We start from the raw sequence: 106,287 nt of genomic DNA on the forward strand, positions 1-106,287 counted from the left end.
TAATATATTTTTTAAACTTACCTATACGGTGTGTCTTTTTTATTTGTTCCCACTTTTTATGGGGGCACTACTTCCAGTATGCACTTTTTATGCTCTAACTCAGGGCCGGCCCGTGGCATAGGCCGTATAGGCAAATGTTAAGGGCGCCGTCCATTAGGGGGCGCCACGCCAGTGCCACAAATGTTGGAGAAAAAAAAAAAAAAAATGTTGGTACTATTATTTCTAAATACAAAAAATAATCCCACGTTAATTAAAATGCAAAGTAAAGCCTATTTAATAGAAATATTATTTGTTACAACATTACGCCCCCCCCTCATCCCCCCGCACGGTGCGCCCCCTCCCTTCCCGTATCATGACTCTTTTTGGACGTCACCACATCAAAAAATCAACACAAGATGTCAAAACGGCCAAAACTGTCAGGTGCCCAGGGAAGAAAAAAGAGAAAAGAAGAGGAGGAGAAACGAGAAAAGACAGAGGTAGCAGGTAGGTAACGTTAGCCTACATGAAATTATTTGTCTGTTACAGAATGTGATAGTAGCTGGCTTTTTAGCATTAAGCTAATGTTACATGATTCGGCAATTGCTAATCAATAAATAGCTAGTTCTGTTTTAACGTCGGGTTAATATTGTGGAGGGGGCTAAATTGTTATGGAAAATAATAATGTAACGTTAGGTAATTACAGTACTCCCACCTTACATTCCTCAGGGACATTTCTTTCTTTCTTTAGTTTATTTGGAACATGAACACACTTACATCATAATACATCACACAATTTCATATCATTTCATTTTACATCATGCCCGAAAAGGAGTAGGAAGAAGCAAAGCTTATTTAATCCTACCCCTTTCCCACTTCAAAGCGTTTACAAATATATAGAATCATTTACTGACCTTTTTATATAATAAAATAACATCTATGAATTAGTATACAACAGTTTTGTAATATGTAATTAATTAATTAATTCAGTCATTATTAACATACTGAGATGAAGAATATCTTATTTTCAATAAGGTTGAAAGTATTTCTCATAATTCTTCTTCTTTGTACTCTGTAAGCACTATTATTTTGAACAACCTCTTAAACTGGATCATATCAGTACAATTTTTAACTTCTTTACTTAATCCATTCCATCATTTAATTCCACATACTGATATGCTAAAAGTTCTAAGTGTTGTACGTGCATATAAATGTTTGTATTAGATCTTTTAAGCAGGTGTTTTTTGTTTACATTGTTATTGCCTTCTGGTTAGCTAATGTTTGCCCTGCAGGTAATCGTCACTTTTCCACCCCTTTATATATTAGGTATAGTTGTAAGTAAAAAAAAAAGGTCAAAGACAAAGCTATTCGGGTTCTTGTGAGTATATACACTTCACTGTCGATGTGGGGGGGCGCCACCTAAAATCTTGCCTAGGGCGCCAGATTGGTTAGGGCCGGGCCTGCTCTAACTGTTACCCAATCAGATTCAACGTTGGACGTGTTGCTGGGGAAAACGATTTTGGTATTCATTCCCAAAGTAATTATACTTTTGGCTAAGTTTTATATTCATAAATGTAAGTTTCTCAATACCCGACCTGTTTTTTGTACCTTTAAAAAGGAACTAGAACTCTACGTTAGAACATACTTGCCAACCTTGAGACCTCCGATTTCGGGAGGTGGGGGGTGGGGGCGTGGTCGGGGGTGGGGCGGGGCGTGGTTGGGGGCGTGGTTAAGAGGGGAGGAGTATATTGACAGCTAGAATTCACCAAGTCAAGTATTTCATACATACATATATACATATATACAGTGTTGGGTTAGTTACTGCAAAGCAGTAACTAGTTACAGTTACTAGTTACTTCATTTCAAAAGTAACTCAGTTACTAACTCAGTTACTTACACCAAAAAGTAATGCGTTACTGTGAAAAGTAACTATTTAGTTACTTCTTTTTTTCTTCTTTTTTTTTTTAAACCTCCCATTAATGCCCTTTTAGCCTTCATTTCAGTACTGTTATTGCACTGGAGAATAATACAATCTGTTGATCAACTTGACATACATTTGCATCACTGAACTCTGCTAAGCAATGTGCTCTACATACAACACACAAAGACAAAGATATGTTACAAAGGCCAATTTGTTTCTGGCCAGAACAAATTGACAAAACTATTTTAAATAGCTGCAACATAACGTACATAAGTAACAAACAGCATACTAACAGCATAGATGTAAACCAAGAAAGGCACACACTACATACACAAAGCCTAACCAGGCATTTTCTTTACTGAGCAAAACTCTTTATTGTCGGCCATAAACACATCACCAAAACATTAGTAAAAAAAATGATATCTAGCAAAAGTGGTCATTTCCTGCAGTACAAACCAGACCAAAAGCAACTTTGTTATATCAACAGCAGCCACTCGCTCTTTCTCACTTGCGCCAACACATGCACATATGGCACTTAGCCAGTGATGCGTTTACAGCCACACAAAAAGTCGGACAACTCCAACACCACACATAAAGTGTAATTCCAGGTCGTTACACTATGATTTACCAATCAAATGTGTGCATATTCTAGTGTCATTTATTAGGAATCTTAATTTATAAATATTAATCATTAAATGCTGTTAGTATATTAAATAAATACTAATAAAAATATATTTTTTACAAACAGGAAGTTGCAGGAATGTACACATGATCCCCTGCTTACATCTCATTGTGCAACATGTGAATGTTTTAATGGGAACTAAATGAAAGGGGTACAAACTATTTCCAAAGCAGGACCTCCACCCAGACAAACAATACAAGTACACAGTTGATGAAAAACAATATTTGTTGTTATTGTCATTGTAAGTGGGCCTAAACACTTATATTAGAAATGGAAATGACTGCTGTCATTTGATTATAATAATAAGAGAATGTTGTCTGTCTATCTGTGTTGGCCCTGTGATGAGGTGGGGACTTGTCCAGGGTGTACCCTGCCTTCCGCCCGAATGCAGCTGAGATAGGCTCCAGCGACCCCGAAAGGGACAAGCGGTAGAAAATGGATGGATGGATGGAGATTGAACTTGTTATTTAGTCAGGTTTGGGACAGGTGTGCTGCTGGTGTAGCCACAGTGTGCACGTGTGATGTTGCTCACATGGGCTCCACTCAATGCTCAGGGAGTTTTTGCGTTTGCTCACACACATGAACAATTAGAGGGAACATTGATTGACAGAGTGTGTGTACCTTCAGTGCTGAAGTGGCATCAGAGTCTCTATCTCTCCTTACTAGCTTCGTCGAAGCATGTTGCTTATGTAGCTTCTTTCAGCAGATTTGAATTGCTGTTTTGGGCAGTAGATGGCATCTTTGATCCAAAGCACAATTTACATTGAACTAAAATGTTATTTTCTTTGTGCTCGACAAAAGAAAAGTAGTGAAAATACCTCCATGTTAGCAAACTCGACTTCTGGCTCCGCCATGATCAGACACGCCCCCCTCTCCTCCCTCCCCACACCCACACACACCCACCCAGAGCGCATGTCTCTCTCTCTTCTCCGGCTTGTGACACAAGAAGAATCAGAACGATGACACAGCAGCGCTCCGATAAAACACACTTTATACTACATAAAAAGTAACGTAAAATAACGCAGTAACGCATCATGTAGTAACGGTAACTGAGTTACTGAATATAAAAAATAACGCGTTAGATTACTAGTTACCGCCGAAACTAACGGCGTTACAGTAACGCGTTACTTTGTAACGCGTTAGTCCCAACACTGCATATATATATATATACATATATATATATATAGATAGATATCTACATTCTGAAAATATGCAAGCAAAACTGTGTTTAGATAATTGATACTTCAAACTTGCATAAATAAATATTAAGGAATATATCATAACTTGGCTTCTGAGAGTTTCAAAATGTAATGAATAAAATGCTAAAGTTGTTGATAAACAAGCAATTATTTTAATTATTAAATATGGTCATTTTAAATGAATTATTATGATAATTTAAAATCAATTATTTCAAATATGTTTATTTTAATGTATAATTCTATGGCTGGATGTAATAAGGAGTCACGAAAAAATACAAATAAAAATACAATTACTTTTGATGTTTTTAGCAAAATATAGTAAAAATGTATTTAGTTGTTTTTTTTTAAATTAAAATATTTATTTTTAGGTAAGATGAACATAATAATACAATTTATCTCTAGTCTGAATGATTTAGTTCTTGTCACCCTGTTGTCCTCCCGTGATGAAAAAAGGCTGTCCTCACTCAGGTCCGCATGGAGCTGGAGGGGGCGTGGCTTCCAGCTCCGGCTGAAAATCGGGAGATTTTCGGGAGAATATTTGTCCCGGGAGGTTTTCGGGAGAGGCGCTGAATTTCGGGAGTCTCCCGGAAAATTCGGGAGGGTTGGCAAGTATGCGTTAGAACTCTAGATTCTGATTTACATTTCGACAGTCACATCAAATCAGTAACAAAATCGGCCTACTATCACCTCAAAAATGACAAGACTTAGAGGGCTCATTTCAGCTCAAGACTTAGAAAAACTTGTACATGCCTTTATTACCAGTAGGCTAGACTATTGTAATGGTCTCCTTGCACCGGTCTTCCCAAAAAAACTGTCAGGCAGCTACAGCTTGTTCAGAACGCTGCTGCTAGAGTTCTAACAAGGACCAAAAAATGTGAGCACATTAGACCAATTCTTAAATCCTTACATTGGCTCCCTGTACATCAGAGAATTGATTTCAAAATCCTCCTGCTCACATATAAATCACTACATGGTCTAGGGCCGAAGTATATCACTGATATGCTCCCACTATATAAGCCCTCTAGATCACTAATATCTTCTGAGAGCAATCTGTTAGCGGTTCCCAGAGTCAACTCAAATCAAGGGAGAGCATCATTCAGTCACTATGCAACAAATAGCTGGAATAAACTTCCTGAAGATGTCAGACTTTCCCCAACTCTGACTACTTTTAAAACTAGACTGAAAACTTTTATGTTCACCTTAGCTTTCAGCTAAATCTTTTAACTTTTAACGTCCGCACTGTTTTTATTTTTATTGTCTGCATTTTAATTTTGCTTTTATTTTCTTTCCTTTCACTTTGTTGTCTGTGAAGCACTTTGAGTCTGCCTTGTGTATGAAAAGGGCTATACAAATAAAGTTGCCTTGCCTTGCCTTGCCTACGTTAAAACACTCTCTACCTCTAACAACCAAAAAGCTGTGAAAACGATGATGCTGTGTTCCAATATTTAAATTATTTACTGAAATTGTGTGAGCCTATGCTTTGCACTTAGTTTGTTTTATATATATATATATATATATATATATATATATATATATATATATATATATATATATGTCTTAATAAGGTTATCCAAAAATAGTGCTCGATACCGTAGTAGAGCGCAATATATGTATGTGTGGGGAAAAAATCACAAGACTATTTCATCTCTACAGGCCTGTTTCATGAGGGGGTTCCCTCAATCATCAGGAGATTTTAATGGGAGCATTATATATATATATATATATATGTCTTAATAAGGTTATCCAAAAAATAGTGCTCGATACCGTAGTAGAGCGCAATATATGTATGTGTGGGAAAAAAATCATAAGACTATTTCATCTCTACAGGCCTGTTTCATGAGGGGGGTTCCCCCCAAAATCTCCTGATGATTGAGGGAACCCCCCTCATGAAACAGGCCTGTAGAGATGAAATAGTCTTGTGATTTTTTTCCCACACATACATATATATATATATATATATATATATATATATATATATATATATATATATGTATATATATCAGTGACGTGCAGTCACTAGAGGCAGGGGCCTCACCTGCCATCATAGAAAGAAAAAAAAAGTAAAAAGAAAAAAAAAAAATTAAATTGTTATTTGTATCCAGTGATTATACTATAGAGTTATTTTCCATTTAACTTCACCAGTTTTAGATTATTTTTATTCAAAATCGCTGAATTTTCACATTTGCCGTTCAAATACTGAGAAGAGACGGTGCGGTGAACAGCAGCCAGTTGAGGCACGTCACTCAGTGCCTCAACATGGATTGCGGACTCGGCTAACTGCTGGCCTGCTGTGCAGTGAGACCGTATTGCTATATGAATTATATTATACATTTCCATAGTTTAGTTAGCTGAGGTATATAATGTACAGTGTATTTTGTCAACAACTGTATGTGTGTAACGTATTTCTTGTGCTGAGCGATCATAAAACGGCTGCAAAAGACGCACTGGCTGAGGCTCCAGTAACCCCGCCTCCTGCACCCCCGCCGTAGAATTGTTGTATCAACTAAAGCCCACACTTAAACTTTCCACGTGCAAGATTGAATCTATTTAAAAAAATTATTTAATAAGAAGCCAAAAAGTGCAAAAACAATAATGTTCGTGTTGGAGGAGTTGTGAATGACTGCAGGGCCACAACATTAGGTACACCTGCAGACTGCAGGTGTATCTAATTCACAACTCCTCCAACACGAACATTATTGTTTTTGCACTTTTTGGCTTCTTATTAAATAACTTTTGTAACCTATTTTCATGGGCTTTCCTCTTTGTGATGTTAAGTTCCTGTTATGCGCTGTTATACAGTATATGCCTTGAGCTCTTATTTTGAAGGCGCTAAGAGCGGAAGTGATGTGACACGGAGTGGAGCGGAAGTTTTTGAAAGAAGGTAAATAAAGTGGTCCTCGTGTAAACTGGAGCCTCCGTGTTTGTTATTTTGTAGTTTCATACAGTATAGGCGACATTTATAAACCCACGGTTACACTTTTTTAAATAGATTCAATCTTGCACGTGGAAAGTTGAAGTGAGGGCTTTAGTTGTGGACTTCATTTATAAGTAAAGGTAAGACCATAATAACGTTTTTTTTTTAATTAAATGTGCTTTTTTGTGTGCTACAGTTTGTATGTGTAAAGTTAAAATTAAGTTAAAGTACCAATGATTGTCACACACACACTAGGTGTAATGAAATTTGTCGTCTGCATTTGACCCATCACCTTGTTCACCCCCTGGGAGGTGAGGGGAGCAGTGGGCAGCAGCGGCGCCGCGCCCGGGAATCATTTTTGGTGATTTAACCCCCAATTCCAACCCTTGATGCTGAGTGCCAAGCAGGGAAGAATGCTGGTATGAGCTTTTAAACATAACCCGTTAACTGCTGCCAATCAAATGGTGAATAAGATACTCTTTAGGGTTCATATGTTTGTAAATCTGACTGTGATGAAGTCAGTGCCTCACCAGCCATCAACCTCACCGCACGTCACTGCTATATATATATATATATATATATATATATATATATATATATATATATATATATATATATATATATATGTATATATATATATATATATATATATATATATTGCATTCTATTTTAGTTACTTTGAGTTTACAACCCCCTGGCACTGTTTTGTACTGTTTTTGTACTTATTTTGATGATTATTTCTCAACTGTTTGTAAATGTTGCAATTTATAAATAAAGGTTTATAAAATAAAAAAAATAAAAAAAATAATTCCTAAACTAAAAAGTCAAATTATAATAAACCAAAAGCAAGCGAAAACAGTGCACATGTTTGTGTATTGATCTCATATTTTGTAAGCAAAGTTTTATTTTTTATTTTCTTTAGAAAAATACAATTTTGCAAGTTCGCAAGTGCCCGATGACGTCATATTTCCTATATTTTGATTGGCTGGCCAGAGCAGCTAGCTACCCCAAATTCCAAAAGCTACAACGCCAGCATCTTAAGGTGAATCATATTGCTTTTATTAATTTAAGCTTAAAATGTAACACGTGTGGGAAGTAAAACATTATTTATATGTTTCGTGGTTTTCTTAGGTTAACTAAACGTTTTAAAACTTCCACTAAACTAGATATACACTAGCAGTTAGCATTAGCTTACATATTGCAGTCAGATAAACTTAATTTAACTCTTATAAATAAACCAAGACGAAATGGATGTTGTGTACAAAAATATTTTTTGCTTAATACAACGAATCTCCCCGCGACCTCGAAGGGGACAAGCGGTAGAAAATGGTAATATAGTTTATGATAGTAATTTAATTACATTAGCTTCTTACAAACAGCAGGTGGCGCTGTTTCACTTTGCTGCAGACAGGTGTATTTTCGATGGTTATGATATTTATTAAACTAGCGTGAACATGAACATATATGTATTATTTTATTTTGTTGTGAGCTTTAAACTATCTGATACTCTGATACTGGAAGTCACTACTCTGGTACTTATCGTACTGACTGCGAGAATAAAAAAAAACTGTAAAGTTGTAAAAGGCAAATACGGAAGTTAAAATTATGAAATAAATAGTCAAACAATCTTAACAATAATGAAATATATTCAACTAAATAAACCGCAAGAACAGTGCACTGTATACTCGTTCACTTACTAACTTATGTATTTACGTTATTATTTTTAGTTTGACGTTGTCCTTTGGTTTTATTTTGAAAGTCCCAACAGGAATTGCAGTCGTGACATACTTCTCTTGATTGTTAGAGAGCTGAATTGCTTGTGGTTGGCCAGTGTTGACACAGAGCAGCATGAGACTCTCATCTTCCTACCAGGGATGCACATATTGGAAGCAAAAGGCCGTTTGACGGCTCATTTCAAGAAAAGGTAAGCAGACTGTCTTCATTTTTATGAAAGAAATGATGCATTTTATTAGCTTTGTTCAAGCTTGAACTATAATTTAAAAGTATGGGAAAAAAAATCAAGAAAAGCCAAAATCTGACTGCTATCCTGAAGTTAAATGACATATTATCATTTCATTTTGGTGAATCATCTTGCTCCAGTTGTATTTATTATAAGCACAGAAGACTTGTTGTAGCAGAACATACAACCTATGTGAACAAAAGTGACCACTGAATCAGTTATTTACTGATAGTTTTTGTGCTCTGTCGTGGATTAGCATTAGTTTGGGTCTCAGTCCGCTTATTAATCTGCTTCGGTATTTCATTTTGGTTTTTTTTACAGTTCTTTCATTTGCCAATGTTGATGCCAATGCAAAAATCTTAGTTTGCACAGAGTCTACACTGCAAAAAGTCAGTGTTCAAAAACAAGCAAAAAAAAAATACAAAAATTAGGGATATTTTAATTGAACTAAGCAAAATTATCTGCCAATAGACCAGAGGTGGGTAGAGTAGCCAGAAATTGTACTCAAGTAAGAGTACTGTCACTTTAGAGATTTATTACTCAAGTAAAAGTAAGGAGTAGTCACCCAAATATTTACTTGAGTAAAAGTAAAAAGTATGTTGTGAAAAAACTACTCAAGTACTGAGTAACTGATGAGTAACATACACACACACATCACATATATATATATATATATATATATATATATATATATATATATATATATATATATATATATATATATATACAGGTAAAAGCCAGTAAATTAGAATATTTTGAAAAACTTGATTTATTTCAGTAATTGCATTCAAAAGGTGTAACTTGTACATTATATTTATTCATTGCACACAGACTGATGCATTCAAATGTTTATTTCATTTAATTTTGATGATTTGAAGTGGCAACAAATGAAAATCCAAAATTCCGTGTGTCACAAAATTAGAATATTACTTAAGGCTAATACAAAAAAGGGATTTTTAGAAATGTTGGCCAACTGAAAAGTATGAAAATGACAAATATGAGCATGTACAATACTCAATACTTGGTTGGAGCTCCTTTTGCCTCAATTACTGCGTTAATGCGGCGTGGCATGGAGTCGATGAGTTTCTGGCACTGCTCAGGTGTTATGAGAGCCCAGGTTGCTCTGATAGTGGCCTTCAACTCTTCTGCGTTTTTGGGTCTGGCATTCTGCATCTTCCTTTTCACAATACCCCACAGATTTTCTATGGGGCTAAGGTCAGGGGAGTTGGCGGGCCAATTTAGAACAGAAATACCATGGTCCGTAAACCAGGCACGGGTAGATTTTGCGCTGTGTGCAGGCGCCAAGTCCTGTTGGAACTTGAAATCTCCATCTCCATAGAGCAGGTCAGCAGCAGGAAGCATGAAGTGCTCTAAAACTTGCTGGTAGACGGCTGCGTTGACCCTGGATCTCAGGAAACAGAGTGGACCGACACCAGCAGATGACATGGCACCCCAAACCATCACTGATGGTGGAAACTTTACACTAGACTTCAGGCAACGTGGATCCTGTGCCTCTCCTGTCTTCCTCCAGACTCTGGGACCTCGATTTCCAAAGGAAATGCAAAATTTGCTTTCGTCTGAAAACATGACTTTGGACCACTCAGCAGCAGTCCAGCTCTTTTTTTCCTTAGCCCAGGTGAGACGCTTTTCGCGCTGTTTCTTGGTCAACAGTGGCTTGACACGAGGTATGCGGCAGTTGAAACCCATGTCTTTCAAGCGTCTCTTGGTGGTGGATCTTGAAGCACTGACTCCAGCAGCTGTCCACTCCTTCTGAATCTCCCCCACATTTTTGAATGGGTTTTTTTTCACAATCTTGACCAGGGCGCGGTGATCCCTATCGCTTGTACACTTTTTCTGACCACAGTTTTTCCTTCCCTTTGCCTCTCCATTAATGTGTTTGGACACAGAGCTCTGAGAACAGCCAGCCTCTTCAGCAATAACCTTTTGTGTCTTTCCCTCCTTGTGCAATGTGTCGATGGTTGCCTTTTGGACAGCTGTCAAATCTGAAGTCTTCCCCATGTTTGTGTAGGCTTCAGAACTGGACTGAGAGACCATTTAAAGCCCTTTGCAGGTGTTTTGAGTTAATCAGCTGATTAGTTTGTGGCACCAGGTGTCTTCAAAATTTAACCCTTACACAATATTCTAATTTTGTGACACACGGAATTTTGGATTTTCATTTGTTGCCACTTCAAATCATCAAAATTAAATGAAATAAACATTTGAATGCATCAGTCTGTGTGCAATGAATACATATAATGTACAAGTTACACCTTTTGAATGCAATTACTGAAATAAATCAAGTTTTTCAAAATATTCTAATTTACTGGCTTTTACCTGTATATCGTGTATCGCAATATGGCCTTAAAATATCGCAATATTAAAAAAAGGCCATATCGCCCAGCCCTAGTTCAATGATGCCATTTCTGTTTGTCATGTATAATTTTGTCTATTTTGTGTTTATCCTTGAATAAACAGGTCAGTTTCTTGTTACCAACAATTGTGTATTATTCAAACTCCCCTAATTCAGCTGGCTAGTTGTTATCAAGAGTACTAAAACCCTTTTCAACATGATTCTGACAACTAAGTAGGCTAAATAACTTTAAACTGTAATACATGCTCGGATAGGCCAGTATCGGTCAGTATCGGTATCGGTCAGTATTGGTATCGGATCGAAAGTGCAAAAACCTGGATCGGGACATCCCTAGTCTCATGCATCTTAGGCCACCACTAAGTAGTTTTTCGGATACAGTTAGCAGGATTTAAACCATGGGATCAGAAAAAACTCTATATTTTGCGAGGAGCTGGATAATATGTGGTCCATTTGATGTCACTGGGGCATTAATGGAAGCATCCATTCACCGAAATAACAGTGACTTGTCAACTGCATCAACCAGGAAGTATTGACAGTAAATGCTAAAACAACTCATTAATGATAGACTCATTAAGATTTAATCATTGTTTGCCACATCTGTACAATAACGTGAGCACTTGTTGCTGAGCAGGTTTAATAGGGCTCAGTCATAACTGCTCTATTTTTTTGCATTCTGTCACGTGACCTCAGCTTGAAAGTGGAAAAAAGCGGTGGTCAACCAAGCCAAGATGGCAATTGTGCAGCAAGCAGCGCGTGAAGGGGCCTAGATCTTCCTGCAAAAAGCAGATACGAGCAAAACAATCTTACTATGCAATAAAATAGATTTCTATACTTCATCAAAAAATGTTTGTTAAGTGATATCAAGGATTATCTGTCAGCTGAGTTCAATCAATCAATCAATCAATGTTTATTTATATAGCCCTAAATCACAAGTGTCTCAAAGGGCGGCACAAGCCACAACGACATCCTCGGTACAAAGCCCACATAAGGGCAAGGAAAAACTCACCCCAGTGGGACGTCGATGTGAATGACTATGAGAAACCTTGGAGAGGACCGCATATGTGGGTAACCCCTCCCTTCTAGGGAAGACCGAAAGCAATGGATGTCGAGTGGGTCTGACATAATATTGTGAGAGTCCAGTCCATAGTGGATCCAACATAATAGTAAGAATCCAGTCCATAGTGGGGCCAGCAGGACACCATCCCGAGCGGAGACGGGTCAGCAGCGCAGAGATGTTCCCAGCCGATGCACAGGCGAGCGGTCCACCCCGGGTCCCGACTCCCAGCACTTCATCCATGGCCACCGGACCTGTCAAGGAAGAGGGGAGCAGAGGAGAAAAGAAAAGAAACGGCAGATCAACTGGTCTAAAAAGGGGGTCTATTTAAAGGCTAGAGTATACAAATGAGTTTTAAGATGGGACTTAAATGCTTCTACTGAGGTAGCATCTCTAATTGTTACCGGGAGGGCATTCCATAGTACTGGAGCCCCAATAGAAAACGCTCTATAGCCCGCAGACTTTTTTTGGGCTCTGGGAATCACTAATAAGCCGGAGTTCTTTGAACGCAGATTTCTTGCCGGGACATATGGTACAATGCAATCGACAAGATAGGACGGAGCTAGACCGTGTAGTATTTTATACGTAAGTAGTAAAACCTTAAAGTCACATCTTAAGCGCACAGGAAGCCAGTGCAGGTGAGCCAGTATAGGCGTAATATGATCAAACCTTCTTGTTCTTGTCAAAAGTCTAGCAGCCGCATTTTGTACCAATTGTAATCTTTTAATGCTAGACATAGGGAGACCCGAAAATAATACGTTACAGTAGTCGAGACGAGACGTAACGAACGCATGAATAATGATCTCAGCGTCGCTAGTGGATAAAATAGAACGAATTTTAGCGATATTACGGAGATGAAAGAAGGCCGTTTTAGTAACACTCTTAATGTGTGATTCGAAGGAGAGAGTTGGGTGGAAGATAATACCCAGATTCTTTACTGATTCGCCTTGTGTAATTGTTTGGTTGTCAAATGTTAAGGTGGTATTATTAAATAAATGTCGGTGTTTAGCAGGACCGATAATCAGCATTTCCGTTTTCTTGGGGTTGAGTTGCAAGAAGTTAGCGGACATCCATTGTTTAATTTCATTAAGACACGCCTCCAGCTGACTACAATCCGGCGTGTTGGTCAGCTTTAGGGGCATGTAGAGTTGGCTGTCATCAGCATAGCAATGAAAGCTAACACCGTATTTGCGTATGATGTCGCCTAGCGGCAGCATGTAAATACTAAAGAGTGCAGGGCCAAGAACCGAACCCTGAGGAACTCCGCACGTTACCTTAACATAGTCCGAGGTCACATTGTTATGGGAGACGCACTGCATCCTGTCAGTAAGATAAGAGTTAAACCACGACAAGGCTAAGTCTGACATACCAATACGTGTTTTGATACACTCTAATAAAATATTATGATCGACGGTATCGAAAGCAGCGCTAAGATCAAGAAGCAGCAACATAGATGACGCATCAGAATCCATCGTTAGCAGTAGATCATTAGTCATTTTTGCGAGGCCTGTCTCCGTAGAGTGATTTGCCCTGAAACCGGATTGAAAAGGTTCACAGAGATTGTTAGACACTAAGTGTTCATTTAGCTGCTGTGCGACAATTTTTTCGAGGATTTTCGAGGAGTTCCCAGACATGTCAAACTATCGAGTGCCGGAGACACCGTTCTACACGACAAAACAGCTGAAAACTTGGAAAAGCGTGGAGGCCTACAACTTTTTTGTGTGTGGCTGGGGGAAGGAAATCGATTTGAAGACTTTCCTGGATAAATCATGCATCGTTTTTGCTCGGGTAAGATTGCATTTGATGATTTAACGTCGAGTCTACAGCCATGTTTGTTGCTTTGTTTGTTGCGTTTTCCCCAGTTTTGATCAAAATATTGTGTATATTGTGCATGTGCTGAAAGTTTCATTTGGGATTGTTACCTTTGTTATAATGTAACTCTTTTAGGTTTTGCTCACATTTGCTTTCCTTTATTTAGACTCGCCAAGTCGGTGCCTTCCAAAACACTTGTAGCAAAATGGATTTTTAAAACATGCAAATAATATCATGATATTACTTAAATGGGAAATACCAAGTGTTAAAAGTATACCAGCCGGTAGACCGGGCTTTGCTGCTCCGCCGCTCCCAGTCTGTGGAACGCTCTCCCTGACCACCTGAGAGCACCACAAACTGTGGATGCTTTTAAAAAAAAAGGCTTAAAAACCCTTCTTTTAAAAAAAGCCTTATTTTAGATATATGTGTGCGAGTTGTAGCTATTAGGCTGCTCTAGTTTTTATTTTTTTTACTATTTATTTTACTTGTTGGGGGCAGCTATTTGTGGTTTTAGCGTTGTTGTTTTGTCTTTGTTTTTTTTGTTTTTTTAAATGCACTATAGCACTTTGAGGTTGTTTGCTCAATGTAAAGTGCTTTTACAAATAAAATCTATTATTATTATTACCAATTAGGGATGTCCCGATTTGATATTTGGATCGGATCGGCTGCCGATATTTGCCAAAAATTGCGTATCGGCAAGGCATGGGAAAATGCCGATCCAGATCCAGTTTAAAAAAAAACTCCCGTCCGTGTTTTCCAACGCACCGATTTAAATAATACATTCCACTTTTCTGCTGCTCCGTAATTTCCGTTCCGCATTTTCCAGCACACCTTCAACACATCCACAATTCTCACGCAATTGCTTTTAGCTGCTGGCATTACACGACAGGCTCTTCTCACTCTTTCCTGTGTCTCCCTCTCACAGACAGCGAGCGCACCTTCTTACACACGTCACATACTGTCACGTCATACGTCACATACTGTCACGTCCTCTCCCAGGTTACCAACGATTGTGTATTATTCAAACTCCCCTAATTCAGCTGGCTAGTTGTTATTAAGAGTACTAAAACCCTTTTCAACATGATTCTGACAACTAAGTAGGCTAAATAACTTTAAACTTTAAAACATGCTCGGATAGGCCAGTATCGGTATCGGTCAGTATCGGTATCGGATCGGAAATGCAAAAACAATATCGGTATCGGATCGGAAGTGCAAAAACCTGGATCGGGACATCCCTATTACCAAACAAACCTTTAACAAAGTGATCACTGCAAAATCAATGCATTCTTCGACTCCGCTCCCTTGGACTGGGGTGCATGCCACTTTTCTTGTTGTTTTTTATACAATTTTGCACTCTTTGGCCATTCTTGATTACCTCGAAGAACGCTGAAGAAAAGTCTATCCTTTTCGCGATTCGAACGATTTGCAGAGGTGAAAACAACGCAAACATAGGATTTTTTTTTTTTAGAAAGCTAAACACTGGTTCGACCAAAACGAGTTGGACGTGATGTCATGGAAATCCAAGCAATTGGCAAGTGGTGGTCACGCCCGCAAGGAACAGGAAGTCAGACAGACACAGACTAAAGAAATGACTCCAGTGTGAGATACAGTAAGTTTGTGTAAATACATACATTTTTCAATTTGATTCATGTTCTGTATTAATTACAAAGAGCAACATGTATTGTGGGAGGGTTTACACTCCAACTCTGGCAAAAGTCCCTGCTCTCAAAATCAATCTTCGCTTCAATGCTGGACTCTCGGCCAGCTGACCCTAGGATCATCTGTCCGTGGGAAGCATGCCCCTCCAAGCCGTAGTGGTCCAGTCCAGTGTCCCATTGTGACTTTGACTGGAACAGTCTGCTCTCGCTAGGGCGCTCTCACCCTTCGGGTATAAATAGAAGTTTTGGTTTCCACTTTGAGCCTCACTTGTTCCCCAGTGTTGCCCTGTTTCATAACACAAACAAGATTCCCCACAACCGACCCCCTCCTAAGCTGAAAAAATAAGTTCTTATTTTAGCCCCAGTGAAGAATAACTGAGCCATTAGGCCTTGCATGAGTGACTCCATTGCAAGTAGATAAAAGTCCGTACGTCCTTTTCACTTTGGTCCTTTACATGCTACATTCAATCAATCAACTTTATTTATAAAGCACATTTAAAATTTACCACAGGGGTAGCCAAAGTGCTGTACAATGAACAGGTTAAAAGATAAAACGAGTACCGAGCAAACACAACACAACACAAACAGAACACGATAAAAAATAAATAATTAAAATAGAATAAATAAAAACATAAAAACAGGATCACAGCAGGTGTATTATGGGGCGCCATTGCAGGATGGATATCACTCAGTGTTAAAAGCCATGGAATAAAAGTATGTTTTTAAGAGAGATTTAAAAACAGGAAGAGAGGAGGCTTGTCTAACACTCAGGGGTAGGTCGTTCCAGAGCTCGGGAGCAGCAGCGGCGAAAGCTCTGTCACCTCTAAGCTTCAGCCTTGTGTCAGGGACCGTCAACAGCAGCTGATCGGCTGATCTTAAGGATCGGGTGGGGCAGTAAGGCTGAAGGAGGTCGGAGAGATAGGTTGGCGCGAGGTTGTTTAGACATTTAAAAACAAATAAAAGGAGTTTAAAATGGATTCGGTAACGCACAGGGAGCCAGTGAAGGGACGCTAAAATAGGGGTGATGTGCTCACGTCTGCGGGTCTGTGTTAGCAGACGAGCAGCAGAGTTCTGCACGAGCTGCAGGCGGGCGAGGGAGGCCTGGCTAATGCCAACATACAGGGCATTACAGTAATCAAGACCAGTCGAGATAAAGGCGTGGATTAATTTCTCAAGATCATGTCCTGATAGAAGCGGTTTCACTTTCGCTATTTGGCGTAATTGATAAAAGCTTTTTTGAACGACGCTGCTGATTTGTTTTTCGAATTTAAAATCTGAGTCAAACTTTACCCCCAGGTTTGTGACACAGTCGCTGAGATACGGGGTCAGAGTGCCGAGGTCAACGTTGGGGGAGGGAGAGCGACTTGGACCGAACAACATAACTTCTGTTTTATCTTCATTTAGGCTCAGGAAGTTAGCTGAAAGCCAGACTTTGATGTCGTGCAGGCAGTCAATAAGACGTTGAACCGTGTTATTTTGTGCCATGGGAAAATAAATCTGGCAATCATCGGCGTAAAAATGAAATGCAATACTGTACTTCCTAAAAATAGAACCAAGGGGGAGAAGGTAAAGCGCAAATAAAATTGGGGCAAGGATTGAGCCCTGGGGGACCCCATGTGGTAAAGGAGCTGTGGACGACATAAAACTGTCTACTTTTACACAAAAACTCCTGTCGGTTAGGTACGACCGGAACCAGTTGAGGGCGGCGCCCTTAATGCCCACACAGTTCTCAAGACGAGTGATTAAGGTGGCGTGGAACGCAGCAGACAGATCTAAAAGCACCAGGACAACATATTTACCAGAATCAGTTGACAGGAGGATATCGTTAAAAACTTTTAGAAGCGCTGACTCTGTGCTGTGGAGGGCTTTAAAACCGGACTGGAACAGCTCAGTGATAGCATTATCCTCTAAGAAGGGCAACAACTGACCGTAGACAACCTTCTCTAATATTTTGGAAATGTATGGAAGATTAGAGATAGGTCTGAGGTTAGAGAGGAGAGAGGGGTCGAGGCTGGGTTTTTTTAAGTAGTGGTCGTACCACTGCATGTTTAAACTCTACTGGAACTATTCCAGAAGAGAGGCTACTATTGATAATGTTAAGGACACTTGATCCAATAGTAGCAAGTACCTCCTTAAACAGGCGAGGTTTATTATTAGATATATTGGCTGAAAATTAGCACAGGAATTCAAAAATGTGGCATGATACACTTAATGTCCACATGTTAAAGTGTCAGGACTTGATCTTGGGAGTTTGCTTTTCCGGGATGCAACGGAAAGTTGGCACGGGCGAGACGGGAATGAAGGTACATGATTTATTTAAAGACTATAAATACAAAAAAAGGATCAAACAAAAAGCGCGCACAGTGGCGGAGAATAAACTATGAACAATTAAACAAAACTTGCAAACTATGGCTTGAATAAAGAAAACTTACTTGGCATGGACTAAAAAGGAGCAGCGTGAACATGGACATGAAAAAATGGACAGAGCATACATGTGGTGTGAGGTCGTCAGAAAGACAAACTGAAAAACACTGAACTTAAATACTACAGACATGATTAACGAAAACAGGTGCGTGACTCAAGACGTGAAACAGGTGCGTGACGTGACAGGTGAAAACTAATGGGTTGCTATGGTGACAATCAAGAGTGCACAATGAGTCCAAACGTGGAACAGGTGAAACTAATGGGTAATCATGCAAACAAGACAAGGGAGTGAAAAGCCAGAAACCAAAGATTCCTATAACTAAACAAAAACATGACTTAAAACAAAAACATGATTACACAGACATGACATAAAGTGTGTATCTTTCGGATGCCAACATCTAGAGCAGGGAAGTAAAACATGCGGCCCGCGGGCCGGATCAGGCGCCGGAACAGGTTCAATCCGGCCCGCGAGATGAGTTTGCTAAGTGTAAAATTGAGCTGCATTTTTAAAATGAAAGAAACTGCTGTTCTATATGTGTCCACTGGATGTCGCAATAGCAATTCCGTATACCAAGCAAGAGGTACACTGCGACTCCTCCCCCTTACTTTACTACTCAACAATAGTAAAATAAACAATGGGTAACCCACATAAAATGCAGCATGAGACACTGCACATTGTAATAGTTCTGTGAAAATTATTGTCTTCTGTACAGATTTATTTATTTATTTATTTATTGTCCTGTCCAGTTTCTCAGGCAAATCATATAGTAGATGTCGATGCCCATATCGGCTGTTCAGGTTTACTTGACAAAAGAGAAGTGTAGGATACTTCTCTTGTTGCCTTATTAGTATTTGACTTTAGTAAATGTTTTTATATTATCATTTGGTGCAGCCGGGCCGGAGCAGGAGGGGATAGAAAGAGGGAAAAAAGGAAGGCAGAGGTGGAAATTGTGGGGACAAGGGGGGGATTAGACAGAGAGACAAAAACAACAACAGCAAACTGTCAGGCTTGGACGAAGGAAGGGACTCAGATGCAGAGATGTGATTCCAAATAAAGCTTTTATTTTGAAAAACTCTTTAAGCCTCCAGAGCCGAGTAAATTCAAATACTATGTAATTACAAAAATAGCTATCGACAAAATGTTCCAAAAGGGAAAAACCGAAAATCACTCCAAAAGGAGGAAATACAAAAATAAGGACAATTATAATTAGCACCATATCTGTTATCAAAAAACTTTAGCAAAAAACGCTCCAACAGGAGGAAGAAAATAAAGACTATAAAACTTACTACTAGTGATGGGTCCGGCAACACCGATGCATCGGCGCATGCGTCGAGCTCATAGAGCGAAACCCTGTGTCGGTTTTAGAAAGTCACGTGACCGATCATGAGCTGTTTTGGTCACGTGACCGATACGCGAACTGTGTCGCACTGACGCCTCCTCTGTGCCCTGTGAGCGGCTCTTTTCTACAGCCGGAGAAATAATAACTAAGAAGAGAAATCGTCTAAAATGTAATACGTCGGAAAAACTTTTTTTTTTTTTTTTTTTAATAAAAATGTGTAAAAAAATAAAATTAAAACAATTCCCAGTCCACAATCATCCACAACACGTTCTCTTAGATTTCCATGTTATGATACATGTTCACATTATTTATTGACTGTATCTAAAAAAGATACAAATATATTTTTATTTAAATGAAGATATGAAATAATCCTAAATGAAATACAATGACTTGGTTTATATTATTGTATATACTAGGGCAGGGGTCACCAACGCGGTGCCCGCGGTCACCAGGTAGCCCGTAAGGACCAGATCAGTCGCCCGCTGGCCTGTTCTAAAAATAGCTCAAAGAGCAGCACTTACCAGTGAGCTGCCTCTATTTTTTAAATTGTATTTATTTACTAGCAAGCTGGTCTCGCTTTGCTCGACATTTTTAATTCTAAAAGAGACAAAACTCAAATAGAATTTGAAAATCCAAGAAAATATTTTAAAGACTTGTTCTTCACTTGGAATAAGCGGTAGAAAATGGATGGATGGATGGGTCTTCACTTGTTTAAATAAATTCATTTATTTTTTTACTTTGCTTCTTATTACTTTTAGAAATACAATTTTAGAGAAAAAAATACAACCTTAAAAATGATTTTAGGATTTTTAAACAAATATACCTTTTTACCTTTTAAATTTCTTCCTCTTCTTTCCTGACAATTTAAATCAATGTTCAAGTAAAAAATTTTTATTTTTTATTGTAAAGAATAATAAATATTTTAGCTTTTGGTTTTTCGACGAAGAATATTTGTGAAATATTTCTTCAAACTTACTATGATTAAAATTCAAAAAAATTATTCTGGCAAATCTAGAAAATCTGTAGAATCAAATTTAAATCTTATTTCAAAGTATTTTGAATTTCTTTTAAAATGTTTGTTCTGGAAAATCTAGAAGAAATACTGATTTGTCTTTGTTAGAAATATAGCTTGGTCCAATTTGTTAAATATTCTAACAAAGTGCAGATTGGATTTGAACCAATTTAAAACATGTCATCAAAATTCTAAAATGTATCTTAATCAGGAAAAATTACCAATGATTTTCCATAAATTATTTTTTTAATTTTTTCAAAAAGATTCAAATGAGCTAGTTTTTCTCTTCTTTCTGTCGGTTGAATTTTGAATTTTAAAGAGTCGAAATTGAAGATAAACTATGTTTCAAAATTTTATTTTAATTTTTTTCGTGTTTTCTCCTCTTTTAAACCGTTCAATTAAGTGTTTTTTTCATCATTTATTCTCTACAAAAAACCTTCCGTAAAAGGAAAAAAAAATGTACGACTGAATGACAGACAGAAATACCCATTTTTTTATATATATAAATGTATTTATTTAGCTATTCTTGTTTAAATCACACTTATGTGTAATTTACAAATGACAATATATTTATTTATTTAAGTGTGTATCAAACTGGTAGCCCTTCGCATTAATCAGTACCCAAGAAGTAGTTTTTGGTTTCAAAAAGGTTGGTGACCCCTGTACTAGGGCATAAAATCAGTGTCAGTTGAGTCGGTCCATAGGTTGCCTGTAGGGATTTTTAATGTCCAGCAGATGTCAGTATTTAGTGACACAGTATCGACACAGTATCAATACAGTTTTGCAATGTGTCGAAACGCTTCATGACGCCTCATCAACCCATCACTAATTAGCACCATATCTGTTATCAAAAAACTTTAGCAAAAAACGCTCCAACAGGAGGAAGAAAATAAAGACTATAAAACGTACTACTCAAATAAATGTAAACAAAAAATCACTCAAAAACTTTGAGGAAAAATCTTTAGGGAAAAATTATTACTCACCACTGCGGTAGAAAAAGGTTGAATAACAAAAGTCGCTCTGAGGGAGGAGAAAAAGTTCATTCAAAATTACAGCGTGGGATATTCTTGAAGCAAGGACGTAGACGTGGGACAAGGCATGGACATGAACATGAACATGGACAGGCACGAAAGCTCGAGACAATCTGGCACAGAACAAGGGGAGGCATGGGCTTATAAAGAACATGAGGGTAATGGGAAACAGGTGGAAACAATCAAGGGTCAGGAATGACGTCAGACTGGTGACACAAGAGGAAGGACCCGTGATCTGAAACAAGAGGAGTTGCTTTTCAAAATAAAACATGTAAATCACAAGACAGAAAAAACCAAGACAAGACTTCCCTCACCGCGGTGTGACACAAACACAATCATTGGTACTTTAACTTTAACAACAACAACAACAATAGAGCAACATCAGCAAATAGGATCTGTACAAATATGATGGTAAAAGTGATAGCAGAGAAGCAGTTAGCAAAAATAAAAAATAATACAAAAATGAAAATGAGCATTATTACACTACAAATGGAGCAATACAAATACCAATAGAAATAGCGCTATTGATAATGAACAATACCAATAATGTACCTCTATTATCAACAATACAGTTGTTCAAATGCAACAATACATATACGTAATGATAACTAGAGATACAAAAGAATGCAGAAAAATGGAGGGGAAGAAAGAGAAGCAACCTATATTAACCTTGTAGATTGTTATAGTAACAATAGGTTAAGCTGTGCAGATTTAAAGAACGTGAACAGTGTTTGATTTACTGCAATACTCTCAGTCTTTGAAGTTTTTATTTTTGGTTTGTTGAAATTGTTCACACATTGCAGAGCTTTTATTTTTCTATCAATACACAGTGATGCCTAGAAGGCAGGGAGTAACTCAACCCTCTTGAATAGTTTCTACCTCAGTTTGTCCAGTTAGCACAGGATTAATATGTGGAAATGACAAACGAGGTAGTTGATGCATAGAAGAGTTTTTATTGATGATTTATTTTGTTTTTGTTCAATCTTAAATGGGTTGTGACTTAAAGTTCAATTGCTTTGTAGCAGTGCACTACGTGCAGTCACTAGAGGCAGGTGAGGCGGGGCCTCACCTGCCATCATGGAAAGAAAAAAAATGTAAAAAGAAAAAAAAAAAAATTAAATTGTTATATGTATCCAGTGATTATACTATAAAGTTATTTTCCATTTAACTTCACCAGTTTTAGATTATTTTTATTCAAAATCGCTGAATTTTCACATTTGCCGTTCAAATACTGAGAAGAGACGGTGCGGTGATCAGCAGCCAGTCGAGGCGCGTCACTCAATTGTGCCTCCACATGGATTGCGGACTCGGCTAACTGCTGGCCTGCTGTGCAGTGAGACCGTATTGCTATATGAATTATATTATACATTTCCATAGTTTAGTTAGCTGAGGTATATAATGTGCAGTGTATTTTGTCAACAACTGTATGTGTGTAAAATATTTCTTGTGCTGAGCGATCATAAAACTGCTGCGAAGACGCACTGTGTGAGGCTCGCGTAACCCCGCCTCCTGGTGCTGGTTAAGGCACCTTCATCGCAGACTGCACCCCCCGACGAGAGCGCCACACCAACCAAAGCCCACACCCAAACCCTCCACGTGCAAGACCGAATCAACCCAAAAAAAGTCACTTAACAAGAAGCCAAAAAGTGCTCGCGCCGGAGGAGCCGTGAACGACTTCAAGGACACAACATTAGGTACACCTGCAGACTGCAGCACGGATTTCATATTTCATTCATTCACAACTCCTCCAACACGAACACCACTGTTCCCGCACTTATAAGTAAAGGTAAGACCATAATAACGTTATTTTCTATTAAATGTGCTTTTTTGTGTGCTACAGTTTGTATGTGTAAAGTTAAAGTTAAGTTAAAGCAGGGGGGGCTTTGTCCCCAGGAGATGCACAGGATGCGAGCGAATGTTACGCACGAGCACAAAACTTCACAAACGGCTAACAAAGACTTAGAAATTATTCATTGTTATTATTATTATTTTTTTTAAATGCACGGGACGAAATAAAATGCTCCCCGGGACGATGGCTTTTAACCATATATTTTCTTTTTCTTTTTATGTATTTATTAATTTTACATTTTATATTAAATGTCTTGGTTTTTCCTCCCTCTGAAAATCCTATTAAATGTTTAACAAGCCATCCTATAATAATAAAACAGCTATTAATGTAACAATACAATAAAACAAATATATTTAATGATGTTTTTTTTCATTATTTTAACAATAGGCTTATGTATATTACTTTATATAGATTCTACAAGAAACACAAAACTTAAAAAATAAATGATTTACAATTGCACACACAAGGTTTTGTGTAGCTTCACTCATTGTAAAGGAAGATAATGTGCTTCGTACACCTGCAGGACCGCAAGCAAGGTCGCAGAGAAAATGCGGGCTGGAATTTGAGTGATGTGGGCATTTTCTATATGAACAAGTGGAATGGATTGGATACCGACGCACGAAAGGGGCTCTCTACCTTATGCTACGAAGTGAGGGGAAACTGAGTGAATAATAACAGGTTATATGATTTTTTATTTCAACTCATATTTGGGCCACTTTATAATGAATATGTCGGCATTTATTTGTAAAAAAACAAACAAAAAAAAAACACCAAATTATTTAGGGGGGCTTAAGAATATTTTAGGGGGGCTTGAGCCCTGGGAGGTGAGGGGAGCAGTGGGGAGCAGTGGGCAGCAGCGGCGCCGCACCCGGTAATAATTGTTGGTGATTTAACCCCCAATTCCAACCCTTGATGCTGAGTCCCAAGCAGGGAAGAATGCTGGTATGAGCTTTTAAACATAACCCGTTAACTGCTGCCAATCAAATGGTGAATAAGATACTCTTTAGGGTTCATATGTTTGTAAATCTGACTGTGATGAAGTCAGTGCCTCACCAGCCATCAACCTCACCGCACGTCACTGCTTTGTAGATACACTGAGATTAAGTCCAAGTTCATTGTGTTCTTCATGGTGTTTTTGAAACTGCACCAACTTTTTCCTCAGCATTTTCAACTAACTTGAATTGTTTTGTCAAGTGGATTTTTTTTGTGATTTTCAGAATGTGCTTGTTCTATTTTGGGCCAAAGTAAAACAAAGAAAACAATCTGAAGTTGTCGTAGTTGTGTTTTTGAGTTATTATGCCATGATTTTACTCGTCCGGTACCACGTGGGATTAGACTTTCCTCCATGCGGCCCTGAGCTAAAATGAGTTTGACACCCCTGATCTAAAGCAATCCAAATGCAATGTGACAGTCAAATGAGTATTTACTTCTGCTTGCCAAGAGGATGTAACATGAGTAGGTGATCCTTTCGTGTGCCCAAATTACACTACTAAAATAATATAAACATATGCGCCACAGATAAACTCGTCATGTGCATTTACACCTGCTTTAAATGACTGGATGCATTTGTTGCGAATGGATCACCCTTGTTGTGTCTAAAGGTTATCCTGGGTAACTCCCACCTCACCTTATCCTTGTCCACACACGCACACACACACACACACACACACACACACAATGGTCGTTTAAGAACTCCTCCCCCCTCCGTCCGCCGGCGCAACGCAACCAAGTACGCATGCGCGGAAAATGCGCACGTCATAGTCCCCTCCAGTGTTGCTTTGTGTGCAAGTTCTTAAATTAAATGTAACTTATCTGAACAATATCCAGTGTTGTGGTATTTCAATTAACTTGAAGCCAGTGTGCTGTTGGGCCCTATTGTAGTGAACCACACCTGAGCCATCATAAATTAATCACATTTTTATTAGACACGTAAACAATGTGATAAAGAACATTTTACAACAATCAATCTAGGGATTTAGATGTCTTATCAAGACACTCCTCAATCGTTTGCCTTCACCTTCATTTGCCATCGGTTTTTGGTGACTTTGTATTTTCTGGACCTAGACGTTGAGTCCGTGACATACATGGCGGACAATAACTGATACAGTCTGCTTTTCCAGTCCAAAAGCATTCGCCGTTTTCCGTAGTCTTCGCTCGACGGCCAGGTAATACAAAGCACACGCTACCTTTTTTATCACATCCACGGGAGCCCGCATTCTTGTTGTCTTTCCTTCGACAAATGGACAAAGTTTTTCGGTAAGTAGAATCACAGCTGACCTGGACATTGGAAAGTTCTCTTGCCGTCTGAGAAGTGTTGTATCCCAAATAGCTGCAATCGCTTTCTCTTAAGGCAGGGGTGCTCACACTTTTTCTGCAGGCGAGCTACTTTTCAATTGATCAAGTCGTGGGGATCTACCTCATTCATATATATAATTTATGTTTACTTATTTATGAAATATATGTTTTTGTTAACAAGTTAAAGGTGTTTAATGATAATGCAAGCATGTTTAACACATATAGTTAATATTGTTAATACATTAAAGGTGTTTAATGATAATACAAGTATGTTTAATACATATAGTTAATATTGTTAACAAGTTAAAGGTGTTTAAAGATAATGCAAGCATTTTTAACACATATAGTTAATATTGTTAACAAGTTAAAGGTGGTTAAAAATAATACAAGCATGTCTAACACAAATAGTTAATATTGTTAACAACTTAAAGGTGGTTAAAGATAAAACAAGCATGTTTAACACATATAGTTAATATTGTTAACAACTTAAAGGTGGTTAAAGATAATACAAGCATGTTTAACACATATAGTTAATATTGTTAACAAGTTAAAGGTGGTTAAAGATAATACAAGCATGTTTAACACATATAGTTAATATTGTTAACAAGTTAAAGGTGGTTAAAGATAATACAAGCAGGTTTAACACATATAGATTCCTTTCTTTCATGAAGAAAAGAATATAAGTTGGTGTATTACCTGATTCTGATGACTTGCATTGATTGGAATCAGACAGTGGTGATGATAACGTCCGCATTTTCGAATGGAGGAGAAAAAAAGTCCTCCTTTCTGTCCAATACCACAGGAAAGTGGTTGGTTTTTGGCATCTTATTTGTCCAGCTTCCGTACTCCTTTGTATACACTTTACAAGAAATACATTGTCGGCAAACTCCTTAGCTTGCTAGCTTGTGCACGCCAGCTTTCCGAGACTCTTATTTTGGTAGCGCAGGCAGGATGAAGCAGAGCTTTTATTGTGCAACTGTGCAGTCGGTCTTTGGAGTTTTGACGACAGGTACGGCGCCAGAGTCTGTTGAAATAAAGTGTTTCTCGCCTTCCAGTCGGTAATTTTAATGATCTGGCAGCAGCCAGCGTCATCTCAGAAGACCCTCGGGTGCCGTGAATGTCAATCAAGTGACGAAGGTGACGTCATAGTGAAGATTTATGATCGCTGATTTTTAGGACTATTTTTTTAATGCCTGGCTGGTGATCGACTGACACACCCTCCGAGATCGACCGGTAGATCGCGATCGACGTAATGAGCACCCCTGTCTTAAGGTATGCATGTGTGATTTCCACAAGCGTCTGTACAGACAGAAGGAGGAACACGGGCATGTCTGGATGACTCGCCTTCATATTTCCAGTGGTTAGCTCCGAGTTATAACAACGGTTGTTATGAAGCTGGCTGTGGCGCGTTCTTTCTGACGTCACTTCCTGTGTGGGACGCGGTCTTTCTGGCGTCACTTCCTCTCCGAACTCAGTTTGTAAACCGCCGATGAGTCCATACAAAGCGAAGAGCCGGAGATTCAAGAAATACACGGCGCACTCACCCGTGTAAAAGATTATCCAAGGAGGGGAACCTTAAACGATGGTTTAGTGTGGCTGACACGGTGCTTAGGCTAAATAATTATTCGTTGAAGGAGTTATCCGGCTTAATGTCGACAGGGCCTAACACAAGGTCTGAATTAGGCTTTGCCTTTAACAGGTCTAAACCATGTCTATAACAAGTGCGACTCATGTCTTCACCAGCTCTGAACCATGTTTATAACGGGTGTGAACTATGTTACTACTCGTTCTAAACCATGTCTATACCAGGTCTGAATCATGCCTATATCTGCTTTACATCTAATCCAGGTGTGAACCATGTCTGCAACAGGTTTGAACCATGCCTCTTCATGGTCTGAATCAGAATCAGAAGATGTTTAAGGTCATTGTCAATGGAAGGTTTCAAGTAGGAATCTTTTACAATCAATCCATGTTTATTTATATAGCCCTAAATCACAAGTGTCTCAAAGGGCTGCACAAGCCACAACGACATCCTCGGTACAAAGCCCACATAAGGGCAAGGAAAAACTCACCCCAGTGGGACGTCGATGTGAATGACTATGAGAAACCTTGGAGAGGACCGCATATGTGGGTAACCCCCCCCTTCTAGGGGAGACCGAAAGCAATGGATGTCGAGTGGGTCTGACATAATATTGTGAGAGTCCAGTCCATAGTGGATCCAACATAATAGTAAGGGTCCAGTCCATAGTGGGGCCAGCAGGACACCATCCCGAGCGGAGACGGGTCAGCAGCGCAGAGATGTTCCCAGCCAATGCACAGGCGAGCGGTCCACCCCGGGTCCCGACTCTGGACAGCCAGCACTTCATCCATGGCCACCGGACCTGTGCCCCCCGCCCCTCCACAAGGAATAGGGGAGCAGAGGAGAAAAGAAAAGAAAAGGCAGATCAACTGGTCTAACAGGGGGGCTATTTAAAGGCTAGAGTATACAAATGAGTTTTAAGATGGGACTTAAATGCTTCTACTGAGGTAGCATCTCTAATTGTTACCGGGAGGGCATTCCATAGTACTGGAGCCCGAATAGAAAACGCTCTATAGCCCGCAGACTTTTTTTGGGCTCTGGGAATCACTAATAAGCCGGAGTTCTTTGAACGCAGATTTCTTGCCGGGACATATGGTACAATGCAATCGACAAGATAGGACGGAGCTAGACCGTGTAGTATTTTATACGTAAGTAGTAAAACCTTAAAGTCACATCTTAAGTGCACAGGAAGCCAGTGCAGGTGAGCCAGTATAGGTATATATATGTATATATGTATATAAGGTATATACAGTATAGGCGTAATATGATCAAACTTTCTTGTTCTTGTCAAAAGTCTAGCAGCCGCATTTTGTACCAATTGTAGTCTTTTAATGCTAGACATAGGGAGACCCGAAAATAATACGTTACAGTAGTCGAGACGAGACGTAACGAACGCATGAATAATGATCTCAGCGTCGCTAGTGGATAAAATAGAACGAATTTTAGCGATATTACGGAGATGAAAGAAGGCCGTTTTAGTAACACTCTTAATGAGAGAGTTGGGTGGAAGATAATACCCAGATTCTTTACTGATTCGCCTTGTGTAATTGTTTGGTTGTCAAATGTTAAGGTGGTATTATTAAATAAATGTCGGTGTTTAGCAGGACCGATAATCAGCATTTCCGTTTTCTTGGCGTTGAGTTGCAAGAAGTTAGCGGACATCCATTGTTTAATTTCATTAAGACACGCCTCCAGCTGACTACAATCCGGCGTGTTGGTCAGCTTTAGGGGCATGTAGAGTTGGCTGTCATCAGCATAACAATGAAAGCTAACACCGTATTTGCGTATGATGTCGCCTATTGGCAGCATGTAAATACTAAAGAGTGCAGGGCCAAGAACCGAACCCTGAGGAACTCTGCACGTTACCTTAACATAGTCCGAGGTCACATTATTATGGGAGACGCATTGCATCCTGTCAGTAAGATAAGAGTTAAACCACGACAAGGCTAAGTCTGACATACCAATACGTGTTTTGATACGCTCTAATGAAATATTATGATCGACGGTATCGAAAGCAGCGCTAAGATCAAGAAGCAGCAACATAGATGAGGCATCAGAATCCATCGTTAGCAGTAGATCATTAGTCAGTAGAAGTTGGAATCTTTTACAGTGCAATGATGCTACACCCAACATTCAAATGTATATAAAGATATGAATAAAACCAGATCAATCAAATAAGACTCGGAATACAATGAACTAAAATAGCTAACCTGTGAGTATACAAATGTAGAAAATGGTCAATGATCAGCAGACGTGTGACTGTAAATAGTGCAAAATAAACTTTGCAAGCAGCAGTCGCAGATGGATTAGTTTTTATGAGTCTAATGGCAGAGGGGAAAATATTTTCTGATGGCGCAAAGTTCTGTTTGGAATGGACCTTAGTCTGCTGCCTGAAGGGGGAGAATCAAACAGTTTGTGTCCTGGTGAGAATGGGATGGCTGTGATCAGACCTGCATCCCTCCGAGTCCTGGAAAGATGACCTTTTCAGCACAGTGCACAATTTGCTGCAGTCTGTGTTTGTCCCTGGTTGTGGCCCCAGCATGTCACACGGTGATGGAGGTGGTGAGAATAGAGTCAATGGTGGCCGTGTAGAACTGCACCAACAATCTTGTTGGTAGCTTGATTTTCCTCAGCTACCGCAGAAAGATAAGGGACTTGATGTTTTGCTCCCTCTCGAGGTCCTGGGCGATTGTGGAGCACAGGAAGCAGAAGGAGTCCATGGTGGAGACGAGACGGGGTAGTCTTTTATGGTGAGGGGGGACGGTGGAGCTGTGGCTTTTGTGAAATCTACGATCATCTCCAGCTGGTTGGGTCTCCACTAGGACACCAGACGGTCCACCTCCCATCTGGTGGCAAACTCATTGTTGTCTGAGATGTGGCCAATGAGGGTCATCCACAAACTTGATGAGTTTTATGGGCTGGTGGCTGGAGGTGAAGCAGTTTGTGTACAGGGAGAAGAGCAGTAAGGAAAGTACACAGCTTAAGAACCATTCCCCTACTACATCTGAACAATTCCAATACCAGTTTTGAACGTTGCCCCTTCTTAGTTTAAAGATCATCCATAACAGGTATTAACCATGGTCTTACTCAGTCTAAATTAAGTTTATACTAGTCTGTGTCTGAATCATACCTATAGCGGGTCTAAACCATTTCCCTACAAGGTCTGAACCATACCTTTACCAGGTTTGAACCTGGCCTTTACTTGGTTTAAACCTTAACCATAACAGGTGTGAACCATGCCTATACAAGGTTTGAACCTTGCACAAATACGTTACGAGATTCGAATCATGTCTATAACGGGTGTGAATCATACATGTACCAGGTTCATACTTGCCAACCTTGAGACCTCCGATTTCGGGAGGTGGGGGGTGGGGAGTGGGGGGCGTGGTCGAGGGTGGGGCGGGGGGCGTGGTTGGGGGCATGGTTAATATATATATATATATATATATATAAGAAATACTTGACTTTCAGTGAATTCTAGCTATATATATATATATATATATATATATATATATATATATATATATATATATAAAGAAATACTTGAATTTCAGTGTTCATTTATTTACACATATACACACACATAACACTCATCTACTCATTGTTGAGTTACGGGTTGGATTGGCCATCCTTGTTCTATTCTCTGTCACTATTTCAGAACACACACATTATACAAATATACATTATAAAATCAATAAGAAAACGGGAGCTCTAATTTGGGAGTCTGAATTAGGATCAGAAGTTCCTATATAAACATTGCGCACTCACGTCGCCTTTTTGTATTGATTACTGCAGCTGTACACTGGATTCATTCACAAATACAAACTACAACTCACAAACACTTTAGAGTTAGGCTCCACCATCAGAATGTGTACTTAAACTTATAAAGATCACATGGATATTATTCAGTGAGTTGATTCACCAAAACTAACCTGTTATACAGGAGGAAAAAGCACACAGGACGTTTCAATTGTTCACAGACTGGTCGCTCTCATCAGAATGACAAGACAAGACACGTCCGGTCTGCAGGTGATAGCATTCAATTGGGAAGAAACGCCCTACTGCCCCCTACTGACCAATGTGAATACTGATAAATGTGGAATGACAGCTCCAAAAACGAATTCAAACCACAAAATAAAATAAATAAATCAACACAAAAATGTGACACATTATGGGTGGGTCACATATGCATGTACAGTAGATGGCAGTATTGTCCTGTTTAAAAGTGTCACAACATTGCTGTTTACTCAGGTCCGCATGGAGCTGGAGGGGGCGTGGCCTCCAGCTCCGCCTGAATTTCGGGAGATTTTCGGGAGAAAATTTGTCCCGGGAGGTTTTCGGGAGAGGCGCTGAATTTCGGGAGTCTCCCGGAAAATCCGGGAGGGTTGGCAAGTATGACCAGGTTTGAACCTTGTCCCTACTTGGTTTGAACTTTATCCACTCCAACAGGTGTAAACCAAGCCTATACCAGGTTTGGACCATGCGCATACACAATATTAAGTCTGAACCATGCCGATAACTAGTTTGAACCATGCACATATACAGTATTAGGTCTGAACCATGCCTATGAACCATGTCAACAGCAGGGTTGAACCATGCCCATGAACCAAGTCTGAAACATGCCTAAAACAGGTGAAAATGACTGTTCCAAAGCAGAATTAGGCATATATAAGTCTGAAAAATACATTTACAAGATCTGAATTGTCTGAACCATGTCACCGTATTATGCCTGTACCAGCTGTCTACCTGGTCATTCAAATCAACGGCTTTACCCAGTCTGAACAATGTTTATATTAGTTGTAAACATTAGCTGTATTCAGCCTAAATCGCACCCTGATACAGGTTTGGAATTATTGTTTGTTTAACCTGATCCTGATCAGATGTGGCTAAGGACTGAATTATCTATGATTATGAACCATGCCTATGTCAGCTCTGAATCACGCCTGTAACAGGTGGGAATCATGCTGAACCGAGAGCCTGACATGTTGCGTTGCTCTGTCCCAATTTTTGTATGGCAGCAAAATAATCCACCAGAACTCCACTCATTGTCCAATTGCTTGTTGTCCAGGAGGGAACAGAGCATGATTATTTTTTTCGGGAGAGGATAGGAAACTGGGGTAATGACCTCAGTACGATAAAATGAGAAAAGGGAGTAGCGTTAGGGACAAACTCTGTGTCAGGCTGACCATGTCTGAGAGTTTTGTCAGTGTTCTGGTCTTCTCTGCGGGGTAGTCTTTGCTGTTGCATGTTGTGTCCTTAATTAGATTGTAAGGGGTTAGATTGCAACAGACCTCTAAAGTTAACCATCCATTCTATGCAGTTCAAATTGCGACTAAAGTTTTTAAGGAAACTGAGAAACAGCAGATGACACACTAAGAGCCCTAAGGTATTTTCACATCCAGCTAAGGGAAAATAACCATGTCTAATTTCCTGTTGTTTTTTTTATAATGACATTAAGACGATCAGATATTCCTGATAGTCCATTTTCCACAACAATTAAGGCAACCAGCATCAAATTAAATGCCAAGAACACGTTTATTCACAGTGATAAAGTCAAATGAATGTCTGATGTACAAAAACAAGTGCATTTAAATGAATTACCGTATTTTCCGCACCATAAGCCGCCCTGGGTTATAAGCCGCGCCTTCAATGAACGGCATATTTCAAAACTTTGTCCACCTATAAGCCGCACCGTGTTATAAGCCGCATCTAACTGCGCTAAAGGGAATGTCAAAAAAACAGTCAGATAGGTCAGTCAAACTTTAATAATATATTAAAAACCAGCGTTCTAACAACTCTGTTCACTCCCAAAATGTACGGTAATGTGCAATCACAAACATACGTATATCAACATGGACAGAGCTGCGTGAAAAAAGCCACCCGGCCTCTTCGCGTCAACTTAAACTTACCTTAACCACTCGCTCATCTTTTCTTCATCCATCCCTTCGAGTTAGCTTTTATGATGACGCCGGCTGGAAAGGTCTCTTTTGGCAAGGTCTTCCTTTTGAATATCACCATGGGTGGAAGTTTCTGGCCATTAGCATGGCAAGCTAGAACCACAGTGAAGGATGACTTCTCATTCCCTGTGGTGCGAATATTCACCGTACGTGCTCCCGTTGTATCCACAGTGCGGTTCACAGGAATATCAGTTGCTGTGAAATAGTAATCCGTGTGCGGATGGAGAGATTGCGTCTTTTCATGAACCGGATACCTGTCGCTTAGTAGGAGCCATTTTGTGGTCTTTACAGATGTAAACACACAAAGGAAATGAAACGTACGGTGATATCCGCGCCCTTTTTCTTCTTCTACGCGGGCGGGTGGTTGCTTACAGTAGAAGAAGAAGCGCTTCCTGTTCTATGGGGGCGGGTGCTTACCTTGGCGGTTGCTTGGCGTAGAAGAAGAAGCGCTTCCTCTTCTACGGGGAAAAAAGATGGCGGCTGTTTACCGAAGTTGCGAGACCGAAACTTTATGAAAATGAATCTTAATATTTATCCATATATAAAGCGCACCGGGTTATAAGCCGCACTGTCAGCTTTTGAGTAAATTTGTGGTTTTTAGGTGCGGCTAATAGTGCGGAAAATACGGTAAGTCAACCTTTATGACTGCAGTTCTAAGAGCCAAGTTTGGCCTCTAAAGGAACCGTCTTCTTCTTGTTGCATAACAGTGCTGACTGGTTCTGAGCTCGCAATATGAGTACATTCAGATTCAAGTCGTGACAAATTAAGGGGCAAAACTTTTGTATATTATAGTGGCAGATCAAATTTTTCTAGAGAACCAATAGTCCGATGTCCAATAGACTCTTTAGGTAGGTCTTTATTGTCATTGCACAAGTACAACGCAACTTTGTTTTCAGCGCAACAAACAGTGTACAGGGTTACAGAACAGGAACGCTGATGGGTCGCCACAAGGCGCCCTGTAAAAGATGTGAAAAAGGTAAATGCTGGGGAAAGATGAGTAAAAAAATACAATCTAGACTGGGCTCCTAAGGGGGCCCAGTCTGGATTGGGAAAAAAAACCTCCATAGCAAAGCACATATACATATTACAATGTACATCTCGAGATATCTAGCAACAGAGGGGAGTGGGGGGGCCATGGTGGCAGACTGCAGCTCTCAGGCGCTGCCCATCCGTCCATCGGCCCTATGGGATTTGCGTCAAGGGCGTTGGATTGGGGTTGGGGTATGTGTGTGTGGCGTATATTTTTTGTGGATGCATGTGTGCGTGTAAGCCTGCAGTGTGTCTCTGTTCCGCGGCCTTGATGTTGTGCAGCCGATAGTCAGTCCAAAGTCAACAACAACAGGTGTGTGTCCATGACAACCTTTTTCCAAAATTTGTATGACTTGATGGGGTCCCTGGCACCCCATTCTGAAAATTCCTAGCACCAACACTGATGGAGTATTGGTGTGTGCAAAACAGCAGCAGGTCCGCTTCTAAGACTAATCAAATATCATCCCGGGGGCCATAGATCATTCATCCGACCCACGGGCCTTGACTTTGACATGTAGGACGTAGGGGCAAGAGGATAAATGCCTTGACTTTGACACATAGGATTTATCCATCCATCCATCCATCCATCTTCTTCCGCTTATCCGAGGTCGGGTCGCGGGGGCAGCAGCCTAAGCAGGGAAGCCCAGACTTCCCTCTCCCCAGCCACTTCGTCCAGCTCTTCCTGTGGGACCCCGAGGTGTTCCCAGGCCAGCCGGGAGACATAGTCTTCCCAACGTGTTCTGGGTCTTCCCCGCGGCCTCCTACCGGTTGGACGTGCCCTAAACACCTCCCTAGGGAGGCGTTCGGGTGGCATCCTGACCAGATGCCCGAACCACCTCATCTGGCTCCTCTCGATGTGGAGGAGCAGCGGCTTTACTTTGATCTCCTCCCGGATGGCAGAGCTTCTCACCCTATCTCTAAGGGAGAGCCCCGCCACCCGGCGGAGGAAACTCATTTCGGCCGCTTGTACCCGTGATCTTGTCCTTTCGGTCATAACCCAAAGCTCATGACCATAGGTGAGGATGGGAACATAGATCGACCGGTAAATTGAGAGCTTTGCCTTCCGGCTCAACTCCTTCTTCACTACAACGGACCGATACAGCGTCCGCATTACTGAAGACGCCGCACCGATCCGCCTGTCGATCTCACGATTCACTCTTTCCTTACTCGTGAACAAGACTCCGAGGTACTTGAACTCCTCCACTTGGGGCAAGATCTCCTCATAGGATTTAGGATACAATAAATGAATAATTAAACTGAATATTTGTGAGTCACGTTGAAGGTCTGCATTCGTTCCAGCTTACTGTGCAGTATATACTTTGGCCTCATTTGGAGAGTTTTGTCTCTCGAATGTAAACAGATGTTGGGAAATGATTGTGAACAGATAACTGGTCAGCATCAGAGTTTAACAATGTGTTCGGACGGCCAGTAAAAATTAATAAATCTGTCATTTTCATGAGCGATTGGTCTGGCCAGTTGTATAATGACTCAGGTCAGTGCCATCAGAAGTTGGGAAATAGGCTTTGAGTTGTAACTTACTGGAAACCGTCACACGTATCTTCAACCATGGACAAGACTATTGGCTGGATAGAGAATATTGTGAACTTTTGGCCCACTGGCTCACATGATTAACGCTGGAATACTTTATAGTGCAGCACAATAGCAACATATGATTGTACTTATTTGTTTGCCAATTCCATAGCAATGCTCCTCTTACAATGAACAACCTTTCCATGTCCCGTTTGTATATTTGTAACAATAGCTTATTTTTATCCCGTTTAGAAGTGGAGGGGGAGGGACAGTGAAAGGAGGAAGTTGTTGCAGGAAGACAAGGAAGATAATCGCATGCTTCATTCTTCCTTTGCAGAGTCCTCACTCATACAGATGTAGAACAGCACATCTGTTTTGTGCTCTGTAATATCATACCTGCCAACTACTCCGGTTTTTCCGTAATTAGTACGGTTTTCATCAACCTATTCCGGGTTACGGTTGCAGTGATAAAAAATACGGTTTTTCATTAATTAAAATTTTTTTTTTTTTAAAGTTTTATTCACGAAATCGCGTAACAACAATGACAATCGACACTGCTTCCCGTAACTTCCTATCGAGCCATTCCGAATGCCATGCGCGAGGCTATTTATAGCACCGCTGCCAAGCACGAGGCACCTGTTGCCCATTGTTTCCAAACGAGCGAACGATCATGGAATCAGCCGGAGAAAAATCGCAAACGAGTCTTAAACCGAAAAGAAAACTGCAGTCATTCCGTGAAGAATATTCAAAAGCCTATCCGGGAATAATTATCCATTCCAAAAAGGGTGAAAACTACGCGAATTGCACCTTGTGCAGACAAGATTTTTCGATCGGACACGGAGGAATTAGCGATGTAAAAGACCACGTTGGGACAAAAAAACACAAGTCTAATGCCGTTGCTAGCGATACAAGTGGAAAACTTTCAACGTTTTTCGTCGCCCAAACAGATTCTTTGGATGTGATAAATGCCGAAGTTTTATTTACGGAGGCAATACATTTTAATGAAGTAAACTTATAAAGTTACCATATCATTTTTGCAGTATGATCAATCTGATAGAATAAATTTGGATTTTAGCCACAAAAAGGTAATGACACCAATGTTATCTATTGGAATTGTTTAGTACTGTTATACTGTTAAAAGTGTTTATACTATTTATGCTTTCAAGTCCAAGTTGAAGAAATCTTGTTAAATGTTGACAGCATAACTACCAAAATACAGAAGTATGTCCTTAATATTTTTGCAGTGCTATTTCTGTTGAAAAGTGAAAATGATTACATTAGAGATGTGATGTGCCACTTTTCAAGTGTCTGATGGCTTAAATTAATTTTCATTAATTTTTCATATTTTGAATTCTTTTGAAAGGCTTACAAAAAAACTACATTTGAATTGTAATTCCATGCTATTGACAGGACTATTAATTTTAATGAAGTTAGCTTACCATGTTTACAGTATGATAATTGTGATAGAAATGTGAATGTTAGGCACAGAATATTTTTTACAATTGAACAAGGCAGTAGATTATACAAGCTTGGACAGAAAGTTAATAATGACACCAATTTTTTTTTTATGGAATTGTTTAGTACTGTTTTACCATTTGTTTACTGTAAAAAGTGTTTATACTGTTTATACTTTCAATTAACAAATTGAAGTCTTGTGAAAGGTTGACAGGATAACTGGCATTAACTGTCAAAATAATTTCAAACTATTGAAGTTAGCTTACAGAATAAACATGTCAATCAACCCATATGATTTTTGCTGTAATATTTTTGTTTTGAAAAGTCACTGTGACTGATAGAAAAGTGATGGTTTTAGCAACATTTTAACCTGTCTGAATGCTAATAATCATTTTGCGTCGGGGGGCTTCGCCCGCCTGAACCCCCCACCAGGACTTTGTCCTGGACCTACCGGGGCCTGCGGCCCCTGGACCCTGGCTACTAGGTTTTTCTGATTTCAAAAGTTGGCAGGTATGTATATATATATATATATATATATATACAACTTTTTTACCTAAAATATGCAGTATTTTGGTAAGTTTACCACTTGTTTCTTGTGTATTATTAATTTTATTTCCTATGTTATCTTCAGTGTGGCCCTATTACCACATGCATGCTTGTAGGAATGAGTAAGTGATATAATATGTGTGTATTGTTGTCAGTATCTGCAGGGTAAACACGGCCAGACCCCTTAGGATGGTGCAGTAAGACCAATGTCATGTTCTATGGTTATCATCACATGCCGTAAGTTCCATTTCTGGTTCTTGGGCTTGACTTTTGTCGATATAGAATTAAAATACATGCGTAAGGAAATATATATTTGTCATCCTTTGTTTGTAATTGTATTCTGCTGCTCCCATGGTGTTACATCTTGTCTTTGTGGAGCAATCTCATCTGTCCCCTTCAAGCAGAGTTTGCTGTAGTTATCCCCAGGCACACAATTTATTTAATTACGGTGTATTTTTCATGCCTCATACAGCTTTAGAATATTATTTCTTGGTTGTAGAGACAGTATTATAGTATATGAATCACAACTATAACAACCAGCTGTTGATTATCCTCCTAGGGTGCAATAACATCAGCTTAGTTGGGAAATTGTGCGCAATAATGCCTTGATTAAACGACAGGGCGACAAGGTAAAACCCTGTTTTATATCATGCGACATCTGCCCTCCACTTCAGCCAGCGTGTGGGTCAATAATCCTAAATCTGGTAAAGCGAAGCGATGTTTGGCTTTCCCGTCATCCTGCGTCACGACCCGCGAGCCCTTGAGAGCTGCGGAGCTCTTAAAGCATGGTTTTAAGGATGTGGGATGTTAGATTGCGGCTAAAACAAATAAACAGAGTCAAGCATTTAAAACCAGGCTTGGAGCAATAAAGAAATACATCCTGTACAGTGGAACGTCATTATTCATTTCTATACCAACAATCAACTTGCCAATTCATGAAACAAATCAAATCAAACTACAGTTGTGATGAAAAGTGTACATACTAGAGATGCGCGGTTTGCGGACACAACCGCGGAGTCCGCGGATTATCCGTGGATCGGGCGGATGAAATTAAAAAAAATAAGATTTTATCCGCGCGCGGGTCGGGTCGGGTGGATTAATTAGATATATATTTTTTTTATTTTTTTTATTTATTTTTTTTGCGGGTGGCAGTTAAACCAATTGGGAAATATATATACATAGTTAAATGTTGTTACCCACATACGAAAAACGAGCAGGCACCTGCTGCATATGCCACAACAGAAGAAAAAGAAAAGAAAAGAGATGGACACTTTTACGGAGCGGAGAAGGGACGCCTTGCCGGGGTCCGGGACCGAGGCCCCTTCCCCCGAGAGGGCCCCACCGGGAGCCGTAGCTGAGGCGATCCGCGAGAAGGGCCCGACGCACGTCCAGGGTCACTGCCGCGCCCACCGCACCGACACCCCGCCTCGTCCGCCTTCGCCGCGGCCGGCGTCACGCGCAGCAGGTAAGCAGCTTACCTGCCCGCCACCCCCGTGGCCGGGGGCTCGTAACAGGGGTCACTCCACGCGCTCCGCCCGCGCAGCTTACCTGCCCGCGCAGCTTACCTGCCCGCGCAGCTTACCTGCCCGCCAACCCTGTTGCCGGGGTCGCGTAACAGGGGTCACTCCGCGCGCAGTGCGCTCACGAAAGGGGTGGGGCTCACCCTGGTTGATTTAGAGAGCAGGACGGTGGCCATGGAAGTCGGAACCCGCTAAGGAGTGTGTAACAACCCACCTGCCGAATCAACTAGCCCTGAAAATGGATGGCGCTGGAGCGTCGGGCCCATATACCCGGCCGTCGCCGGCAGCGAGACGCGCTTGGAGGTGCGCTCAGCGCGGCTCCAATATGATTGCGCACTGGTGTGCGTCTGGGCCGTGACAGCGTGGCACGCGAAAGTTTGTGCTGCATTGGATCAGTCTCCTTTCTTTAACAGGCAAAAGCTTTATAACCTCACCACACCTGCCAACTTTTGAAATCAGAAAAACCTAGTAGCCAGGGTCCAAGGGCCGCAGGCCCCGGTAGGTCCAGGACAAAGTCCTGGTGGAGGGTTCAGGGCTTCGCCCCCCGACGCAAAATGATTATTATCATTCAGACAGGTTAAAATGTTGCTAAAACCATCACTTTTCTATCAGTCACAGTGACTTTTCAAAACAAAAATATTACAGCAAAAATCATATGGGTTGATAGGCATGTTTATTCTGTAAGCTAACTTCAATAGTTTGAAATTATTTTGACAGTTAATGCCAGTTATCCTGTCAACCTTTCACAAGACTTCAATTTGTTAATTGAAAGTATAAACAGTATAAACACTTTTTACAGTAAACAAATGGTAAAACAGTATTAAACAATTCCATAAAAAAAAAAATTGGTGTCACTATTAACTTTCTGTCCAAGCTTGTATAATCTACTGCCTTGTTCAATTGTAAAAAATATTCTGTGCCTAAAATTCACATTTCTATCACAATTATCATACTGTAAACATGGTAAGCTAACTTCATTAAAATTAATAGTCCTGTCAATAGCATGTAATTACAATTCAAATGTAGTTTTTTTGTAAGCCTTTCAAAAGAATTCAAAATATGAAAAATTAATGAAAATTAATGTAAGCCATCAGACACTTGAAAAGTGGCACATCACATCTCTAATGTAATCATTTGAACTTTTCAACAGAAATAGCACTGCAAAAATATTAAGGACATACTTCTGTATTTTGGTAGTTATGCTGTCAACATTTAACAAGATTTCTTCAACTTGGACTTGAAAGCATAAATAGTATAAACACTTTTAACAGTATGTCGTGCTGTGAAATACAGCCGACAGGATTGCGCACCAAACACGAAGCAAGGCCAAAGTGCATGCATGGTGCAGGAGAACAAAGGACTTCTTTCATTTAAGGTTTGTGATAAACCATCAAACTCATTCGTTAAAAGGACTCTATAGTAATATAAAGCGAATTTTTCTGGACATTATCATGCAAGAAAAGTTTATTTTTGGGACCGCGATCACCGCGTAATGATTTTTAAAGGTTGCATTACAAACATTTAACTGTCCCATGTGATCAGCCAGTGCGATTGGAAATCCATGCTCAATTATTGCCTCCGTAAATAAAACTTCGCCATTTATCACATCCAAAGAATCTGTTTGGGCGACGAAAAACGTTGAAAGTTTTCCACTTGTATCGCTAGCAACGGCATTAGACTTGTGTTTTTTTGTCCCAACGTGGTCTTTTACATCGCTAATTCCTCCGTGTCCGATCGAAAAATCTTGTCTGCACAAGGTGCAATTCGCGTAGTTTTCACCCTTTTTTTTTTTTTTTAATTAATGAAAAACCCGGAATAGGTTGATGAAAACCGTACGAATTACGGGAAAACCGGAGTAGTTGGCAGGCTCACTAATAATGCCTTGCATCATCTATATTAGATCGGGCGGATGGCGGGCGGGTGCAGTTCTGATCAAACGTTACATCGGGTGGATGGCGGATGGTTGACGACTTTCTGACACGGTTGCGGATGAAATAAATTGCCTATCCGCGCATCTCTAGTACATACACTTGTAAAGAACATCATGTCATGGCTGTCTTGACTTTACAATCATTTCTACAACTCTTATTTTTTTGTGATGTAGTGATTGGAGCACATACTTGTTGCTCACAAAAAACATTCATGAAGTTTGCTTCTTTTATGAATTTATTATGGCTCTACTGAAAATGTGAGGGTCAAAAGTATACGTACAGCAATGTTAATATTTGCTTACATGTCCCTTGGCAAGTTTACCTGCAATAAGGCGCTTTTGGTAGCCATCCACAAGCTTCTGCTTGACCACTTGACCACTAAATCGCTGCAGTTCAGCTAAATATATTGCTTTTATGACATGGACTTGTTTCTTCAGCATTGTCCACACCTTTAAGTTGGGACTTTGGTAAGGCCATTCTAAAACCTTCATTCTAGCCTGATTTAGCCATTCCTTTACCACTTTTGACATGTGTTTGGGGTCATTGTCCTGTTGGAACACCCAACTGCGCCCACCCCAACCTCCGGGCTGATGATTTTAGCTTGTCCCGAAGAATTTGGAGCTAATCCTCCTTTTTCATTGTCCCATTTAAAGCAGCAGTTCCATTGGCAGCAAAACAGGCCCAGAGCATAATACTGTCATTAATTGGACTGTGGCTTGGTTTGTTCTCCCGTGGTGCAAATTAACTGGACTGGTCAAGGCTTGAAGGTGGGTACATGATTTATTTAAACTATCAAAAAAGGAATAAACGAAAAGCGCGCACAGGGGCGGAGGTACAAAACTAGACTATAAACACAAAACTTGCACATTGGCAGAAACTATGAACAATTAAACAAAACACTAACTGTGGCTTAATAAACAAAAACTTACTTGGCATGGAACCGGCATGAAAAAAAGAGTAGCAAGGGTCATCAGGGTGTGGAGAGTGTGCAGGAGCATAAATGCGGGGATGTCGTCAGGACGAACAACAGAAAATGAATGAACTTAAATACTATGGACATGATTAGTGAAAGCAGGTGCGTGACGTGACAGGTGAAAACTAATGGTTGCTATGGTGACAAACAAGAGTGCACAATGAGTCCAAACGTGGAACAGGTGAAACTAATGGGTAATCATGCAAACAAGACAAGGGAGTGAAAAGCCAGAAACTAAACAAAACATGACTTAAAACAAAACATGATTACACAGACATGACAAATACTACCACCACTATGCTTGACGGTGGGAATGGTGTTCCTGGGATTAAAGGCCTCACCTTTTCTCCTCCAAACATATTGCTGGGTATTGTGGCCAAACAGCTCAATTTGTGTTTCATCTGACATCACTGACAAAGATAAGACCTTCTGGAGCAAAGTTCTGTAGTCAGATGAAACAAAAATGGAGCTGGAAAAATTCCCGGTTTTCCCCAAATTCTTGGAATTCCGTAATACCATTTCTCAATTCAACATGTTACTACTTCAACATTTATCCACCGATATGAAAAATTCCAATACCAACCATTTCGACTCATTCAGACCATTCAAGTTTTTTTTTTTTTACTATTTTCAAAAAAATTCCCGCTTTTCCAGAAATTCCCATTGAAATCAATGGGACATTCTTCAAAGTTCCACAACTCCCACATTTTTCATCGGATTCAAACGGTTCCAACTTCAAAATAATCAGCCTGTTTGGGAATTGTGTGCTCGACATACAAAACACAAAAATAGCCTATTGCTCAATCAACAGACAGACATTATTGCTTCACAAGCACACAAGCAGAACTTAATAGTGCAATGCACTTTGAGTACATTTTACAACAGAAACACAAACAATACCAACCGTATCAAACTGAAACTAAGTGAAAAAGAGGAAGTATGTACATTGTGCAGTCAAATCCCTGATTTGATACAACTGTTGTCATGCAACCCAGAAATGCTATACATATAATTCACACATATGGTTTTCTACACCAAAATGTATTTATTATTAAGCTTCTTCTTCTTCTTCTTCTTCTTCTTCTTCTTCTTCTTCTTCTTCTTCTTCTTCTTCTTCTTCTTCTCCATTCCACATTTTTCATCTGATTCAAACCGTTCCAACTTCAAACTGTTCAGCCTATTCGGAAATCGTGCACTTTCCCTTAAAAATTTCCCAGAATTCCAGGTTTTCCGGGTCATTTTACCTATTCAAAATGATTTGGCCATTTTTCAAACTTCCACCATTTCCACATTCTGCAACCGATTCAAAACCATTCCACCTTCAACACACTCCACCATCCTGGAAATTTCAATTGCCTTTTTTTTCCCTAAGTCCGAAACAATTCCAGGATTTTTCAGAATTCCTGGTTTTCCAAAGCGCTATTTCCACCCTTTATTCTGTCGACTACTCCTTCCACATTTTTCAACCGTTCCACCGTCAAAACATTCCTCTTAATCAGGACAAAAAAACAAAGTTGTTTTTTTGAACTGGAAAAATTCCCGGTTTTCCCCAAATTCTTGGAATTCCGTAATACCATTTCTCAATTCAACATGTTACTACTTCAACATTTATCCACCGATTTGAAAAATTCCAACACCAACCATTTCAACTCATTCAGACCATTCAAGTTTTTTTTTAACCATTTTCAAAAAAAAATCCCGCTTTTTCAGAAATTCCCATTGAAATCAATGGGACATTCTTCAAAGTTCCACAACTCCCACATTTTTCATCTGATTCAAACGGTTCCAACTTCAAAATAATCAGCCTGTTTGGGAATTGTGTGCTCTACATACAAAACACAAAAATAGCCTATTGCTCAATCAACAGACAGACATTATTGCTTCACAAGCACATAAGCAGAACTTAATAGTGCAATGCACTTTGAGTACATTTTACAACAGAAACACAAACAATACCAACCATACCAAACTGAAACTAAGTGAAAAAGAGGAAGTATGTACATTGTGCAGTCAAATCTCTGATTTGATACAACTGTTGCCATGCAACCCAGAAATGCTATACATATAATTCACACATATGGTTTTCTACACCAAAATGTATCTATTTATTAAGCTTCTTCTTCTTCTTCTTCTTCTTCTTCTTCTTCTTCTTCTCCATTCCACATTTTTCATCTGATTCAAACCGTTCCAACTTCAAACTGTTCAGCCTATTCGGAAATCGTGCACTTTCCCTTAAAAATTTCCCAGAATTCCAGGTTTTCCGGGTCATTTTACCTATTCAAAATGATTTGGCCATTTTTCAAACTTCCACCATTTCCACATTCTGCAACCGATTCAAACCATTCCACCTTCAACACACTCCACCATCCTGGACATTTCAATTGCCTTTTTTGCCCTAAGTCCAAAAAAATTCCAGGATTTTTCAGAATTCCTGGTTTTCCAAAGCGCTATTTCCACCCTTTATTCTGTCGACTACTCCTTCCACATTTTTCAACCGTTCCACCGTCAAAACATTCCTCTTAATCAGGACAAAAAAACAAAGTTGTTTTTTGAACTGGAAAAATTCCCGGTTTTCCCCAAATTCTAGGAATTCCGTAATACCATTTCTCAATTCAACATGTTACTACTTCAACATTTATCCACCGATATGAAAAATTCCAACACCAACCATTTCGACTCATTCAGACCATTCAAGTTTTTTTTTTTACCATTTAAAAAAAAAATCCCGCTTTATAATAGTGCAATGCACTTTGAGTACATTTTACAACAGAAACACAAACAATACCAACCGTATCAAACTGAAACTAAGTCATACTTGCCAACCTTGAGACCTCCGATTTCGGGAGGTGGGGGGTGGGGAGAGGGGGCGGGGGCGTGGTCGGGGGTGGGGCGGGGGTTGTGGTTGGGGGCGTGGTTAAGATATATATATATATAAGAAATACTTGACTTTCAGTGAATTCTAGCTATATATATATATATATATAAATAAAATAAATACTTGAATTTCAGTGTTCATTTACAAACTACAACCCACAAACACTTTAGAGTTAGGCTCCACCATCAGAATGTGTACTTAAACTTATAAAGATCACATGGATATTATTCAGTGAGTTGATTCACCAAAACTAACCTGTTATACAGGAGGAAAAAGCACACAGGACGTTTCAATTGTTCACAGACTGGTCGCGCTCATCAGAATGACAAGACACTTCCGGTCTGCAGGCGATAGCATTCAATTGGGAAGAAACGCCCTACTGCCCCCTACTGACCAATGTGAATACTGATAAATGTGTAATGACAGCTCCAAAAACGAATTCAAACCACAAAATAAAATAAATAAATCAACACAAAAATGTGACACATTATGGGTGGGTCACATATGCATGTACAGTAGATGGCAGTATTGTCCTGTTTAAAAGTGTCACAACATTGCTGTTTACGGCAGACGAACTGCTTTACGGTAGACACTGTTGTTGTGTGTTGTCAACACGTCACTCAGGTCCGCCTGAATTTCGGGAGTTTTTCGGGAGAAAATTTGTCCCGGGACGTTTTCGGGAGAGGCGCTGAATTTCGGGAGTCTCCCGGAAAATCCGGGAGGGTTGGCAAGTATGAACTAAGTGAATAAGAGGAAGTATGTACATTGTGCAGTCAACTCCCTGATTTGATACAACAGTTGCCATGCAACCCAGAAATTCTATTGTAGTGCGAAAAAGGGGTTTTATCGTATGCATGGCGAGCCAGTCAGAACAGTATGACTTAATAAGGTGTCAACTATGTAAACTACTACATGAATGTGTAGCTTGTGTCTCACTTGTGATGTGTGTCCAGCTGTTACCAGAAGAGCAGAACACACATTTGACAGTTCACAGACTAAACATGCGTCAGTACGAAATGTGGGGCCTCCTTGAAAGGAACACTCTCAACAAACGGAACAGTCGGTCATGCAGAACTTGTCGCAAACAAAAGCGTTCTTTGGGCTGCAAAGCAAACTACTTGGCTGTAGTTCAAAGTTATTTTGTACTCAGTGCTGTTTGGTCAATGGGACTACAACAGTTAACAGTTATTGTGTGTTTGACGTCAGGAGGCCTAATTTGGAACAATGCATTGCCGTTGGCTACTGTTTATCTAACACATGACGAGGCATACAAAATTGTGTGTCCTTTTGCAGTATATATATAAAAAAAAAATTAAAACCTTTTTTAACCCTATTTTTTGTCTTCAACTGTCAGAAATAGTTTGTTGGAATTACAAGATGAGAGCCAATAATAGTCTTGTCAACTGACCAATCACTAGTCTCTGAAAATGACATCACCTTTTATAAACAATCTGTGTAGAGCAAATATTGTGACTCAGGGGCCACATTGGGAGAGAAAAAAAATGTGTCTGGGGGACCAATGTGTATGTGTGTATAAATGATATGTACACATTTAGCTGTAAAAATCTGCTGTACAGTATGTGTGTTTGCGTCCCTTTTTTTTCCAGGAACACTAATACCAAAAGTCCATCCATCCATCCATCTTCTTCCGCTTATCCGAGGTCGGGTTGCTGGGGCAGCAGCCTAAGCAGGGAAGCCCAGACTTCCCTCTCCCCAGCTACTTCGTCCAGCTCCTCCCGGGGGATCCCGAGGCGTTCCCAGGCCAGCCGGGAGACATAGTCTTCCCAACGTGTCCTGGGTCTTCCCCGTGGCCTCCTACCGGTCGGACGTGCCCGAAACACCTTCCTAGGGAGGCGTTCGGGTGGCATTCTGCCGCTTGTACCCGTGATCTTGTCCTTTCAGTCATAACCCAAAGCTCATGACCATAGGTGAGGATGGGAACGTAGATCGACCGGTAAATTGAGAGCTTTGCCTTCCGGCTCAGCTCCTTCTTCACCACAACGGATCGATACAGCGTCCGCATTACTGAAGATGCCGCACCGATCCGCCTGTCGATCTCACGATCCACTCTTCCCTCACTCGTGAACAAGACTCCGAGGTACTTGAACTCCTCCACTTGGGGCAAGATCTCCTCCCCAACCCAAAGATGGCATTCCACCCTTTTCCGGGCGAGAACCATGGACTCGGAATTGGAGGTGCTGATTCTCATCCCAGTCGCTTCACACTCGGCTGCGAACCGATCCAGCGAGAGCTGAAGATCCTGGCCAGATGAAGCCATCAGGACCACATCATCTGCAAAAAGCAGAGACCTAATCCTGCAGCCACCAAACCAGATCCCCTCAACGCCTTGACTGCGCCTAGAAATTCTGTCCATAAAAGTTCAGAACAGAATGGGTGACAAAGGGCAGCCTTGGCGGAGTCCAACCCTCACTGGAAACGTGTCCGACTTACTGCCGGCAATGCGGACCAAGCTCTGACACTGATCATACAGGGAGCGGACCGCCAAAATCAGACAGTCCGATACCCCATACTCTCTGAGCACTCCCCACAGGACTTCCCGAGGGACACGGTCGAATGCCTTCTCCAAGTCCACAAAACACATGTAGACTGGTTGGGCAAACTCCCATGCACCCTCAAGGACCCTGCCCAGAGTATAGAGCTGGTCCACAGTTCCACGACCAAGACGAAAACCACACTGTTCCTCCTGAATCCGAGGTTCGACTATCCGGCGTAGCCTCCTCTCCAGTACACCTGAATAGACCTTACCGGGAAGGCTGAGGAGTGTGATCCCACGATAGTTAGAACACACCCTCCGGTTCCCCTTCTTAAAGAGAATACCAAAAGTAACAATTCTAAAAACTTTATGACAGACCACCTCAAAAAAACAGAATGGAATTGTACAGTTTTTTACTGAATGGGACACTCAAAATGTACATCAAATTAAAGAAATTGGGATTTACAATATTAACTATGAACAATAAAATACTGAATATTAACAACATATGAACATCTTTTACTTCTCAGACCAGCTCCTCCATAGTTGTGTAGCTTTTACAAGCAAGCAAAACACAACAAAAATGTAGCAAACAGCAAAATATGAATGCAAAGTGTAATAAACACCTACACTATGATTTATTAAAACGTAAAAATCTGTCACGACTTAGACTAGGGCGTGGTTTTGTTCTCCCGAGGTGCAAGTGATTTGGACCAGACATGGCGTGAAGGTGAATACATTTTAATTCTAACTAAAAAAAAATACAAAAAGGTATAAACAAAAAGCGCTCACAGCGAGGTAAAACAACTTGGCTATGAAAACAAATACTTGCACAAAGGCAGAAACTATGAACAACAAAAAACACTAACTGTAGCATTAATAAACAAAAACTTACTTGGCATGGACTAAAAGGAGCAGCATGATCGATGGACATGAAATCAAGTGTCAGGAATGTGCAGAGCATAATTGTGGGATGTCGCCAGGAAGACAAACTGAAAACAATGAACTTAAATACTACAGACATGATTAACGAAAACAGGTGCGTGACTCAAAACGTGAAACAGGTGCGTGACGTGACAGGTGAAAACTAATGGGTTGCTATGGTGACCAACAAGAGTGCACAATGAGTCCAAACGTGGAACAGGTGAAACTAATGGGTAACCATGGAAACAAGACAAGGGAGTGAAAAGCCAGAAACTAAAGAGTCCAATAACTAAACAAAACAAAACATGACTAATACAAAACATGGTCACACAGACATGACAAAATCTACTTCCGCATTTGTTTCTGGCTGCGCTGAAAACAAGCCCCGCCCACTCTGCTTTGTTCCTGGTCTGAGCTGCTGTACATTATTACATGACTACATTAGCGTAATAACTCCTATAACACTTAAAAGTGCAGATTTCTCCCATTGAAATACTTTCTATAGTTCAGGACTTAGGGTCATTTAAAAACATCACTGCACATCATAACTTTTTGATGTTAAAGGTCTAAAAAAGGATGTAGAACGTCCGGCGGGCCGGATTGAAAATCATAACGGGCCGCATGTGGCCCGTGGGCCGTATTATGCCACGGTCTGGTGTAGATAGTCAAGAACAGAGGTGGGTAGTAACGCGCTACATTTACTCCGTTACATCTACTTGAGTAACTTTTGGGATAAATTGTACTTCTAAGAGTAGTTTTAATGCAACATACTTTTACTTTTACTTGAGTATATTTATAGAGAATAAACACTACTTTTACTCCGCTACTTTTATCTACATTCAGCTCGCTACTCGCTACTAATTTTTATCCATCTGTTAATGCACGCTTTGTTTGTTTTGGTCTGTCAGACAGACCTTCATAGTGCCTGCGTTTCAACAAATACAGTCACTGGTGACGTTCACTCCGTTCCACCAATCAGATGCAGTCACTGGTGACGTTGGACCAATCAAACAGAGCCAGGGGTCACATGACCTGACTTAAACAAGTTGAAAAACTTATTGGGGTGTTACCATTTAGTGGTCAATTGTACGGAATATATACTGTACTGTGCAATCTACTAATAACAGTTTCAATCAATCAATCAAAAGTGTGAAGGAAAAAAGACCCTTTTTTATTTCAACCATACATCCCGTCAAAAGCCTAAAGACTGACTGCACAGTTCCTGTCTTCACAATAAAAGTGCCGCTCCATCGCGCCTGCGCTTTCAAAACAAGAGTCTCCGAAAGCCAGCGCAAACAAGCTAGCAAGCTACGGAGTTTGCCGCCAATGTATTTCTTGTAAAGTGTATAAAAACGAATATGGAAGCTGGACAAATAAGATGCCAAAAACCAACCACTTTCATGGGGTATTAGACAGAAAGGAGGAACTTTTTTTCTCCTCCATTTGAAAACGTGGACGCTATCATCACTACTGTCTGATTACAATCAATGCAAGTCATCAGAATCAGGTAATACACCAACTTATATTCTTGTCTTCATGAAAGAAAGGAATCTATATGTGTTAAACATGCATGTATATTCATTAAAACACCTTTAACATGTAAACAAAAACGGCAAAATAAATAAATATAAATTATATACTGTATATATATATGTGTATGTATATATATATATATATATATATATATATATATATGTATATATATATGTGTGTGTGTGTATATATATATATATATATATATATATATGTATGTGTTTGTGTGTGTATATATATATATATATATACATATATATATGTATATATATGATATGTGTGTGTATGTTACTCATCAGTTACTCAGTACTTGAGTAGTTTTTTCACAACATACTTTTTACTTTTACTCAAGTAAATATTTGGGTGACTACTCCTTACTTTTACTTGAGTAATAAATCTCTAAAGTAACAGTACTCTTACTTGAGTACAATTTCTGGCTACTCTACCCACCTCTGGTCAAGAACATCGGAGCAGTACCGGAAGAATTAAAAGCAAGGATTTGCAAGGATCTGGCAAAAGATTTAGATCTTCTTCATGTAATGAGTAAGGTTGTGGATAGTTGTTGTCTCATCTCTGTTTCCAATGATACTCTTTACACATCCATGTCTATTATTGCTCCAGTTTCTTCCTATAAAAACAACTTGAATTCATCTTCTTCCATTTGTCGACTCACACTGCTGTCAGCTACAGCTGCTTTAAATATTATTATTTTTATATATTCATCCATCCATCTTCTTCCGCTTATCCGAGGTCGGGTCGCGGGGGCAGCAGCCTAAGCAGAGAAGCCCAGACTTCCCTCTCCCCAGCCACTTCGTCCAGCTCCTCCCGGGGGATCCCGAGGCGTTCCCAGGCCAGCCGGGAGACATAGTCTTCCCAACGTGTCCTGGGTCTTCCCCGTGGCCTCCAGCCGGTCGGACGTGCACTAAACACCTCCCTAGGGAGGCGTTCGGGTGGCATCCTGACCAGATGCCCGAAGCACATTTACGTGTTTCTCATCTTTTTTTGTAATCAGCGATCCTGTTCTGTCTCCCTGCAGTGTTTGTCTGCTCTTGAATGGGATCGTGCTGAAAATCTTAATTTCCCCTCGGGGATTAATAAAGTCTTTCTGATTCTGATTCTGAATCACTCTATGGTCTGGAAAATACGTCAGCTCTGTGACACAGCTCATTGATCACTATAATGTCATTTTGATTCAACTCATGGCCCCGTCTTGTACAAACGTATTTCTCACCATTTTTTTTAAACAATCAAGCCCAACCTCCCACTTGCTCTCCCCTTTAGGGAACTTGCTGCCCTTCTGCCCTATGGTAAACACAGCATCTGCTTCTCTGACCTGCGGTGCACACGACGCTGAGGGATTCACGACGCAGCATTGGCTTCCTGTCTTGATAGATGTGGGAAAACATGTCCGCAGAGACTGCAAATGATGTGATTCTTTTCTTTTTTTTGTTTTATTAGTGACATGTGGAGGAGAGGAATTCTTCCGCTGCTGTTTACACTGCTGCTGGGCTCACAGGTGACGACACACACAACATTGTGGGGCGCACTTGTGAGTGTACTGGAAAAGGCCATGTTAAATCCCCAAATATTTCTCTAAGATGCTCAGACACTTTCCAAAAACCTGGGAAAATGGTGAAAGAATGTTTATAATGTACTTATGAATGCCTCGACGTGTGTTGGGAGAATGTCCCGAGATGGGACGCGTAGTTTGCCCCCCGTCGGACGACACAGCCCATAATAGTGACTAACAGCTGTTAACTGTTAGTCTGCTAACACGCTAACAATAATGTGCTAATTTTTTTCAAATCTTTCCCTTTTTTCTCTAATTCCACAGCCAAAGACCTTACAGTCATATAACTTGGTATTTGAAACATGCTAACTGTATGCATTTTTACGTTAGCGTGATAGCATGCTAACATGAAAGTGCCTATTTTTTTTAGCTAATTTTGCAGCCGTTTACCGTAGAGCAGGGGTGCTCATTACGTCGATCGCGATCTACCGGTCGATCTCGGAGGGTGTGTCAGTCGATCACCAGCCAGGCGTTAAAAAAATTGTCCTAAAAATGAGCGATCATAAATCTTCACTATGACGTCACTTTCGTCACTTGATTGACATTCACGGCACCCGAGGGTCTTCTGAAATTACCGACTGGAAGGCGAGAAACACTTTATTTCAACAGACTCTGGCGCCGTACCTGTCGTCAAAACTCCAAAGACCGACTGCACAGTTGCACAATAAAAGCTCTGCTTCATCCTGCCTGCGCTACCAAAATAAGAGTCTCAGAAAGCTGGCGTGCACAAGCTAGCAAGCTACGGAGTTTGCCGACAATGTATTTCTTGTAAAGTGTATACAAAGGAGTACGGAAGCTGGACAAATAAGATGCCAAAACCCAACCACTTTCATGTGGTATTGGACAGAAAGGAGGACTTTTTTTTCTCCTCCATTCGAAAATGCGGACGTTATCATCACCACTGTCTGATTCCAATCAATGCAAATCATCACAATCAGGTAATACACCAACTTATATTCTTGTCTTCATGAAAGAAAGGAATCTATTTGTGTTAAACATGCTTGTATTATCTTTAACCACCTTTAAGTTGTTAACAATATTAACTATATGTGTTAAACATGCTTGTTTTATCTTTAACCACCTTTAAGTTGTTAACAATATTAACTATATGTGTTAAACATGCTTGCATTATCTTTAAACACCTTTAACTTGTTAACAATATTAACTATATGTATTAAACATACTTGTATTATCTTTAAACACCTTTAACTTGTTAACAATATTAACTATATGTATTAAACATACTTGTATTATCATTAAACACCTTTAATGTATTAACAATATTAACTATATGTGTTAAACATGCTTGCATTATCATTAAACACCTTTAACTTGTTAACAAAAACATATATTTCATAAATAAGTAAATATAAATGATATATATGAATGAGGTAGATCCCCACGATTTGATCAATTGAAAAGTAGCTCACCTGCAGAAAAAGTGTGAGCACCCCTGCCGTAGAGTCATATAACTTGGTATGTGACAAAAGCTAGCGTTAGCTTGTTAGCATGCTAACTTTTTGAGGTAGTTTTGCAACCGTTTAACTCAGAGTCATATAACTTGGTATGTGATACTTGTTAACTGTTAGCATGCAAACTATAGCAAGCTAACTTAAGCAAGCTAACTTTTTCAACTAATTTTACTCATTGTTTTCTATTTCCGCAGCCTATACACCTTTGAGTCATATAACTTGTTACAAACCCCTTTCCATATGAGTTGGGAAATTGTGTTAGATGTAAATATAAACGGAATACAATGATTTGCAAATCATTTTCAACCCATATTCAGTTGAATATGCTACAAAGACAACATATTTGATGTTCAAACTGATCAACTTTTTTAACTTTAGAATTTGATGCCAGCAACACGTGACAAAGAAGTTGGGAAAGGTGGCAATAAATACTGATAAAGTTGAGGAATGCTCATCAAACACTTATTTGGAACATCCCACAGGTGTGCAGACTAATTGGGAACAGGTGGGTGCCATGATTGGGTACAAAAGTAGATTCCATGAAATGCTCAGTCATTCACAAACAAGGATGGGGCGAAGGTCACCACTTTGTCAACAAATGCGCGAGCAATTTGTTGAACAGTTTAAGAAAAACCTTTCTCAACCAGCTATTGCAAGGAGTTTAGGGATTTCACCATCTACGGTCCGTTATATTATCAAAGGGTTCAGAGAATCTGGAGAAATCACTGCACGTAAGCAGCTAAGCCCGTGACCTTCCATCCCTCAGGCTGTACTGCATCAACAAGCGACATCAGTGTGTAAAGGATATCACCACATGGGCTCAGGAACACTTCAGAAACCCACTGTCAGTAACTACAGTTGGTCGCTACATCTGTTAGTGCAAGTTAAAACTCTCCTATGCGAGGCGAAAAGCGTTTATCAACAACACCCAGAAACGCCGTCGGCTTCGCTGGGCCTGAGCTCATCTAAGATGGACTGATACAAAGTGGAAAAGTGTTCTGTGGTCTGACGAGTCCACATTTCAAATTGTTTTTGGAAACTGTGGACGTCGTGTCCTCCGGACCAAAGAGGAAAAGAACCATCCGGATTGTTATAGGCGCAAAGTTGAAAAGCCAGCATGTGTGATGGTATGGGGGTGTATTAGTGCCCAAGACATGGGTAACTTACACATCTGTGAAGGCGCCATTAATGCTGAAAGGTACATACAGGTTTTGGAGCAACATATGTTGCCATCCCAGCAACGTTACCACGGACGCCCCTGCTTATTTCAGCAAGACAATGCCAAGCCACGTGTTACATCAAGGTGGCTTCATAGTAAAAGAGTGCGGGTACTAGACTGGCCTGCCTGTAGTCCAGACCTGTCTCCCATTGAAAATGTGAAGCCTAAAATAGCACAACGGAGACCCCCGGACTGTTGAACAACTTAAGCTGTACATCAAGCAAGAATGGGAAAGAATTCCACCTGAGAAGCTTCAAAAATGTGTCTCCTCAGTTCCCAAACCTTTACTGAGTGCTGTTAAAAGGAAAGGCCATGTAACACAGTGGTGAACATGCCCTTTCCCAACTACTTTGGCACGTGTTACAGCCATGAAATTCTAAGTTAATTATTATTTGCATTTATCAGTTTGAACATCAAATATGTTGTCTTTGTAGCATATTCAACTGAATATGGGTTGAAAAGGATTTGCAAATCATTGTATTCCGTTTATATTTACATCTAACACAATTTCCCAACTCATATGGAAACGGGGTTTGTACATGTTACAATATTTGCTTGCTTTTGTACAATTTGTCATTATTTTCACAGTAAAGGCCTGTGTTGTCGTCGTATTATAACCACAGTCATTTCGGTTATGTAATGTTTTTTTCCTCGGCAGTAATCCACTGCTACATTTACTACTGTGATAAAAGATGTTTAATTTTGTGGTGTTTTACTGTTGCTATTTAACAATTGCTTGCCACAGTCATGTGTTACAGTGTCCACAAAGGAATGATAATGAACACAAAAGATGTTTCTTTTCTAGAAGAAAACTACAACTACATTTCCGCACAGGTTACACGTTGCGAGGATGTGGCGTCCCCGGAAGCGGACGCGTTCGCTTGGGATCAGCAGGAGAATACGAGCGACATTTCCGCAGTTCTGGGAAAGACACGTCACCACATCTTGGCCGCGCAGTTTGAGTGCTACCTGAAGATAATCAACGATCCGCCGCGAGTAGATGAAGGTAACCACACTCGCCATTCTCAGTCGGTTTATTTTAGAGCTGTGTTTCTTAACCATAGGGCTGGGGGCAGAGGTGGATAGAGTAGCCAGAAATTGTACTCAAGTAAGAGTACTGTTACTTTAGAGATTTATTACTCAAGTAAAAGTAAGGAGTAGTCACCCAAATATTTACTTGAGTAAAAGTAAAAAGTATGTTGTGAAAAAACTACTCAAGTACTGAGTAACTGATGAGTAACATATATACACACACACACACATATATATATATATATATATATATATATATACACACATATATATATATATATATATATACACATATATATATATACATACATTGATATATACAGTATATAATTTATATTTATTTATTTTGCCGTTTTTGTTTACATGTTAAAGGTGTTTTAATGAATATACATGCATGTTTAACACATATAGATTCCTTTCTTTCATGAAGACAAGAATATAAGTTGGTGTATTACCTGATTCTGATGACTTGCATTGATTGTAATCAGACAGTAGTGATGATAGCGTCCACGTTTTCAAATGGAGGAGAAAAAAAGTTCCTCCTTTCTGTCTAATACCACATGAAAGTGGTTGGTTTTTGGCTTCTTATTCGTCCAGCTTCCATATTCGTTTTTATACACTTTACAAGAAATACATTGGCGGCAAACTCCGTAGCTTGCTAGCTTGTTTGCGCTGGCTTTCGGAGACTCTTATTTTGAAAGCGCAGGCGCGATGGAGCGGCACTTTTATTGTGAAGACAGGAACTGTGCAGTCAGTCTTTAGGCTTTTGACGGGATGTACGGTTGAAATAAAAAATGGTCTTTTTTCCTTCACACTTTTGATTGATTGATTGAAACTTTTATTAGTAGATTGCACAGTACAGTACATATCCCGTACAATTGACCACTAAATGGTAACACCCCAATAAGTTTTTCAACTTGTTTAAGTCAGGTCATGTGACCGCCTGGCTCTGTTTGATTGGTCCAACGTCACCAGTGACTGCATCTGATTGGTGGAACGGAGTGAACGTCACTAGTGACTGCATCTGATTGGTGGAACGGAGTGAACGTCACCAGTGACTGTATTTGTTGAAACGCAGGCACTATGAAGGTCTGTCTGACAGACCAAAACAAACAAAGCGTGCATTAACAGATGGATAAAAATTAGTAGCGAGTAGCGAGCTGAATGTAGATAAAAGTAGCGGAGTAAAAGTAGCGTTTCTTCTCTATAAATATACTCAAGTAAAAGTAAAAGTATGTTGCATTAAAACTACTCTTAGAAGTACAATTTATCCCAAAAGTTACTCAAGTAGATGTAACGGAGTAAATGTAGTGCGTTACTACCCACCTCTGGCTGGGGGCCCATTGAGGGAGCCACTAAAGGGCCGCCATAATAAAATATCAGTTTCTCGGCTGTGTTCCTTATGGGCCCCGGCGGTACTCAGTTCTAATACACTTCTCCACCACTTGCGGCAGAAATGACAATATCAAACTAACAAAAGAAGTCTGGAGCTTAAGTCATAGAGACGCTTTGGGGGGGGGTTACCCACATATGCGGTCCTCTCCAAGGTTTCTCATAGTCATTCACATCGACGTCCCACGGGGGTGAGTTTTTCCTTGCCCTTATGTGGGCTCTGTACCCAGGATGTCGTTGTGGCTTGTGCAGCCCTTTGAGACACTTGTGATTTAGGGCTATATAAATAAACAATGATTGATTGATTAATTACTAGTTTCTATGTAACTGTTTTTATATTGTTTTACTTTCTTTTTTATTCAAGAAAATGTTTTTAATTTATTTATCTTATTTTATTTTATTTTATTTTTAAAAAAAGGACCTTATATTCACCATACCTGGTTGTCCAAATTAGCCATAATAATGTGTTAATTCCACGACTGTATATATCGGTATCGGTTGATATCGGTATCGGTCAGGCCCGGCCCTAACCAATCTGGCGCCCTAGGCAAGATTTTAGGTGGCGCCCCCCCACATCGGCAGTGAAGTGTATATACTCACAAGAAACCGAATAGCTTTGTCTTTGACCTTTTTTTTACTTAAAGCAAATTAACAATCAGAATAGTTAACAAGATTTAAAAAAAAAAATGAATAAATAAATGAGTGCAAAAAATAAAAAATTAATATATGAAATACAATATTTTTTACATACATATTGCTTAATTAACATTAATGATGTGCACTTTAACAACTAGGTTTACAACTACCGTATACCTACTATATAAAGGGGTGGAAAAGTGACTATTACCTGCAGGGCAAACATTAGCTAACCAGAAGCCAATAACAATGTAAACAAAAAACACCTGCTTAAAAGATCTAATACAAATGTCCCTGAGGAATGTAAGGTGGGAGTACTGTAATTACCTAACGTTACATTATTATTTTCCATAACAATTTAGCCCCCTCCACAATATTAACTCGACGTTAAAACAGAACTAGCTATTTATTGATTAGCAATTGCCGAATCATGTAACATTAGCTTAATGCTAAAAAGCCAGGTTACTATCACATTCTGTAACAGACAAATAATTTCATGTAGGCTAACGTTACCTACCTGCTACCTCTGTCTTTTTCTCGTTTCTCCTCCTCTTCTTTTCTCTTTTTTCTTTACTGGGCACCTGACAGTTTTGGCCGTTTTGACATCTTGTGTTGATTTTTTGATGTGGTGACGTCCAAAAAGAGTCATGATACGGGAAGGGAGGGGGCTGGGGGGGGCGTAATGTTGTAACAAATAATATTTCTGTTATATAGGCTTTACTTTGCATTTTAATTAACGTGGGATTATTTTTTGTATTTAGAAATAATAGTACCAACTTTTTTTTTTTTCCTCCAAGATTTGTGGCACTGGCGTGGCGCCCCCTGATGGACGGCGCCCTTAGCATTTGCCTATACGGCCTATGCCACGGGCCGGCCCTGGTATCGGTAATTAAAGAGTTATAAATGATAAATGGGTTGTACTTGTATAGCGCTTTTTGCTTTTCTACCTTCAAGGTACTGTTGCGTTTTGGACCAGTTGTTCCTCCCAGGGAATTCAAGTCACAATTCGCTCCCAAGTTCTTTCCGACACTTAAAGCTGAGTTGAAAAACCACCAGGGACAGAATAGGTATTTTGTTGTATATTCTCAAAGCTTTGCCAATATACATTTTGAGACCAGTCTAACCCTAGAACATTCTATTGCGCCTCCCAAAATGGTCTGTCTTCCCGATCCCACCACCCTCTCTCTCGTCCCATCTCTGTAGACAAAACAAATGCTAGTCAAAACACATTCCAAAGAACTCAAGGTTAACACACAGTTTACTTGCAGACAGAGCAGCAAGAGAAGAAATGGAAAACACAAGCTGTTTTCAAATATGACTATGAAATAAAAGAAGTACAACTTAAATTCGGATATACAGGTAAAAGCCAGTAAATTAGAATATTTTGAAAAACTTGATTTATTTCAGTAATTGCATTCAAAAGGTGTAACTTGTACATTATATTTATTCATTGCACACAGACTGATGCATTCAAATGTTTATTTCATTTAATTTTGATGATTTGAAGTGGCAACAAATGAAAATCCAAAATTCCGTGTGTCACAAAATTAGAATATTGCTTAAGGCTAATACAAAAAAGGGATTTTTAGAAATGTTGGCCAACTGAAAAGTATGAAAATGAAAAATATGAGCATGTACAATACTCAATACTTGGTTGGAGCTCCTTTTACCTCAATTACTGCGTTAATGCGGCGTGGCATGGAGTCGATGAGTTTCTGGCACTGCTCAGGTGTTATGAGAGCCCAGGTTGCTCTGATAGTGGCCTTCAACTCTTCTGCGTTTTTGGGTCTGGCATTCTGCATCTTCCTTTTCACAATACCCCACAGATTTTCTATGGGGCTAAGGTCAGGGGAGTTGGCGGGCCAATTTAGAACAGAAATACCATGGTCCGTAAACCAGGCACGGGTAGATTTTGCCCTGTGTGCAGGCGCCAAGTCCTGTTGGAACTTGAAATCTCCATCTCCATAGAGCAGGTCAGCAGCAGGAAGCATGAAGTGCTCTAAAACTTGCTGGTAGACGGCTGCGTTGACCCTGGATCTCAGGAAACAGAGTGGACCGACACCAGCAGATGACATGGCACCCCAAACCATCACCCAACCATGCAAATTTTGCATTTCCTTTGGAAATCGAGGTCCCAGAGTCTGGAGGAAGACAGGAGAGGCACAGGATCCACGTTGCCTGAAGTCTAGTGTAAAGTTTCCACCATCAGTGATGGTTTGGGGTGCCATGTCATCTGCTGGTGTCGGTGCAAAATCTACCCGTGCCTGGTTTACGGACCATGGTATTTCTGTTCTAAATTGGCCCGCCAACTCCCCTGACCTTAGCCCCATAGAAAATCTGTGGGGTATTGTGAAAAGGAAGATGCAGAATGCCAGACCCAAAAACGCAGAAGAGTTGAAGGCCACTATCAGAGCAACCTGGGCTCTCATAACACCTGAGCAGTGCCAGAAACTCATCGACTCCATGCCACGCCGCATTAACGCAGTAATTGAGGCAAAAGGAGCTCCAACCAAGTATTGAGTATTGTACATGCTCATATTTTTCATTTTCATACTTTTCAGTTGGCCAACATTTCTAAAAATCCCTTTTTTGTATTAGCCTTAAGCAATATTCTAATTTTGTGACACACGGAATTTTGGATTTTCATTTGTTGCCACTTCAAATCATCAAAATTAAATGAAATAAACATTTGAATGCATCAGTCTGTGTGCAATGAATAAATATAATGTACAAGTTACACCTTTTGAATGCAATTACTGAAATAAATCAAGTTTTTCAAAATATTCTAATTTACTGGCTTTTACCTGTATGTAAATATCTACCTCCGACAGTACTCAAAGCGCTTTGACACTACTTCCACATTTACCCATTCACACACACATTCACACACTGATGGAGGGAGCTGCCATGCAAGGCGCTAACCAGCACCCATCAGGAGCAAGGGTGAAGTGTCTTGCTCAAGGACACAACGGACATGACGAGGTTGGTACTAGGTGGGGATTGAACCAGGGACCCTCGGGTCGCGCACGGCCATTCTTCCACTGCGCCACGCGTTGGACAATATCGGCATATCGGATATTGGCAAAAAGCCATTATCGGACATCCCTAATTAAATGTAAATGCTGTGCTATTACATCAAAGTACTGTCATGGGTCATTGACCTGATTTATTCACATTGTTTACAAGATGGAAGCAAATTTGTGACATTAAGTGACCAGCTGGTATTTGAGGAAGTCATTTGACGCGATGTCTCACGGGCCAAATTGAAGACGCCGGCAGGCCACCTTGACCCGCGGGCCGTAGTTTGGACACCATGTACTGAACTATCTCATATTCTTAAAGTTGTCTGTATTTCACCTCAGATGCCCTTTGTGTTTATTGCTAATTGAATAGAATATATTGTGTCCGTCGCGGTGAAAGAGGATGTGCGTCTGAAAGAAAGGAAACTTTGCCTTTGTCTCGCAGCACTACTTGTTGCTCTTGCTCGCCTCCACTCCGCCTTTGAAATGTTATTTTGCGCCCCGCTTCCCAACATGCCGCCGCATAACCCGCTACTCGCCGGTTTCCGTCCATTGTTGGCCCCGTTTGAGCGGCCCAGCTGATGCAGCTTATGCATACAATGCAATCTACGGTGAGTAGTTAATTTATATGACAGGGAGTTTCACAAGGGAGAAGTCGGCTACCTTTTGTGATTTTGTAGCAGCAATGGAATCATTAGTTTTGTGAGGGTGAGAAACACATTTTAGGCCCACAAAGACCGCGTATAAAAAGTAATGAAGCAATTTTTTTCCACAGGATGTAATAGGAATAGAAACACAGTGGAATCTCAGTTTTGATACGGCCTACTTTTCATATGATTTGGTTTTCCACAAACAAAAAAAACGCTTATTGTGCTGCCAAACATTGCACATAACAAACTAGTCCATGCGCGCAATCAAGTGCAGAAACTAAGAGTCACTGTGCTTTTTTTTCCTATGGAGTGTGACTGCAGAATAATCCACCGTGGGGCCAAACAAAGTTGTGAGTGCTAACACTTTCATTTAAAAAAAAAAAAAAAAAGAAGGTGAGAAAGAACTCATTGCAAAGAATGAATGTGGCCTCTGTGTGGCTCTCCCCTTCCCTCATACTTGCCAACCTTGAGACCTCCGATTTCGGGAGGTGGGGGGTGGGGGTGGGGGTGGGGGGCGTGGTCGGGGGTGGGGCAGGGGGCGTGGTTACGATATATATATATATATATATATATATATATATATATATATATATATATATATATAAGAAATACTTGACTTTCAGTGAATTCTAGCTATATATATATATATACATATATATATATATATATATATATATATATATATATTTTTTTTTTTTTTTTATTACATATATATATATATATATATATATGTAATAAAATATTTATATATATATATATATATATATATATATATATATATATGTAATAAAATATTTATATATATATATATATATATATATATATATATATATGTATGTGTGGGGAAAAAAATCACAAGAGTATTTAATCTCTACAGGCCTGTTTCATGAGGGGGAGTACCCTCAATCATCAGGAGATTTTAATGGGAGCATTCACATACCATGGTTTATATAGGGCACAGAGTGGGTGGGTACAGGCTGGCCTAGGGGCGTGGTGATTGGCTCATGTGTTACCTAGGAGGTGTTTCCGTCTATGGCGGCATGTTGTTACAATTTCGCTGCGCTTGTTGAGGGATGACAGGTCTGGACGGTAAATAATAAACAGTTTCTCTTTCAAGCATAGGTTGCATCTTTTATTACCGCTATTGTAAGGTGTGCTGGATGCAAGAATTTGCCATGTTATTGAATATTCAACATTATTGTCTTTGAGGTCCCAAATGTGTTTGCTGAGTTCTGTGGTATTCCGCAGGTTTTGGTTCCTGAAAGAAGCCTTGTGATTGTTCCATCTGGTTTTGAATTCTCCCTCGGTTAATCCTACATATGTGTCGGATGTGTTAATGTCCTTGCGTGTTACCTTAGATTGGTAGACAACTGATGTTTGTAAGCACCCCCCGTTGAGAGGGCAATCAGGTTTCTTTCGACAGTTGCAGCCTTTGTTGGTTTTGGAGTCGCTCTGCCCGGGGGCCGACGGCTCATTTGCAATTGTTTTGTTGTGGTTTGAGATAATTTGTCGTATATTGTTCATACAGCTGTAGCTCAATTTAATGTTGTTCATACAGCTGTAGCTCAATTTAATGTTGTTCATACAGCTGTAGTTGAGCTACAGCTGTATGAACAATATACGACAAATGATCTCAAACCACAACAAAACAATTGCAAATGAGCCGTCGGCCCCCGGACAGAGCGACTCCAAAACCAACAAAGGCTGCAACTGTCGAAAGAAACCTGATTGCCCTCTCAACGGGGGGTGCTTACAAACATCAGTTGTCTACCAATCTAAGGTAACACGCAAGGACATTAACACATCCGACACATATGTAGGATTAACCGAGGGAGAGTTCAAAACCAGATGGAACAATCACAAGGCTTCTTTCAGGAACCAAAACCTGCGGAATACCACAGAACTCAGCAAACACATTTGGGACCTCAAAGACAATAATGTTGAATATTCAATAACATGGCAAATTCTTGCATCCAGCACACCTTACAATAGTGGTAATAAAAGATGCAACCTATGCTTGAAAAAGAAACTGTTTATTATATACCGTCCAGACCTGTCATCCCTCAACAAGCGCAGCGAAATTGTAACAGCATGCCGCCACAGACGGAAACACCTCCTAGGTAACACATGAGCCAATCACCACGCCCCTACACCAGCCTGTACCCACCCACTCTGTGCCCTATATAATCCATGGTATGTGAATGCTCCCATTAAAATCTCCTGATGATTGAGGGAACCCCCCCTCATGAAACAGGCCTGTAGAGATGAAATAGTCTTGTGATTTTTTTCCCACACATACATATATATATATATATATATATATATATATATTATTACATATATATATCTATATATATATATATGTAATAAAATATTTATATATATATATATATATATATATATATATAAAGAAATACTTGAATTTCAGTGTTCATTTATTTACACGTATACACACACATAACACTCATCTACTCATTGAGTTAAGGGTTGAATTGTCCATCCTTGTTCTATTCTCTGTCACTATTTCAGAACACACACATTATACAAATATACATTATAAAATCAATAAGAAAACGGGAGCTCTAATTTGGGAGTCTGAATTAGGATCAGAAGTTCCTAAATAAACATTGCGCACTCACGTCGCCTTTTTGTATTGATTACTGCAGCTGTGCATTGGATTCATTCACAAATACAAACTACAACTCACAAACACTTTAGAGTTAGGCTCCACCATCAGAATGTGTACTTAAACTTATAAAGATCACATGGATATTATTCAGTGAGTTGATTCACCAAAACTAACCTGTTATACAGGAGGAAAAGCACACAGGACGTTTCAATTGTTCACAGACTGGTCGCGCTCATCAGAATTGCCGGCAGTAAGTCGGACACGTTTCCAGTGAGGGTTGGACTCCGCCAAGGCTGCCCTTTGTCACCCATTCTGTTCTGAACTTTTATGGACAGAATTTCTAGGCACAGTCAAGGCGTTGAGGGGATCTGGTTTGGTGGCTGCAGGATTAGGTCTCTGCTTTTTGCAGATGATGTGGTCCTGATGGCTTCATCTGGCCAGGATCTTCAGCTCTCACTGGATCGGTTCGCAGCCGAGTGTGAAGCGACTGGGATGAGAATCAGCACCTCCAAGTCCGAGTCCATGGTTCTCGCCCGGAAAAGGGTGGAGTGCCATCTCCGGGTTGGGGAGGAGATCTTGCCCCAAGTGGAGGAGTTCAAGTACCTCGGAGTCTTGTTCACGAGTGAGGGAAGAGTGGATCGTGAGATCGACAGGCGGATCGGTGCGGCGTCTTCAGTAATGCGGACGCTGTATCGATCCGTTGTGGTGAAGAAGGAGCTGAGCCGGAAGGCAAAGCTCTCAATTTACCGGTCGATCTACGTTCCCATCCTCACCTATGGTCATGAGCTTTGGGTTATGACCGAAAGGACAAGATCACGGGTACAAGCGGCCCAAATGAGTTTCCTCCGCCGGGTGGAACAATATCCCTCTTGCTATTCTTCAATGAGTTTTAAATCACGACTTAAATCATATTTTTTACTCTTTGGCTTTTAAACCAGCATGAGACTGGTGTGATGTTAGTCTATTTTATTGTGTTGTATGTATTTATTTGTTCAAATGTTTTATGTTACTGACTCTCCTACAATGTACGTCTCAACTTCTGTGCAGCACTTTGTGAACCTTTTATCAGTTTTTGAAATATGCAATATAAATAAAGTGGGTTGGATTTTTACGTGGCATCATGCATGGTGTGGCTTTTAAGCAATTTTTTTCTAATAGTTTACCCAAATTTTTGATTATAAGCACATCAGGGACATTTTAATTTCAAGATCGTACAACTGCAGGCTAATTTGTTTTGTTTTGTTTCTTAGTTTCTCCAGTTGACCTTATAGGTATTAATATGGTCAATATATAAAATAAAGTCATGTCAATAGACACTCTGTTTCTTTTAGTGCTTCATGTGGGTCACACAAATATCTTGTCTCTACCGCCCCCTGCAGGTAGTTACTGTAACCGCACCTGGGACGGCTGGTTGTGTTGGGGGGACTCTGCACCAGGCACCGTCATCCAGATGTGCCCGGAATACTTCCTCGACTTTGACCCAGCTGGTTAGGCCTAAACGCACAGAAATAAAACTTGGAATGGTTGCATTCACTCAGAATTTGCCCGCAATTACAAATGATAACATCTTTTCCTACAGAAAAAGTGACCAAAGTGTGCAATGCTGACGGCCGGTGGTTCCACCACCCGGAGAGCAACCGAGTGTGGTCCAACTACACCCAGTGTTCCATCCACACCAAAGACAAACTCAAGGTAACAATAACGCATGCATTCAATCCAGGCTTGTACGCTATATATAACATATGTAATATTTACATATTATATTTACTGATATATTATATTATTATAATATATTGTATTTTTATAAAATATATACAATATGTGGTAAGAGTGTCCGCCCTGAGATGGGTAGGTTGTGAGTTCAAACCCCTGCCGAGTCATACCAAAGACTATAAAAATGGGACCCATTACCTCCCTGCTTGGCACTCAGCATCAAGGGTTGGAATTAGGCGTTAAATCACCAAAATGATTGCCGAGCACGGCCACCGCTGCTGCTCACTGCTCTCCTCATTCCCCCAGTGGGTGGAACAAGGGGATGGGTCAAATGCAGAGGGTAATTTCAGCATACCTAGTGTGTGTGTGACTATCAGTGGTACTTTAAAAGAAAAAAATATATATATAACAACTCCCAATGACCATGGACAATATTACAGTATATTTAAGAACTGCAGCATAGAATAGAGAATAGATCCTGCAGAAAATAGACATTATAAACAAAGAGAAGTAGCTAACATAGAAGCGGTGAGGTAATAGACAGATATCATCTATTGCTGTATGGCCAGTGATTATACAGCTGGATGGAGTGCGGAATGAAGGAGTTCTTGAATCCAACACTGTGGGAACCAAGCTGAAGGAGCCCGTTGGAGTATGAACTCCGCTGTCTCTCAAATGTCTGCTGGAGTGGGTGGGCAGGATTGTCCATGATGGCCAGCAGTTTGTCCAGTGTCCTCCTGTCCCTCACTGACACAAACCTCCAACTGCGAGCCAATAGTTTGGCCGGGTTTTCCGGATCAGTTTGTTGATCCGGTTTAAGTCCTTTTTGCTGGTGCTGCTCCCCCAACCAACCACTGCAAAGTACAGGGCACTGGCCACAACAGACTGATACAAGATCTCCAACAGCTTGCTGCACACATTAAAGCAGTGTTTTTCAACCTTTTTTGAGCCAAGGCACATTATTTGCATTGAAAAAATGCGGAGGCACACCACCAGCAGAAATCATTAAAAAAGGAAACTCAGTTGACAGTAAAAAGTCGTTGTCGCAATTGTTGGATATGACTTTAAAGCAGGGGTCTCCAACCTTTTTGAAACCAAGAGCTACTTCTTGGGTACTGATTAATGCGAAGGGCTACCAGTTTGATACACACTTAAATAAATTGCCAGAAATAGCCAATTTGCTCAATTTACCTTTAACTCTATGTTATTATTAATAATTAATTATATGTATCTTTTATGGAAGGTTTTTTGTAGAGAATAAATGATGAAAAAAACACTTAATTGAACGGTTTAAAAGAGGAGAAAACACGAAAAAAATGAAAATTACATTTTGAAACATAGTTTATCTTCAATTTCGACTCTTTAAAATTAAAAATTCAACCGAAAAAAAGAAGAGAAAAACTAGCTAATTCGAATCTTTTTGAAAAATTAAAAAAATAATTTATGGATCATTAGTAATTTTTCCTGATTAAGATTACTTTTTAGAATTTTGATGACATGTTTTAAATAGGTTAAAATCCAATCTGCACTTTGTTAGAATATATAACAAATTGGACCAAGCTATATTTCTAACAAAGACAAATCATTATTTCTTCTAGATTTTCAAAAGACTTTGAAATAAGATTTATATATGATTCTACAGATTTTCTAGTTTTGCCATAATAATTTTTTTGAATTTTAATCATAATAAGTTTGAAGAAATATTTCACAAATATTCTTCGTCGAAAAAACAAAAGCTAAAATGAAGAATTAAATTAAAATGTATTTATTAAGAAGCAAAGTAAAAAAAATAAATGAATTTATTTAAACAAGTGAAGACCAAGTCTTTAAAATATTTTCTTGGATTTTCAAATTCTATTTGAGTTTTGTCTCTTAGAATTAAAAATGTCGAGCAAAGCGAGACCAGCTTGCTAGTAAATAAATACAATTTAAAAGTAAGTAAGTGCTGCTATTTGAGCTATTTTTAGAACTTGCCAGCGGGCGACTCATCTGGTCCTTACGGGCGACCTGGTGCCCGCGGGCACTGCGTTGGTGACCCCTGCTTTAAAGCATAACCAAGCATGCATCAATATAGCTCTTGTCTCAAAGTAGGTGTACTGTCACCACCTGTCACATCACACCCTGACTTATTTGGACTTTTTTGCTGTTTTCCTGTGTGTAGTGTTTTACTTCTTGTCCTGCGCTCATATTTTGGTGGCTTTTTCTCTTTTTTTGGTATTTTCCTGTAGCAGTTTCACGTCTTCCTTTGAGCGATATTTCCCGCATCTACTTTGTTTTAGTAATCAACAATAATTTCAGTTGTTTTTATCCTGCTTTGTGGGGACATTGTTGATTGTCATGTCATGTTGGGATGTACATTGTGAACGCCGTCTTTGCTCCACAGTAAGTCTTTGCTGTCGTCCAGCATTCTGTTTTTGTTTACTTTGCAGCCAGTTCAGTTTTAGTTTCATTCTGCATAGCCTTCCCTAAGCTTCAATGCCTTTTCTTAGGGGCACTCACCTTTTGTCTATTTTTAGTTAAAGCATTAGACACCTTTTTACCTGCGCCCTGCCTCCCGCTGTTTCCGACATCTACAAAGCAATTAGCTACCTGCTGCCACCTACTGATATGGAAGAGTATTACACGGTTACTTTGCCGAGCTCTAGACAGCACCAACACTCAACAACAACACATCATTTGCAGACTATAATTACTGGTATGCAAACAATATTTTAAACCCAAATACCGTATTTTCCGCACCATAAGGCGCCCTGGGTTATAAGCCGCGCCTTCAATGAACGGCATGTTTCAAAACTTTGTCCACCTATAAGACGCCCCGTGTTATAAGCCGCATCTAACTGCGCTAAAGGAATGTCAAAAAAACAGTCAGATAGGTCAGTCAAACTTTAATAATATATTAAAAACCAGCGTGATGTGGGCGCGCATGGAGTCGTATATCAACATGGACGGAGCTGCGTGAAAAAAGCCACCCAACCTCTTCGCGTAAACTTACCTTAACCACTCGCTCATCTTTTCTTCATCCATCCCTTCGAGTTAGCTTTTATGATGACGCCGGCTGGAAAGGTCTCTTTTGGCAAGGTCTTCCTTTTGAATATCACCATGGGTGGAAGTTTCTGGCCATTAGCATGGCAAGCTAGAACCACAGTGAAGGATGACTTCTCATTCCCTGTGGTGCGAATATTCACCGTACGTGCTCCCGTTGTATCCACAGTGCGGTTCACAGGAATATCAAAAGTCAGTGGAACCTCGTCCATGTTGATAATGTTCTCTGGCCGGATCTTTTTTTCAGCTATCTTGTTTTTACAATATGCACGGAAAGTAGCCAGCTTTTCTTGAAAGTCTTTAGGCAGTTGCTGTGAAATAGTAGTCCGTGTGCGGATGGAGAGATTGCGTCTTTTCATGAACCGGAAACCTGTCGCTTAGTAGGAGCCATTTTGTGGTCTTTACAGATGTAAACACACAAAGGAAATGAAACGTACGGTAATATCCGCGCGCTTCTTCTTCTTCTACGCGGGCGGGTGGTTGCTTACAGTAGAAGAAGAAGCGCTTCCTGTTCTATGGGGGCGGGTGCTTACCTTGGCGGTTGCTTGCGTAGAAGAAGAAGCACTTCCTCTTCTACGGGGAAAAAAGATGGCGGCTGTTTACCGTAGTTGCGAGACCGAAACTTTATGAAAATGAATCTTAATATTAATCCATATATAAAGCGCACCGGGTTATAAGGCGCACTGTCAGCTTTTGAGAAAATTTGTGGTTTTTAGGTGCGCCTTATAGTGCGGAAAATACGGTACCTGTTCATATTAACGTATTCATTTATAAATAACTAATATTGAAAGTCCTCTAGCTCCCCTCCTAAATTGAAATACAATTAAGAAACCTATCGTATTTATTAATTAATTAATTTATCTATTTATTTATTTATCTATCAAATACGGTAATTTGATAATAATAACTCATTACGTTATTTGAGCGTGACTTTAAAAGAGAAACATCTTCTCAACAAATGAGGAAAATATCGCACATAAACTGAGTGCTGGCACACGTTATGTAACCGTACTGTTGAAACATCATCAGAAAGTACACTTTGCACCGTAGAAACCTTTAAAAGCTACGGTACGCAGCACTAGTGGTAGATGAGGGGGTCTGATATTAACAGGTTGCACATTTCTTTGGCAGCTCTGCACAGAAAATTGCGGCCAAAGTTCAGGCTGGTCCATCACAGGCAGTTTGGACTGGCTTGAGAACTGGATACTGAGTCATGTGACGTGGTTACTGCTGCAGACGTATACGTGACAATAACTTGGAGGCCTATCCTCGCATGTGTTTGAATGCAAATGTGTGGATTATCCCTATTGACATTAAAGCGGTCATCACAGGGGGTCCCCGACCTTTTTTGCACCAGGGACCGGTTTAATGTCGGCCTTATTTTCACGGACTGGCCTTCCACGTGTGGCAGATAAATATAGCAAATAAGTGCATGAAAGTGAATACATGAAAAAACTCACCATAACATCACTACACACGGTAGCTCACCGGCGTCACAATGTAAACAAACGCCATGGGTGGATCTACACCTGACATTCACATGTTGCACAATGAGATGTAAGCAGGGGATCATGTGTACATTCCTGCAACTTCCTGTTTGTAAAAAATAGATTTTTATTAGTATTTGTTTAATATACTAACAGCATTTCATGATTAATATTTATAAATTAAGATTCCTAATAAATGACACTGGAATAAGCACACATTTGATTTGTAAATCATAGTGTAACCACCTGGAATGACACTTTATGTGTGGTGTTGGAGTTGTCCGACTTTTTGTGTGGCTGTAAACGCATCACTGGCTAAGTGCCATATGTGCATGTGTTGGCGCAAGTGAGAAAGAGCGAGCGGCTGCTGTTGATATAACAAAGTTGCTTTTGGTCTGGTTTGTATTGCAGAAAATGACCACTTTTGCTAGATATAATTTTTTTTACTAATGTTTTGGTGATGTGTTTATGGCCGACAATAAAGAGTTTTGCTCAGTAAAGTGATGGATGGAATTCATGTCCTCAAAGCATCTCGACAGGCGTTACAATATTTGAACAATGATGACGAAAACTATTTTCTTTGTCGTGTACCATCCATCCATCCATCCATCTTCTTCCGCTTATCCGAGGTCGGGTCGCGGGGGCAGCAGCCTAAGCAGGGAAGCCCAGACTTCCCTCTCCCCAGCCACTTCGTCCAGCTCCTCCCGGGGGACCCCGAGGCGTTCCCAGGCCAGCCGGGAGACATAGTCTTCCCAACGTGTCCTGGGTCTTCCCCGCGGCCTCCTACCGGTCGGACGTGCCCTAAACACCTCCCTAGGGAGGCGTTCGGGTGGCATCCTGACCAGATGCCCGAACCACCTCATCTGGCTCCTCTCGATGTGGAGGAGCAGCGGCTTTACTTTGAGCTCCTCCCGGATGGCAGAGCTTCTCACCCTATCTCTAAGGGAGAGCCCCGCCACCCGGTGGAGGAAACTCATTTCGGCCGCTTGTACCCGTGATCTTGTCCTTTCGGTCATAACCCAAAGCTCATGACCATAGGTGAGGATGGGAACGTAGATCGACCGGTAAATTGAGAGCTTTGCCTTCCGGCTCAGCTCCTTCTTCACCACAACGGATCGATACAGCGTCCGCATTACTGAAGACGCCGCACCGATCCGCCTGTCGATCTCACGATCCACTCTTCCCCCACTCGTGAACAAGACTCCGAGGTACTTGAACTCCTCCACTTGGGGCAAAATCTCCTCCCCAACCCGGAGATGGCACTCCACCCTTTTCCGGGTGAGAACCATGGACGCGGACTTGGAGGTGCTGATTCTCATCCCAGTCGCTTTTTTTACAATATACTGAATGTGCTCCTTAAAACTCAAGTGGTCATCAATTAAAAATCCAAAATATTTAAAAGAAGATACTAACACAACTTGTTGCCCATTTCAGAATCGGGATCAGAAGAGTTTTTATTGCCATTGTTTGAGAACGGGTTCACAAATTAGGAATTTTACTTGGTGCAATGGTGCAACATAAAAGACATATAACACAGAATAGAATAACGAGCTGTAACTGAGCTATCAGATCTTGTTCTTGTTCATGTGCCTGATGGCTGAGGGGAAAAAAACTGTTCATGTGGCGGGAGGTGTGGGTCTGGATGGACCGTAGTCTCCTGCCTGAGGGGAGAGGGGAGAATAGTTTGTGTCCAGGGTGAGAAGAGTCAGCTGTGATCCGACCCCCACGCCTCCTGGTCTTGGAGGAGAACAGGTCCTGGAGGGATGGGAGCTTGCAGCCAATCACCTTCTCAGCAGCACGTACAATGCGCTGCAGTCAATGCTTGTCCCGGACTGTGGCGCCGGAGGTGAGGACGGACTCGATGATGGCTGAGTAGAACTGCACCAGCATCTCGGTCGGCACCTTCAGTTTCCTCAGCTGCCGCAGGAAGTACATCCTCTGCTGGGCCTTCTTGATGACGGAGCTGATGGTCGGCTCCCACTTGAGGTCCTGGGTGATGGTGGTGCCCAAGAAACGGATGGAGTCCACAATGGAGACAGGGGGTGGGAGAGTCAATCAGGGTGAGGGGGGATGGTGGGGCTGTGACTTTCCTGAAGTCCAAGATCATCTCCACTGTTTTCTGGGCGTTCAGCTCCAGGTTGTTGAGGCTGCACCAGGACGCCAGCCGGTCCACCTCTCTCCTGTAGGCGGTCTCATCGCCATCCGAGATGAGCCCGATGAGAGTAGTGTCGTCCGCCAACTTGAGCAGCTTTATCGACTGGTGACTGGAGGTCATACTTGCCAACCTTGAGACCTCCGATTTTGGGAGGTGGGGGGTGGGGGCGTGGTCAGGGGGTGGGGCGGGGGGGCGTGGTTGGGGGCGTGGTTAAGATATATATATATATAAGAAATACTTGACTTTCAGTGAATTATATATATATATATATATATATATATATATATATATATAAATAAATAAAATACATACTTGAATTTCAGTGTTCATTTATTTACACATATACACAGACAACACTCATCTACTCATTGTTGAGTTAAGGGTTGAATTGTCCATCCTTGTTCTATTCTCTGTCACTATTTCAGAACACACACATTATACAAATATACATTATAAAATCAATAAGAAAACGGGAGGTCTAATTTGGGAGTCTGAATTAGGATCAGAAGTTCCTATGTAAACATTGCGCACTCACGTCGCCTTTTTGTATTGATTACTGCAGCTGTGCACTGGATTCATTCACAAATACAAACTACAACTCACAAACACTTTAGAGTTAGACTCCACCATCAGAATGTGTACTTAAACTTATAAAGATCACATGGATATTATTCAGTGAGTTGATTCACCAAAACTAACCTGTTATACAGGAGGAAAAAGCACACAGGACGTTTCAATTGTTCACAGACTGGTCGCGCTCAGTGACAAGACACTTCCGGTCTGGAGGTGATAGCATTCAATTGGGAAGAAACGCCCTACTGCCCCCTACTGACCAATGTGAATACTGATAAATGTGTAATGACAGCTCCAAAAACGAATTCAAACCACAAAATAAAATAAATAAATCAACACAAAAATGTGACACATTATGGGTGGGTCACATATGCATGTAGAGTAGATGGCAGTATTGTCCTGTTTAAAAGTGTCACAACATTGCTGTTTACGGCAGACAAACTGCTTTACGGTAGACGAAGACTTGACTGCTGTTGTTGTGTGTTGTTACCGCGCTGGGAGGACGTTAATGAAACTGCCTAACAATAAACCCACATAAGAAACCAAGAACTCGCCCTCCATCATTCTACAGTTATAACGTGATTGGGCAGGCAGGCTGTTTATATTGTGGGAAAGCGGACGTGAGAACAGGCTGTCAACACGTCACTCAGGTCCGCATGGAGCTGGAGGGGGCGTGGCCTCCAGCTCCGCCTGAATTTCGGGAGAAAATTTGTCCCGGGAGGTTTTCGGGAGAGGCGCTGAATTTCGGGAGTCTCCCGGAAAATCCGGGAGGGTTGGCAAGTATGCTGGAGGTGCGCAGTTTGTGTACAGGGAGAAGAGTCAGGGGGAAAGTACACAGCCCTGAGGAGTACCAGTGTTCGTGGTTCGACTGTCCGTTCTTGTTAAAATGTTCTCACACAGTGCTGATCATACAGTTTTTGATGTGGTAAAGAACATACACTTTGTTTTCTCTGCATTTAAAACCAGTTGAAGATAGCAAAATTGTCCTTGTACTCTGTCAAATGCATGTTGTATATTTAGTGGAGACCAAAATAATGGAAATCTCTCAGGGGGTGACTATTTAACACTGACTTCCTGTTTGTGCAGTTTGCCATCAGTCTCTACTACCTCGCCATGGTGGGTCACGGCCTCTCCATCGTCTCCCTCATCGTCTGCCTCGTCATCTTCTCCTACTTCAAGTGAGTCGCCAGTTTGACGCTGACTGCTTTGGCATAAATCTTGTTGTTGTTTTTGTCTTCCCCAGAAGTCTTAGCTGCCAGAGAATCTCCCTGCACAAGAACACCTTCCTCTCCTTCATTCTGAACTCCGTGGTCACCATCATGTGGCTCTCGCTCACTGTGGCCAACAACCAGACCATCAACGCCAGAAATCCCGTGCGTCATGAAACGTCACAGCAGCCAAGCTATTTCCCGCAGATTGACAAATGTTTCCGTCTGTCAGGTGAGCTGTAAAGTGTTGGCTGTGTTGACTCAGTACACGTCCACCTCCAGCTACTTCTGGATGCTGTGCGAGGGCATCTACCTTCACACTCTCATCATCGTGGCGGTCTTTGTTGGGGAGCAGCAGCTCTTCTGGTACTACGTCCTGGGGTGGGGTGAGTGCTTCTTCCCGTACCGTTTCACCGTCCCAAAACCACACCGTGCTCACGCTGTGCGTGTCCTTCCATCCTCAGGCTTCCCCATCGTTCCTGCCATCACGTATGCTGTGGCTCGTGGCTTCTTCTTCAATGACAAGTAAGATCTAAGGTGGCTTGGATTTGGGGCACAGGCGTTGACATTAGGTTAAGATTGCCTTTCAAATGATCAAAATAGAGCGCAATCCATTTATCAATCAAAATGTATATTTATAGGCCCCTGTATGATCAGTGCCAGAGCTTGGTCCGCATTGCCGGCAGTAAGTCGGACACGTTTCCAGTGAGGGTTGGACTCCGCCAAGGCTGCCCTTTGTCACCGATTCTGTTCATAACTTTTATGGACAGAATTTCTAGGCGCAGTCAAGGCGTTGAGGGGATCTGGTTTGGTGGCTGCAGGATTAGGTCTCTGCTTTTTGCAGATGATGTGGTCCTGATGGCTTCATCTGGCCAGGATCTTCAGCTCTCGCTGGATCGGTTCGCAGCCGAGTGTGAAGCGACTGGGATGAGAATCAGCACCTCCAAGTCCGAGTCCATGGTTCTCGCCCGGAAAAGGGTGGAATGCCATCTTCGGGTTGGGGAGGAGACCCTGCCCCAAGTGGAGGAGTTCAAGTACCTCGGAGTCTTGTTCACGAGTGAGGGAAGAGTGGATTGTGAGATCGACAGGCGGATCGGTGCGGCATCTTCAGTAATGCGGACGCTGTATCGATCCGTTGTGGTGAAGAAGGAGCTGAGCCGGAAGGCAAAGCTCTCAATTTACCGGTTGATCTACGTTCCCATCCTCACCTATGGTCATGAGCTTTGGGTTATGACCGAAAGGACAAGATCACGGGTACAAGCGGCCGAAATGTGTTTCCTCCGCCGGGTGGCGGGGCTCTCCCTTAGAGATAGGGTGAGAAGCTCTGTCATCCGGGGGGAGCTCAAAGTAAAGCCGCTGCTCCTCCACATCGAGAGGAGCCAGATGAGGTGGTTCGGGCATCTGGTCAGGATGCCACCCGATCGCCTCCCTCGGGAGGTGTTTAGGGCACGTCCGACCGGTAGGAGGCCACGGGGAAGACCCAGGACACGCTGGGAAGACTATGTCTCCCGGCTGGCCTGGGAACGCCTCGGGATCCCCCGGGAGGAGCTGGACGAAGTGGCTGGGTAGAGGGAAGTCTGGGCTTCCCTGCTTAGGCTGCTGCCCCCGCGACCCGACCTCGGATAAGCGAAAGAAGATGGATGGATGGATATAGGCCTTAATGACAAATGTCTCAACCACCTGCTGTCAGGTTTAAGCACAGAACTATCTATTAAACAGAACAAGAAGCAAGGAATCAGGCAGAGACCGAGTTCAATTTTGCTCATGAGGAGAACGCATGGAGCTGCACACTCAGTTACAGTCTCTGAGGAACAGCCCACACGCTCCTCTTTTAATTCAATTTAGGAGTTCCCTAGTCACATGCTGAGGCTGTTTCTAAAGGGAGGGGCCACACATTATGCAATACGTGATTATTCAGAACGGAATAGGCTAGGGGCCTTGTGATTTTGCCCTGTCTCTGTTTTGTCTGCCTGCTGTCGCCTTATCTTCGTTGAGGTGCTGGTTCGTCCTTGGCTGTTAGCAAGCTGAAAGACAGAAACATCTGCGGCGAAGCCACTCCTCACATGCAGTGGAAGATAACAAGTTGTGTGCCTTTGCACGAGAAGAAAAAGTACAGCTTGAGCACAATTGATAATAACTATAGCAACGGCCTTTAAGCATAAGAGTTGTGTGATGACTTATCTACAAACCCCGTTTCCATATGAGTTGGGAATTGATTGATTGATTGAGACTTTTATTAGTATGTTGCACAGTGAAGTACATATTCCGTACAATTGACCACTAAATGGTAAAACCCGAATAAGTTTTTCAACTTGTTTAAGTCGGGGTACAGATATATACTATCATATATACTATCATCATAATACAGTCATCACTCCAGATAATCATCAAGGTGTATACATTGAATTATTTACAATTCGGGGTGTGGAGGGGAGGGGGGGTTAGGTTTGGTTGTTATCATCAGTCATCAACAATTGAGAACAGAGAAATGGATATTAAAACAGTGTAGGACTGACTTGGTAGGATATGTACAGCAAGTAGTGGACATAGAGAGAGAGAGAGAGATCAGAAGGCATAAGAAAAGTATCTACATTTGATTGTTTACATTTGATTATTAACAATCCGGGGAGGGTGTTAGTTTAGGGTTGAAGTTGCCTGGAGGTGAACTTTTATTGCGGTTTTGAAGGAGGATAGAGATGCCCTTTCTTTTATACCTGTTGGGAGCGCATTCCACATTGATGTGGCATAGAAAGAGAATGAGTTAAGACCGTTGTTAGATGGGAATCTGGGTTTAACGTGGTTAGTGGAGCTCCCCCTGGTGTTGTGGTTATGGCGGTCATTTACGTTAAGGAAGTAGTTTGACATGTACTTCGGTATCAGGGAGGTGTAGCGGATTTTATAGACCAGGCTCAGTGCAAGTTGTGTTACTCTGTCCTCCACCCTGAGCCAGCCCACTTTGGAGAAGTGGGTAGGAGTGAGGTGTGATTGTGTTAGATGTAAATATAAACGGAATACAATGATTTGCGAATCATTTTCAACCCATATTCAGTTGAATATGCTACAAAGACAACATATTTGATGTTCAAACTCATAAAATTTTTTTTTTTTTTGGCAAATAATCATTAACTTTAGAATTTGATGCCAGCAACACGTGACAAAGAAGTTGGGAAAGGTGGCAATAAATACTGATAAAGTTGAGGAATGCTCATCAAACACTTATTTGGAACATCCCACAGGTGAACAGGCAAATTGGGAACAGGTGGGTGCCATGATTGGGTATAAAAGTAGATTCCATGAAATGCTCAGTCATTCACAAACAAGGATGGGGCGAGGGTCACCACTTTGTCAACAAATGCGTGAGCAAATTGTTGAACAGTTTAAGAAAAACCTTTCTCAACCAGCTATTGCAAGGAATTTAGGGATTTCACCATCTACGCTCCGTAATATCATCAAAGGGTTCAGAGAATCTGGAGAAATCACTGCACGTAAGCAGCCAAGCCCGTGACCTTCCATCCCTCAGGCTGTGCTGCATCAACAAGCGACATCAGTGTGTAAAGGATATCACCACATGGGCTCAGGAACACTTCAGAAACCCACTGTCAGTAACTACAGTTGGTCGCTACATCTGTAAGTGCAAGTTAAAACTCTCCTATGCAAGGCGAAAACTGTTTATCAACAACACCCAGAAACGCTGTCAGCTTCGCTGGGCCTGAGCTCATCTAAGATGGACTGATACAAAAGTGGAAAAGTGTTCTGTGGTCTGACGAGTCCACATTTCAAATTGTTTTTGGAAACTGGTGGACGTCGTGTCCTCCGGACCAAAGAGGAAAAGAACCATCCGGATTGTTATAGGCGCAAAGTGTAAAAGGCAGCATGTGTGATGGTATGGGGGTGTATTAGTGCCCAAGACATGGGTAACTTACACATCTGTGAAGGCACCATTAATGCTGAAAGGTACATACAGGTTTTGGAGCAACATATGCTGCCATCCAAGCAACGTTACCATGGACGCCCCTGCTTATTTCAGCAAGACAATGCCAAGCCACGTGTTACATCACCGTGGCTTCATAGTAAAAGAGTGCGGGTACTAGACTGGCCTGCCTGTAGTCCAGACCTGTCTCCCATTGAAAATGTGTGGCGCATTATGAAGCCTAAAATAGCACAACGGAGACCCCCGGACTGTTGAACAACTTAAGCTGTACATCAAGCAAGAATGGGAAAGAATTCCACCTGAGAAGCTTCAAAAATGTGTCTCCTCAGTTCCCAAATGTTTACTGAGTGTTGTTAAAAGGAAAGGCCATGTAACACAGTGGTGAACATGCCCTTTCCCAACTACTTTGGCACGTGTTGCAGCCATGAAATTCTAAGTTAATGATTATTTGAAAAAAAATAAAATAAAGTTTATGAGTATGGGTTGAAAATGATTTGCAAATCATTGTATTCCATTTATATTTACATCTAACACCATTTCCCAACTCATATGGAAACGGGGTTTGTAATTCAATTGTTGTCTTAATTCACTGATGTTTTCTACAGCGCTTTGTGACTTTTTCTGCAAAAAGCACTTTATAAATAAAATGTACTTACTTAGTTGCTCTTAATTGGCTAATTGGAGCCATTTCTTCTTGCATCCAGATCATTCAGCGCCCAAACGGAGTGCTAAAAATAGGTTCTGTTGTCTCGATCACGCTTCTTTACTGCCCTGAAAAGGAAGTACATATTATATTTGTGTGCTGCATGTTCCACAACATGACAAAACACCACAGGTCGGACCGCACCGCCATGGACGTGCAGTAACTGAGTGTCTCCATGGCGACACCGCACACAGTCTTAGTAGATCACCCGCAACACGTCCACTAATAGTACCTGCAACTATATACCTATATCCCTTATTTGGGATCTAAGTACTGTAGATCTGGCGCATTTTGAAGGATTGTAAAAGTATGGACTGACGACTGTGGCTCTCAGGTGTTGGATCAGCGCACACACTCACCTGCTGTACATCATTCATGGCCCCATTCAAGCTGCACTGCTGGTGAGTCAATCACTCAAGTACCCTTTGTTGTGTACTCCATGGCATATATACACATATACATACATCTATATATACATACATATATATGCATACACCATACTTGCCAACCCTCCCGGATTTTCCGGGAGACTCCCGAAATTCAGCGCCTCTCCCGAAAACCTCCCAGGACAAATTTTCTCCCGAAATTCAGGCGGACTCAGGTCCATGAGGACCTGAGTCCGCTAACCCACAACATAAACAGCATACCTGCCCAATCACGTTATAACTGTAGAATTCTTGGTTTCTTATGTGTGTTTATTGTTAGGCAGTTTCATTAACGTCCTCCCAACGCGGCAACAACACACAACAACAGCAGTCACGTTTTTGTATACCGTAAAGCAGTTCGTCTGCCGTAAACAGCAATGTTGTGACACTCTTAAACAGGACAATACTGCCATCTAGTGCATTTTGATGAAAGCACTTTTGTGCGTGCCACACATCAATGCATCATCAGAGAGGGTGTTCAGCATGGTTAGAAAAATAGTGACAGAGAATAGAACAAGGATGGACAATTCAACCCTTAACTCAACAATGAGTAGATGAGTGTTATGTGTGTGTATATGTGTAAATAAATGAACACTGAAATTCAAGTATTTATTTTATATATATATATATATATATATATATATATATATATATATATATGTCTTAATAAGGTTATCCAAAAAATAGTGCTCGATACCGTAGTAGAGCGCAATATATGTATGTGTGGGAAAAAAATCACAAGACTATTTCATCTCTACAGGCCTGTTTCATGAGGGGGGGTACCCTCAATCATCAGGAGATTTTAATGGGAGCATTCACATACCATGGTTTATATAGGGCACAGAGTGGGTGGGTACAGGCTGGCCTAGGGGCGTGGTGATTGGCTCATGTGTTACCTAGGAGGTGTTTCCGTCTATGGCGGCATGCTGTCACAATTTCGCTGCGCTTGTTGAGGGATGACAGGTCTGGACGGTAAATAATAAACAGTTTCTCTTTCAAGCATAGGTTGCATCTTTTATTACCACTATTGTAAGGTGTGCTGGATGCAAGAATTTGCCATGTTATTGAATATTCAACATTATTGTCTTTGAGGTCCCAAATGTGTTTGCTGAGTTCTGTGGTATTTCGCAGGTTTTTGTTCCTGAAAGAAGCCTTGTGATTGTTCCATCTGGTTTTGAATTCTCCCTCGGTTAATCCTACATATGTGTCGGATGTGTTAATGTCCTTGCGTATTACCTTAGATTGGTAGACAACTGATGTTTGTAAGCACCCCCCGTTGAGAGGGCAATCAGGTTTCTTTCGGCAGTTACAGTCTTTGTTGGTTTTGGAGTCGCTCTGTCTGGGGGCCGACGGCTCATTTGCAATTGTTTTGTTGTGGTTTGAGATGATTTGTCGTATATTGTTCATGCAGCTGTAGCTCAATTTAATGTTGTTCTTGTTGTACGTGCACCATGACAGCAACCACCCACCCACCACCACGAAAAGAATACCTACCGGATTCAATAAAAGGCTATTGATGCTGTCATCTAGCAAAGCTGAATTTGACCAAGCAACCCCCCCGTACCAAAAAGCCCTTGATGAAAGCGGATACAATTTCATCCTCACCTATGAACCCACGCCAGGAAACCAGCCAAAAAAGAACAGAAAACGAAACGACATCATCTGGTACAACCCCCCATACAGCAAAAACGTGTCAACTAACATTGGACACAAATTCCTCAATCTGATTGACAAACACTTTCCCAAAGACAACACCCTAAGAAAAGTATTCAACAAGAACAACATTAAATTGAGCTACAGCTGCATGAACAATATACGACAAATCATCTCAAACCACAACAAAACAATTGCAAATGAGCCGTCGGCCCCCAGACAGAGCGACTCCAAAACCAACAAAGGCTGTAGCTGTCGAAAGAAACCTGATTGCCCTCTCAACGGGAGGTGCTTACAAACATCAGTTGTCTACCAATCTAAGGTAATACGCAAGGACATTAACACATCCGACACATATGTAGGATTAACCGAGGGAGAATTCAAAACCAGATGGAACAATCACAAGGCTTCTTTCAGGAACAAAAACCTGCGAAATACCACAGAACTCAGCAAACACATTTGGGACCTCAAAGACAATAATGTTGAATATTCAATAACATGGCAAATTCTTGCATCCAGCACACCATACAATAGTGGTAATAAAAGATGCAACCTATGCTTGAAAGAGAAACTGTTTATTATTTACCGTCCAGACCTGTCATCCCTCAACAAGCGCAGCGAAATTGTAACAGCATGCCGCCACAGACGGAAACACCTCCTAGGTAACACATGAGCCAATCACCACGCCCCTACGCCAGCCTGTACCCACCCACTCTGTGCCCTATATAAACCATGGTATGTGAATGCTCCCGTTAAAATCTCCTGATGATTGAGGGTACCCCCCCTCATGAAACAGGCCTGTAGAGATGAAATAGTCTTGTGATTTTTTTCCCACACACATATATATATATATATATATATATATATATATATATATATAATAAAATATATATATATATATATAATAAAATACATATATATATACGTATATATATATATATATATATATATATATATATATATATATATATATATATATATATATATATATATATATAGCTAGAATTCACTGAACGTCAAGTATTTCTTATATATATATATATATATATATATATATATATATATATATATATATGAAATACTTGACTTGGTGAATTCTAGCTGTAAATATACTCCTCCCCTTTTAGCCACGCCCCCAACCACGACCCCTTCCCACCCCGAGCACGCCCACGCCCCCCTCCCCCCACCTCCCGAAATTGAAGGTCTCAAGGTTGGCAAGTATGGCATACACTGCATACGTAAATATATTTTACACATATTTTTATACATATATGAGCAGATATATACTCACATATAGGTATATATAAATATATATATATCTATAAACACAAACAATTATATACATGTATATATATATATATATGCATATACACATATATACATACAGTCGTGATCAAAAGTGTACATAGACTTGTAAAGAACATCATGTCATGGCTGTCTTGACTTTACAATCATTTCTACAACTCTTATTTTTTTGTGATGTAGTGATTGGAGCACATACTTGTTGGTCACAAAAAACATTCATGAAGTTTGCTTCTTTTATGAATTTATTATGGCTCTACTGAAAATGTGAGGGTCAAAAGTATACATACAGCAATGTTAATATTTGCTTACATGTCCCTTGGCAAGTTTACCTGCAATAAGGCGCTTTTGGTAGCCATCCACAAGCTTCTGCTTGACCACTTGACCACTAAATTGCTGCAGTTCAGCTAAATGTGTTGCTTTTCTGACATGGACTTGTTTCTTCAGCATTGTCCACACCTTTAAGTCAGGACTTTGGGAAGGCCGTTCTAAAACCTTCATTCTAGCCTGATTTAGCCATTCTTTTACCACTTTTGAGGTGTGTTTGGGGTCATTGTCCTGTTGGAACACCCAACTGCGCCCAAGACCCAACCTCCGGGCTGATGATTTTAGCTTGTCCTGAACAATTTGGAGCTAATCCTCCTTTTTCATTGTCCCATTTAAAGCAGCAGTTCCATTGGCAGCAAAACAGGCCCAGAGCATAATACTACCACCACCATGCTTGACGGTAGGAATGGTGTTCCTGGGATTAAAGGCCTCACCTTTTCTCCTCCGAACATATTGCTGGGTATTGTGACCAAACAGCTCCATTTTTGTTTCACCTGACATCACATGGACAAAGATAAGACCTTCTGGAGGAAAGTTCTGTGGTAACTTGGAAACTCAAGACAGCCATGACATGATGTTCTTTACAAGTGTATGTAAACTTTTGATCACGACTGTATATATACACACATATACATACATATATAGAATAGGATGGACTTTATTGTCATTATATTTGCATCTAACGAGATTAAGGACTCCAACTTAAAGTGCAGTAGTGGAAACAAATATGGGATATATATATATATATATATATATATATATATATATATTAGTGATGGGTTGATGAGGCGTCATGAAGCGTTTAGACACATTGCAAAACTGTATTGATACTGTGTCGACACTGTGTCACTAAATACTGACATCTGCTGGACATTAAAAATCCCTACAGGCAACTGACACTGATTTTATGACCTAGTACAGGGGTCGGCAACCCAAAATGTTGAAAGAGCCATATTGGACCAAAAATACAAAAAAAAAATCTGTCTGGAGCCGCAAAAAATGAAAAGCCATATTACATACAGATAGTGTGTCATGAGATATAAATTGAATTAAGAGGACTTAAAGGAAACTAAATGAGCTCAAATATAGCTACAAATGAGGCATAATGATGCAATATGTACATATAGCTAGCCTAAATAGCATGTTAGCATCGATTAGCTTGCAGTCATGCAGTGACCAAATATGTCTGATTAGCACTCCAACAAGTCAATAACATCAACAAAACTCACCTTTCATGCACAACCTTAAAAATTTGGTGGACAAAATGAGACAGAAAAAGAAGTGGCATAAAACACGTCCTAGAAAGTCGGAGAAAGTTATACATGTAAACAAACTACGGTGAGTTCAAGGACCGCCAAAATTAGTAGGACAAAACAGCACTCGCCAAATACTCGAATCAGTGAAGCATGTTTAATATAAACACTGTGCTTTGTAACAATTAGGGAGGTTTGTGTCATGTTTGTCCTCCTACAGAAACCATATTAAAACAAAAAATATATTTTTTTCCCCCTCATCTTTTTCCATTTTTCATACATTTCTGAAAAAGCTCCAGAGAGCCACTAGGGCGGCGCTAAAGAGCCGCTTCTAGAGCCGCGGGTTGCCGACCCCTGACCTAGTATATACAATAATATAAACCAAGTCTTTGTATTTCATTTAGGATTATTTCATATCGTCCTTTAGATAAAAATATATTTTTATATGTTTTAGATACAGTCAATAAATAATGTTAACATGTATCATAACATGGAAATCTAAGAGAACGTGTTGTGGATGAGGATGCCTGTAGACTGGGATTTTTTTTAATTTTTTTTTTTTACATATTTTTATTTTAAAAAAACAGTTTTTCCAACGTATTAAATTTTAGACGATTTCTCTTCTTAGTTATTAGCTGTAGAAAAGACCCGCTCACAGGACACAGAGGAGGCGTCAGTGCGACACAGTTCGCGTATCGGTCACGTGGCCGAAACAGCTCATGATCGGTCACGTGACTTTCTAAAAGCGGTATGCGCACCAACACAGGGTTTTGCTCTATGAGCTCGACGCATGCGCCGATGCATCGGTGTTGCCGGACCCATCACTAATATATATATATATATATATATATACACACACATATATACACATCCCTTTTGACCGCAACCTTGCCACACCACCGTCTTTGTGCACCCAGGTCAACCTCTTCTTTCTGCTGAACATTTTGCGGGTTCTGATCACCAAACTGAAGGAGACCCACTGTGCCGAGTCCACCACCTACCTGAAGGCGGTGAGAGCCACCCTCATCCTCATCCCTCTGCTGGGGGTGCAGTTCATCCTCTTCCCCTGGAGGCCCGAGGGACTCATCAGCCGGGCCATTTATGACTTCTTTGTAAATATCTTCTGCCATTTCCAGGTACAGACAACACAGGTGTGTGCGCATATAAAGTGGCTCCTTTAGTCAACTGCAGAGAGTCCCAGGCACCTATTATAGGTGAAGTGCACTGTATACTAGAAGGAAGTGCAACTTTCTTCAAACGCCATAGATGCCATGTTCAATGTGCATAGAAAAATGGAATTTCAGAAGTGGGGGCGGAGACACAATTAACTAGAGTACTTGGGGGGGCGTGTTGTTTTTTTTGTTTTGTTTTTGCCACTTTTTTTAATCTGTGTGAAACAATTTCAATACTACTTGACTCAACCCCAAATGTATTTCATTCATGTTTTACATCCGTGTTTCTTAACCATAGGGCCTATGTGATAGAGTAGGTTCCTCTGGATGCGGAATGCTGCTCTGATATCTTCTTAGGACAAGGACTCCGGTCAGAGAGTAGGGCACAGAGAGGCTTTCAGGCACTCTTCAATGGTGAAGTTGAACAAGTGTGGTATAGGTGCGTGTGGCATACTTGCCAACCTTGAGACCTCCGATTTCGGGAGGTGGAGGGCGTGGTCGGGGGTGGGGGGCGTGGTTGGGGGCGTGGTTAAGATATATATATATATAAGAAATAGTTGAGTTTCAGTGAATTCTAGCTATATATATATTTTTTTATTACATATATACATATATATATATATATATATATATATATGAATAAAATAAATACTTGAATTTCAGTGTTCATTTATTTACACATATACACACACATAACACTCATCTACTCATTGTTGAGTTAAGGGTTGAATTGTCCATCCTTGTTCTATTCTCTGTCACTATTTCAGAACACACACATTATACAAATATACATTATAAAATCAATAAGAAAACGGGAGCTCTAATTTGGGAGTCTGAATTAGGATCAGAAGTCCCTATATAAACATTGCGCACTCACGTCGCCTTTTTGTATTGATTACTGCAGCTGTGCACTGGATTCATTCACAAATACAAACTACAACTCACAAACACTTTAGAGTTAGGCTCCACCATCGGAATGTGTACTTAAACTTATAAAGATCACATGGATATTATTCAGTGAGTTGATTCACCAAAACTAACCTGTTATACAGGAGGAAAAAAGCACACAGGACGTTTCAATTGTTCACAGACTGGTCGCGCTCATCAGAATGACAAGACACTTCCGGTCTGCAGGTGATAGCATTCAATTGGGAAGAAACGCCCTACTGCCCCCTACTGACCAATGTGAATACTGATAAATGTGTAATGACAGCTCCAAAAACGAATTCAAACCACAAAATAAAATAAATAAATCAACACAAAAATGTGACACATTATGGGTGGGTCACATATGCATGTACAGTAGATGGCAGTATTGTCCTGTTTAAAAGTGTCACAACATTGCTGTTTACGGCAGACGAACTGCTTTACGTAGACGAAATGCTGTTGTTGTGTGTTGTTGCCGCGCTGGGAGGACGTTAATGAAACTGCCTAACAATAAACACACATAAGAAACCAAGAACTCGCCCTCGATCATTAGCTGTTTAAATTGTGGGAAAGCGGACGTGTGAACAGGCTGTCGACACGTCACTCAGGTCCGCATGGAGCTGGAGGGGGCGTGGCCTCCAGCTCCGCCTGAATTTCGGGAGATTTTCGGGAGAAAATTTGTCCCGGGAGGTTTTCGGGAGAGGCGCTGAATTTCGGGAGTCTCCCGGAAAATCCGGGAGGGTTGGCAAGTATGGCGTGTGGTCTAAAGGGAACACATACAAAGAATGATTAGGATACATTTAGGCAATACGATATGCAATAATATAACAGGATATGTATAATGTTATACATAATATAATATACTCTACAATGTGTTATAAAACAAATATACAAACAAATGTACATGGACTATTAAAGAAGTCCAAAAGAGATGGAGAATAAGCACTGTTGATTTAGACCTGGCCTGTGCAATTATTTTGACTCTGGGCATACTTGCCAACCCTCCCGGATTATCCGGGAGACTCCCGAAATTCAGCGCCTCTCCCGAAAACCTCCCGGGACAAATTTTCTCCCGAAAATCTCCCGAAATTCATGCGGACCTGAGTGACGTGTTGACAGCCTGTTCTCACGTCCGCTTTCCCACAATATAAACAGCATGCCTGCCCAATCACGTTATAACTGTAGAATGATGGAGGGCGAGTTCTTGGTTTCTTATGTGTGTTTATTGTTAGGCAGTTTCATTAATGTCCTCCCAGCGCGGTAACAACACACAACAACAGCAGTCAAGTTTTCGTCTACCGTAAAGCAGTTCGTCTGCCGTAAACAGCAATGCTGTGACACTTTTAAACAGGACAATACTGCCATCTACTGTACATGCATATGTGACCCACCCGTAATGTGTCACATTTTTGTGTTGATTTATTTATTTTATTTTGTGGTTTGAATTCATTTTTGGAGCTGTCATTACACATTTATCAGTATTCACATTGGTCAGTAGGGGGCAGTAGGGCGTTTCTTCCCAATTGAATGCTATCACCTGCAGACCGGAAGTGTCTTGTCATTCTGATGAGCGCGACCAGTCTGTGAACAATTGAAACGTCCTGTGTGCTTTTTTCCTCCTGTATAACAGGTTAGTTTTGGTGAATCAACTCACTGAATAATATCCATGTGATCTTTATAAGTTTAAGTACACATTCTGATGGTGGAGCCTAACTCTAAAGTGTTTGTGAGTTGTAGTTTGTATTTGTGAATGAATCCAGCGCACAGCTGCAGTCATCAATACAAAATGGCGACGTGTGTGCGCAATGTTTATATAGGGACTTCTGATCCTAATTCAGACTCCCAAATTAGAGCTCCCGTTTTCTTATTGATTTTATAATGTATATTTGTATAATGTGTGTGTTTTGAAATAGTGACAGAGAATAGAACAAGGATGGACAATTCAACCCTTAACTCAACAATGAGTAGATGAGTGTTATGTGTGTGTATATGTGTAAATAAATGAACACTGAAATTCAAGTATTTCTTTTATTTATTTATATATATATATATGCACCATGAACGTCATTATATATATAATAAAAAATATATATATATAGCTAGAATTCACTGAAAGTCAAGTATTTCTTATATATATATATATATTTATATATATGTGTATATCTTAACCACGCCCCCCGCCCCACCCCCGACCCCGCCCCCCCACCTCCCGAAATCGGAGGTCCCAAGGTTGGCAAGTATGACTCTGGGGCCAAATTTAGAGAACAAAATGTGTCTGGGGGCCCGTATATCTGACTTTTAGGAACACTAATACAAAAACTCACAATATTGTCTGATTGAATGCTAAACATGTTATGACAGACCGCTTTGAAAAACAGAATGGAATTTTGCATTTTTTTTTTCACTGAATGAGACACCCAGAATGTACATGAAAATAAAGAATGTGGGATTTACAATATTCATATCAGTTGTAATACACTTTTCCACCACTTGTGGCACTCATGACAATCTAAAAGAAACAGGAAATATCTGGAGCTAAAATCTTAGAAAAGTTTATTGCGCGCAAAAAATATGACTTAAATTATGACTTGTATTTTCATTTGCACTGAAATTTATTGACAGTTTATTTAAGAAAAATCTATATTATGATTATTATTTAATTTATTTAGCACTGCGTAATTGTATGTAAATATATTTGTCATCAGTCCCTTCCTATGCAGTATGTTTGACTAGCACTTCATTTTCTAATCAGCCTGACCTAAACCTGAGGTTTATGTGTTAAATAGTCTTTGTGATTAAAACATGCTTTTATATCATTTGACACGGTTGTAAGTTGTAAGTAGGTTATGAATAATTATTTAACACAATTAAAATCAAGAGTCAGATGACTAATTCGGTGTTAATATTGGAGTGGGCCCCTGGCCCCAGTGTAGCGCAAAAGTTGGGCCCCGAGGTCAAAAATTGTGACTATTATTAGGAACACAGGGTAAATAATGTATTCATTTTGATTGCAAAATGAATACATTATTTACCTTTATTTACATTTACATTATTTATCATGCCGCTGTTGCTAGGCAACAGACCAAACACCCCGATGACCTCGTTCTCATTTCGGGTGACTTTAATCATGCTTCTTTGGACTCAATTTGACCCACTTCTGGAACAATCTCCCTTGTGGATCAATAAAGTTGGTCTAAGTCTAAGTCTAAAATAGCTCAATTAACAATAAAGGAAATAGCCACAATTTAAAAAAAATTCCTGATCGAAACAATCCATTTGTGCATCCACTCTACTTGCTAGGCCACCACAGTTTTTGCAGCGGCGTTCCGCCTGGCACGAGTGTTTGACTTGCCTTCATTTAAGAGCATTATAGTATTTTGATGTATTAAAAAGTGTCAGGGACAAAAATTGCGTTTTGAACAACCTCCCTAATGACGTTCATGGTGCTGTCATGACTTGGTCCTGGGTGTTTGCTTTTCCGGGATGCAACGGAAAGTTGGCTCGTGCGAGACGGGAATGAAGGTACATGATTTATTTATTATTATCAAAAAAAAAAGGAATAAATGAAAGCGCGCACAGTGGCGGAGAATAAACTATGAAACCAAAAGACTATAGCAAAAAAAGTACAAATGAAAAGCACGCACAGTGGCGGAGAACAAACTATGAAAAACAAAAAGACTATAAACATGGAACAAAAACTTACTTGGCTTGGACAAAAATAGTTGCATGAAGAATGGACATGGGAAGAAGTGCCAGGCATGGACAGAGCATAAATGTGGTGAGGTCGTCAGCAAGACAAACTGAAAAACACTGAACTTAAATACTACAGACATGATTAACGAAAACAGGTGCGTGACTCAAGACGTGAAACAGGTGCGTGACGTGACAAATTTGCTCCCGAAAATCTCTCGAAATTCATGCGGAGCTGAGTGACGTGTTGACAGCCTGTTCTCACGTCCGCTTTCCCACAATATAAACAGCCTGCCTGCCCAATCACGTTATAACTGTAGAATGATCGAGGGCGAGTTCTTGGTTTCTTATGTGGGTTTATTGTTAGGCAGTTTCATTAACGTCCTCCCAGCGCGGTAACAACACACAACAACAGCAGTCAAGTCTTCGTCTACCGTAAAGCAGTTCGTCTGCCGTAAACAGCAATGTTGTGACACTTTTAAACAGGACAATACTGCCATCTACTGTACATGCATATGTGACCCACCCATAATGTGTCACATTTTTGTGTTGATTTATTTATTTTATTTTGTGGTTTGAATTGGTTTTTGGAGCTGTCATTACACATTTGTCAGTATTCACATTGGTCAGTAGGGGGCAGTAGGGCGTTTCTTCCCAATTGAATGCTATCACCTGCAGACCGGAAGTGTCTTGTCATTCTGATGAGCGCGACCAGTCTGTGAACAATTGAAACGTCCTGTGTGCTTTTTCCTCCTGTATAACAGGTTAGTTTTGGTGAATCAACTCACAGGACAGGAAAACAGAAAAGGTGAAAACTAATGGGTTGCTATGGTGACAATCAAGAGTGCACAATGAGTCCAAACGTGGAACAGGTGAAACTAATGGGGTAATCATGGAAACAAGACAAGGGAGTGAAAAGACAGAAACTAAAGAGTCCTATAACTAAACAAAACATGACTTCAAACAAAACATGATTACACAGACATGACAGGTGCATACAAAGATCCTACACATGCCAGTATCAAACTCTTTTTTTTCTTTGCTTTACAGGGCCTGCTGGTGGCAATTATATTCTGTTTCTGCAATGGTGAGGTATGTTAGGCACTCATCCACCACTTAATTAGGTACACCCATTTTGACAATTTTGGACGGGGTGGGTGTGGAAACAATGAGCAGCGGGGCCCCTAACGCCCCCCCCCCACTCTATTTTGTCCCCGCCAGGCCCAGACGGCGCTGAAGAGGAAATGGTCCCAGTGGAAGTCGGCCTGGGGAAAGACCGGCTGGGGCGACACCCCCGCCAACAGCAACAGCCACTTCAGCTACCACAACAATTCCTCCATCACGGAGACCAGCCGCGTCACCGTAAACGCGGAGCAGCCCGACGCTCACTGGAAAGCCGGCGAGAACGCTCGCTTCCTGTCTGGAGGCAGCGCGGCGTGTGGCACAGATGAGACCCCCGACACCCTTTTTCCTCTCAAATAACCCCCGTATTGCATATTTTTTAAAGGCATCATGTGCGTCACTGTGTAGTACGTTGAGGTTTTGTACATAAATGATCATTCACTGTAATTTCTCATATAGTGTCCTTACTCAACTGCAGAGGCTGCCAGGCAAGATGTTTTATCAGGTGGGAACTTTTCTTCGTACAAATGCATTTTTATAATAATATTACAACAGTTTTCTGCAAATATATCTATAATTTGATCATCAAGGACCTTTATTGTGTTACCACACTATGTCACAATATGCAGTAGACTTAGCCTAACAAGAATACTAGTATGTACATAATCATGTAAATAGAATATGATATAAATGGACTCGGTCAGTGGTTCTCACCTGAGAAAAAACTTGGTTCCCAAGTACAATAACCTCTTAAGGCCCAAGCTGTTTGTTTACATGCTTCTTTTTTTTTTACTTCTCTTTGCTATTTGGGCTTATTGGACCCTAATTAGAATAAAAACTAAGAATCATCTTTTAATATGATGTACTTAGTCCATAAGTACAAACCCTGTTTCCATATAAGTTGGGAAATTGTGTTAGATGTAAATATAAACGGAATACAATGATTTGCAAATCATTTTCAAGCCATATTCAGTTGAATATGCTACAAAGACAACATATTTGATGTTCAAACTCAAACTCAAATAATAATTAACTTAGAATTTCATGGCTGCAACACGTGCCAAAGTAGTTGGGAAAGGGCATGTTCACCACTGTGTTACATGGCCTTTCCTTTTAACAACACTCAGTAAACGTTTGGGAACTGAGGAGACACATTTTTGAAGCTTCTCAGGTGGAATTCTTTCCCATTCTTGCTTGATGTACAGCTTAAGTTGTTCAACAGTCCGGGGGTCTCCGTTGTGCTATTTTAGGCTTCACATTTTCAATGGGAGACAGGTCTGGACTACAGGCAGGCCAGTCTAGTACCCGCACTCTTTTACTATGAAGCCACGTTGATGTAACACGTAGCTTGGCATTGTCTTGCTGAAATAAGCAGGGGCGTCCATGGTAACGTTGCTTGGATGGCAACATATGTTGCTCCAAAACCTGTATGTACCTTTCAGCATTAATGGCGCCTTCACAGATGTGTAAGTTACCCATGTCTTGGGCACTAATACACCCCCATACCATCACACATGCTGCCTTTTACACTTTGCGCCTATAACAATCCGGATGATTCTTTTCCTCTTTGGTCCGGAGGACACGACGTCCACCAGTTTCCAAAAACAATTTAAAATGTGGACTCGTCAGACCACAGAACACTTTTCCACTTTGTATCAGTCCATCTTAGATGAGCTCAGGCCCAGCGAAGCCGACGGCGTTTCTGGGTGTTGTTGATAAACGGTTTTCGCCTTGCATAGGAGAGTTTTAACTTGCACTTACAGATGTAGCGACCAACTGTAGTTACTGACAGTGGGTTTCTGAAGTGTTCCTGAGCCCATGTGGTGATATCCTTTACACACTGATGTCGCTTGTTGATGCAGTACAGCCTGAGGGATGGAAGGTCACGGGCTTAGCTGCTTACGTGCAGTGATTTCTCCAGATTCTCTGAACCCTTTGATGATATTACGGAGCGTAGATGGTGAAATCCCTAAATTCCTTGCAATAGCTGCTTGAGAAAGGTTTTTCTTAAACTGTTCAACAATTTGCTCAGGCATTTGTTGACAAAGTGGTGACCCTCGCACCATCCTTGTTTGTGAATGACTGAGCATTTCATGGAATCTACTTTTATACCCAATCATGGCACCCACCTGTTCCCAATTAGCCTGCACACCCGTGGGATGTTCCAAATAAGTGTTTGATGAGCATTCCTCAACTTTATCAGTATTTATTGCCACCTTTCCCAACTTCTGTTTATGAGTTTGAACATCAAATATGTTGTCTTTGTAGCATATTCAACTGAATATGGGTTGAAAAGGATTTGCAAATCATTGTATTGCGTTTATATTTACATCTAACACAACTTCCCAACTCATATGGAAATGGTGTTTGTACTTCATGTGTAGTGACATGCTAATTCTTATTTTTACACTTTTTTTTTCCAAATTCCATTGTATGTTATACTCTTCTGACACCACCAGATGGCAGTATAAGTGTCCACATAAGCGGCCATAAGACCCCAATTCAGTAGTGTACACAATTTTGGAAATAAGAGCTGAAAGGTGCTGTCCACGCATTTGGCCACTAAGCCAGTGTTTTTCAACCTTTTTTGAGCCAAGGCCCATTTTTTGCGTTGAAAAAATGCGGAGGCACACCACCAGCAGAAATCATTAAAAAAGGAAACTCAGTTGACAGTAAAAAGTCGTTGTCGCAATTGTTGGATATGACTTTAAAGCATAACCAAGCATGCATCAATATAGCTCTTGTCTCAAAGTAGGTGTACTGTCACCACCTGTCACATCACACCCTGACTTATTTGGACTTTTTTTTGCTGTTTTCCTGTGTGTAGTGTTTTACTTCTTGTCTTGCGCTCCTATTTTGGTGGCTTTTTCCTCTTTTTTTGGTATTTTCCTGTAGCAGTTTCACGTCTTCCTTTGAGCGATATTTCCCGCATCTACTTTGTTTTAGTAATCAAGAATAATTTCAGTTGTTTTTATCCTGCTTTGTGTGGGGACATTGTTGATTGTCATGTCATGTTGGGATGTACATTGTGGGGCGCCGTCTTTGCTCCACAGTAAGTCTTTGCTGTCGTCCAGCATTCTGTTTTTGTTTACTTTGCAGCCAGTACAGTTTTAGTTTCATTCTGCGTAGCCTTCCCTAAGCTTCAATGCCTTTTCTTAGGGGCACTCACCTTTTGTCTATTTTTGGTTAAAGCATTAGACACCTTTTTACCTGCGCTCTGCCTCCCGCTGTTTCCGACATCTACAAAGCAATTAGCTACCTGCTGCCACCTACTGGTATGGAAGAGTATTACACGGTTACTCTGCCCCTCCTAAATTGAAATACAATTAGGAAACCTATCGTATTAATTAATTAATTAATTGATGAGCGTTGGTGACCCCTGGGTTAGAGTGTCCGCCCTGACATGGGTAGGTTGTGAGTTCAAACCCCGGCCGAGTCATACCAAAGACTATAAAAATGGGAGCCATTACCTCCCTGCTTGGCACTCAGCATCAAGGCTTGGAATTGGGGGTTAAATCACCAAAAATTACTCCCGGGCGCAGCCACCGCTGCTGCTCACTGCTCCCCTCACCTCCTAGGGGGTGATCATCTATGTAAATGTGTGCAAACAGCCTAAATGTCCGTCATATTAAAACATGTCGGTAAGATTGTTGGAGATGTGTTTTGCTGGGGTTATTTAAATGAGGAAGAAAAGGTGAGGTCCCACCGAGATTTGAACTCGGATCGCTGGATTCAAAGTCCAGAGTGCTAACCATTACACCATGGGACCAGGGGATGCCTTCACCTGCATTTATATGCAGTTTTTATAAACTAACTAACAGCGTCATCGGCTATTTTTGTTGATTTTGTCAGGATTACAATTACAATTCCAGAAAAAATCACCTAGATGATACTTAGAGGATATTTTGAACACTATTGTAAGTACCATGCGAGCTATGCCAAAGAACGACGTTAAACCGGTTATAAACATATTCACAGAAGAAAACAGCAATCATACGCTTTATTATTTATTTGTATTGACAATGAAGAACCGATTTTTTTTTTTCCAACAATGTTAACGCTAACATTTCTTCCTTTTTATCAGACCACTACACTTCCGGGTGTTCGACACGAGGTAATCTTTTTTTTTAACCTTTTTTTTTTTTTTAGTTTACTTTGTTCCAACAAACACATAAATGTAAGCAAATTGCAACATTAAAGGGGGAAAACGTTGAAACTACAGAATATTGAAGTATTTCGTTGATGTTGTCACTTCCGCATTGGAAGAAAGCAAACATGACCACTTCCGGTGTTCGACACGAGGTAATCTTTTTTTTTAACCTTTTTTTTTTTTTTAGTTTACTTTGTTCCAACAAACACATAAATCTAAGCAAATTGCAACATTAAAGGGGGAAAACGTTGAAACTACAGAATATTTAAGTATTTCGTTGATGTTGTCACTTCCGCATTGGAAGAAAGCAAACATGACCACTTCCGGGTGTTCGACACGAGGTAATCTTTTTTTTTAACCTTTTTTTTTTTTTAGTTTACTTTGTTCCAACAAACACATAAATCTAAGCAAATTGCAACATTAAAGGGGGAAAACGTTGAAACTACAGAATATTTAAGTATTTCGTTGATGTTGTCACTTCCGCATTGGAAGAAAGCAAACATGACCACTTCCGGGTGTTCGACACGAGGTAATCTTTTTTTTTTAACCTTTTTTTTTTTTTTAGTTTACTTTGTTCCAACAAACACATAAATCTAAGCAAATTGCAACATTAAAGGGGGAAAACGTTGAAACTACAGAATATTTAAGTATTTCGTTGATGTTGTCACTTCCGCATTGGAAGAAAGCAAACATGACCACTTCCGGGTGTTCGACAGGAGGTAATCTTTTTTTTTTTAACCTTTTTTTTTTTTAGTTTACTTTGTTCCAACAAACACATAAATGTAATCAAATTGCAATATTAAAGGGGGAAAACGTTGAAACTACAGAATATTTAAGTATTTCGTTGATGTTGTCACTTCCGCATTGGAAGAAAGCAAACATGACCACTTCCGGGTGTTCGACACGAGGTAATCTTTTTTTTTTTAACCTTTTTTTTTTTTAGTTTACTTTGTTCCAACAAACACATAAATGTAATCAAATTGCAATATTAAAGGGGGAAAACGTTGAAACTACAGAATATTTAAGTATTTCGTTGATGTTGTCACTTCCGCATTGGAAGAAAGCAAACATGACCACTTCCGGGTGTTCGACACGAGGTAATCTTTTTTTTTAACCTTTTTTTTTTTTTAGTTTACTTTGTTCCAACAAACACATAAATGTAAGCAAATTGCAACATTAAAGGGGGAAAACGTTGAAACTACAGAATATTTAAGTATTTCGTTGATGTTGTCACTTCCGCATTGGAAGAAAGCAAACATGACCACTTCCGGGTGTTCGACAGGAGGTAATCTTTTTTTTTTAACCTTTTTTTTTTTTTAGTTTACTTTGTTCCAACAAACACATAAATGTAAGCAAATTGCAACATTAAAGGGGGAAAACGTTGAAACTACAGAATATTTAAGTATTTCGTTGATGTTGTCACTTCCGCATTGGAAGAAAGCAAACATGACCACTTCCGGGTGTTCGACAGGAGGTAATCTTTTTTTTTTAACCTTTTTTTTTTTTTAGTTTACTTTGTTCCAACAAACACATAAATGTAAGCAAATTGCAACATTAAAGGGGGAAAACGTTGAAACTACAGAATATTTAAGTATTTCGTTGATGTTGTCACTTCCGCATTGGAAGAAAGCAAACATGACCACTTCCGGGTGTTCGACAGAAGTAATCTTTTTTTTTTTTAACCTTTTTTGTTTAGTTTACTTTGTTCCAACAAACACATAAATGTAAGCAAATTGCAACATTAAAGGGGGAAAACGTTGAAACTACACAATATTTAAGTATTTCGTTGATGTTGTCACTTCCGCATTGGAAGAAAGCAAACATGACCACTTCCGGGTGTTCGACAGGAGGTAATCTTTTTTTTTTAACCTTTTTTTTTTTTTTAGTTTACATTGTTCCAACAAACACATAAATGTAAGCAAATTGCAACATTAAAGGGGGAAAACGTTGAAACTACAGAATATTTAAGTATTTCGTTGATGTTGTCACTTCCGCATTGGAAGAAAGCAAACATGACCACATCCGGGTGTTCGACACGAGGTAATCTTTTTTTTTAAACCTTTTTTTTTTTTTAGTTTACTTTGTTCCAACAAACACATAAATCTAAGCAAATTGCAACATTAAAGGGGGAAAACGTTGAAACTACAGAATGTTTAAGTATTTCGTTGATGTTGTCACTTCCGCATTGGAAGAAAGCAAACATGACCACTTCCGGGTGTTCGACACGAGGTAATCTTTTTTTTTAACCTTTTTTTTTTTTTAGTTTACTTTGTTCCAACAAACACATAAATCTAAGCAAATTGCAACATTAAAGGGGGAAAACGTTGAAACTACAGAATATTTAAGTATTTCGTTGATGTTGTCACTTCCGCATTGGAAGAAAGCAAACATGACCACTTCCGGGTGTTCGACAGAAGTAATCTTTTTTTTTTTTAACCTTTTTTGTTTAGTTTACTTTGTTCCAACAAACACATAAATGTAAGCAAATTGCAACATTAAAGGGGGAAAACGTTGAAACTACACAATATTTAAGTATTTCGTTGATGTTGTCACTTCCGCATTGGAAGAAAGCAAACATGACCACTTCCGGGTGTTCGACAGGAGGTAATCTTTTTTTTTTAACCTTTTTTTTTTTTTTAGTTTACATTGTTCCAACAAACACATAAATGTAAGCAAATTGCAACATTAAAGGGGGAAAACGTTGAAACTACAGAATATTTAAGTATTTCGTTGATGTTGTCACTTCCGCATTGGAAGAAAGCAAACATGACCACTTCCGGGTGTTCGACAGAAGTAATCTTTTTTTTTAACCTTTTTTTTTTTTTAGTTTACTTTGTTCCAACAAACACATAAATCTAAGCAAATTGCAACATTAAAGGGGGAAAACGTTGAAACTACAGAATATTTAAGTATTTCGTTGATGTTGTCACTTCCGCATTGGAAGAAAGCAAACATGACCACTTCCGGGTGTTCGACAGAAGTAATCTTTTTTTTTAACCTTTTTTTTTTTTTAGTTTACTTTGTTCCAACAAACACATAAATGTAAGCAAATTGCAACATTAAAGGGGGAAAACGTTGAAACTACAGAATATTTAAGTATTTCGTTGATGTTGTCACTTCCGCATTGGAAGAAAGCAAACATGACCACTTCCGGGTGTTCGACAGAAGTAATCTTTTTTTTTTAACCTTTTTTTTTTTTTAGTTTACTTTGTTCCAACAAACACATAAATCTAAGCAAATTGCAACATTAAAGGGGGAAAACGTTGAAACTACAGAATATTTAAGTATTTCGTTGATGTTGTCACTTCCGCATTGGAAGAAAGCAAACATGACCACTTCCGGGTGTTCGACACGAGGTAATATTTTTTTTTAACCTTTTTTTTTTTTTTAGTTTACTTTGTTCCAACAAACACATAAATGTAAGCAAATTGCAACATTAAAGGGGGAAAACGTTGAAACTACAGAATATTTAAGTATTTCGTTGATGTTGTCACTTCCGCATTGGAAGAAAGCAAACATGACCACTTCCGGGTGTTCGACACGAGGTAATCTTTTTTTTTTAACCTTTTTTTTTTTTTTAGTTTACTTTGTTCCAACAAACACATAAATCTAAGCAAATTGCAACATTAAAGGGGGAAAACGTTGAAACTACAGAATATTTAAGTATTTCGTTGATGTTGTCACTTCCGCATTGGAAGAAAGCAAACATGACCACTTCCGGGTGTTCGACAGGAGGTAATCTTTTTTTTTTTAACCTTTTTTTTTTTTAGTTTACTTTGTTCCAACAAACACATAAATGTAATCAAATTGCAATATTAAAGGGGGAAAACGTTGAAACTACAGAATATTTAAGTATTTCGTTGATGTTGTCACTTCCGCATTGGAAGAAAGCAAACATGACCACTTCCGGGTGTTCGACAGGAGGTAATCTTTTTTTTTTAACCTTTTTTTTTTTTTAGTTTACTTTGTTCCAACAAACACATAAATGTAAGCAAATTGCAACATTAAAGGGGGAAAACGTTGAAACTACAGAATATTTAAGTATTTCGTTGATGTTGTCACTTCCGCATTGGAAGAAAGCAAACATGACCACTTCCGGGTGTTCGACAGGAGGTAATCTTTTTTTTTTAACCTTTTTTTTTTTTTAGTTTACTTTGTTCCAACAAACACATAAATGTAAGCAAATTGCAACATTAAAGGGGGAAAACGTTGAAACTACAGAATATTTAAGTATTTCGTTGATGTTGTCACTTCCGCATTGGAAGAAAGCAAACATGACCACTTCCGGGTGTTCGACAGGAGGTAATCTTTTTTTTTTAACCTTTTTTTTTTTTTAGTTTACTTTGTTCCAACAAACACATAAATGTAAGCAAATTGCAACATTAAAGGGGGAAAACGTTGAAACTACAGAATATTTAAGTATTTCGTTGATGTTATCACTTCCGCATTGGAAGAAAGCAAACATGACCACTTCCGGGTGTTCGACAGAAGTAATCTTTTTTTTTTTTAACCTTTTTTGTTTAGTTTACTTTGTTCCAACAAACACATAAATGTAAGCAAATTGCAACATTAAAGGGGGAAAACGTTGAAACTACAGAATATTTAAGTATTTCGTTGATGTTGTCACTTCCGCATTGGAAGAAAGCAAACATGACCACTTCCGGGTGTTCGACAGGAGGTAATCTTTTTTTTTTAACCTTTTTTTTTTTTTTAGTTTACATTGTTCCAACAAACACATAAATCTAAGCAAATTGCAACATTAAAGGGGGAAAACGTTGAAACTACAGAATATTTAAGTATTTCGTTGATGTTGTCACTTCCGCATTGGAAGAAAGCAAACATGACCACTTCCGGGTGTTCGACAGAAGTAATCTTTTTTTTTAACCTTTTTTTTTTTTTAGTTTACTTTGTTCCAACAAACACATAAATCTAAGCAAATTGCAACATTAAAGGGGGAAAACGTTGAAACTACAGAATATTTAAGTATTTCGTTGATGTTGTCACTTCCGCATTGGAAGAAAGCAAACATGACCACATCCGGGTGTTCGACACGAGGTAATCTTTTTTTTTAAACCTTTTTTTTTTTTTAGTTTACTTTGTTCCAACAAACACATAAATGTAAGCAAATTGCAACATTAAAGGGGGAAAACGTTGAAACTACAGAATATTTAAGTATTTCGTTGATGTTGTCACTTCCGCATTGGAAGAAAGCAAACATGACCACTTCCGGGTGTTCGACAGAAGTAATCTTTTTTTTTTAACCTTTTTTTTTTTTTAGTTTACTTTGTTCCAACAAACACATAAATCTAAGCAAATTGCAACATTAAAGGGGGAAAACGTTGAAACTACAGAATATTTAAGTATTTCGTTGATGTTGTCACTTCCGCATTGGAAGAAAGCAAACATGACCACTTCCGGGTGTTCGACAGGAGGTAATATTTTTTTTTAACCTTTTTTTTTTTTTTAGTTTACTTTGTTCCAACAAACACATAAATGTAAGCAAATTGCAACATTAAAGGGGGAAAACGTTGAAACTACAGAATATTTAAGTATTTCGTTGATGTTGTCACTTCCGCATTGGAAGAAAGCAAACATGACCACTTCCGGGTGTTCGACAGGAGGTAATCTTTTTTTTTTAACCTTTTTTTTTTTTAGTTTACTTTGTTCCAACAAACACATAAATCTAAGCAAATTGCAACGTTAAAGGGGGAAAACGTTGAAACTACAGAATATTTAAGTATTTCGTTGATGTTGTCACTTCCGCATTGGAAGAAAGCAAACATGACCACTTCCGGGTGTTCGACACGAGGTAATCTTTTTTTTTAACTTTTTTTTTTTTTAGTTTACTTTGTTCCAACAAACACATAAATGTAAGCAAATTGCAACGTTAAAGGGGGAAAACGTTGAAACTACAGAATATTTAAGTATTTCGTTGATGTTGTCACTTCCGCATTGGAAGAAAGCAAACATGACCACTTCCGGGTGTTCGACACGAGGTAATCTTTTTTTTTAACTTTTTTTTTTTAGTTTACTTTGTTCCAACAAACACATAAATCTAAGCAAATTGCAACATTAAAGGGGGAAAACGTTGAAACTACAGAATATTTAAGTATTTCGTTGATGTTGTCACTTCCGCATTGGAAGAAAGCAAACATGACCACTTCCGGTGTTCGACAGAAGTAATCTTTTTTTTTAACCTTTTTTTTTTTTAGTTTACTTTGTTCCAACAAACACATAAATCTAAGTAAATTGCAACATTAAAGGGGAAAAACGTTGAAACTACAGAATATTTAAGTATTTCGTTGATGTTGTCACTTCCGCATTGGAAGAAAGCAAACATGACCACTTCCGGGTGTTCGACAGGAGGTAATCTTTTTTTTTAACCTTTTTTTTTTTTAGTTTACTTTGTTCCAACAAACACATAAATGTAAGCAAATTGCAACATTAAAGGGGGAAAACGTTGAAACTACAGAATATTTAAGTATTTCGTTGATGTCGTCACTTCCTGCATATTCTTCGCTTGGGTTTACCGAGCTAAACATGTGTTTTCTGTCAACGTAAGTCACATTAAAACTATTAAACATGAATACAAGTAGAATGTTGACAACACGCATCACTATAAATCATTCAACACGATAAAAGTCCAATGTTTACAACGTAAAACACTCGTAAGTTTTGGTGAAAAAAATGTGACTCATCTTGTGATAGCGAACTTTGACCACTAGATGGCAGCAGACAATCAACAGTTCTTTAGGGGACACCTGGAGGTAATTGGATAAAGTGTACAAACATCTGCATTTAGATAGGCCAGGGGTCGGCAACCCGCGGCTCTAGAGCCGCCCTAGTGGCTCCCTGGAGCTTTTTCAAAGATGTATGAAAAATGGAAAAAGATGAGGGGAAAAAAATATATTTTTTGTTTTAATATGGTTTCTGTAGGAGGACAAACATGACACAAACCTCCCTAATTGTTAGAAATCCCACTGTTTATATTAAACATCAGAGGTGTAGACTCGAGTCACATGACTTGGACTCGAGTCAGACTCGAGTCATGAATTTGATGACTTTAGACTCGACTTGACAAAATGTAAAAAGACTTGCAACTCGACTTAGACTTTAACATCAATGACTTGTGACTTCACTTGGACTTGAGCCTTTTGAATTGACATGACTTGACATGACTTGCTACTTTCCCCAAAACCCAAAGATGAAAAAGTTATTCGGGAGCGCTCCGTATTTTTCATTGTGTACTTGTCTATCAGCGTTGCGTGTGTCAGCTGGTGTGCTCTCAGTACAACAGCCAATCAAATTAGATCTACTTTGTTTTCATCACACAGCATTCATCCAATCAAATTGCAGGACAACCAACGAAGAAGACATGTCCAAACCACACGCCAGTGAACAAAAAATGATACCTAAAATAATTTTGTTTGGGTATAAAAATTACGAGGTGGTCAACACAAAACGGTTTGCAGTATGCAACACATGCGGTTCGAAAATGACTGATGGAGAGGCAACAACTTCCAACTTCGTCCGGCATTTGAAGTTGCACAAAGAACGGTAAGTTTTGAATGTAAGATAACGTTTATTGGCTAAGTAACGTGACTTTTATTTGCTGTGTAGTTAAATCAGTGAGGCTGTAAACTCACTGCTAACGTTATTGCAAACACGGGAATCTGTTGCAGTTCACTACCTTATTCATACTTTTTGTTCAGTGATTTTTTTTAAGCAGGGTTACGTTAGTCAATATATCACACGTAACGTTAGACGGCGGTCAGCAGCACCGCGTATTTTAGCCACCTAAAAAAAGACAAAAATAGTCAAATAAAGGTCAGTTAAAATGTATACTATATTATGAATATGTGTACCGTTTTAGCTAGCTTTCTGACATACTGTTGGTTGTTTACCTCAGTGGTCCCCAACCACCGGGCCGCGGCCCGCTACTGGTCCGTGGATCGATTGGTATCGGGCCGCACAAGAAATACATTTTTTTTCTTCTCTTTTTTTAATTAAATCAACATAAAAAACACAAGATACACTTACAAGTAGTGCACCAACCCAAAACAACTCTCCCCCCTTGTTCTGGGCATTGAACATGAAGACTCTTCCTTCACTGTTCCGAGTGGCCATGAGAGTCTTGGCAGTGCCTGCCTCCAGTGCTCCAGTGGAGCGAGTTTTCAGCCATGGTGGCATCATACTACGCCCCCATCGTGCACAAATGACTGACAGACTCTTGGCTAATTTGGTCTTTTGCAAATGCAATGCAGCATAGGGCCCTGACATATAAAAAGTACAACTTTTTTGTTATGTTCACGTATATGTCATGTTTTTTCAATGTTAACACTTTTGTACAAATAAGTACATTTGCACTTTATTTTTCAATGTGTTTGTTCTGTAAAGGAATGAGTTAATGTTTAAAATGACTGGTTAATAGTGCTATTATAAAGTGCAATGTCAGCACAATTTTCTTTCCTGCAATTTAAAATGCACTTGTTTTAATAAATAAATACAGCGTTTGAAAAGCATACACAATCTGTGTTAATATATTAGTCTGTGGTTAAAAGGACTTGAAAGGACTCGAAACTCAAAATGCAGGACTTAGTACTTGACTTGAGACTTTCTAGTCTTGACTTTGGACTTGACTCGGGGCTTGCCTGTCTTGACTCGGGACTTGACTCGGACTTGAGGGCAAAGACTTGAGACTTACTTGTGACTTGCAAAACAATGACTTGGTCCCACCTCTGTTAAACATGCTTCACTGATTCGAGTATTTGGCGAGCGCTGTTTTGTCCTACTAATTTTGGCGGTCCTTGAACTCACCCTAGTTTGTTTACATGTATAACTTTCTCCGACTTTCTAGGACGTGTTTTATGCCACTTCTTTTTCTGTCTCATTTTGTCCACCAAACTTTTAACGTTGTGCATGAAAGGTGAGTTTTGTTGATGTTATTGACTTGTGTGGAGTGCTAATCAGACATATTTGGTCACTGCATGACTGCAAGCTAATCGATGCTAACATGCTATTTAGGCTAGCTATATGTACATATTGCATCATTATGCCTCATTTGTAGCTATATTTGAGCTCATTTAGTTTCCTTTAAGTCCTCTTAATTCAATTTATATCTCATGACACACTATCTGTATGTAATATGGCTTTTCATTTTTTTGCGGCTCCAGACAGATTTGTTTTTGTATTTTTGGTCCAATATGGCTCTTTCAACATTTTGGGTTGCCGACGCCTGAGATAGGCTGAGATTAGAGATGTCCGATAATATCGTAATTTTAATGCTTTAAAATGTAATATTGGAAATGATCGGTATCGTTTTTTTGTTTTTTTTAATTGTATTTTTATGTTTTATTTTTATTAAATCAACATAAAAAACACAAGATACACTTACAATTAGTGCACCAACCCAAAAAACCTCCCTCCCCCATTTACACTCATTCACACAAAAGGTTTGTTTCTTTCTGTTATTAATATTGTGGTTCCTACATTATATATCAATATATATCAATACAGTCTGCAAGGGATACAGTCCGTAAGCACACATGATTGTGCGTGCTGCTGGTCCACTAATAGTACTAACCTTTAACAGTTAAATTGACTCATTTTCATTAATTACTAGTTTCTATGTAACTGTTTTTATATTGTTTTACTTTCTTTTTTCCATCCATCCATCCATCTTCTTCCGCTTATTCGAGGTCGGGTCGCGGGGGCAGCAGCCTAAGCAGGGAAGCCCAGACTTCCCTCTCCACAGCCACTTCGTCCAGTTCCTCCCGGGGGATCCCGAGGCGTTCCCAGGCCAGCCGGGAGACATAGTCTTCCCAACGTGTCCTGGGTCTTCCCCGTGGCCTCCTACCGGTTGGACGTGCCCTAAACACCTCCCTAGAGAGGCGTTCGGGTGGCATCCTGACCAGATGCCCGAACCACCTCATCTGGCTCCTCTCGATGTGGAGGAGCAGCGGCTTTACTTTGAGCTCCCCCCGGATGACAGAGCTTCTCACCCTATCTCTAAGGGAGAGCCCCGCCACCCGGCGGAGGAAACTCATTTGGGCCGCGTGTACCCGTGATCTTGTCCTTTCGGTCATAACCCAAAGCTCATGACCATAGGTGAGGATGGGAACGTAGATCGACCAGTAAATTGAGAGCTTTGCCTTCCGGCTCAGCTCCTTCTTCACCACAACGGATCGATACAGCGTCCGCATTACTGAAGATGCCGCACCGATCCGCCTGTCGATCTCATGATCCACTCTTCCCCCACTCGTGAACAAGACTCCTAGGTACTTGAACTCCTCCACTTGGGGCAGGGTCTCCTCCCCAACCCGGAGATGGCACTCCACCCTTTTCCGGGCGAGAACCATGGACTCGGATTTGGAGGTGCTGATTCTCATCCCAGTCGCTTCACACTCGGCTGCGAACCGATCCAGCGAGAGCTGAAGATCCTGGCCAGATGAAGCCATCAGGACCACATCATCTGCAAAAAGCAGAGACCTAATCCTGCAGCCACCAAACCGGATCCCCTCAACGCCTTGACTGCGCCTAGAAATTCTGTCCATAAAGGTTATGAACAGAATGGGTGACAAAGGGCAGCCTTGGCGGAGTCCAACCCTCACTGGAAACGTGTCCGACTTACTACCGGCAATGCGGACCAAGCTCTGACACTGATCATACAGGGAGCGAACTGCCACAATCAGACAGTCCGATACCCCATACTCTCTGAGCACTCCCCACAGGACCTCCCGAGGGACACGGTCCAATGCCTTCTCCAAGTCCACAAAGCACATGTAGACTGGTTGGGCAAACTCCCATGCACCCTCAAGGACCCTGCCCAGAGTATAGAGCTGGTCCACAGTTCCACGACCAGAACGAAAACCACACTGTTCCTCCTGAATCCGAGGTTCGACTATCCGGCGTAGCCTCCTCTCCAGTACACCTGAATAGACCTTACCGGGAAGGCTGAGGAGTGTGATCCCACGATAGTTAGAACACACCCTCCGGTTCCCCTTCTTAAAGAGAGGAACCACCACCCCGGTCTGCCAATCCAGTGGTACCGCCCCCGATGTCCACGCGATGCTGCAGAGTCTTGTCAACCAAGACAGAAAATGTTTTTAATTTATTTATCTTATTTTTATTTTATTTTTTATTTTTTAAAGGCCCTTATCTTCACCATACCTGGTTGTCCAAATTAGGCATAATAATGTGTTCATTCCACGACTGTATATATTGGTATCGGTTGATATTGGTATCGGTAATTAAGAGTTGGACAATATCGGAATATCGGATATGGGCAAAAAGCCATTATCAGACATCCCTAGTAGAGATGCATTTAATTCACAATATGTTGTTATTGTTGTGGTTGTAAGATGGCTACATAGAATGGTGAAAATACTTGAAACAACTTTGAGTATGTTCCAGAAAGTTCTGCATTGTCACAATATTGTAATGACATGTAGAATAACTCCCTTTGTCTCCATCCACGCATGAAACCAGAGCTTTATGGTGTGAAGATACGTCAACCTGATGTCCCCTCACCTAAATAATTGAGATTAAAAAGTAATTACTAAAAAAAAATTCAACAACAAAAAAATTAACTAAAAGCATTTTTTCCTCACAATGTGTCGCCTTTGTTCTTATAAAATTGGGAACAATTTCTCATGTTATTTCTGTTTCTGTGATATTGCAATATTTTCTCGGAAAATTATTACTTCTTTTTTTTATGTACCCTAACCCTAACCCTAACCCTATATATATATACATGCGTATATCCTACATAAACAATGTATGAATACATTATATATCTATATATTTTAGGGACCGATAGACTGTATCTAATTCTAACCCTAACCCTAACCCTAATCGTAACCCTAACCCCAACCCCAACCCTAACCGTAACACAACCCTAACCCTAATCCTAACCCTAACCCTAAACCCCAACCCCAACCCTAACCCTAACCCCTAACCCTAACCCTAACCCTAACCCTAACCCTAACCCT

General features: G+C 40.3%; 1 protein-coding gene and 1 non-coding gene across 3 annotated transcripts; one reads left to right on the plus strand and one right to left on the minus strand.

Annotated features, from left to right (window-relative positions):
• The first annotated feature begins 7,661 nt into the window (after nt 1-7,661).
• On the plus strand, nt 7,662-90,972 carry LOC133615250 (calcitonin gene-related peptide type 1 receptor-like). Of its 2 annotated transcripts, XM_061973706.2 has the most exons (14): nt 7,662-7,734; nt 8,497-8,616; nt 51,303-51,360; nt 54,940-55,111; nt 64,844-64,951; nt 65,044-65,156; nt 73,521-73,612; nt 73,678-73,807; nt 73,875-74,028; nt 74,107-74,167; nt 78,611-78,677; nt 84,154-84,372; nt 90,076-90,117; nt 90,247-90,964. In XM_061973706.2, exons 2-14 carry the CDS (start codon nt 8,567-8,569, stop codon nt 90,505-90,507), a joined length of 1,527 nt encoding a protein of 508 aa, XP_061829690.2. In that variant the 5' UTR covers nt 7,662-7,734; nt 8,497-8,566; the 3' UTR covers nt 90,508-90,964. The 2 variants fall into 2 exon arrangements, with proteins under 2 accessions (XP_061829690.2, XP_061829700.2); XM_061973716.2 differs by lacking the exon at nt 84,154-84,372 and having other exon boundaries at nt 90,247-90,972.
• Nucleotides 90,973-93,844: 2,872 nt separating this feature from the next.
• On the minus strand, nt 93,845-93,916 carry trnaq-uug (transfer RNA glutamine (anticodon UUG)). Its single transcript has one exon. It is a non-coding gene; the product is annotated as a tRNA-Gln (tRNA).
• Nucleotides 93,917-106,287: the final 12,371 nt, after the last annotated feature.

This window comes from Nerophis lumbriciformis, linkage group LG01 (genome assembly GCF_033978685.3).
Source record: "Nerophis lumbriciformis linkage group LG01, RoL_Nlum_v2.1, whole genome shotgun sequence".
Taxonomy (NCBI): domain Eukaryota; kingdom Metazoa; phylum Chordata; class Actinopteri; order Syngnathiformes; family Syngnathidae; genus Nerophis; species Nerophis lumbriciformis.

Coding starts and splice junctions, on each gene's coding strand:
- LOC133615250 (XM_061973706.2), top strand. CDS start 8,567: ATGCACATATTGGAAGCAAAAGGCCGTTTGACGGCTCATTTCAAGAAA. Junction 51,361..54,939: donor CACTGCTGCTGGGCTCACAG/GTGACGACACAC, acceptor ATTTCCGCACAG/GTTACACGTTGCGAGGATGT. Junction 74,168..78,610: donor GGCTTCTTCTTCAATGACAA/GTAAGATCTAAG, acceptor TGTGGCTCTCAG/GTGTTGGATCAGCGCACACA.